General features: G+C 43.8%; 4 protein-coding genes and 6 non-coding genes across 17 annotated transcripts; 7 read left to right on the forward strand and 3 right to left on the reverse strand.

Moving 5' to 3' along the window:
* Positions 1-6117: 6117 nt before the first annotated feature.
* On the forward strand, positions 6118-24670 carry ADCY6 (adenylate cyclase 6). Of its 3 annotated transcripts, none has more exons than XM_053555856.1 (22): positions 6118-6262; positions 10736-11600; positions 15512-15661; positions 16038-16159; positions 16248-16359; positions 16527-16654; positions 17173-17331; positions 17409-17550; positions 17656-17784; positions 18044-18069; positions 18299-18446; positions 18682-18779; positions 18939-19026; positions 19181-19297; positions 19569-19727; positions 19999-20177; positions 21050-21085; positions 21168-21297; positions 21615-21878; positions 23208-23412; positions 24192-24316; positions 24534-24670. In XM_053555856.1, exons 2-22 carry the CDS (start codon positions 10737-10739, stop codon positions 24657-24659), a joined length of 3507 nt encoding a protein of 1168 aa, XP_053411831.1. In that variant the 5' UTR covers positions 6118-6262; position 10736; the 3' UTR covers positions 24660-24670. The 3 variants fall into 3 exon arrangements, with proteins under 3 accessions (XP_053411831.1, XP_053411830.1, XP_053411832.1); XM_053555855.1 differs by lacking the exon at positions 6118-6262 and adding an exon at positions 6290-10639; XM_053555857.1 differs by lacking the exon at positions 6118-6262 and adding an exon at positions 6290-9676.
* A 2713-nt stretch (positions 24671-27383) lies between these two features.
* Positions 27384-51265, reverse strand: TEX49 (testis expressed 49). Its single transcript, XM_053555858.1, has 4 exons — positions 51134-51265; positions 30714-30875; positions 27951-28095; positions 27384-27581 (listed from the first exon to the last, which is right to left on the reverse strand). The coding sequence occupies exons 1-4, from the start codon at positions 51240-51242 to the stop codon at positions 27533-27535; spliced, it is 465 nt and encodes a 154-aa protein (XP_053411833.1). The 5' UTR covers positions 51243-51265; the 3' UTR covers positions 27384-27532.
* On the reverse strand, positions 28977-29079 carry LOC128562888 (U6 spliceosomal RNA). Its single transcript, XR_008373587.1, has one exon. It is a non-coding gene; the product is annotated as a U6 spliceosomal RNA (small nuclear RNA).
* A 5415-nt stretch (positions 51266-56680) lies between the features above and the next one.
* CCNT1 (cyclin T1) lies at positions 56681-81665 on the forward strand. 4 transcript variants are annotated; one of them, XM_053557450.1, is made up of 9 exons: positions 56681-58778; positions 60845-60926; positions 68274-68402; positions 71817-71877; positions 74487-74549; positions 76274-76319; positions 77462-77625; positions 77793-77863; positions 79719-81665. In XM_053557450.1, exons 1-9 carry the CDS (start codon positions 58618-58620, stop codon positions 81123-81125), a joined length of 2184 nt encoding a protein of 727 aa, XP_053413425.1. In that variant the 5' UTR covers positions 56681-58617; the 3' UTR covers positions 81126-81665. The 4 variants fall into 4 exon arrangements, 3 of the variants coding, with proteins under 3 accessions (XP_053413425.1, XP_053413427.1, XP_053413428.1); XM_053557452.1 differs by lacking the exon at positions 56681-58778 and adding an exon at positions 58788-59014; XR_008373430.1 differs by lacking the exon at positions 77462-77625 and having other exon boundaries at positions 79719-79780.
* Positions 66037-66143, reverse strand: LOC128562835 (U6 spliceosomal RNA). Its single transcript, XR_008373535.1, has one exon. It is a non-coding gene; the product is annotated as a U6 spliceosomal RNA (small nuclear RNA).
* LOC128562846 (U6 spliceosomal RNA) lies at positions 79158-79264 on the forward strand. The gene has a single exon (XR_008373546.1). It is a non-coding gene; the product is annotated as a U6 spliceosomal RNA (small nuclear RNA).
* A 9446-nt stretch (positions 81666-91111) lies between the features above and the next one.
* KANSL2 (KAT8 regulatory NSL complex subunit 2) lies at positions 91112-125497 on the forward strand. 3 transcript variants are annotated; one of them, XM_053556732.1, is made up of 10 exons: positions 91112-91173; positions 91729-91987; positions 92849-93027; positions 94727-94841; positions 104163-104330; positions 107106-107268; positions 108037-108133; positions 116306-116559; positions 122602-122721; positions 124685-125497. In XM_053556732.1, the coding sequence occupies exons 2-10, from the start codon at positions 91737-91739 to the stop codon at positions 124814-124816; spliced, it is 1479 nt and encodes a 492-aa protein (XP_053412707.1). In that variant the 5' UTR covers positions 91112-91173; positions 91729-91736; the 3' UTR covers positions 124817-125497. The 3 variants fall into 3 exon arrangements, with proteins under 3 accessions (XP_053412707.1, XP_053412706.1, XP_053412708.1); XM_053556731.1 differs by lacking the exon at positions 91112-91173 and adding an exon at positions 91187-91535; XM_053556733.1 differs by lacking the exons at positions 91112-91173; positions 122602-122721 and adding an exon at positions 91187-91535.
* On the forward strand, positions 108230-108366 carry LOC128562995 (small nucleolar RNA SNORA2/SNORA34 family). Its single transcript, XR_008373673.1, has one exon. It is a non-coding gene; the product is annotated as a small nucleolar RNA SNORA2/SNORA34 family (small nucleolar RNA).
* Positions 121045-121182, forward strand: LOC128562999 (small nucleolar RNA SNORA2/SNORA34 family). Its single transcript, XR_008373676.1, has one exon. It is a non-coding gene; the product is annotated as a small nucleolar RNA SNORA2/SNORA34 family (small nucleolar RNA).
* Positions 124327-124463, forward strand: LOC128562998 (small nucleolar RNA SNORA2/SNORA34 family). The gene has a single exon (XR_008373675.1). It is a non-coding gene; the product is annotated as a small nucleolar RNA SNORA2/SNORA34 family (small nucleolar RNA).
* Positions 125498-140593: the final 15096 nt, after the last annotated feature.

Here is a 140593-nt window from a genome sequence, read left to right on the forward strand (position 1 = left end):
GGAAGTCTGGTTTGACTGGGACTCTGGCAGACTGGGCTCTGGGCACCCAGAGAAGAACTATCAGTAGCGTGAGCACTAAGAGGATTCTCTTGTCCTCATGGCCCTGGTTGCACCCTCTCCTTACTCTGAGAGCTTTGGGTTCCCCTGGTCTTTGCTCTGCAAAGGACTTTGGACTCTTCCTTTTATGGCATCAATTCTCCAACTGTAAACACTCACCCCCCACCCCATCAACCCCAGCTCAGCACTGGAGTGCAGGGGTGGGGGTGAAGGTGGAGTGAGGGGTGTGCCTCACTTGCAAATGGTATGGGATTGGGATGGGCAGTAGCTTCCCCAAACTAGAGCTATGGCAGTAGGGCAGGTGTGTGTCTCCTCTGACTGTAACTTGCAGTGCTAGCACAGTGCCTGACATATAGTTGGTGCTCAGAAAATATTTGTCAGTTGTCAGTAATTATTTGATATGGATAAACCATCCAGAGGCAGGCCATCAGGGTACGCCAACTCTGAATCCTTCTACTTCTCTACAGCCCACGATTACAACCCGTGTCTAAGCCACTGTTCTTTCCACCTGGATCTCTGTAATAGCTTCCTAAGTGGTTTCCCTTGCATCCCTTCATCCCACAATTTATTCTCTACCTGGCAGCCAGCATGATCTTTTAAAACCATAAACCAGCTTATTCTACTTCTGAGCTTAACACCTTCCAAAGGCTTCTCATTATACTTTGAATGAAATCCAAACTCCTTCCCCTGGCCTGTGAGCTTCTGCACTAGCTAGGGCATGCCTCCCTCGCTGACCTCATCTTGTACTTTCTTCCTCCAGACGTTCTTTCTGTTTCTTGAGCACAGTAAGCTTGCTATTGCCTTAGGGCTTTTGAATTAGCTGTTCCCTCTGCTTGGAATGCTCTTTACCTAGATTCTTTGCATGGCTGACTCCTTGTCATTCAGGTCCCTATGTAAATGTCACTTCCTTAGAGAAACCTTTCTGGATGGCCCAACCTAGGTTTCTCCCCCAGCCACTTCCTATCCATTTTCAGTTCCATACGTGTGTATGTATGTATGTACCAGACTCATCTTCATTAACTATCTTCTTTTTTTTTTTTTACAGTTTTCGGAGGGGGCTAGGTTTGAACCCACTACCTCTTGTATATGGGCCAGCCTACTACTCCTTTGAGCCACAGGCGCTGCCCCATCAACTATCTTCTGATCTATTCATTTATTTAATGTCCTGTCCTAATGGAAGGCAAGCTTCATGAGAATAGGGACCCTGGCTGTTAAGTTCAGTGATTGTATCCCCAGAAGTACCTATTAACAGAATGGTGCCTAACACATAGTAGGCACTCAATAAATATTTGTGGGATGAATGAATAATGGTGAGAATCTAAGGAGATGGGGAAGGAGTTGATAGAGTTGATAGTTGATCATTCCATTCTCATGGGTAGTAGTGGTTCTGGAACTGGAGTTGGTCAAGGCCTATTTCAACCTTGGGACCCAGAGGAACTTGTGAGCCTCTGGGGTGGTGGCATGGCAGCAGTGACCATATCAGGAGTAGTGAAACAGCCAGGGCATATTTGCTGGACTGAATAAATGTAGATTGTTTTTATATATCTTTCTTACTTTCTGAAAACAAAATGTGCAGAAATCTGATCTTAAGATCCGAATGTTAGGGAATGGTTATTTGCACTATAAAAGAAGTCGTTGCTTGGCAAAATGGTGTAGGCAGAGGCTAACTTAGCTGCTATCAAAAAAACTCAGGGAAGGTTAGGGTGCTTAGCCTATTCATTAATTATAGGGTGTTAAAAATACGTATATTTATTTTTATTGTGTACACATATATGTGTGTATTTATATCTATATCTATCATCTATATCTATATATTTCCCTTTTTTTAGAGACAGAATCTTACTTTATTGCCCAGGGTAGAGTGTATGGTGTCATCATAGCTCACTGCAACCTTAAACTTCTGTGCTCAAGTGAACTTCTTGCCTCCGCCTCCCAAGTAGCTAGGACTACAGGCACACACCACCACCCCTAATTTTTGTATTTTCTGTAGAGATAGGGACTCTATTTGCTCAGGCAGATCCCAAACTCATGGCCTCAAGCAATCCTCCCACCTGGGCCTCCCAAATTGCTGGGATTACAGGCATAAGCCACTGTGCCTGGCTAATACTGTTTATTCATAGTGTTGTCTAGATACACTTATAGCTGTATGGAACTTACATAACACACTCTCTTTGTAGGAATTTCATCTTCCTGACAATGAGAGGTTGAGAATACATCACTCTTATGACTGTGACCTATCTTATAAAAAGAAGTTTATTGAGAACAATCCAGGCTTGGGAGAAACAGAGACAGTTCCTGCTGAGTGCCTCTCTCCCTTTTTCTTCTCTTCGTCAGGGTTAAAACTTTCCAGATAATCCTCAAATTGCTATTTATTTCCCACTCTGGGATAAGGAGGTCCTTTCTGAATAATTTACTTACTGCAGTGTTCTCATACTGCAGGGCTCAGCAGGGCTAGTGTGCCACAAACTGGATCAACGTGCTCTGCCATGAAAACTGAATAACCATGGGCAGCGCCTGTGGCTCAAAGGAGTAGGGCGCCGGCCCCATAGGCCGGAGGTGATGGGTTCAAACCTAGCCCTGGCCAAAAACTGCAAAAAGAAAAAAAAAAGAAAATTGAATAACCATCTTGCCTCAGCTCAAAGAAAAAAATTGATAGAATTTTCTCCATTTTAAGGTGTTCTCTCTCTTTTTTTTTTTTTTAACTGTTGGTGTCTAGTGTTCTTAACTCTGTTAGATCTGATGTAGCACAAAATTATGCATTGAGTTATTTCAATAAATTAATACTTCATCATGTTCTGCTATGGGTATCATTTCTTCAAGTGGGTCAAAGTCTCAGCACTACTCTCTTAGAGGCTCCCTATTTCCTACCAAAAGCTAGGAAACCCTACAAAACCCTTTTAAACAGCTTTGGTGTACTTTAGAGACATAATTTGACTAAATCGTGCCTGAAATGGGCAATCTTCTATCATGGAAGATTCTACCATCCTGCCGGTCTAAGGATTCCCTGACCCTTTGCAGTAGGTCAGTGGCAGTAGTTCTCATACTTTTGGGGTCCATGGAAGCTAGAGGGTAAGGGCCCACTGCCCCTGCCCACCAATGTACTCCCCATAGTCAAATGGGAGCAAAGCCTACCTCACCAGCAGAAGAGTGTCCGTGCTTCTGAGGAAACATCGGGAAAGGACTGGCACAGTTCATGTCTGTGATATACAGACATAAAGTAAGGAAGTTTGGAAGGAGCAATAACTTGTTCCGGTCCTGCTTCCGTTACCGACCTGCTGTGTGAGCATAAGTCACCTCAAATTTCAGGGTCTTGCTTCTCTGTAACTAGGATAGCACTTACAAACACAGCCCCAGAAGCTAGACTGAAAGGGTTCATAATCTGTATCTGCTTAATTACTTACTGACCTTGGAGAAGTTATTGAACCTCTCTTTGTCTTATTTCTTCTCTTAAGTAGGGATGATAATAATGGCATCAGGGGTTTGGTGCCGCAGCACAGTGGTTACTGTGCCAGCCACATACACCGAGGCTGGTGGGTTCGAACCTGGCCTGCGCCTGCTAAAACAACAATAACTGCAACAAAAAATAGCCGGGCATTGTGGTGGGTGCCTGTAGTCCCAGCTACTTAGGAGGCTGAGGCAAGAGAATTGCTTAAGCCCATGAGTTGGAGGTTGCTGTGAGCTGTGACACCATGGCACTCTACCAAGGGCAACATAGTGAGACTCTGTCTCAAAAAAAAAAAAAAAATAATAATAATAGCATCAGGAAGTTGTTATGAGGATGAAATGAGTTATTTTATGTCATGAGCTTATTATGCTCAGCACATAGTAACTGAATAAATGCTTGCTTGCTATTATAATTGGTAAAAGTGAGTAGAATTAGATCATCTTTAAGACCCCTTCATGCTCTAATATCCTACAAATTTTAAAAATTGAGTATTTTCCATGTGCGTAGCACTAGTTTGTGTTTCTATCTATAAAATGAGGAACTAGAATCATTTTTGAGATCCAAGTGTTCTGTAGTGATAAAAATAGATTTGATAGTGGGGATCAAAGAAGGACAGCCCTGCCCTCCAGGAATTGAAAATGGAGTTGGGAGTGGGGGTGGGGGGCACACACTAGGGTAGAGGTGAACAATGTGAATTAAAGGGCCCTGAGAAAGAACCCTAGCATATTTCTCCAGCTTACTTGGTTGGTATCCAGATTTTTTTTTTCATTCCAAAATAAAATGAAGGACAAAGCCTTCCATTCCAAAATATAAAATTTCACTTGACAATGCAGACATTTCTTTATCACAATTGTCTTTTACTTTTTCCCTATATGGCCCATAAACACATTATTCCAAGAATAAATGGTAGATATGCCTGTTACAGGTTGGAGAGGAAATTCTGATAGTGGTGAGAACGCTAGCTGCTTGAAGAGAGAAGTCAGGCAAAGAGGCCCCAAAGGTCAAATTACAGGCCAGCCCTGTACAACTGAGAACTATCCATGACAGAATAAATGATCACTTTCCCATTTCCAAACATTGTAAACAACATTTCCCTATCTGATGCTGAAAATCCTGTAAGGAAGACAAGGCAGATAGTTTTATTCCCGTTTTATAGATGAAGCTTGGAAAGGATAGGTGACGATGTACCAAAGGTATAGAGTTTGCAGTTGTAAGTGACTAAGAAGTGAGGGAAACTGGGTCCATCTCTTCTTTGCCTCAAGCTCTGTCCTGGGCTCAGGAACCCCAGTGGGGACTTGGAGTAGAAAGATTTGGGCCTTGAAGCACAGGGCTGTAGGGAGAGCTGTGACTGAGGAGGAAGCAGCTTCAGATGGCCAGGTTATAGGGTCTTGGTTGAGGAAGGGGCTGCCTAGGGAAAGGCTACCTAGGAAGGAGAAGCTACAGGTCTGGGTGAGGGGATGGGGAGGAGGCCTCAAAGGGGAGCGGGCAGGCTGTCCTCCTCTCAGCTCTGGAGTGGCACCTCCTCTAGAGTGGTACTCATCTACATCTTGGGAATCGACCCTCTTCTCCTTTCTAGTTCCACCATTATTCTAATCTTCAAAGGGTTAATGCAGCTTTCTCATGATTTTCCCATCTCCCAGGTAACTCAGGCAGCTGCTTCCTGCTGGAAATAAATAAAAGTCCCAAATAGTTTCTCAGCGCGAGTGTATTTAGCAATGCACTCCAGCAGCATCCCTCCCACCCCCAGCAGAGAAGCACAACCCTTTGGGTAAAAGGTGCTAGGGGAGGGACTCCACAAGTCGGCAGGTGAGCGGGAGGGGCTCCCCTGAGAGAGTGGGGCCGGCGGGCAGCGGGGAGAATGCCCTATCCCTAGGTCCTCCTGCTGGGCTCTGGGTGCAGCAGGTTCGAGTCGGGGCCAGTGCCCCAGAGAGTGGTGGGAAGAGGAAAGAACTGGTGTGTGGGCAAGCAGGCCGCACACACCTGGCGCCTTGTGGAATGAAATCTTAATTAATTATTAAACTGAGTTCCCGCGGGAGGGAGCGGGGCCGTGGCAGGCTGGGCGGGAATGGCAGGGTGGGGGCTGGGGCTGGGGCTGGGAGGAAAGGAAGGGTGAGGACTGGGCGCTGCCGGGGGCCGGCTCAGTCCCGGGGGACCCCGACAGGAAGGAAGCCGACCCTCAGTGGGTGCGGCGGGGGAATAATCGCAGTGAGGGGTGGGTTTGCTGGCACCCCTGGGGACCCCAGGCTGTGGTGGGAGGGGAATGCTGGAGGATGCGGCCTGGGGGTGAAGGGAAGGGGGAGAGGACGGCTCGGTCTCCTCGCCGCGGGGTCTGGATCCCAGAACAGTAGCCGCTTGTCTTCCCAAGACTGGGGGAGGACGCGGCCGGAGGAGAGGAGGGGGCGTGCGGAGGGAGGGGTCCCATTCTTTGGCCTCCTCCACCCTACCCAGTTCCTCGGAACCGAGTGGGCAACTCTGCCCCCGCAGCTGGGGAGGGGGAGGGGTGCCCGGACAAAAGGAGCTTGTGCCTTTAAGGCGGGGAGTCCGGGAGCCGGCGGGGAGGGGACTTCTGGATCCGGGGTAGAGGGCGGCTGCGCTGGACAACAAGGGAGGGGGCGAGGGCCGGACGGACGGCTGGGCGGCGGGCGGGACAGCGGGGACGCGCGGGCACCGAGAAGGACCGCGGGACGGCCGGCCGGCCGGCCGGAGCCCGCGGGGGCGGCGGGGCGGGGGCCCGGGGGAGGTGCCGACCCGGGCCGGCAGGTGAGGCGCTGGCAGGAGTGTTGGGGGAAGTGGCTGCGCGGGGTGCTCCGGGCTCTGCGGGGCTGGGACACACCGGCGCGGCTCCCGCCGAGTTTTTTGATGGGGGCGCTGGAGCCTGGAATGGGTAGTCTTGACTGTGCTTGGGGGGAGCCTGAGGCAGTTGAGGTTGGCCAAAGAAAGTCGTGGAGGAGATGGGATCAAGGACTCCTGGGTCCGGGCGCTGGCCGCATGCTTCCCTTCCTCCGCTGCATGCCAGTTCCAGGCTTGCCCGGAGGAGGGGGGAAGGCACGTCCTGGGGGAGGGGCTGGCCTGAGGGGTTTGCAGCGGGGTTGTGGGATGACCCTCCCGAGTCTCTGAGTTTGGGGTACGGTGTAATCGTATTAAAGGGCGAGGGAGGCAGCCTGGGCAGAGGGAAGGGTACACCGTGTCTGCGGGAGCAGCCCTCCTCCCCTCATCTAAACCTGAGGAATGGAAGGGGTGGTGTTCGCACCCCCCTGCCCCAAGGCATGCTGCGGGATGCCAGAGGGTCAGGTTCTGGGGCCTGACTATAAAGATAGAGGTGAAATCTGGCAGTGGGATTCTCAACCTCCTAGAGTGTCTATGTGAGCTGGAGGGATCTGGAGGGGGTCTTATGGTTGGGGTGGACTTGGGAGTCCTCTGTAATCTTTAGGGAGAATGGGGACTGGGGAAGGGAAGAGAAAGCAGCAGGCGTTGAACCTACAGGTACAGGCCCTGGAGAGGTTCCTTACATCTGGAAAGGCCCGGAATTGAGGCATTGAGGCCCACGTCCCAGTATGATGGGCGGCGCTGGCACTGTTGGGCCGCCTGGGCAGTTCCTTTAGCTATGAACTTTATGAAGTCGTTTTGAATCGCCAGGAGCCTCCTTTTGCCAAGGAGGGCAGGGGCAGATGGGCCCAGGGGACTGGATGGACAGGAGGTGGCCACGAAGAGGGTTTGGCAAAGCAGTGGGCAGAACCATCCTTAGGGCCGGGCCTTGGCCTGCTCCAGACTCTGGTTTTGGGCTGAAGATCAGGCTTTGTGAAGGACTTGAGGTCTGGGTGGCACAGGACCTTAGACTTCCAAGCTGAGTGGGTCATGGCTCTGGCCGTGGGAGCCAGTGGTGCTTGGAGCACCAGATCTGTGAGAGAGAGAGGGAGCAAAGGGACCAGGACTCAGAGGAAGGAGGAGGTCAGAGGCTCAAAGCTTAAGAGCCTGACTCTGGGGAAGAGGGAGGTGGTTGTAGTGATGGTTGGAGGACCATATAGAGAAGTTTTGTGGTTTGGAAGAGTGCCCTTCCCTGTTCCCTGCTATACTAGTCTGGCATGGGTTGCCAGGAGTGTTGGGAGCCTGGCAAATTCTCCAGGATGGGCAGTGCTTGGAGTACAACCCAGGGCAGGATAGTTGAGTTGGTTGGAGAATTACAGAGCTCTGTAGCTATCCCCAGGGGAGTCAAAGTGTTCTTGGGAGGGTCATGGGTTCTCTTGGACCCCCTTCCTCTGTGGGTATGAGCCAGATGCTAGGATGTGCTTCCAGGGAGCTGGGAGCATGGCCAAAAATAGGTCCTTAGGGGACAGAGGTCTGGGGCAGTGGTAGTCTGGGGTGTTTGTGTGTGTGTGTGTGTGTGTGTGTGTGTGTGTATGTGTGTCTGTTTCTGGGGTGGGTGCAGGGGGAGAGTTAAGAATAAAGCAGGGGACTGGCGAAAGGGAGATAGCTAAAGCAAAATGTCACTGGGCTAAGAGGGGTAGGGGTTGGTGGTGATTGGAAATCTGCTCGTTCTGGGCTCTGTCACCAGCAGCTCTGGGGACTGAGAGCTGAGGACACAAGCACTGATAAAACCAGGCATCTGACTGGTGGGAGAAATGCATGTTCTTGCTCATGACTTTTTCATTTTTCTATTTCTTGGACATTGGCAGAGGTTTGGGTTCAAGTGTTATGGTGGGGGGAGAACTGATATTTATCAAGTATGACCTCATGACAGATGTTATTAGAATCTTTCCTGAAGACTATTTTTATTCCCCATTTTGCAGATGAAGAAACTGACACAGGGAGGTTAAATAACCTGTTCAAAGCTGGGCAGCTAGCAAATAATCATGCTAAGGTTTGAAGCCCAATCTCACACCAAAGATCATGCTTCTAGTGAAGTATTTTGAAGAGCCAAGCTTTCTTTGATGTTTTTCAAATACGAGGCTGACCAAAAATCTTATATTCCAAATGTGATGTTAAGAGGTTGAAGGGCATGCTATTCTATAGGTTATAGGAGAAGGGATGTGGGTGCCCCATGAATGGGGGCTTGGGAGTACACAGAAAAATTCCCATCCTGCCTTCTGCTGTGTGCGTCCCTGGATGTCAGCTTGAGCTGCTCATCTGGCTGTGAGCATCTGGTTCTTTGGCCACCTGGGGCAAGTGCTGGATATTTTCCCATCTTGTCCCCTAATAAGTACAAATGTCAGTGCTGCAGGCTTGGCAGGTTTAAGTACAGGGGGCCCCCTCAGGGTGCCCTGTGGGCATGGAGGAGTATGGCCTTGGTGGGGGCATAGGCATCTGTGGATGATGGTGCTTTCATCTTCATCTCCTCCTGACCCGGCTCAGCCAGGAGTACATTAAAAGTATTGTCATGGGTGGTGCCTGTGGCTCAAAGGAGTGGGATGCTGGCCCCATGTGCCGGAGGTGGTGGGTCAAACCCAGCCCCCACCAAAAAAAAAAAAAAAAGTATTGCCATGAAGTCCTCCAGCCCTGTTCAAGATACTTCCTCCAGAAAACCTGGGATCTGGGACTGATTTGGCTACACATGATCTCTGTAACTTGAGCTAGCCATGTAAAACTGCCTTGGACTCCAGATTTTGTTTTTGTCTTTTCCCAGGAGGCCACAGGACCAGCCTCATAGGGTTTTGCTGAAGATCAGGTGGAATGAGGCATGTGAAAGGACCTTGAAAAGTTTAAACATAGAGAAAGCACATGGGAGTGTAATCCACCTATCCATCCATCCATCCATCCACTCAAGGGACATTTATTTAGATCCTACTAAGTGTTGTAAATATAACAGTAAACCAGGCCAAAATCCTTGCCTTTGTAAAATTAACATTCTAGTTAGAAGAGAAAGACGATGAACAAATAAGGAAAATATATAGAATGGTCCTTGCTGATGAGAGCTGTGGAGAAAAAGAAAGTGTAAAGCTAGGAAGAGAGATAGGGAGGCCCAGGAAAGGAGGTTACTATTTTAATAGGGTGGTCAGGGAAAGCCTTGCTGATAAGAGGACATTTGGGCTGTGATCTGGAGGAGTTCTGTTCAGAGAGAAGCAGACATCAGGTCTGGCTGTTCTAGGCTGACCTGTGCTGGGAATGGTAGGAAACAGCAAGAGGCTCATGACTGGGGTGCAGTGAAGAAGGTGAAGAACCTTGGAAATATTAGCCAAGGTTAGCAATATTAGCCATTGTTTCACATTAGCTGCTCTATGCCAATGCCCTTGTACTTGCTCTTTCTCTGACTTTTCAACATATGTTTATTGAGTCCCTACTGAGCCAGACCCAGTACTTGGCACTGGGAATAAAGTGCTGAACAAAGTAGGTATAATCCGTGCCCTCACAAAGCTTATAGCCAGAGGGATTGAGGCACACATTAAACAAGGAATGACTTAATTATAATTGCCATCAGTCCTATGGAGGAACTGTTCAGATGGTAAATGGGACCAAACTTGGTCTGGGTTTGGGAGTTGGGGAATCTTCCCTGAGGAAGTTACATTTAAGCTGTGACCTGAGGGAGAAGATGAATTTAGCTTGGTAAAATGTGCATTGTGTGTGAGTGTGATGAGGAAGGGTGTGGAAAGAAATTCCCTTTTGTACAGAGGTCACCGATTGGCAGCTCACAGGCAGAACTCATTCCATAGATGTGATTTGTTTGGCTTGCAGTGTTAAAAAATGTGAATTACTTGCCAACATTTAAAAATTGATGTTGCATTAAAATCCAGTTTTCCTTCAGCATCTGTTGAAAAAATCAGAAGATCAGGCCCCAGTGGGACCCACTGGCATCATTCTACTGGTGCTAGGCGGTGCCTGCCCAGTGCTCTGGGTGTGAAGTCTTGGTTCTCCTGAACCACAAGCTGCTTCACTCGGTGACATAGGCACTCCAGTTTGTGACCACCAAAAAATATGTACTTCTTAGGGAAGAGGTGAATTTTCAAGTGTACTGGCTTTGGGTCAGACAGATATGGGTTAGAATCTTGGTTTTCACACTGAGGTAGGTGCTAGATCTTGGACAAGTTTCTTCACCTCCCTGCTTACTGGTTCTCTCACCTGTTGAATGGGGATGCATTGCCTATCTCAGAGTAACTTGAGGAGGATGACGTGTATGAAGCCTACCTTGGCAGTGGAAGTGCTCAGGTAATGAGCTGCTTCCATTGGCAGTGGTGGAAGTGGTGGCAGTGGCTGTGATGCTGATAATTAATAAATAGCATCTCATTCCTTTTCTCTATGCAGCATGTCGTGGTTTAGTGGCCTCCTGGTCCCCAAAGTGGATGAACGGAAAACGGCCTGGGGTGAGCGCAATGGGCAGAAGCGCCCGTGGCGCCGTGGGACTCGGGCCGGTGGCTTCTGCACGCCGCGCTATATGAGCTGCCTCCGCGATGCCGCCGAGCCGCCCAGCCCCACCCCTGCGGCTCCCGCTCGGTGCCCCTGGCAGGATGAAGCCTTCATCCGGAGGGGTGGCCCAGGCAAGGGCATGGATCTGGGGCTACGGGCAGTGGCCCTGGGCTTTGAGGACACTGAGGTGACAACGGTAGTGGGGACAGCTGAGGTGGCACCCGACGCTGTGCCCAGGTGTGGCCGATCGTGCTGGCGCCGCCTGGTGCAGGTATTCCGGTCAAAGCAGTTCCGCTCAGCCAAGCTGGAGCGCCTGTACCAGCGGTACTTCTTCCAGATGAACCAGAGCAGCCTGACGCTGCTGATGGCTGTGCTGGTGCTGCTCACCGCAGTGCTGCTGGCCTTCCACGCGGCGCCCGCCCGCCCGCAGCCCGCCTACGTGGCCCTGCTGGCTTGTGCCGCTGTCCTCTTCGTGGCGCTCATGGTGGTGTGTAACCGACATAGCTTCCGCCAGGACTCCATGTGGGTGGTGAGCTACGTGGTGCTGGGCATCCTGGCGGCTGTACAGGTCGGGGGCGCCCTGGCAGCCAACCCGCACAGTCCTTCTGTAGGCCTCTGGTGCCCCGTGTTCTTTGTCTACATCACCTACACGCTCCTCCCCATCCGTATGCGGGCTGCGGTCCTCAGCGGGCTGGGCCTCTCCAGCCTGCATTTGATCTTGGCCTGGCAACTGAACCGTGGTGATGCCTTCCTCTGGAAGCAGGTGGGTTGTCAGTGAGGTAGGAGAGCAACAGGCTGAGACCGAGAAGGGGCTTGGCGAGTGGACTCTGGGTGCTGGGATGTCAGGCTACACCTGCCAGGAGGAACAAGAGATGTGAGGCCTGGTTTCAGGGGCCTTCTCCATTTGGGACCTGGAGCAGAGAGCACTGCTGACAAGAGGGACTGCTCCAGGACCCAAGTCTGTACTCTGTCACTTTGGGGCACAGTCTCCAGCCCTGTGGCCTGAGCTTACAGTTTGTAGAGAGCTGGAGGGTCGGGATGTTTATCCCAGGGTCAGGGTGGGGCAGAGAAGCAGTATAGGCTGTGTCCAGTCCTGGGCATCTCTGTTCCTAAGGTGACACCCAAGACTTAGGCCCTAGTATCATCCCTGAAGAGCAGCTCTAGATGATGATCTGGGGGGATGGAGCAGGTTTTGGTTGGAGTCAGAAAGGGAGGACTCCATCTCTTCTGGACCAAGGTCATTTCTGAGAGGACAGGGAAGGTGAAGAGCTGGGGCTGGCTCTCCCTTGGGCTGGGAGTGGTTTGAATGAGGATGGCCTATGGAAGAGAAGACCATTAGCATGCTGCCTTCCCCATTCTAGGCACCAGGGCCCTAGCAGCTTTGCCTTGGGGTTGTCTGCCCATGCCAGCTGCTGCCTCTGGGTTCTGAGTGTGTGAGGTGGGGCTGACAGTGAGGGGTGGAGTGAGAAATAAGGGCATGGCTGCAGGCAGACCTGGCTGTCCAATGGGCTGCATTCTTATCTGTGGGATCTTTGATAACTAGCTTCACCTTTCCCAGCCTTAGTTTCCCAGTCTGTACTATCTACGTCATGATATTGCTGTGAGGGCTCCACCCTTTCCCAAAGTGGCATAGAACCCAACAGGGCGGTGTTCTCATCTGGGGTGGGGAGGTTTGGGGAGTGCCGTAGGGCATGGTACCCAGCGGAGGGCTTCTGAGAGGTCCCTTGAGTTGATGTGGTCTGCCATCTCATGTCCTCTCCTCCCCCTGGCCGGGGAGCTGAGACCAGGATGTCTTCCTGGGCTGGTCCCACAGGTGCAACAGTCAGCACACCTCAAGTCCCACAATCAGTACACCTCATGAGCCCTCCATTGGCACCCTTCTCTGGAGAGTGCTGTCCTATCTTGCTCAAGGTTTGAGGGACTAGCTTTTGCCTTGCCAAGGGCTTGTGGCCTGTAGCCCACTCTATCCCCAACCACGGAGAGGAAGTTGCCTGGGGCTCCCAGGATGAAAAGCTGGGTGCTCTGGCATGAAGCCCTTCCCTGCCCAGCCTGAGGTCCGGAACAGGAACACAGAGTACCTTTTTAAAAGTAACTTTATAGCTCATTTGTTTGTGGAGCACGTGCCCACAAGGCACTGTCAGGCCTCTTAAAGAGCCAGGTCCTTCTGCCCTTGCTAGCCCATAAGCTGCTTTTCCAGGTTGACTGTCAGGCTGAACTTTGGGGCTGGACTGTCCTGGGAGAGAAGGAGCTTAGGGGTTGTACCTCCCCTTTCCCTTCCTATCTGGCTGGCTGGGGGTAGGTGGGCATCTCTTCCCTGCCCTCAGCTGGCACAGTGCCCAGAGCCAAGCCCAGTGCCTGATTCGGTGTGCACAGCCCCAGGGAGTGCCAGCCTCCTGCCTCCTGCCTCCTGAATGCTGCCTGGCTACAGCCTCACCTATTTGGTCTTTGAAGGCACATTCTTGGGGTGGTGGAGAAAGTCACTGCTGCCACTATTCCACTATTACAGGCCAGGGCTGTGCTTATGGGTATCTGAATAGGGTGGGGGCTTGTGGCCTTCTTTGCAGCCTCCTTGGGCAGGCTCTTCCCAGATCAGCCCTGCCCATGCTCTTAGGAAGGAGTCTTCATCCTCCACCAGCCCACTCATTGGAACACGCCAAGCAGTGTCACTTAGTGAACCCGGCCCAGCTTGCTGTCTCCTATGGTCCCCTGGCATCCATTTTTTCTCACAGATAGGGATGTATGTACACAAAGTTATTTCAGTCTTTCATCCCCCTTTCCCTTCCCTCCACTGTGACTCACATTTTCCTCTTGGGCTCCTGGGGCCAGGAAGGGAAGTTGCCTGGTTTGCCCCCCTCTCCTTCTCCCCCACAGGGGGCTATTCTTAGAAACCCCCAAGGGAAATAGTGTGCCCCTCTCTTCACCCTTGCTATTGGGAGGGGAAGCTCAGCCTAGTCGGTCCTGGGGCTGTGAACTGGACTGGGAAGGGAAGCTGAGAGGCCTATCCTAGAGGGTCACAGCTGGACATTGCTAGGGGTTAGCCAGACTCCCCCTCAATTTTACCCAAGGGGAAACTGAGGTTCCAAAGATTAAATAACCTGCCTAAGTTTGCAGAACCAGTTCTGGTTCAGGGCAGAGCCCAGAACCTCTGGCTTCCTTTCTTCCCAAACCAGAGCTGCCCCATCCAACTTTGGGGTAGAGCTTCTAGGGTCAGGTTAACTCCCAAATTTCCAGAAACATTGAGGCCAGCTTTCTTTAGACTTGCTTTCTGGCCAACACTGGTGATGGTTAGGGGCTGAACACCCCTAGTGTGGGGCCCAGGGAGGGCCTGATGGGGCCGAGGGATGGGGGAGTTATTCCTTTGGGGTGGGGGACCCAGTTGCATCAGTAGCATTGATGACTTTCTAGCCTAGGCTGGAGGCTGGGCCTCAAGAGCTTATCAGTGGAGTGAGTTGGAGTCTTGGAAAACTGTAATACACCAGACAGCAGGGTTAGGACACAGGCTTTGGAGTTTGATTGTACTGGACTCAAGTCTCTCACCAGCCACTACCAGCTCTGTGATCTTGGGCAGGTTACTTAGTTTCTCTCTGCCTGAGTCTCACCTTTAAAATGGAATTTTGTTACTTAATTCATAAAGTTGTAAGAAATAAAAAATATATTAAGCTGACTTGGCATGGTGGCTCACACCTGTAATCCTAGCACTCTGGGAGGCTGAGGCAGGTGGACTGCCTGAACTCAGGAGTTGGAGACCAGCCTGAGCAAGAGTGAGACACTGTCTCTACTAAAAATAGAAAAACTCGGATGGTACCTGTGGCTCAAAGGAGTAGGGCGCCAGCCCCATTTGCTGGAGGTGGCGGGTTCAAACCCAGCCTTGGCCAAAAACTGCAAAAAATAAAAAACAAAAATAAAATAAAAACAGAAAAACTAGCCAGGCATTGTGGTGGGTGCCTGTAGTCCCAGCTACTCAGGAGGCTGAGGCAGGAGGATCCCTGGAGCCCAGGAGTTTTAGTTGCTATGAGCTATGATGATGCCATGGCACTCTACCCAGAGTGACAGTGAGACTCTGTCTCCAAAAGAAAGGAAAGGAGGGGAGGGGAAGAGATATTAGACAATATATAGAAGGCACCCACAGAATCTGGCACATGTAGGCAGCCAACAACAAACTGCTTACAGTAACAATAATAATAGTAGTTATTAAGGTAGATCAGGGAAGGAATTTAGAAATCTTATCCCCTTTCTTTGGATTACAGATGGGCAAACATAAGCCCAGAGAGATCAGGTGACTTGTCCTGGGTCATTCACAGGAAGCTATAGAGCTCAGGTGCTGTCCTTAAGGAGAACCACATTTGCCTTTTGTTTGGGTTGTTTGTGGGGCAGGAGATCATAGGATGCTGGGGCTTGGCCTCTTGACCTACCTGGCCCTAGCTAGTGCTCTGCTCCCAGAAGGTTTGAAAAAATTGCATTTCTATTCATGGCATGATCTAGGCAGAAGGCTGGGTAACAGAGTCCTGTGGGTAACATTGTGGGGCAAGGAGAGCTTGGGGGGACATTCAGGGTATAGGACTCTGGCTTCCTTCCAAAAGGCACAACCACGGAGAGCATAGCAAGTTGCATGCAGGTATGTGTATGTGTGTGCATGTGGGGTGGTCACCCCCATCCTTTGCCATATTCCTGCAGCTTGGCGCCAATGTGCTGCTGTTTCTCTGCACCAATGTCATTGGCATCTGCACACACTACCCAGCTGAGGTGTCTCAGCGCCAGGCCTTTCAGGAGACCCGTGGTTACATCCAGGCGCGGCTGCACCTGCAGCATGAGAATCGGCAGCAGGTGGGAGTTGCTTTCCCTGACCAGGCCTTCCCCTACCTTACCCCCAGCTAACTTATAAATTGGGTCTGCAGCCTTGTCCAACTTCATGGAACACAGTGTGAATGGTTCCCTCTGGATTGTGCATCACAGCCGGGGTTCTGTCCTGTCCAAGGGGTGAGAGGGAGTAGACAATCTGGGGGGCTCAATGGGGAGTGATCAGGGAGGGCTGAGAGGTATAACTATGGGGGCTCTGAAGGAGGAGCGTCAGTACAGAGTCCAGAAGGGAAGCTCAGGTTTCCACAGAAGTCCCAGTGGGCTGTGGTGATGTGGAGGGACCAGGAGGAATTGAAATGTAAAGCCAAGAGGATAGTGATGCCCTGCTGGAACCCTGGTCTAGGAGCGGCTGCTGCTGTCAGTGTTGCCCCAGCATGTTGCCATGGAGATGAAAGAAGCCATCAACACAAAAAAAGAAGACATGATGTTCCATAAGATCTACATCCAGAAGCATGACAATGTCAGGTAGGGTGGGAGAGAGAGCCAAGAAGGGTAGGGGATCTGTGAATCTTTGAGGGCTATGTGCTGATCCACCCTTTGTTGTCATCTTCAGCATCCTGTTTGCGGACATTGAAGGCTTCACCAGCCTGGCATCCCAGTGCACTGCACAGGAGCTGGTCATGACCCTGAATGAGCTCTTTGCCCGGTTTGACAAGCTGGCTGCGGTGAGGGTGCTGGGGTTTGGGGGCAGCTGACCGTGGTAAGAGCATAGCTTTACTGGCAACAGCTAGGGGTGTGGGGCAGATGGAGTCTGCAGTGAGGGTGTTGAGCCAGGCAGGCTGGGTAGGCATGTGAATAAAGGTGACTTTTCCCTCCAACTGTTTCCCTTCAGGAAAATCACTGCTTGAGGATCAAGATCTTAGGGGACTGTTACTACTGTGTGTCAGGGCTGCCAGAGGCCCGGGCCGACCATGCCCACTGCTGTGTGGAGATGGGGGTGGATATGATCGAGGCCATCTCGTAAGCAGTGCCCTAATCCCAGCGTTCCTAGAATTGTGGGTTCCCCAGATCATTCCTACTATTTGATGTATCCTCAGGAATTTTCCTCTCTTCTGGCTGTTTCTCTGTCTTTGAGATCTGTCTGTCACTGGGGAGGGAATGGATCTTTCTCTAGCCTAAGCAAAGACTCATGTGCACTCTTAAGACTCCAGCCAGCTTGGTGGGGGAGGGGGAACTGGGCTGGTGGGGGTTGGGGCTAGAGAAAACACCAGCCATGCAGGCTGGAGGCAGAGCAGTAATTCCTCCCCCTAGCTCAGTTCCACAAGATGCCTCTGGGCCCCTACTGATGAACACAGTCCTCAGACATTTGTCCTGGAGCCCCATTCAGCCTCTGCCAATGTCCATCTAAGGCTGTGCTCCTGCCTCCTGCATCTGGGTCTGTCCTTGCCCACTGGATGCCAATGGGAGCAAAGGGCCTAGGCTCTGGGCTAGGGGAGGGGAAGCATGCCAGGAGCTGATCTGGAGCTGCATCCTCCCAGGCTGGTACGTGAGGTGACAGGTGTGAATGTGAACATGCGCGTGGGCATCCACAGCGGGCGTGTGCACTGCGGCGTCCTTGGCCTGCGGAAATGGCAGTTCGATGTGTGGTCCAATGATGTGACCCTGGCCAACCACATGGAGGCAGGGGGCCGGGCTGGGTGAGTGGAGGAGCTGTGTACTGGGGGATGGGAGTGAGGTAGAAGAGCCAGGGTCTTGACTCCCTGGCCTCACACAGCCGCATCCACATCACCCGGGCCACACTGCAGTACCTGAACGGGGACTACGAAGTGGAGCCAGGCCATGGTGGTGAGCGCAACACATACCTCAAGGAGCAGCACATTGAGACCTTCCTGATCCTGGGCGCCAGCCAGAAACGGGTCAGGGCCCAGGGGAGAGGCGGGTAGGGAGAGAGAGAGACGGGGAGGAAGAGGCAGTGGCCTCAGGGCCCCTCCTCTGAGCCTGTATCTGTGCTGCCCTCACAGAAAGAAGAGAAGGCCATGCTGGCCAAGCTGCAGCGGACACGGGCCAACTCCATGGAAGGGCTGATGCCACGCTGGGTGCCTGACCGCGCCTTCTCCCGGACCAAGGACTCCAAGGCTTTCCGCCAGATGGTGAGGGGCCCTGAGCACTAGGACCTGGGTCTCATTTTCTTGTTTCCCTGACACCGTCCCTTTCCTTCCTTGTTGTGGCTGCCATTTCCATGTATACTTTCTGGTGTGCGGATAGGAGGGACAGTCTTATCCCAGGGGTCCCAAATCCCTCCAAGTATATGGAGGAGACACTCTCAGCATAGTATCGGGGTGGGTGAGGGATCTCAGAGGTGAAGGCTGTGGGCCCTCTGCCTCACTTACATGCTGTCCCTTTCTCCAGGGCATCGATGATTCCAGCAAAGACAAGTAAGTCAGTTTATTGAGGAGGGGACAAAGGGGGGTACTTGCACCTTGGGATAAGGCTGCCAGGAGCCAAGACCCCCTCTTGCCTGGACCTGAGATGTGTTGTGTGGGAGCATGAGCTGCACCTCTGGCTCTCCCTCCCTCCTTTGGGTGCTGCCTACGCTTTTCCTTCCTCATTGCTTCTCACGTGCCATGCTCATGCACCTGTTGAAGTCTTGTTCCCTGCCCTCAGCCGGGGTGCCCAGGATGCTCTGAATCCTGAGGATGAGGTGGATGAGTTCCTGGGCCGTGCCATTGATGCCCGTAGCATCGATCAGCTGCGCAAGGACCACGTGCGCCGGTTCCTGCTCACCTTCCAGAGAGAGGATCTAGAGAAGAAGGTTTGGGGGTTATAAGGGCAGAAGCATGGGCTGGAGGGAGGCAGGGAAGGCTGAACACAGGTGAGGGAGTAGATGTTTCTGAGCAATAAGGAGGTGACCACAGAGCAGGCTGAGGATTCACATCAGTTGGGCCAATTGCTTCTCCCCATTGAGGAATCTGGCAATGCTCTGCCCTTGCTGTCCCTGCCTCCCCCGGGGCAAGGCCCAGCACCCAGCTCAGCCTCCTCTCCCTCAGTACTCACAGAAGGTGGATCCCCGCTTTGGAGCCTATGTCGCCTGTGCCCTGTTGGTCTTCTGTTTCATCTGCTTCATCCAGCTCCTCATCTTCCCACAGTGAGACCCCTGCCCTTTCCCACTCAGCTCCTCTCTTCTAACATCTGTGCAAGCCCACAGTCCCAGAAGCCTGCAGCCCTGCCTGTTCCGGGGGGTGGGATAAGGATGCTCAAATCTTCCGGAATTAAATGTTTTTTCCCTGGCCCTGTTCTGCTCCAGCTCCACCCTGATGCTTGGGATCTATGCCGGCATCTTCCTGCTGTTGCTCATCACTGTGCTGACCTGTGCCGTGTACTCCTGTGGTTCTGTATGTAGAGGCACTTTGGGGCATTGGGGGAGGGCAGGCTGGGCCGGGGATGGGAAGGAGTCCTGTGGGGAGAGGGAGGAGAAAGGCCCCGTTCCCGGCTGGCCTTCCTCCTTGGTTGACACAACATCCAACTCTCGTCTCTTGCTGCCTGCAGCTGTTTCCTAAGGCCCTGCAACGTCTGTCCCGCAGCATCGTGCGCTCGCGGGCACACAGCACCGCAGTTGGCATTTTTTCAGTCCTGCTAGTGTTCACCTCTGCCATCGCCAACATGGTGAGGGGCTGGTGGGAATTCTCCCACCCCTACTCTGTGCCACGCACTGCTTTGGGCACTAGGGGTGCAGAAGGGAATAAGATACATTTTTGCCCCCAGGGAGCAGCCCCCAGAGAAGGGGGAGGTTAATTTGTTCTCCTTCCTCCTCATTTTACCTACCTCTTGTCATCCCTGAGTGAGAACTTTGACCCCTGGTGTATAAGGTATCTGGGCATGGCCCTGGTAGCCCTTCCCCTCCTGGTTACTCTGATACACCTGTTGACTTTTGCAGTACACCTGTAACCACACTCCCATACGGATCTGTGCAGCACGGATGCTGAATTTAACACCTGATGACATCACTGCCTGCCATCTGCAGCAGCTCAATTACTCTCTGGGCCTGGATGCTCCCCTGTGTGAGGGCGCCGCACCCACCTGCAGCTTCCCTGAGGTGTCCGAGCAGTGTTCAGGCAGGGGCGGGTGTCCCGGCACAGATATTAGCCCTTCTGTGCCAGGTCCTGGGGACCCAGGAACTTACCAGAGTCCCAACTCTAGGAGCAATCAGGGACCATGGAGGCTGGTCTGGAGGGTGAAGGATTTGGGGGTTTGAGGGTTGCAGAGGGGAGGCTAGGTCAGACAGGGGGTGCAGGGCTCTCCCTGCTGGGTTGTCATGGCCTCTGCCTCCACAACACTGCCTCTGTCGTCCTCCACCCCTTCCACAGTACTTTGTCGGGAACACACTGCTGAGTCTCTTGGCCTGCTCTGTCTTCCTGCACATCAGCAGCATCGGCAAGTTGGCCATGATCTTTGTCTTGGGGCTCATTTATTTGGTGCTGCTTCTGCTGGGGCCCCCAGCCACTGTCTTTGACAACTACGACCTACTGCTTGGCGTCCATGGCTTGTGAGTTTATTCTCAGGTCCTTTAATAACCCTGGGAGTCCCTCTGGTGCCTAGGTCCCTTGTGTCCTTGGAATGTCACAGCTCACCTGTGGAGAGAAAGGAGGAGATGGACAAACTAGCAGCACATGACCCCAAATAGTTTCCCCAAGGAAGCCCCAGTGCTGGGAAACCCCTGTCTTTAGGCAAGACATTAAAAAAAAAAAAAATTCCCTCTTGCATTTACATGGCGTGCTTTTATAGTCACTGTCTTAACCACCTGTAAATCAAACAGCTTGGTGGTAGAGCTCTGGCTCGGAACCAGGCAGAACTTCTGACTCCTGCTTGAGGGACACCACACCAGTTTTTCCCCTGCAAAACCCCTTGTAATATGTGGCCATAGCTTATTGTGGTAACCTCAGGAGTCTTCTGGGTTTGAAGGCCTGCTCTGCTGCTCATTAGATGTGGGACCTTAGACCGGTGAGATGAGACTTCTCTGAGCCTCAATTGCCTCACCTATAACACGGCAATACCACCTAAATCACAGGGTAGGTGTGAAGATTATACTAAGTAACATTTATTGAGGGCTTACTGTCTGCCAGGCACCATGCTAAGTGGTGTTCTTACATGTGTTATTTAGATCTGATCTCTGTTTTACTGATGGGAAAACTGAGGCTTAGAGAGTTAAGTAACTTGTCTCAGGTCACGTAGAGGAGTTGCTAGGAGTAGAGGTTTTTTTAACCTCTGCTCTAAACTAGCAGATTAACTTAAGTAAAAGCACTGGCCTAATGCCTTACGGTATGTACTCAGTAAATGCAGTCTCTGTCTCCCCTTCCATGCCCCAACCCAGCAACCCAGGAAACACTGGTGACTTTGTCTCTTATACCTTCCTGCCAGGGCTTCTTCCAATGAGACCTTCAGTGGACTGGACTGGTAAGTGAGGGCTCTCCAGCAGCAAAAGGGAGGGCTGCCAGATGCCTCCTCAGAAGACAAGCATGTCTCTCCTTACCCTCAGCCCAGCTGCAGGGAGGGTGGCACTTAAGTATATGACACCTGTCATTCTGCTGGTGTTTGCGCTGGCGCTGTATCTGCATGCCCAGCAGGTGGAGTCGACTGCCCGCCTGGATTTTCTCTGGAAACTGCAGGTGACTGGGTGGGCCTTTGGGAGAGGTGGGGGAACCCAGGGACAGAATCTGGGCAGAGCCAAACATGCACCTTTTGCTAGCTGGCTAAGCCTCAGGCCGCCCTAAGCCCAGCCTAGTTCCATGCCTTCTTGGTGCCCATCCCTTACCCCTGCCCTATCCTGTACCTGTCCCTTCACCCCTTTGCCTGTTCTTTAGGCCTCATCTGCCCGTGCCTTTCTTCCTCCACGTGGTTCCCTCTGATGCCCACCTCCAAGCCTTGGCACTGCACCCACCCTTTGTGAATGTTGGGCAATGGGTGATGGGTGTGGTGTCCACAGGCAACAGGGGAGAAGGAGGAGATGGAGGAGCTCCAGGCATACAACCGGAGGCTGCTGCATAACATCCTGCCCAAGGACGTGGCCGCCCACTTCCTGGCCCGGGAGCGCCGCAATGATGAGCTCTACTATCAGTCGTGTGAGTGTGTGGCTGTTATGTTTGCCTCCATTGCCAACTTCTCGGAGTTCTACGTGGAGCTGGAGGCAAACAACGAGGGTGTCGAGTGCCTGCGGCTGCTCAACGAGATCATCGCTGATTTTGATGAGGTATATGTCCGGTTGGCTGGTGCTGGCAGAGAGCAGGGGACTTGGAGACCAGGGTAATAGAGAGAACTTCAGAAGAAGGCCAGGATTGGAAGGGGCAGGTGGTACAGTGGGGAGAAAGAGAGATTTAATGGGACAGGTCAGAGATGTCAAGGGTAAGGCTAGGGGCTGGTAGAGTGGAGGCCAGGACAGGGACCCATGAAGGTATCAGAGGCAGCAACTCCAGGAGAGAGGGCCATCATCATTGGGGAGCAAAAGAGGACATGAGGACATTTGGGAGGATAGGATAGGTACTGGGTGGATGTCATTGGATAAGGCAGTAGTAGTTTGTGGGCAGAGCCTCATGAGGCCAGGCAAGATCATCCTCTGACTAGAATGTGTCTGGAACATCCAGGTCAGGAATGGGCCTTTTATTCGCTGTTTAGAAGTGAAGTCACTTGCTCACCCTGGGACTTGGTTTCCCAAAAGGCAAGGGTTGGGGTAATTGATTCTTTTTTTTTTTTCTTTTTTGAGACAGAGTCTCACTTTGTTGTCCTTGGTAGTGTCATGGCATCACAGCTCACAGCAATCTCAAACTCTTGGGCACAGCAATTCACTTGCCTCAGCCTCCCAAGTAGCTGAGACTATAGATGCCTGCCACAATGCCCAGCTGTTCTTAGAGATGGGTTCTCACTCTTGCTCAGGCTGGAGCTCAGGCAATCCACCTGCCTTGGCTTTCCAGAGTGCTGGATTACAGGCATGAGCCACCAAGCCCAGTGAATAATTGATTCTTAATGTCCCTCTGTGATTCTGTGCTCCGTGAGTAGCTACTTCAGTTGACTTTCTGAAGCTGTGTGCCTAAGTTCTGGCGTAGAGTCCTAGTATTCCTGTTTTCCTGGTCCCTCAGTCCAGGCCGCAAGAGCTACATCTGAAAGGGGACTCTTTTTTCCTCTGAGATGGAGTCTCACTCAGTTGCCCTGGACAGAATGCCATGGTGTCATAGCTCACAGCAACCTCAGACTCTTGGGCTCAAGCAATCCTCTTGCTCCAGCCTCCTGAGTAGCTGGGACTATAGGTGCCTGCCACAACGCAGGCTAGTTTTTCTATTTTTAGTAAAGATGGAGTCTCACTCTTGCTCAGGCTGATCTCAAACTCCTGAGCTCAGGCCATCCACCCACCTTGGCCTCCCGGAGTGCTAGGATTACAAGTGTGTGCCACTGCACCTGTCTGGCCTAGAAGGGGGCTCTTGTGACAGGGAAATGGGGAAGGGAGCCAAGGCATGGCAAGGAATGAGCACTGGGGCAGGGCTGCCTCTGGGCTCATTTTGACAGCTGAGTCCCCTTGTGTTTCCAGATTATCAGTGAGGAGCGGTTCCGGCAGCTGGAGAAGATCAAGACGATTGGTAGCACCTACATGGCTGCCTCTGGGCTGAATGCCAGCACCTACGATCAGGTGGGCCGCTCCCACATCACTGCCCTTGCTGACTACGCCATGCGGCTCATGGAGCAGATGAAGCACATCAACGAGCACTCCTTCAACAACTTCCAGATGAAGATTGGTGAGAGGGCCTGGTTGATTGGCAGGTTTTTCCAGGACGCTCTCTGGGTGAAGCTGAGGGATGGGATCACAGATTCCCCATCGGGGCTCCTGTGGGGCTTCATCCTTCCCACCTCCTGTATCAAGTCCGATCTGAGAGCAGAGATGATTAGGCACTGCCCTGGACATTTTAAGCACACCTTAAATCTTCACATTATTATCCCCTTTTACAGATAGATTGACTCTCAAAAAGATTAATAATTCACCCAAGGTCAAACAACTAGTAAGGAGCTGAGCTGGGATTTGAAACCAGGTTTATCTAAACTCCAGTACCTGTGTCCTTACTTTTATGGCCAGTCTTGTAAGAGGTACTTCCTCTCAGATGAACTGGTGGATGGGAGTGGTGAATAGCATGGGTTCTGGAATCAGATACCCTGGTTTGAATTCTGGATATTCCATTTACTGGCTTATTTAGTCATTCATCTAACTTCTCTAAGCTACAGGTTCTTATCTGTAAAATGGGGATAGTAATACCAAGCTTTGGGAGGTATCGTGAGAATGAACAATGTTGAAATGTTCACTAGAGGGGTGGTACAGATTACACATAAAGCATACGTTTCTAGACTCAGGAAACTCCTCAGCTGATGTACCTACATCTTCCATTTTTTACAACCAGGAAAATTGTCCTTTTTATTCCTTTTTCTCTGGGTCCTCCTAACGGTGCCAGAAAATAGGATGACTCCCTGGATTGACCCTGGAGCATCGACTAGTCTCAATCTCTTGCTGTTCTCCCCACCTCAGGGCTGAACATGGGCCCAGTTGTGGCAGGCGTCATCGGGGCTCGGAAGCCGCAGTACGACATCTGGGGGAACACAGTGAATGTCTCTAGCCGTATGGACAGTACGGGGGTCCCTGACCGAATCCAGGTGAGGGGGATATGAGCAAGGGCTGGGAGGAGTCTGGTCCAGAGGCTTCTATTCCTCTCTACAGTCTGCTAGGGCAGGGGATTGGATGGCAGTGTTCTGTGGTTGGTGGGTCAGGGACTAGGGTAGGGGAGCTAGCCTGACCAGCGAACCCTTGGGCCCCTGCAAATGCAGCAGAAGGGACTCCAGGCTAAGCAGGCTCCCTTTCCACTTCCCCCAGGTGACCACGGACCTGTACCAGGTTCTAGCTGCCAAAGGTTACCAGCTGGAGTGTCGAGGGGTGGTCAAGGTGAAAGGCAAGGGGGAGATGACCACTTACTTCCTCAATGGGGGTCCTAGCAGTTAGCAGGGCCCAGCTAGAAATTCAGCTGAAGGGACCAAGGCGGGCATTGAGTGCACTCTGTGCTCCCTGGGTGGAGCTGTGGCAAGGGGCATGGAGCCTCTAGACCCTGCTGACTGCAGAAGGGGACACCTCAGCAGGCTGTACTTGGACCATGCTTGTCTGCCCTCAGACTGGTGAATGAGGGGCTACCAAGAGGATTATGCAATTTTTTTAATTGGGGTAGGGCTGTTCCCTCTCCAGCTTTTGGGAACGGGAGGCAGTAGCAGCAAAGGCAGGGGAGCCCTCCTGCCTGAGAGATTAAAATGGCAGCTTGCCATGCCTGCCTTTTCCTGCCTATCTAGGCAACAGGTTCAGGGCTAGGCCCTTCCTCTCCCTCTTTTTCCTGGGAATATTTTGTACAAAGACTTGGGGGCAGGCATGAGGAGTGCCTATTCCATGCTTGCCTTTGCTATGCCTGTGTCCCCAGCACTGGTCCTGGGCACCTTCCTGTCCCAGCCAGGTCCTTCTCCTAGGCGCAAGGCAGAGGAGGGAAATGCTTTGGGGACCCAGTTCTGCCCATATTTCAGGAGAATGTTTCCATTTGCCAAATCCTAGTCCCATGATCTGTCCCCAAAGGGGAACAAAGGGACTCCTGAAAGCTCAGATTTAGCCCCAGTTCCTGCACGCTCCAGGGAATGGGGTGTCTGACCTTATTGGTACTGTGAAAATGCTCAGCAGAAAGCACGCATGTGTGTGGGGATGTCAGAAGATCAGGAACTGGAAGTTCACCTACAGGTGCCAAGGAGCAGGCCGGCCAGGGCAGGGGTGGTGCCAGACACTGATCTGAGGACCCTCTAGGGGTCAGGCTCAGGTCTCTCTGCCTCAGCACTCTCTTGCTATCTGTTGGCAAGGGGTGTGGAGCATCTCTACCCCTTCTGTTGCCAAATAGAAAAGGGTCAGGGCGTGGAAGAAGATGACCCTGATCCCAAACCCATCCTTCCAAGTCTCTAGCACTGGGGAGGGCCTGTGTGTGTGTTCCTCTGTGTGCATGTTGGTCTTTGTGTGCATATCTGTTTTCAGGTCTGTGTGTGTCCTCGTGTTCCTGCTCCTCAGCTCTCCACCCGAGGTCGCCTCTCTCCTGTGGGCCTCTTTCTTCTGGGAATAAGGCAGGGTTTCCTATTTCAAGGGATGCAGAGAGATGCCCAGGTAGCACAGAAGTGGGATGGAGTATGGTAGCAAAAGGAGGATGGCTGGGGAAAGGAGCCCTTTTTGTGCCAAATCCCAAAGTGCCGTTTGGGTGTCACGTGTGCCGCACAACTATCTCCTTGCTTATGGCAGGGACTCAAGCACCTGCTTGAGCCTCAGTGCTCCATGCACTTGAACTATATGTATGGGGTTTGGTGGGCAGAGTCTCGGGAATTTCCTGGGTCCCCCAGATAGTGTCCTGGGACGTGATATGCTTTAGGATTGAGATAATGTTGGATCCCTCTGAGGACCCAGATATTGGTACTAGGGGATGGACAGGAAAACCTTAAACTTGGCTTTCCCCAGCTTTCAGCCTGAGTCTAGCATATTCCTGGCTCCCCAACCCCTGTGAAACATCCATGGGCTGGGAGAAGGGTTAGAAAGTTGAATTCTAGATTCCCATCCCATCCTTGCCTTCTTTTTACCCCTTTCCCTGCGACCTCCTTGACTCCGGCCTGAATTAGTTGGTGCCTTGGTTTCTCTGTCTGTACCTATTTAAGCCAAAGGCACTAGCCTCAATTTTGCTTGAAGATCACTTTGTCTTGGAAGTGACTAGAGAAGTCGAAGAGAGAGAGAGTCCCCAAGTCACTGGCTTTGGGGAGTGGAAGGGATGGACAGTGTGCGTGCCTTTCCACATCCCCTCTGATGCCAACTCCCTGCAGAGGCCTGGTTTCTGGCTCAGTACTTTCTGCCTTGGGGGTTCTTCATGCATCAGCCAAAAGGGCCACCAGGCACTTCATTAGCCAAGGCAGAAAGGGGAAAAGACTAGTTGGTCCAGACAGAAAGTCCACACCCCTGTCCTGGCCATACTCCCAAAGAGGCAGGGACTGATGGTGCCATGGGGTAGGGGGTAAGTAGACTGAAGTGAGGAGATCTCAGCTGTGGGTGATTTGTCTCTGCTTCTTGCCAGGTGGGGGGCTGTCCACACCCTGACTCCCCATACCACAGTGCCAGCCATGCCCTTTTCCTGGCTACCATTGCCCCTTTCCTCACCAGTTGGTGGAGGAGTCAGGACGGGAGGCCAAGGGCTTTGGTTTTATAATGTAACCACTGTGGGGGTGGGGAGAGGATGGTGTACCATGTATTTCAGTGAAATATTTAATATATTTAAATACCAATAAAATCAAACTCTTTGTAAAATTCTGTTCTCTGCAGCTGTTCTGGGCCCTGTATGGTGTCAGAATCTGGTACAGGAGGTAACTCTTGCTCCAGGGCTCTGTGGACCTTTTCTCTGGTCACAGGGCTTTGTGTGGCTTTCTTCCTGCCAAGGTGAAGTGCAGTATCTTTAGAGAGAGTGACTACTCTAGGCTTTTCAGTATCACCAGGACCAGAGTCTTCCCAAATTTGTTACCTTGACCTCTGGCTCTGCATGAGGTCAGGACTGCTTGCTGTTGCCTCTCCAGTGCCTCTCACACCAAAGTCTGGCTCCTTCAGGAATCTCTCACACAGCTGTTTCCACAGGAATCTGGGCATTGGAATACCCACCCCTGGCCCCTACCCAGTGCACACAAGAGACTTCTAGTCCAGTCTGTTTATTTTGCCTCCTTAAGCCCTCCTCCCATTAGTCATCCCCCTGATCGAGCACACCTCCCCACGTCCCTTCTCTGCGCTCCTTCCGTAGTTCTCCTAGTCCATCTACAACCGTATCCTCCTCAGTACAGACTGAAAGTTCTGTCATTGAGAATAGAGTGATCCATAAACCTGGAAAGGAGAGAGAGGGTCTCAGGCCAGACTAGAGAGGGAGAGGTCCTTAAAAAATAGCCATGAAGACTACTCAGGGCAGGGGTAGTGATGAGAAAGCAAAGCTACTGCCAATGACAGTAGCCTGGAGGGGTGTGGAGGCGGCAACTAAGGGAGAAGGAGCATCCTCACAAGGCAAAACACAAAGACACGGAGAAATCTTTAACTCCTTTGAAAGCCACCGCTTCCCAGATTCTGGGGTCACTTTCTCTGGGAAGACCCCTTTTGCTCCTATTCCCCAACAGCAGAGATGAAACAGTCTCTGAGGATTGAGGTGAGGAGAGGGAGGACTTTCCTTGGTGTTCCCATCCTAACCCCTCCCAATCTCACCTGGTCATTGGGCTTTTTATGAGACAGTGTCGTGGGCTCCGGATCCATGGCATGCTTTCCTCTGGACATACTCCTAGATCATGGGACCGCCAGAAGCTGAAGTTCTGAGCATCAGTCAAGGGCACTCTGAAGACCTGATTGGGGACTGAATGGTGGGTGGGGGAGAAGGGCGGGTTATTGAATTCTTTCAAGTTCACTGCTCACTTTTCTGCCTCAGGGCAGCAAAAGCCTAGCCCAGCAACTAGGTTTGACCACGTGCTGAGAGGTCCTGGGAATGTGGTCACTACACCCTGCTTCACTTCCGGATTCCAGCGTCTCACACCCTTCATGGTTAGATGAATCAGTCTTGGTTCTTCAGCTGCTAGTGAGCCTGTCTCCAAAAGAACCTTCCTTACATGCTAAGGTGGTGGAAACACAAGTGGTCAACCCACTTGGGAAATGTGTACGATGGGGTCCACTGATTCATTATTTTTCTTTTTCTGGGCTTAATCGTCCTCATTCCCTTTCCTCTTTGAAATAATGCCTGCCTTTGCTCACTGCTGGTTATTCTCTGAAACTTAAAAAAGATACCACTGCACATTTACATATGGCTGATAGATGTCATTAATCAAGTGTCTATCGTGTTAGTGTTTTTAAAATTTTGAAGTAATACTGATATTATTACTTAACTATAGTGAAAAATATATTTTCACTATTATTTGGGTAAATGTAATTTCACCAGCATAAAATTTGTATACTTTTAAAACTTAGAATTATAATCTCATTACAATCAAAAACATTACATTTTTGAATTAGTTGTTTTCCTACCAATTAGTAATAAAGTTTTTTCTTTGATTATTTTATTTTATTTTTGTTGCTCCACAATTTAAAAAAAACTTCAGATTAATATGAGGGTATAAACAATTAGGTTATATTATTTGCATTTGTTAGTAAAGTCCAAGTTGTAGTCAAGCCCTTCACCCTGGAGGTGTGCCATATACCCTTACATTGTACCTGTTAAGTGAGAACACACCAATCCTCCTCCCTAAAAATATAGAATGCTTCACGAATTAGCATGTCATCCTGGTACAGGGACCATGCTAATCTTCTCTATATCATTCCAATTTTAGTATATATACGAAGTGAGCACTAATTAGTAATAAGCTTGTAAAAAAGTTTTACTATTAGAAATAACTCAGATGCCCCCTTTTTGCATTTAGCTATTTTGATTTTGGAAAGTATTTTAGTTTTTTCAATTAAGCTTTAATTTTGAGATAATTATAGATTTACATACAGTTATAAGAATTTATACAAGGAAAACCTGTGTATCCTTTACCTGTTCCTCCAATAGTAACATCTTACCAAACTACAGTACACTATGTAACCAGGTTATTGATATTAACATTGATAAAGAACAGTTATAACGGGCAGCGCCTGTGGCTCAAAGGAGTAGGGTGCTGGCCCCATATGCCAGAGGTGGCCGGTTCAAACTCAGCCCCGGCCAAAAACTGCAAAAAAAAAAAAAAAAGAACAGTTATATCACCACCCAACGGAGTCACTATTTTATAGGTAAACACACCCCCTTTGGTAATCAATTATCTGCTCTTCATTCCCATAATTTTGTCATTTTAGGAATGTTACATAAATGGCATTATATAGTAGTGATTGGGGTGGGGGGTTGGCTTTCTTTACATAGCATAATTCCCTGGAGATTCCTACAATTCATTGCATGTATCAGAGTTTATAAATGTACATTTTCTCCCCTACTTTCTCAACAGTTGCTAAAGAGTATTCCCATTGCCAGATGTTTAAGAGAGGTTAAGTGGTTAAAGGAGCCTGCCCAAGGTCATACAACTTGTTTGCAATTTTGGCTCGGCGCCTGTAACTCAAGTGGCTGAGGCACCAGCTACATACACCAGAGCTGGCGGGTTCAATTCCAGCCTGGGCCTGCCAAACGACCATGACAACTGCAACCTAAAAATAGCAGGGCATTGTGTTGGGTGCCTGTAGTCCCAGCTACTTGGGAGGCTGAGGCAAGAGAATTGCTTAAGCCCAGGAGTTGGAGGCTGCTCTGAGCTGTGATGCCACGGCCTTCTACCCAGGGTGACAGCTTGAGGCTCTGTCTCAAAAAAAAAAAAAAAAAAGCAAACTTGTTTGCACTTTAAACTCAGTTCAAATTCCAGAACTGGTGCTTGGTCTGCCACTCCTCACAGGGATAATACATAACATACAAAATACTTTCCAAAATTGTTCCATGTTTGGTTTGATCGTCCCAATAATTCTGAAAGAGCAGTAGAGTAGACCTTCTCTTTGTCTTTCTCTTTACCCCAAATGAATGAGGAAGTTGGTTAATAAAGGATAAGTGACTTATCCAAGGTGAGACATCTAAAAAGAGGCAGAACTGGACTCAAACCTGGATTATCTCCTTCCAAGTCTGATTCAAATTTTTATTTTCCTTTTTTTTTTTTTTGCAGTTTTTGGCCAGGGCTGGGTTTGAACCCACCACCTCCAGCATATGGGGCTGGCGCCCTACCCCTTTGAGCCACAGGCACTGCCCTCAAATTTTTGTTTTCTAGACAAGGTCTCAATGTTGCTCAGGCTGTGACAGCATTCAGTTTTTATCTTACCATGCTCACCCCACCATTCAAGTCTACTTTCCCCCTTTTCTTCTCTTGGTCTTTCCATTTGGCTCTTTCCTCCCCTGTCCTATGACCATGCCACACCACATCCCAGCCATTCTTTTCTTTTCTTTCCCTAGCATGATTTCCAATCCCAGATACTTACATGTCTTTAACAACACCTTCCGTACAGCTTCATGGTAACTTTTGTGGCTATTCTGGTGCACGGAATAATTCCCAGAGTCTGAGAAAATGGAGGGAAGCCGAGTGAGCACTGGTTCCTTCTGGCCGGAAATGAGAGTAGACTTGTTCACTGGTTCCTTCTGGTCTGAAATGAGAGCAGACTTATTCTGAGTACTTGACAAATGCCTTTTTGATTCTGTGGTTCCCTGGTCTCCATGCCAACCAGGTACATGGCAGAGAGTCCTCCTAGCCACTCACATCGGATTCTCACAATCTCAAAAGTCAATGCCTCTGACAGAAGAGGGATCTCCCTCAGCATTCCCTTTCTTCTCCCTGACTTCTAAGCTTCGAGTGGTCTTCCACAGGAATTGGGATATTGGACAGATATTTAGGGTTAGTGCAGGTGAAAAAAGCCCTTTACCCAGGCTTGGTGCCTGTAGCTCAGCGGCTAAGGTGCCAGCCACATATACCTGGGCTGGTGGGTTCGAATCTGGCCCAGGGCCTGCCAAACAACAATGATAACTACAACAAAAAAAACATCCGGGCCTTGTGATCAGCGCTTGTAGTTCCAGCTACTTGGAAGGCTGAGGCAAGAGAATTGCTTAAGCTCAAGAGTTTGAGGTTGCTGTGAGCTGTGATGGCAGCAGCATTCTACCGAGGGCTACATAGTGACACTCTGTCTCAAAAAACAAACAAAAAAAGCCCTTTATTCGGGTGGACACTCCTTTCTTGGGATTGGCATATTTGTAGAACTTTATTTTATTATTTTTTATTTTTTGTAGAGACAGAGTCTCACCTTATCGCCCTCGGTAGAGTGCTGTGGCGTCACACAGCTCACAGCAACCTCCAAATCCTTGGGCTTAGGCGATTCTCTTGACTCAGCCTCCCAAGTAGCTGGGACTACAGGTGCCTGCCACAACGCCCAGCTATTTTTTGGTTGCAGTTTGGCCGGGGCCGGGTTTGAACCTGCCACCCTCGGTATATGGGGCCGGTGCCTTACCAACTGAGCCACAGGCGCTGCCCCCATATTTGTAGAACTTTAAAAGGTCTAGTAGGGGAAGTTATGTTTGAGCTAAGTCTTGGAGGCTAAGAAAGAGTTCATGACCATAGTAGAATCAGAAACAGCATTTCAGGCAGCGGAATGGCAAGTGTGTTAGAAGCATTACAGAAGCATCAGAGGACTGGGCACGGTGGCTTACACCTGTAGTCCTAGCACTCTGGGAGGCTAAGGTGGGAAGATTGCTTATGGTCAGAAGTTCAAGACCAGCCTGAGAGAATAGAAAAAAAAATCTCATCTGTAAAATGAGAATAGGAAAAAAAAAAAAAAAACAGCCCGAGAAAGAGTAAGGTCCCAGCTCTACAAAAAAATAGAAAAGTTAGCTGGGTGTGGTGGCAGGTGCCTATAGTTCTAGCTATTCAAGAAGCTAAGGCAGGAGGATTGCTTGAGCTCAGGAGCTTGATGTTGCACTGAGCTATGATAAAATCATAGTATTCCAGCCCAGGTGACAGAGTGAGACCCTGTCTCAAAAAAAAAAAAGCATCTGAGATTTATCTATTTGATTTGGAAATGGAGAGTGGGTAAAGTGGGGGACAGAGATGAGGCTTGAAAGGAAGGGTAGTGTGGTGGCTACCTAGCATTAATTATGTGTGGGAATCACCTCATATAAAGCAAAACCTATATTTCACTACAGAGGCTGAAAAGACCAGACTTTACTTACCCAGACTTACCCAGCCTCTCTTATAGGAAGGGCCTGGACAAAGGGTTAGGCTCAACACATCTGCTCCAGATTCTGAAATCAAAGATGAGGTTGCAACGCCATACAAAATCTGATGGAGGTGGCAACAGTGAAGCTGCATCTTGTTTCTGGCAGCAGTATTCAGGGCCAAGTGTCCTTGGTGGCAGCAGTGGCCACCATAGCATTGCAGGTAGTTGATCATTTCTGGTTACTGTCCACCAAGTTTGGTTTTCCATTCCTCTGCAAGTTTTATGTGTTTCCCCCCATTTTTTTGAGGTGGGGCACAGACTCTGTGCCCTGGTTAGAGTGCCATGGCCTTCTAGCTCACAGCAACCTCAAACTCTTGTGCTCAAGCGATCCCCTTACCCTAGCCTCCACAATAGCTGGAACTACAGGCACCTGCCACAACGCCTGGCTAGTTTTTCTATTTTTAGTAGGGATGAGATCTCATTCTTGCTCAGGCTGGTCTTGAACTCCTGAGCTCAGGTGATCCACCTACCTCAGCCTCGCAGAGTGCTAGGATTATAGGCATGAGCCACCACAACCAGCCTGCTTCCCAGTATTTTAAAAAATACCTTCAAGTTTTGCTTAAATAGGCTTAACCTACCTATCGGGCTCCTGAACAAGAGTGGATGAATTTGAGAAAAATTTAATATACAGAAAGCATGAGTTGGGGAAGAGGTGAGAGAAAAAGAGCTGCCTAGGTCGGCTCTTGGACATCCCACCCATCGCCCAGCCCCTTTGGGGCCTCTTTCCCTATCTCCTCCTGCCAGTCTGGGTTGCAGACTGAAATCTCATTCTGCCTCTGATGTCTTCTGTGCCCTCGTCCTGGAGCTCTGTCCCATTCCTTGGATTTTTATCTTTTTTGATTACTGATGCTTGTCAGGAGCTGGATCAGAGCTTGCCATTCTCTCTGGAAATTGTTGCAGATTGCTGACTCATCTGGTGGAGGGTGGGGATGCTACCTGCATTCTGGAGTTCCCCCCAGCTTCTGCTTTTTCTCCTTTTTCCTGGCTTGGCTCTACTCTGTCCCTCCTCTCTCCCTTTTGCCCTCCAATCAAAATCTTTAACATTTTTTGTCTGAGATACTGTCACCACCAGAGAACACCTGGTGATAATGACACCTCCTTATACAATTGAGGACTTGGAGAGGTGGCTGTACTGAAGCCTTTGTTGCTTTTAGACTTTTGCAAGCCTGGACTAAACTAGGGGGCTAATTTGTACTTTGTCACAGGTTACAGAAATTTCCTAGAAGCAATATCATTTGAGCTTGGTCGTTTGACTTTGGGCAAAGTGGAGGTGGCCGAATGTCCATGAACAAACAAATAGATGTAGACAGAGGAGAAAGAAGAAGAGCACATTTCTAGTGGGCAGCAGGACCTGAAGTGAGAGTAATTATTGGTCTGAGCTCAGCTGACAGTGTGAACTCTTTATCTGGTCCTGAAGCCTCAGCTGATTTTCCTTAAGGATACAGTCAGATGATGTTCTCTTTTATCTCAAAGTATGCAAACAGTAGGCTTCCTGCTTCCCATATGGATGGTTACTGTGTACATGAGGCAGGCTGGACACTGCTCCCACCTGGATTCCTTCCTCCTGAGTCAAGCACCAATTGTCACACACCTTGCGTCCATTTTTGGCAATCTGGAGATATTCTTGGTAACCTATACCTTCTCCAAACTGCCAAAGTGTGTTTGAAGGGGTGGGTAAGAGTCATGCCATAGCTACAGTGGGAGGTAAAGGGAAGTAACGAGCTCTTTATAAGCAAACTCCACAGTAGCAAGGTAGACCAATCAGTCATTTTGTTGGTAGGTAGTACAACAGAGGTTCTTCACCCACCTAGTTAATGCCATGCTTGGTATGTCTTTGTTAGTAAACAGATATGAAGTACCCCAAATATCTTCTAGAACTGGACCATAAATTGGGGGTTGCCATAAAACCACATTTGATGCTTTGAATGGAAAACGAAGGGCATCTTGGGTAGTATAAAAGTACATGGCTGGGGCTTGGCACCCATAACTCAATGGTCAGGGTGCCGGCCACATACACCAAGGCTGGCAAGTTTGAACCCGACCTGGCCTGCTCAACAACAGTGACAACTACAACAACAACAACAAAAATAGCCAGGCATTGTGGCGGGAGCCTGTAGTCCCAGCTACTCAGGAGGCTGAGGCAAGAGAATTGCTTAAGCCCAAGAGTGCTGTGAGCTGTGACGGCACAGCACTCTACCAAGGGTGACATGGTGAGACTGTCTCAAAAAGAAAAAAAGTACATGGGTGGGTCTTCCACCCATTCGAATTAATGGTGCAGATTTTTCAGTATTGTGGGCTTCCCTACGACCCATAGGTGGTCACAGGATCTTAGTTATCCCCCCCTTTGCCCATTTCCTCTGTTTGTTGGAACTGGGGCTGATTTGCCACATGTTTTCAGATTGAAGCTATTTTTTTTTTTTTTTTTGAGACAGAACCTCAAGCTGTCACCCTGGGTAGAGTGCCGTGGCATCACAGCTTACAGCAACCTCCAACTCCTGGGCTCAAGCGATTCTCTTGCCTCAGCCTCCTAAGTAGCTGGGACTACAGGTACCTGCCACAAAACCTGGCTATTTTTGGTTGCAGCCATCATTGTTGTTTGGTGGGCCCAGGTTGGATTCGAACCTGCCAGCTCAGGTATATGTGGCTGGCGCCTTTAGTTATTTGAGCCACAGGCGCCAAGCCAGGTTGAAGCATTTTTATAGTGGTTCTTCCTTGGTGGCTCCCAGAAATCTAGGATAGGGTATTTGGTTCCAGATTCTTGGAACACAACGCTGATAATATCAAACACACGTTACTTGCAGCTGTCTAGGAGTTGGTTTTGCCGCAGGCAGAGTAATACCCACCCGATTAGAAATCCAACGTGGTCAGATTGAGAGAAAATGTTACTGTGTTGTATGTAAAAAATGACTCTTGTCTAGGTCATATCAAACGCTGGGCATTAATCCCTTGAAGTTGGCTGGACTAGTAAGATATACTGAAAATGACTGAGGTGTGTTTGGAGGGATATTTTGCACTTAGAAATTGTCAGTGCTTTGGGAGGAGGTGGACAGAAGCATGAGCTCAGGGAACAAGACCAATGCTCAGAGCACATTTTCCAATTGGAGACAGTTCCTTTGGCTCCATGTCCAAAAATATCTTCCTAGAAGTGGCGTACTTCTTCAGGATTCTGAACTCAGGGGAAGGAGATGAAGCACATGACAACAGCAGGACTTAGGGCCAGCTGCAGGCTGCTGATGTAAAGTGGTGACTGTGAACTTTCTGGAGATAACAATAAAAACAACTATGAGTGAATATGCTTGGCACAACTCTATGAGGTTGGAATGAAAGGGAAACAGAAGCACAGGAAGTTTAGTAATTTTCCCAAGGTCACATAAGTAGCATGTGGTAGAGGCAAGAGTTTGGAGTCCATGTTCTTAACCATCATACCAAACTGTCCGTTAAAATAACCTAGTAGGCTTCCGGGAAACACCAAGGACCAAGGGAAAACATAGACTGATAGAACCAGTCCCATGATGGGCTTCCCTGTTTATAGCTCAATAGGAGTCCTGTTAAGGGTACCTGCTCACCTGGAACAGGCTTGAGTTGGGTGGGTCATGTGACATCTTTGCTTTTTTTTTTTGAGACAGAGCCTCAAGCTATCACCCTGGGTAGAGTGCTGTGGCATCACAACTCACAGCAACCTCCAACTCCTGGGCTCAAGCGATTTCCTTGCTTCCACCTCCCAAGTAGCTGGGACTACAGGTGCCTGCCACAATGCCCGGCTATTTTTTGGTCGCAGCTGTCATTGTTGTTTGGCCGGCTGGATTCGAACCCGCCAGCTCAGGTGTAAGTGGCTGGCGTCTTAGCCACTTGAGCCACAGGTGCCGAGCATCCTTTGCTTTGAAGCAAAGGCAGAAAACTGCTTCCCTGATCTCTACTGAAATGGGTAATATTGTTCCCTGTGGCCAGCTCTGGGGGGAGCAGAGAGGAATGGAACTTGGTGGGTTACTCTACCAGTGGATTAGACCAGTCCCAGTGTGGGAAGGCTGACCCCTGTGAAAAAAGTGGCCTGTCTGCTGCAGTACAGACATAGTCACCCAGCTTGGAGGTGGCCCTACTACCTAGGCTTCGACAGAGTGTAGCTGTGAAGAGCATGAGAGCCTTTCCCCTCCCCTTTCCTGTGGGTAGCAGATGGTGGTATGTTGTAGTTACGAGATGTATAGATTGTTTCCAAAACACATGTCTAGATTGGGCAGTGGCTGACGCCTGTAATCCCAGCACTCTGGGAGGCCAAGGCAGGTGGATTACCTGAGTTTGGGAGTTCAAGACTAGCATGAGCAAGGGTGAGACTCTGTCTCTATTAAAAATAGAAAAAACTAGCCAGGCATATGGTGCACACCTGTAATCTCAGCTACTTGGGAAGCTAGGCAAGAGGATTGCTTGAGACCAAGAGTTTGAGGTTGCTGTGAGCTAAGACGCCACGGCACTCTACCGGGGGTGACAGAGGGAGACTCTATCCCAAAAGATAAAAATAAAAACATTTCTACAACTTCAGTAGGTCTGCACCTTCAGTAGGTCTATCCATTTGGAAATGTAGAAGAGCTTAGAGGGTTTGGACTGCTCATTCTTGGCTGAATTGTACCGTTCATGCTCCTGTTTGAAAAGTCAGAACTACAGTGCCCTCTGCTGGAGACTAGGAATGGCATCTCCGCGTGTCTCCTAACAGGTGATTAATCCAAGAGGCAATTCAGACGCCAGGGGACCTAGGAGACTGAGCAGAGCACATTCCAGCTAGGTTTGGGAAAGCCACCTATTGTGTCCTCTGACAAGACCCAGAAAATAAAAACATGAGTGATATATTTCAGTTTTTATCAAAGACTTGAGGTTTAGCTTTTCTTTGATGCAACTTGCTTGGAATTGGAAGAGAGGGTGACTCTGAGGACTCATTAGTGAATTCCTCTGGGAAGAGGAACGGTAAGGGTAGCAGAAGCTGAAGTGAAGCCTGTACACAGTTGGGAGGTCAGCATGTCTGGAGCCAGTTGCTGGCGAGCCTGGCAGAGAGAGGTCATTTGTTTCTATTGTCTCAAGACAAGTAAGCATAATCTCTCCCTGCCCTCCACCCCAGTTGATTTGCCTCTGAGACTTCTATCAGTAGGCAATGTCCTAAGTGCTTGGATTTGTGTTGTGTTATGGTGAGAGCTAACCTGACCTAAGGTTTTGTATAACAAGGCAAGAAAATTGTCTCAGAAAAGGGCCAGATTAGAGGGATTTTGTCTGAAATCGAGACCAAGATACTCCTAGACCAAGAGAAGTATCTAGGTATGAAGCCAAGACTGAACAGAAGAGCAGGGTTCAAAGCAGGTGCTGAGACAGATTTAGCAAAGGAAAGGATGGTGCTCCCTGGGGAAGGACAAAAGGGAAAGCTTAGGGACTCAAGAGACCAGGGCATAGGATGAACAAACTCTGGAAAGTGTGCTGAAGCTGTAGGAGGAACCTGTATTAGAATCAGGAAGAATTAGTCTGAAAGGGACTGGAATCTCCTGACTGGTGGACATGAGAGTTCTGGTTGCTCTTCAGGGCTGGTCTTCTGTCAGCCGTACTTGACCAGGATCTTTCAGGGCCCAGGGGAAATATCCTTCGAAGCCAGTCAGTATCTTTTGCACCTCAAAGAATATATTTTTCCTTTTTTCCCCTTTCTCTTCTTTTCATTAATGTTACTTATTTTTCTCTTTATGGATTTCACAGTGTTTAGAATAACTTCAGGATTAACAATGTTGCTTTCCAAAATTCTTTTTTTTTTTTTTTTTTTGTTGAGACAGGGTCCCACCCTATGCTCCTGAGCAGAGTGCAGTGGGCGTAGTAGCTCACTGCAATCTCAGACTCGGGCTACGGGCACCCCGCTGCCTCAGCCTCCGGAAGCCGCTGGGATTACAGGCACTCGTGGCGCTCGGCTGGGTTTTTCCATTTTTTTCATGAGTCGGGGGTCTCACTGTCGCTCAGGTGAGTCTCGAACTCCTGAGCTTAAGTGATTCTCCCTCCTCAACCTCCCACAGTGCTGGGATTACAGGCATGAGCCACCGCGCCCGGCCAAAATTCTTGATGCTATCGGCCTAGGGAAAGATTTTAGGAAAGGTCTCCACTGGCAATGGCAACAACAACAAAAATAAATAAATGAGACTTAACTAAGCTAAAGAGCTTCTGCACTACTAAGGACACAACACTTAAAGCAAACAGTCTTCAAAATTGGAAAAGATATTTGCTTGTTACAAATCTGACAAAGGGTTGATAACCAGAATCTACAGAGAACTGAAGTTAATTAACAAACAAACAAACAAACAAAAGAGCAAACAATCCCATTTATCACTGGGCAAGAGATATGAACAGAACCTTCTTTGAGGAAGGCAGACGAATGACCAAGAAACACATGAAAAATGCTCAGTGTGGCTCGGTGTCCATAGCTCCATGGTTAGGGCGCCAGCCACATGCACCAGGGCTGGTGCATTCAAAGCTGGCCCAGGCCTGCTGAACAAAAACAAACAAAAAAATAGCCGGATGTTGTGGTGGGTACCTGTAGTCCCAGCTACTTGGGAGGCTGAGGGAAGAGAATCGCTTGTGTCTAAGAGTTTGAGGTTGCTGTGAGCTGTGACACCACAGTACTTTACCTAACCAAGGGCGACATAGTGAAACTCTGTGTCAAAAAAAAAAAAAGCTCAGGCGGCTCCTGTGGCTCAGTCGGTAAGGCGCCGGCCCCATATACCGAGGGTGGCGGGTTCAAACCTGGCCCCGGCTGAACTGCAACCAAAAAATAGCTGGGCGTTGTGGCGGGCGCCTGTAGTCCCAGCTGCTCGGGAGGCTGAGGCAAGAGAATCGCTTAAGCCCAGGAGTTGGAGGTTGCTGTGAGCTGTGTGAGGCCACGACACTCTACCGAGGGCCATAAAGTGAGACTCTGTCTCTACAAAAAAAAAAAAAAAAAACTACAAATAAATAAATAAATAAAAATTAAAAAAAAAAAAAAAAGCTCATTGTCCCTAATTATCAGAAAAATGTAAATCAAACCCATCTTGAATTGCAAGAGGGACTTTACCTAACAAATGCAATCAGTGTAACCTGGCTTATTGTACCCTCAATGAATCCCCAACAATAAAAAAAAAAAAAAAAAAATCTTGAGATATCACCTAACTCCATTGAGAGTAGACCATATCACAGAGTCCCAAAGCTGCAGATGATGGTGAGATTGCAAACTAACACAGCCTCTTTGGAAAGAAGCATAGAGAATCTGCAAAGAGCTAAAAGTAGACCTTCCATTTGGTCCCACAATCCCATTATTAGGTATCTATCCAGAAGAAAAAAACATTTTACCATAGGCCATATGCACTAGAAGGTTTATTGCAGCTTAATTCACAATTGCCAAGATGTACAATCACCCCAAGTGCCCATCAACCATGAATGGATTAATAAACTGTGGTAGACGCACACCCTGAAATACTATTCAGCTATAAAAAGATGGAGACTTTACACTTTGTATTAACTTGGAGTTGAAGAACTTTCTATTTAGTAAATTATCACAAGAATGGAAAAGCAAATATCCAATGTACTCAATACTAATATGAGACCAGTAGACAAACAACTACACACCCACACAAGAGAAAAACACAATTAAACTCAAAGGTGGGGGGGGGGAGAAGGGGATTGGTGTGCTCTTACATAATAGGCACAATGTAAGAGTATATGGCATACCTCCTGGGTGGGGGGCATAATTACAACTTGGACGCTACCTAACCAATGCAAACAATGTAACCTTAATCGTCTATACCCTCATATTAATGTGAAATTTAAAAAAATACTGTAGCAGGTCCAGTGGCTCATGCCTGTAACCCTACCACTCTGGAAGCCCAGAGGGATGTGGGGGGTGTGAATTGCCGGAGTTCAGGAGTTCAAGACCAGCCTGAGCAAAAGTGATACTCTTTTTCTCCTAAAAATAGAAAAACTAGCCTACTAAATATAGAAAAATTAGCTGGTCCTTGTGGCAGGCACCTAAAGTCCTAGCTACTTGGAAGGCTGAGGCAAGAGGATTGCCTAAGCCCAAGAGTTTGAGGTTGCCATGAGCTGGTGCCATGGTGCTACCCAGGGTGGCAGAATGAAACTCTGTCTCAAAAAAAAACAAAAACAAAAACAATCTAAAAGAATAGAAAAGGGCAGCGCCTGTGGCTCAGTGGGTAGGGCACTGGCCCCATATACCAAGAGTGGCGGGTTCGAACCTGGCCCCAGCCAGCTAAAACAGCAGTGGCAACTGCAACAAAAATAGCCGGGCGTTGTGGCGGGCAGGTCCCAGCTACTTGGGAGGCTGAGGCAAAAGAATTGCTTAAGCTCAAGAGTTTGAGGTTGCTGTGAGCTGTAATGCTACAGCATTCTACCAAGGGCGACAGAGTGGGACTCTGTCTCAAAATAAATAAGTAAATAAATAAATAAATAAATAAATAAATAAATAAAATAATAGAAAAGAAGTTTAGAAAAAATATATATTGCTTTTCAGGTTTCTTAACTTGGCAAGTATGTCTTGAGATATTCCAATCATGAGAAAGGCATACTTTCCATATGTAAACAGTTGACTTACATACAGTTTTTAACTTTTCCTCCATCATCTGTTGTACAGTTTTATGTGCTAGGTCTTAGGTGCATTACATACATTATTTAATTTAATCTCTATACCAGATCTATAAGCAGAATTATTGTCTCCATTTACAAATGAGGAAACTGAGGCACTGTTGATTTGCTTAGTGAGTTAGCCCTTTAAATCTGAATAACTTTGGGTACCTGAGAAAACTGAGTTTCTAAAATCAAGGATAGACTCCACACCCATTTTCCTCTTTGGGTTTTCTATTTTGGTTCTTTTATCAGGAGGAAAAGAAAGGAAGGCGGCAGAATGTTTGAATACATGTGTTGACTCACCTCTGTGAGTTTTCATTATGACTATAATAAGGAAAGATTAAGTGAGCCTTTTTAGCTGAATGTTAATACACTCACACCTACTAGAAGTAAAAAAAAAAGTATTCTTCAAAGAAAGATTGTGAATGACTTAAAAATGTCATGATAGTATGAATGTCAAGAATGAAAAGTGTGAATATGAACTGGTTCTTTTTTTTTTTTTTTTTGTAGAGACAGAGTCTCACTTTATGGCCCTTGGTAGAGTGCCGTGGCCTCACACAGCTCACAGCAACCTCCAACTCCTGGGCTTAAGCGATTCTCTTGCCTCAGCCTCCCCAGTAGCTGGGACTACAGGCGCCCGCCAACGCCCGGCTATTTTTTGGTTGCAGTTTGGCCGGGGCCGGGTTTGAACCCGCCACCCTCGGTATATGGGGCCGGCGCCTTACGGACTGAGCCACAGGCGTTGCCCCATTTTTTTTTTTTTTTTTTTTTAGCCAGGGCGAGGTTTGAACCTGCCGCCTCCAACTTATGGGGCCAGCGCCCTACTCCTTGAGCCACAGGCGCCACCCTGAACTGGTTCATTTTTATAGTTGTTATTAAAGGCTTAGCTGAGGGACCAGGCAATAATATGGCTGATTTAAGCATGGCAAACAGGCTGAAATGCTAGAGCAGGGGGGCAGAAAAAAAAGTCAAGCCATTTGAGTGAATGTGTTAACAAGAAGAAATCAACCAGAAAGAAAATGGGAGCAGGAATTATTCTGGAGACAAGTGTGGATTACAAATGAGAGTCCTTCAAGATTGTTTGGCTTTACTCACTAAGGGTAAAGAGTCCATATTTGGGTTATTGTGAATAGTGCTGCAATAAACATAAGAATGCAGAAATTTCTTTTATATACTGATTTCCTTTCTTTTGGCTATATAACCAGTAGTGGAATTGCTGGGTCATATGGTATTTCTACTTTTAGTTTTTTGAGGGACGTCTACACTGTTATTTATGATGGCTGTACTAAATTACATTGCCACCAGAGTACAAGTGTTTCCCTTTCTCCATATTCTCACGGCATCTGTTATAGCCTGTTTTTTGTTTTTGTTTTTGAGACAGAGTCTCACTATGTTGCCCTTGGTAGAGTACCATGGCATCATAGCTCAAAGCAACCTCAAACTCCTGGGCACAAGCGATTCTCTTGCCTCAGCCTCCTGAGTAGCTGGGACTACAGGCGCCACCACAACGCCCAGCTATCTTTAGAGACAAGGTCTTGCTCTTGGTCAGGCTGGTCTTAAACTCCTGAACTCAGGCAATCCACCACCTTGGCCTCAGAGAGTGCTATGATTACAGGCGTGAGCCACCACGCCCGGCCTATCTTTTTGATACAAGCCTTTTAGCTGTATTGCATTGTGTTTTGATTTGCATTTCTTTGATATTAATAGTAATGTTGAGATTTTTTTTTCTATGTACCTCTTGGCTATTTAAGAAATGTTAGTTCATGGGCGGCGCCTGTGGCTCAGTGGGTAGGGCGCCGGTCCCATATGCCGGAGGTGGCGGGTTCAAACCCAGCCCCGGCCAAATTAAAAAAAAAAAAAAAAAAAAAGAAATGTTAGTTCAGAGCTTTTGCTCATTTTCAATTATCATTATCATTATTATTTTACTATTCAGTTGTTTGAGCTCCTTATATGTTCTGGTTATTAATCCCTTGTTAAATGGATAGTTTACAAATATTTTCCCTCACTTTGTGGGTTGTCTCTCTTTTTTGTTGTTGTTGCAGTTTTTGGCTGGGGCTGGGTTTGAACCCACCACCTCTGGCATATGGGGCCAGCACCTTACTCCTTTGAGGCACAGGTGCCACCCTCTTTTTTGGGGGGACAGAGCCTCAAGCTGTCGCCTTGGGTAGAGTGCTGTAGCATCACAGCTCACAGCAACCTCCAACTCCTGGGCTCAAGTGATTCTTCCTGCCTCCGCCTCCCAAGTAGCTGGGACTACAGGCACCCGCCACAATGCCCGGCTATTTTTTGGTTGCAGCTGTCATTGTTGTTTGGCAGGCCTAGGCTGGATTCAAATCTGCCAGCTCCCGTGTATGTGGCTGGCACTAAGCTTAGATGCTTGAGCCACCTGCACCGAGCCTGTGGGTTGTCTCTTCACTTTGTGAACTGTTTCCTTTGCTGGGCAGAAGCTTTTTAGTATGTTGTAATCCCAACTGTCTATTTTTGCTTTGATTGCCTATGAATTTGAAGCCTTATGCACAAAAAAACTTTGCCCAGATCAATGTCCTGATACATTTCCCAATGTTTACTTCTAGTAGTTTCATAGTTTCAGGTCCTAGATTCATGTCTTTAATTCATTTTGATTTGATTTTTGTGTATAGCAAGAGATAGGGGTCTGGTTTCATTCTTCAGCATATATTTATTCAGTTTTTCCAGCATATTCCTATTTTTTTCCTAAGAGTTTTAAAGTTTTAGTTTCACTTTTATGTCTATGGTCCATTTTAAGTTAATTTTTATATATGGTGTGAAGTAGACGTCCAATTACATTCTTTTATGTGTGAATATTCAGTTGGGTTTTCAGCATTATTATTTTTTTTGAGACAGAGCCTTGCTCTGTTGCACAGGCTAGAGTACAGTGGCATCATCATAGCTCACTGCAACCTCCAACTCCAGGGTTCAAGTGATCTTCCTGCCTTGGCCTTCTCAAGTGCTAGGATTATAGGTGTAAGCCACCATGCCCAGCCTCCGGTACCAGTTTTTGAAAAGATAAGTTTTTTCTCATGTAATTGTCTTGTAACTCTCGTTGAAAAGCAACTGACCAGCTTGGCACCTGTAGCTCAGTGGTTAGGGCGCTGGCCACATACACGGGGGCTGGCGTGTTTGAACCTGGCCCGGGCCTACTAAACAAAAATGACAATTACAACAACAAAAAAATAGCCGGGAGGTCTCAAATGCCCGAGCGCAAGCAATCTCCTGCCTTGGCCTCCCAGAGTGCTAGATTTACAGGCATGTGCCACTTCGCCTGGCCTCATTTTTCAACAAGAGCCTTTTAGAGGCTGGGTGTAGTGGCTCACACCTGTAATCCTACGACTTTGGGAGGCCGAGGCGGGCGGATTTCCTAAGGTCAGAAGTTTGAGACCAGCTTGAATAAGAGCGAGACCCCATCTTTAAAAATAGCCAGGCATGGGCGGCGCCTGTGGCTCAGTCGGTAAGGTGCCAGCCCCATATACCGAGGGTGGCGGGTTCAAACCCGGCCCTGGCCAAAGTGCAACCAAAAAATAGCCGGGCGTTGTGGTGGGCGCCTGTAGTCCCACCTACTCGGGAGGCTGAGGCAAGAGAATCGCTTAAGCCCAGGAGTTGGAGGTTGCTGTGAGCTGTGTGAGGCCACGGCACTCTACCGAGGGCCATAAAGTGAGACTCTGTCTCTACAAAAAAAAAAAAAAAAATAGCCAGGCATTGTGGCAGATGCCTATAGTCCCAGCTACTTGGGAGGCTGAGGCAAGAGAATTGCTTGAGCCCAAGAGTTTGAAGTTGCTGTAAGCTATGACGCCATAGCACTCTAACCAGGGTGACAGAGTGGGACTCTGTCTCCAAAAAAAAAAGGGTGGCGCCTGTGGCTCAAAGTAGTGGGGCGCTAGCCCCATATGCCAGAGGTGGTGAGTTCGAACCCAGCCCTGGCAAAATAAATAAATAAATAAAAGTGCAAAAATACAAAAAAAAATAGAACCTTTTAGCTCTATTTGGTATGTGATATTACTTTGGAAAATAATTTTAAAAACTTTTAAATATATCTGTTGTATTAGATATAGGGAAGATAACTATAATAGATTTGGGGAGAATTTAAAAATCTTTAAAAAATAAGATGGGCGGCGCCTGTGGCTCAGGGAGTAGGGCGCCGGCCCCATATGCCGAGGGTGGCGGGTTCAAACCCAGACCCGGCCAAACTGCAACAAAAAAATAGCCGGGCGTTGTGGCGGGCGCCTGTAGTCCCAGCTACTCAGAAGGCTGAGGCAAGAGAATCGCGTAAACCCAAGAGTTAGAGGTTGCTGTGAGCTGTGTAACGCCACGGCACTCTACCAAGGGCGGTACAGTGAGACTGTCTCTACAAAAAAAAAAAAATGTTAAAAAATAAGATAATTTTGGCTGGGCGTGGTGGTTCACACCTATAGTCCCAGTGCTGTGGGAGGCCAAGGCGGGTGGATTGCCTGAGCTCAGAGGTTCGATACCAGTATGAGCAGCAGTGAGCCAGAGTAAGACCCCGTCTCTACTAACATCGAAAACAGCCAGATGTTGTGGTGGGCGTCTATAATCCCAGCTACTGGGGAGGTGACGGGACAGAGAATCGAATCGCCAGAGGAAGAACATTTTTTAAAAAAAAAGAAGAAAGAAAATTAACAGAAAAAAAGAGTACTTCAAACGAAGAAGAATGAACAAGCAAGCTGAAATTAAAAAAAAATTTTTTTTTAAATAAAAAAAAGATACTTTTACAAATGTGATGCTACTTTAAATAAACCATGCTAGGGGTTGTAGATGACAAATTGAAGGTGAAAAGAGCAAGACAGGATGGGTGCCTATAGTTCGATGGTTAGAGTGCCATCTCCATGCACCGGGGGTGGCAGGTCCAAACCTGTCTAGGGCCTGGTAAACAAAAAAATAAAAGGGGCAAGACACTCACCAATGGACACGTTTTCAAAGAAAAATAATTTCTTTAACACTATATTACAAAAATGGTGAATGAATCAATCTACAATTATACATACAGTTTCCCCCAATCCCTTATTTGAGGGGATGCCTTGCAAGCCCCCAGTGGATGTTTGAAACTGAGGATAGTACCAAACCCTATATACACTATGTTTTTTCCAATACATAGTAGGTGGATAGTGTGGGTAGTGTGGATATTCTGGACACAGGGATGATTCCATTCCTAAGTGAGATAGCTCCAGATTTCATCACTCTACTCAGAATAGCACCCTTTTAAAACTGAAGAATTGTTGACTTTTGGAATTTTTCCTTTATTTATTTATTTTCAGAGACAGGGTCTTGCCCTGTTGCCCAGCCTTAGCTCAGCAGTGCCATCATAGCTCACTACAGCCTTTAACTCTTGGGGTCAAGCAATTCTCCCACCTCAACCTCCCCAATAGGCAGGATTACAGGCACATGCCACCATGCCTCAGCCTCGTTGGCATCTGGAACTATAGGCATCTGCCACTACTCCCAGATTTTTTCTTTTTTTAAGAGACAGTCTCACTTTATCACCCTCAGTATACTGCTGTGGCATCACAGCTCACAGCAACCTCCAATTCCTGGGCTTAGGTGATTCTCTTGCCTCAGCGTTCCAAGTAGCTGCTGGGACTATGGATGCCTGCCACAATGCCCAGCTACTTTTTGTTGCAGTTTGGCTGGGGCTGGGGCCGGGGCCGGGTTCGAACCTGCCACCCTCAGTATATGGGGCCGGCGCCCTACCCACTGAGCCACAGGCACTGCCCTACACCCAGATATTTTTAGAGACAAGGGTCTTGCTCTTGCTCAGACTGCTTTTGAACTCCTGAGCTCAAGCAATCCACCTGGCTCGGCCTCCCAGAGTGTTGGGATTACAGGTGTGGCCCTGGCCAAAATTTAACTTTTTTAAAAAAATTAATTGGCTGGCTCAGCGCCCGTGGCTCAAGCAGCTAAGGCGCCAGCCACATACACCTGAGCTGGCGGGTTCAAATCCAGCCCAGGCCCACCAAACAACAATGATGGCTGCAACCAAAAAATGGCTGGGCGTTGTGGCTGGCGCGTATAGTCCCAGCTACTTGGGTGGCGGAGGCAGGAGAATCGCTTGAGCCCAAGAGTTGGAGGTTGCTGTGAGTTGTGATGCCACAGCACTCTACCCAAGGTGACAGCTTGAGGCTCTGTCTCAAAAAAAAAAATTAATTGGCCAACTAGTAGTTTATAATAAGAGATATGCTACTGTAATTCTACATTCAACTTTCATCATATAGTTCTCATTAATCGATCCAAACCTGGTAGCTTGATGCCTAGCAGCAGGTTTATATCCGGGATCTATAGTTGGTTGTCAGTTTAGGGGTGTTAATTTTAGGTGAGCCACATCCCAGAGTCAGGTGGGTCACCCACCTGACTCTGGGATGTGGCTCACCTTTATTCATTCATTTATTTTTATTTTTTTATTTTTTGAGACAGAGCCTCAAGCTGTCAGCCTGGGTAGAGTGCCGTAGTTTCACAGCTCAGAGCAACCTCCAACTACTGGGCTTAAGCAATTCTCTTGGCTTAGCCTCCCAAGTAGCTGGGACTACAGGTGCCCGCCACAATGCCTGGCTATTTTTTGGTTGTAGTTGTCATTGTTGTTTGGCAGGTCCAGGTTGGATTTGAACACGCCAGCTCTAGTATGTGTGGCTGGCACCTTAGCCACTTGAACTACAGGTGCTGAGCCTATTTTATTTATTTATTGTCAGTTTCTCACTACGTTGCCGTCAGTAGAGTGCTGTGGCCTCACAGCAACCTCAAACTCTTGGGCTTAAGTGATTCTCCTGCCTCTGCCTCCCTAGTAGCTGGGACTACAGGCACCTGACACAATGCTTGGCTATTTTTGTTGTTGTTGTTGTCATTGTTGTTTATCAGGTCTAGGCCAGGTTTGAACCCACCAGCCCCAGTGCTTGTGGCTGTGCCCTAACCACTGAGCTATGGGTGCTGAACCAGGTGGTTCACATTTAGTTCAAGATGTCTCCTGGAAGGATGGGAGCACTGGTAACTGGTTGCCATGTCAAATGGTTACTTCATTAAATTCTTGTTGTAGAAGTGAAATTACCATTTTTTTTTTTTTTGGATGAATAAGAATTGGTTAGGCAGAGCATGGTGGCTCATGCCTGTAATCCACTCTGGAAGGCTGAGGCAGGTGGATTACTTGAGCTCAGGAGTTTGAGACCAGCCTGAGCATGAGTGAGACCACCATCCCCCTCCCCATCTCTACTACAAATAGAAAAACTAGCCAGGTGTTGTGGTGCACACCTGTAGTCCCAGCTACTTGGGAGACTGAGGCAAAAGGATTGCTCAAGTTGCTGTGAGCTATCATGACTCCACAGCACTCTACCCAGGGCAACTGAGAACCTGTCTCAAAAAATAAAAATAAAAAAAAAAGAATTGGTTGGACAAACTCCTAACATTGAATTTTCACCAATAACTTCAGCAAAGTTTCAGTTTTAAGTCCTGGAAACAAATCAAACTATTGTTTTGGTATTCGTATATAGCAGTTGGACTACGTAATTATGATTCTGATATATGTGTGAGAGAGAGAAGGAGAAAATGAGAGAGATGAGAGATCAGAAATAACTCATCCTGTTACTCTTTCTCTTTGAAGAACATTTTATGGAGTTGTAGGATATTATAACTCTCTTATGAAGTTGCCCAGGGGATATGGCAACAGGACACAAGGTTTATATTCCATATGGCAATTCTCAAGTTAACTATTTTGGCCACTAGCTCCAGTGGTGGGCTCCTGCCAATCTTGAGAATCTTGTTACTTGGGGAACAGTGAATTCTATATGAAAGTCCACCTGACATTTGAACTCAGGTTTTGCAGGTTAATATGATTCCCCTAGAAAGGCTGACATCAGCCTTTGTACAGTAGCCTACTCCCAGGAAGAGACAGACATCATTTGTCCCCATAAATCACAAGATGTTTAAGAGTATAGGCAGTGATATTAGACAATTTGAAATCAAATTACGGCTCTATTGCTGTGACTCTGGGTAAATAAATAGGGTCTTTGAGCCTCAATTTTTTTTTTTCCGGTTAAAAGGGAATAGTAAGGGCGGTGCCTGTGGCTCAGTGAGTAGGGTGCCAGCCCAATATGCCGAGGGTGGCGGGTTCAAACCCAGCCCCGGCCAAACTGCAACAAAAAAATAGCTGGGCGATGTGGCGGGCGCCTGTAGTCCCAGCTGCTCAGGAGGCTGAGGCAAGAGAATCGCGTAAGCCCAAGAGTTAGAGGTTGCTGTGAGCTGTGTGACGCCACGGCACTCTACCCGAGGGCGGTACAGTGAGACTCTGTCTCTACAAAAAAAAAAAAAAAAAAAAAAGGGAATAGTAATATCTGCCTCACAGAAATGTTAGAGTATTAAGTGAAATTAAGAACACAGAATGTTTAGTATAGTGCCTGGCACAAAATGCATAGTAAATGGTTGTTTTTTATTAAGTGCCAGAGCCAACAAAACCAAGGATTAACTAGAAATTAGCAAGCAAAATGCTCTGTTCATATCTTGACAGAGTAACTGGAAGGTATAAAATTAGGGGTGAGGGGAAGGTAGTGGGGAGTACGAGTGGCAAATCTGATGTCCAGCCTTCCTCTAAGTTTACATTCTCGGCCACCAGTTTGGCCAAGCCTCTTGCCTCTGATGCTCTGCCACCAGAATAAGAATTGGATAAGCAGATGACATCAGGATGGTTCCCTATGTATCATCCCATAAAGAACTCTAGACTATAAGGATTTACTTAGAAATTAGCAAGTGGAAACCCTCCTTAGCAAGTGAAGTCTTCCTCTCTGCCTAGCCTGCAAAGATTTGAGACCTAAGTCTCTTAGGATTGGCACCAAGTCTTGTTCACCAGTGTTTAAGTAGCTGACTGAGTAGGAAAACCCCAGGCTGGTTGCTCAGTTTCTTTATTGTGAGGGAGTCCCATCTAGTAGGTGCCGGTAGGAGTGGAACACCCAGGAGAGACTTTCTCTTGGCTTAGGACAAATGAAATTTGTAGGTTTTTTGAAGGGTATGTTTTTCTGAGAGAAGGCAGAAAAGAGCTCCTTACAAGAATAGCCTCATGGCATAATGCTGGGACCCAGCTGCAGTGGGGCAAGAGATGGTTGTTATAGGGGTATTAAAGGGTTTCTAGGGTCCATTGGGGACCCTTTGTACAAATCTTACCTAGAAGCTCGAGAGTAAAATGAAACTTCTTTATTATTATTATTATTATTATTATTGAGACAGAGTCTCATTATGTCGCCCTTGATAGAGTGCTGTGATGTCACAGCTCACAACCACCTCAAACTCCTGGGCTCAAGTGATTCTCTTGCCTCAGCCTCCCAAGTAGCTGGGACTACAGGCACCCTCCATGATGCCAGACTATTTTTTGTTGCTGTTGTCATTATTGCTTAGCTGGCTCAGGCCGGGTTCCAACCTGCCAGTCTCAATGTATGTGGCTGGCGCTGTAACCACTGTGCTACACACCGAGCCATATTATTATTATTTTTAAGACAGTCTTATTCTGTTGCCTTAAGCTAGAGTGCAGTGGTGTCATCATAACTCACTGCAACCTCCAACTCTTGGCTTCAAGAGATCTTCCTGCCTCAGCCTCCTGAGTAGTGGGGACTATAGGTGCCTGCCACAATGCCTGGCTAATTTTTCTATTTTTTTAGTAGAGACGGTCTTGCTCTAGCTCAGGCTTGTCTCAAACTCCTGAGCTCAAGGGATCCTCCCACTTCTTAGAGTGCTAGGATTACAGGTGTGAGGCACTGCACCGGGCCCAAACAGGACTTCCTTGATGGAATTAGACAATGCAGAGAGCGTCCTATGGAGGCCTACATAAGATTGTCCTTCACAATCGTAACTTTGTGCTTTTATTCTTTCCCAGTCACCTCTTCCTCTACCCCATATAAATTTTGCTTTAGCACCTACCTACATTTAATTTCCTTCAATTATGATGGAAAACTAATGGCTAGGAAGTGCCTAAGAAGTGGACCTTATAACAGTCTATTCAATATTCCTCTTACTTGTTTCTTCAGTTGTGTCCCTTTTCTTGCTCCGAAAAGAATTCTGATATCCCAACAGATATAAGTTGAAGAAGGCCATCTCAGCTTTCCCTGGCCTCTTCTGGAACATTCAGGCTGAAGAACTGGACTTTGTGTTTGGTAACCATGGTAATGCCCTGAATAAATACCATTGACTGACGCTGCTTTTGCTTAATGAGCCATAGGATTTATGGGTTCACAGTGGAGCTGGAGTGGGAAAGGGTTAAATTACTTCAGGAGAATGCAGGCACCGATTGTTAGTACCTCTTTTCTTGATCCAGTATTATACTGTAAACTTCAGAAGGCAGTGAGTAAAAACAACACTAACCTGGGCTCAAATCTTAGTTATGCCACACAGTATGTATCTGAGTTTGAACAGATTAACTAAACCTCAGGGTTTTTTTTTTTTTTTTTTTTAAATAAAACAGAGTCTCACTTTATTGCCCTCAGTAGAGTGCTGCGACGTCACAGCTCACAGCAACCTTCAACTCCTGGGCTTAGGCGATTCTCTTGCCTCAGCCTCCTGAGTAGCTGGGACTAAAGGCGCCTGCCACAAAACCCGGCTATTTTTTGTTGTTGTTGTTGTTGCAGTTTGGCTGGACCCGGGTTTGAACCTACCATCCTCGGTATATGGGGCCAGCGCCAGGCCCACTGAGCCACAGGCACTGCCCTAAACCTCAGTTTTTAATTGTTTATTTTTAAAAAATGGCAATGATTGGGCGGTGCCTGTGGCTCAAGGAGTAGGGCACTGGCCCCATATACCAAGAGTGGTGGGTTCAAGCCTAGCCCTGGCTAAAACTGAAAAAAATAAAATAAAATAAAAATAAATTTAAAAAAAGGCAATGATTGTATCTATCTCATAGTTATGAGAATTAAATGAGATAATATATGCAAATTTCCTTAGCACAGTGTTCAGTTTATAATGGAACCTTAATACTACACATGATCTTAGCCAAAAGGACAAGAAACAATATAATGCAGTGCTTCTCAACCAGGGCTCCTCAAACTGTGGCCCACGGGCCACCTGAGGCAGTGTGATTGTCTTTGTTTCCATTTTCTTTTTTTACTTCAAAATAAGATATGTGCAGTGTGCATAGGAATTTGTTCATAGTTTTTTTTTTAAACTATAGTCCGGCCCTCCAACAATCTGAGGGACAGTGAACTGGCCCCCTGTTTAAAAAGTTTGAGGACCCCTGTGTCAACCTTCCTAATGCTGCAACCCTTTAATACAGTTCCTGTGGGTCTCACCCACAGGTTGAGAATCACTGATATAATATAATCTTAATAAACTGTTTAAATCTGTAGTGGCTCACACCTATAGTCCCAGCACTTTGGGAGGTGTTTGAGATTGCATCAAGCTACAATCATGCCACTGTACTCTGGCCTGGAGACAGAGTGAGAACTTATCTCTTGGGAGGCGCCTGTGGCTCAAGGAGTAGTGCGCTGGCTCCATATGCCAGAGGTGGCAGGTTCAAACCCGACCCTGGCCAAAAACTGCAAAAAAGAAAAAAAAAAGAAAACTTATCTCTTGAAAAAAAAAAAGGCTTACTTTCAGTGAATCTTTAAGTTATTTCAGCAGTGGTATGCCAGTCCATACTAAATTTGGAGAGCTTGTTAAATATTCATTAATTTTGTGACCTGATGTTATAACAGGCCATTATTAAAAATTAAGTTATCGGCTTGGCGCCTGTACCTCGGGGGCTAGAGTGCCAGATATATACGCCGGAGCTGGTGGGTTCAAATCCAGCCTGGGCATGCCAAACAATGACAACCACAACCAAAAAAAAACAGCTGGGCGTCATGGCAGGTGCCTGTAGTCCCAGGTACTTGGGCAGCTGAGGCAAGAGAATTGCTTAAGCCCAAGAGTTGAAGGTTGCTGTGAGCTGTGACACCACAACACTCTACCCAGGGTGACATCTTGAGACTGCGTCTCAAAAAAAAGAAAAATTAATTTATTTAAACTTTTAATTAAGTTATATTAAAAATAAAGGTATTAAATACTAGTAACTCATCTCTTCCTAATTATTTTGCTACATTTTACTATTATCTATGCTTATGAGTTTATTTCATTGTAACTGGATATTTCACCTCATTTTTTTTCATTCTTTTTGCTTTTCGGTTTTCAGTTTGGGAATTTTCTATCAACATTTTTTTCTTGAGACACAGTTTCACTGTGTCACCCTTAGTAAAGTGTCATGGCCTCATAGCTCACAGCAACCTAAAACTCTTGGGCTCAAGTGATTCTATTGTCACAGCCTCCCAAGTAGCTGGGACTGCAGGTGCTCACCACAATGCCAGGCTATTTTTAGAAACAGGGGTCTGGCTCTTGCTCAGGCTGGTCTTGAACTCCTGAAGCTCAAGCAATTTACCTGCTTTGGCCTCTCAGAGTGCTAGGATTACAGGTGTGAGCCGCAGTGCCTGGCTATTGACACATTTTTAAGATCACTGATTCTTTCCTTAGTCATGTTTAGTTTACTAATGAGTGCACCAAAGGCATTCTTCATTTCTGTTACAGTGTTTTTGATTTCTGGCATTTCTTTTGATTCTTTCATAGAGTCTTCATCTCTCTGCTTACATTACCCTGTGTTCCTGAACTTTGTCCGCTATTTTCATTAAGAGATCTTAACATAAGGGTGAGCATGGTGGGTATGGTGGCTCATGCCTGTAATCCTAGTACTATGGGAGGCTGAGGAGAACTCAGGACCAGCTCAGCAAGAGCCAAACTCTGTCTCTACTAAAAATAGAAAAATTAGCTGAGTATTGTGGCAGGCATCTGTAGTCCCTGCTACCGGGTAGGCTGAGGTAAGATGACTGGTTGAACCCAGGAGTTTGAGGTTGACTTAGGCGGATGCCATGGCACTCTACCCAGGATGAGATTTTGTCTCAAAAAAGAAAAAAAAAAAAAAACAAGAGTCCTTAACATATTAATCACAGTTACTTCATTTTAAAAAAAAACTTTTTTTTTTTTTTTTTTTTTTTGAGACAAGAGTTTCACTATGTCGCCCTGGGTAGAGTGCCGTAACATCACAGCTCACAGCAACCTCCAACTCTTGGGCTTAAGTGATTCTCTTGCCTCAGCCTCCCAAGTGGCTGGGACTATAGGCGCCCACCACAATGCCTGGCCATTTTTTTTTTATTTTTATTTTTTGGTTGCAGTTGTTATTGCTGCCCAGCAGACCCAGGCCAGGTTTGAACCTGCCTCTCTAGGTGTATGTGACCAGCGCCCTTGCTAACTGAGCCACGGGTGCTACCAAAAAAAAAAAAACCCAAAACTTTTGAAGGCAGGAATGAAACTTTCTTCATTGAGGAAGAGAAAGATAGGCTCATAGAGTAAAAAAGCCTACCAAACAGGATACATTTTCCATAGACAGCGAATGGGCCTCTATTGCCAGGGCAAACAGGCAAGGAGGCCAATAATAGTTACTTTAAATTGGGCGGCGCCTGTGGCTCAGTCGGTAGGGCGCGGGCCCCATATACCGAGGGTGGCGGGTTCAAACCCGGCCCCGGCCAAACTGCAAAACCAAAATATAGCCGGGCGTTGTGGCGGGCGCCTATAGTCCCAGCTACTCGGGAGGCTGAGGCAAGAGAATCGCTTAAGCCCAGGAGTTGGAGGTTGCTGTGAGCTGTGTGAGGCCACGGCACTCTACCGAGGGCCATAAAGTGAGACTCTGTCTCTACAAAAAAAAAATAGTTACTTTAAATTCTCAGTCTGATAATCCCCAAATTTCTGCCTTATGTGAGTCTGGTTCTGGTGATTGCTTTGTCTCTTCAGATTGTATTTTTTACCTTGTAGTATGCCTTGTAACGTTTTTGTCAAAAGTTAGATATGATGGCTGTGCATGGTGACTCATGCCTGTAATCCTAGCACTCTGGGAAGCCAAGGTGGGTGGATTGCTTAAGGTCAGGACTTTGAGACCAGACTGAGCAAGAGGAAGACCCTGTCTCTACTAAAAATAGAAAAACTGGGCAGCACCTGTGGCTCCAAGGAGTGGGGCCCGGCCCCATATGTCAGAGGTGACGGGTTCAAAACCAGCCCCCGCCAAAAACTGCAAAAAAAAACAAAACCCAAAAAACAAAGAAAATTAAAAATAGAAAAACTGAGACAAGACAATTGCTTGAGCCCAAGAGCTTGAGGTTGCTGTGAGCTATGACTCCATACTTCTCTACTCAGGGTACCAGAGTGAGAGTGTGACTCAAAAAAAAAAGTTAGATATGACGTATTAGGTAAAAGCCAAGTTTTATGCTTTTATGTCTAGGAGTTAGGCTGTTTACTTTTTGTTATACCTATAGGTATCAGAGGCTCCAATTTCCTTTAGCTGTCCTTGGTGTTTGTCTTTCTTTCTTTCTTTGTAGAGACACTTTCACTTTATCGCCCACGGTAGAGTGCCATTGTGTCACACCGCTCACAGCAACCTCCAACTCCTGGGCTTAGGGGATTCCCTTGCCTTAGCCTCCCCAGTAGCTGGTACTACAGGCGTCCACCACACGCCTGGCATTTTTTTGTTGCAGTTTGGCCGGGGCCGGGTTTGAACCTGCCACCCTTGGCATATGGGGCCAGCGCCCTGCCCACTGAGCCACAGGCGCCGCCAGGTGTTTTTTCTTTTTCTTTTTTGAGACAGAGCTCACTCTGTTACCCTGGGTAGTGTGCTGTAGTAGTAGAGGTTGCAGCTCACAGTAACCTCAAGCTCTTGGGCTTAAGCTGTCCTCTTGCTTCAGCCTCCCAAATAGCTGGGACTACAGGCTCCTACTGTAATACTTTTTTTTTTTTTTCTTTTTAGTAGAGATAGGGTCTTGCTCTTGCTCAGGCTGGTCTTGAACTCCTGAGCTCAGGTAACCCACCCAACTTGGCTCTCTGAGTGCTAGGATTACAGGTGTGAGTCATCTAGCTTGGCACTAGATGTTCTTGCTTAAGTCATCCTTGCTATCTTTGAATTTCCTTAGAAAGTCTTTTCTTCATATTGAGACAATGTCTTGCTCTGCCACCCAAGGTGAAGAGCTGTAGTGCTAACATGATTCACTGCAACCAAGACAATAAAGAATTATTTATGGCTCTGCGCCTGTGGCTCAAGCTGCTAAGGTGCCAGCAACATACACCAGAACTAGTGGGTTGGAATCCAGCCCGGCTGCCAAACAACAATGACCGCTGCAACCAAAAAATAGGCAGGCATTGTGGCAGGCCCCTGTAGTCCCAGCTATTTGGTAAGTGGAGGCAGGAGAATCGCTTGAGCCCAGGAGTTGGAGGCTGCTGTGAGCTGTGATGCCATGGCACTCTACCCAGGGCAACAGCTTGAGGCTCTGTCTCAAAAGAAAAAAAAAATTGTTTATATCAAATCATTCCAAACGTTTTTCTTTTTTTTTCATTTTTTTTAACTTTTTTTTTTTTTTATTGTTGGGGATTCATTGAGGGTACAATAAGCCAGGTTACACTGATTGCAATTGTTAGGTAAAGTCCCTCTTGCAATCATGTCTTGCCCCCATAATGTGTGACACACACCAAGGCCCCACCCCTCTCCATCCCTCTTTCTGCTTTCTGCCCCCATAACCTTAATTGTCATTAATTGTCCTCATATCAAAATTGAGTACATAGGATTCATGATTCTCCATTCTTGTGATGCTTTACTAAGAATAATGTCTTCCACTTCCATCCAAGTTAATACGAAGGATGTAAAGTCTCCATTTTTTTTAATGGCTGAATAGTATTCCATGGTATACATATACCACAGCTTGTTAATCCATTCCTGGGTTGGTGGGCATTTAGGCTGTTTCCACCAAACGTTTTTCTAAAGAGTACACTGAGGTTGGGTGCAGTGGCTCATGCCTGTAATCCTAGCACTCTTGGGAGGCCAAGGCATGAGGGAGGATTCTTTGCGCTCAGGAGTTCAAGCCCAGCCTGAGCAAGAGCCAGACTCCATTGCTACTAAAAATAGAAAAAAAATTAGCTGGGCACTGTGGCTGAGGCTTGTAGTCCCAGTTACTGGGGAGGCTGAGACAGGATGGCTTGAATCCAGGAGCTACACTTCTTAGCATTATTAGCAGTGTAGTATAAAGCAACCTACCTGATCTCTCTGAGCCTCAATTTCCGTATTGTAGGGTGTTTTGAGCACTTGTTTGAGATTTATTGACTATTTACTAGGGCCAACGCTGTAATAGGTAGGTGCAAGGTCATTCCTCCCCTGCAATTTCAACACAATGTAACAAATACTATAACAACGATATCTACTTGATATTTTGTAAGTATCAAATAACTTATTATAAATGCTTGTAACTCATTAAACATTCACTCCTTTTCACAACCCAAAATGTAGGCGTTATTTACATTTTTATATAAGTGGCACGAAGAAGTAATTATCTAGCCCAGGACCAAACAGCTGTCAGACGTTGGGGCTGGAACACATCTTGACACGGGGAAGGAATTTACAAATTTGCGCATGTTGGGAGGAGGTGGTGGAAGCTTTCTACCCCTTAGAGACAGCGTTGGTTCACCGATTGCCAAACGGGGATTAAAATATTATTACCTCTATGGCTCAGCGCGTGTAGCACAGTGGTTACTGCGCCAGCACACACACGGAGGGTGGCGGGTTCCAAACCGGCCCGGGGCAGCTAAACAACAATGACAACTGCAACAAAAAATAGCCGGGCACCTCCCAGCTACTTGGGAGGCTGAGGCAAGAGAATTGCTTAAGCCCAAGAGTTTGAGGTTGCTTTGAGCTGTGACGCCACAGCGCTCTACCGATGGCGACAGTGAAATTTTGTCTTAAAAAAAAAATTACCTCTGTAATCGTGTAGATTAAATTTAATCATATATTTAGGAATCAGTATTGCCTCTGGGACACGTAAGCTCTTCTAAATTGCTGCTATCAATTTCACTTTATTCCTTTAAATTGCATCATTGTGGCGAATCCCAGGGATGTTTTCATGGCTTTGGCTACGTATTGTGAAGCTACTCTTCAAATGGGTTGCAGCACTTCAACGTCGGAAGATCCTAGTTGCTTTAAATTTTGATATACGATAAGACCACTTCCTTTGATTTTTGTTTTTTTTCCAGTTTCTGATAGCCCCACCTATTTCTCCATCAAGGCGTTCACCTGCTCGGCTTTACATCTCCCGTTTCGTCGCCCACGCGCTCAAGCCAGTTCTCGCGGGAAAAGACGTGATTTTAAACATAAACGCCTAACGCTACCCTACCTCCTAAGGTGTCACGTGACGCGCCTGCGTCCTCGCCTCAAGGTCCTTCCTGGTCACACACAAGTAGCTGGTAACTCGGCTACAGGATATCGCGAGGTCTACTGCGGAAGTAAGCCCTTGGACTTTCGCTTCCTCGACGGAAGCGTGTCACAATCTGGCGGTCGATTCTTAGCGGAAGTTCGTCACGTCGCAGTTGCCTCCGTTCAGCGGATGTGTGTCGCCGCTTAGGTGACGCTGGGAAGTGCTTGCAGCCTGCGTCGCTGCCTTCTGGTTGAAGCACTATGGAGGGGGAGAGGAAGAACAACAATAAACGGTGGTATTTTACTCGAGAACAGCTGGAAAATAGCCCGTCCCGTCGTTTTGGCGTGGACCCGGATAAAGAACTTTCTTATCGCCAGCAGGCGGCCAATCTGCTCCAGGACATGGGACAACGTCTTTACGTGTATCCTTGCGGCCTAGACTTTTGGCCTTCAAATCGGTCCTGCCATGCTCTGGGTACAGGCCTCAGGCTCTTGTGGGGACGGAAGTGGGAAGAAGGTGGGCAGGAGTTGGATGTCTAGGCGGGCGAGCCCACGGTCTGGCGGGCTAAAACTGTTCCCGCGGTGGCAGCGAGGCGGAGTTAATTTCCCGCTCGCTCGCTCGTCCGCCCGCCCGTGCCACCAACCTTGTTGGGAATTCGTATCCTTCTCGACTTTGTGTTTTAACTAGCTCTTCCTAGTTCCTCTTCAATGCCTCTCTGACCAACTCTGCTGACTTTAAGATTCTTCTTTTTCGCTGTGCTTTAGGGGTCTGGTAGAGGGTTCACTGTTGACGGCTGGCTCATAAACTTAGTGTGTGAAGGGAATTTCGAGAAATTCCATACCTAAAGGTCTTAAAAAGGGTGGCTTACAATTAATGCCCCAGTCTTGATTCAAAATCCGTTCCTCCTGCTTATTTGCTGTCAAATTCTTGGTCTTCTTATCTCTAAAATTGGATGATACTTATGGCATTTGATGCTGTTCCTACCATAATGCTTGGCATTCAGACGTACAAATGGAAGCTGCTGTTGAGAGTATTACAGAATTTCAGAGAAGGAAAGGTGTCAGTTTAGGTTTGTAGGGATGTTTGAGGAGTCTTTTATAAAATATTGGGTTCTTAAGTTACTTAGAGTGCTGGTGTATATTCATTTTCTTCATATTTCACAGATGAGCGAACTTGGTGATTCCCTCCCCCAAGTATTTTTCTTTGTCAGAAAATACACTCATTTTGTGGTGGAGAAAAGGAATATATTTTAGTTTTTTCACTCTGTGCATGAAAACTTTTTCTTGGGTGCAGCTTCCATTTAAATGTGTTGTTGACTGTAATGTATTGTCATTTTGTTTGCTTTTGATACCCAGTTTGTTTCCTAAAAATCCAGTTAAACTTGTTTGTGAAATTGAGTGTGTCCTTAAAATGCTTTGCATTTGTATGTGTGTTACTAAGGTTGCCATGGTGGGTCTACATTATTTATATATCCCATATTGTCAGCTGAGATCTTTAAAATTAAGACATTTAAAAGTTTTCATGGGTTCAGCACCCATAGCTCAGTGGCTTGGGCGCTGGCCACAGCGGGGTTGGTGGGTTCGAACCCCAGCCCGGGCCTGCTGAACAACAACTACAACAATAACAAAAAGGCTTAGCGCTCATAGCTCAGTGGTTACTGCGCCAGCCACATACACTGGAGTGGTGGGTTCAAATCCAGCCCGGGCCCGCCAAACAACAGTGACAACTACAACCAAAAAATAGCCAGGGGTTGTGGTGGGCGCCTGTAGTCCCAGCTACGTGGGATGCTGAGGCAAGAGAATTGCTTAAGCCCAAGAGTTGGAAGTTGCTGGGAGTGGTGGTGCCACAGCACTCCACCCAGGGCACCATAGTGAGACCCTGTCTCAAAAAAAAAAAAAAAAAAAAAAAAAAATATATATATATATATATGTATGTGGAAAAGTTTTTCATTTTCTGTAAATGAATATTAGGTCATTTCAAATTATTTCTGGCCCCAGGGATCACCATATGAGAAGGCTTGGTACCCAGAGAGAAGTGGAACTCAAAAGTTAATTACTGGAGTTTATAAGGCAGGGAAGATTACCTAGAAACCTGGAGGCCAGATCAGAGAGGGCCTTGTAAATCTTGTAAGACATACCCTGATCTAACAGTTCACCACTGCAGGATTTTCAGAAGGCAAGTCAGAGAAATGTTTAGGGTCTTACGTGTTTTTTTAATAGTTTATCTTGATCCACAAATCCTGAGTTTGTTTATTCATTAAGTTAAGTTTATATTAAATACCTGTTATGTGTAAAGCATTGTGCCAAATGTCATTTATCGGTTAATAAATTGATGAAAGAAAACCTGCTCTTTGAGGGGCAGAGGTTAAGTATCATTTCATGTAGTAGCATCTACTGTGCTGGTCTTTTTGGGAGGAGTTAAGGTTATATTTTTAGAAATTAATGCTGTCGGCTTGTTTGGTTTTGGACCTTAACATGAACACTTCAGCTCGCAATTGACTATCAACACTGCTATAGTATACATGCATCGATTCTATATGATTCAGTCCTTCACACAATTCCATCGAAATGTAAGTAATGTTGTTGTTATTATTTTTATCATTATTTTAAGAGACAGGGTCTCTCCCTGTCTCCCAGGTTGGAGTGCAGTGAGTGGTGCAATTATAACTCACTTCAAGGTCAACCTCTTAACTCAGGGGTCCTCAAACTTTTTTTTTTTTTTTTTGTAGAGACAGAGTCTCACTTTATGGCCCTTGGTAGAGTGCCGTGGCATCACAGCTCACAGCAACCTCCAGCTCCTGGGCTTAAGCAATTCTCTTACTTCAGCCTCCCGAGTAGCTGGGACTACAGGTGCCCGCCACAACACCCGGCTATTTTTTTGTTGCAGTTTGGCCGGGGCTGGGTTTGAACCCGCCACCCTCTGCATGTGGGGCTGGCACCCTACTCACTGAGCCACAGGCGCCGCCGGGTCCTCAAATTTTTTAAACAGGGGGTCAGTTCACTGCCCCTCAGACCCTTGGAGGGCCGGACTATAGTTTAAAAAAAAAACAACTATGAACAAATTCCTATGCACACTGCACATATCTTACTTTGAAGGAAAAAAACAAAACGGGAACAAATACAATCATACTGCCTCACGTGGCCCATGGGCCATAGTTTGAGGATCCCTGCTGGGCTCAAGAGTTCCTCCTGCCTTAGCCTTCTGAGTAGCCTGGAAACACTTAAAGTTGGGTTGGCTCAGTAGCACTAAAAGGGGAAATAAACCTTAATTTAAGAATAACTTTCAAAGTGGTAAATAATAAATAATGTCACAGGAAATGAATGTAAGTTGTATAGATTTTCCAAAAGCCGTAGATAAAATTCCAATCAATAGTTGAAGGAGAGGCTGGCTGTGATGGCTCACCTCATACCTGTAATCCTAGTGTCCTGGGAGGTTGAGGCAGGTGTATTGCTTGAGCTCAGGAGTTCGAGACTAGCCTGAGCAAGAGTGAGACCTCATTTCTACTAAAAACTAGCCCAGTGTTGTGGTGGACTCCTGTGGTCCCACCTACTGGGAAGGCTAAGGCAAGAGGATTGATCTCTTGTGTCCAAGAGACTGAGGTTGCAGTGAGCTATGATGACACCACAGCACTCAGGGCGACAGCATGAGACTGTCAAAAAAAAGAAAATTAGTTGAAGGAGAAGGTACATGTTGTAATAATAACTAGGGAAGTGACTTATAAGATTAGAAAAAGAAAAATAATAAAGAGATTTTTGGGGGGACAGAATTGTTAGTAGTGTTAGTTTTAGTTTTGCTACCTGAAGTGGTCTTATTTAACATTGCAAATGACTTGGAAGTGAATGTGTAGTGATATCCTAGGTGTAGGGAAACCTATAATTTTTTTTTTTGAGACAGAGTCTCATGCTATCATCCTGGGTAGAGTACCTTGGTGTCATAGCTCACAGCAAACTCAAACTTCTGGGCTCAAGCAATCTTGCCTCAGCCTCCTGAGTAGCTGAGACTACAAGTGCCCACCATGATGCCTGGCTGGTTTTTCTATTTTTGAGGTCTCAAACTCATGCAATCCACTGCCTTGGCCTCCCAGAGTGCTAGGATTATTGGTGTGAGTCTCAGCACCCGGCCCTTATATATGTTTAATAAAATCCATTTCATATGAATTTGTGAGTCAAATATTTCATTTTTTTTTTTTTTTTTTTGTAGAGACAGAGTCTCACTTTATGGCCCTCGGTAGAGTGCCGTGGCCTCACACAGCTCACAGCAACCTCCCAACTCCTGGGCTTAAGCGATTCTCTTGCCTCAGCCTCCCGAGTAGCTGGGACCACAGGCGCCCGCCACAATTCATTTTGTTTTTTAAAGTTCTGTTTCTGAGGAATCTTGTTTCAGACATAAACCATTAGTGTGGTGGGTTTTGAGCTCTTTTTTTTTTTTCTCCCATCCTGCAGGAAGAGAATCTGAAGGTAGATATAGCTCCTGTAATGAAAGAAATTGACAGAATCAGTATTGGGAATAACTGCATAATAAACTTTTTGGACTTACAAATTAAGTATTGATTTTTTGTAATTGTCCAGTCAGCTTGGCTTTCTTTTACTCTTAGTCCCCAAACCTCTGGCCATTTTCTACTTCTTATTATACCCTTTTTATTGAGGGAGAGATTGAAGTAAGTTAGCATGTAATGAGTCTTATCTAATAACACCAGAGTAGAAGTTAGTGGATAAAGAGTGAAATTTTGAGACTGAGTCTCACTTTGCTGCCTCCGGTAGAGTGCTGTGGCATCATAGCTCACAGCAACCTCAGTCTCTGGGGCTCAAGTGATTCTCTTGCCTCACCCTCCCGAATAGCTGGGACTACCAGCGCCTGCCACAGTGCCTGGCTGTTTTTAGAGATGGGGTCTCGCTCTGGCTCAGGCTGGTCTTGAACCTGTGAGCACAGGCAGTCTACCTGCTTTGGCCATTGTATAATTCTTTTATGTTAGGAAAATAACATAGTATAGTTGGGTGTTGTGGCAGGCACCTGTAGTCCTAGCTACTTGGGAGGCTGAGGCAGGAGAATCGCTTGTGCCCAAGAGTTTGAGGTTGCTGTGAGCTGTGATGCCATGGCACTCTACCTACCAAGGGTGACATGGTGAAATTCTTTGTCTCAAAAAAAAAAAAAAAAATAGAATATACCGTAGACGAAAATTTTCTGTAATTCTTCCCTTTTATTATGATACAGATTTATCTGGGGTGAAATCTCAAATCAATTTTGAGTGCATATATAGTGCTATGCATATACATAAAGGTTAATACATATTTCTCCTTAATTTTAACAATTAAATTACATTTTAATTCACACAAATTAAGCTTGGTAAGGACAGAGACTTCTCTGTATTCTCCAAAGCACTTTTTGTAAACTTATTGAATGAGTGAATGAATGATCTGGTAATTATCCAATATGAAGATATTCTTTTGGATGTCATGGCCTCTTCCAAATTCTAGTGATTAATTTAATTTGGAGTTGTTGATCCTTTTTAGAGCATTGATTTTAGACACATTCTGGAATTAACATAAAAAATACCACATTTTTAAGCTGGGCGTGATGGCTCACACCTGTAATCCTAGCACTCTAGGAGGCTGAGGAGGGTGGATTGCTTGAGCTCATGAGTTCAAGACCAGCCTGAGCAAAAGTGAGACCCTGTCTCTACTAAAAATAGAAAAACTACGGCAAGAGGATCGCTTGAGCCCAATTTGGAGGTTGCTGTGAGCTATGATGTCATGGCACTCAGGGCGACAGCCTGAGACTGTCTCCAAAAAAAAAAAAAAAAATCACCTTTTTAATATACTCCAAAAGTTTGGATGAGATGGATCTAAATTGAAATTTGAGAGCAATGTTAGACATTGCTGTGGCATGGGTGCCTCAGCATTTTTCATGTTTTTTTTCTTATTACATTAAGCCTCATGCATGTTTTATGTTATTTTTTTCTTATTACAAAGGTAATAAATTCCCCTGGTAAAAGTTAAAACAGTTTAGCTTCTCTGTGATCCCACTCAGAGGTAACTATTGATAAATATTTGCCATTTAGCATTCCAGACATTTTTCTGTACATTAGCATTTCTATTAAAAAATCATGTTTTGGCTGGGTGTGGTGGCTTACACCTGTAATCCCAGCACTCTGGGAGGCCTAGGTGGGTGGATTGCCTGAGCTCACGAGTTCAGAGACCAGCCTGGAGAGGGAGACCCTGTCTCTAAAAAAAAAAAAGTGCCTGTACACAATGGTTATGGCACCAGCCACAACCTACCACCAGTTGGTAGGTTCGAACCCAGCCTAAGCCATCTAAAACAACAATGACAACTGCAACAAAAAATAGCCGGGCATTGTGGCGGGCACCTGTAGTCCCAGCTACTTGGGAGGCTGAGGCAAGAGAATTGCTTAAGCCCAAAAGTTTGAGGTTGCTGTGAGCTATGACACCATGCACTACCCAGGGCAGCATAGTGGGACTCTTGTCTCCAAAATAAAAATAGCTGGGTGTTGTGGCAGGCACCTGTAGTCCTGCCTCAGCCTCTCCAGTAGCTGAGACTACAGGCTGCCACTATGCCTGGCTAATTTTTCTATTTTTAGTAGAGATGGGTCTGGTTCTTGCTCAGGCTGGTCTTGAACTCCTGATCAAGGGATCCTCCTGCTTCAGCCTCCTAGAGTGCTAGAATTAAAGGTGTGAGTCCCAGTGCCTGGCCTATGTTTGTATTTTATGTATTTCTTTCTTTTTTTTTTTTTTTTTTTTTTTGTTAGAGTCAGAGTTTCAATTTATCTCCCTGGGTATAGTGCCATGGCGTTACAGCTCCAGCAACCTCCAACTCCTCCTGTAGTCCTCCCAAGTAGCTGGACTACAGGTGCCCGCCACAACGCCCGGCTGTTTTTTGTTGCAGTTTGGCCAGGGCTGTGTTTCAACCTGCCACCTTTGGTATATGGGGCTGGCACCCTACGCACCTCCCGTATTTTATGTATTTCAAAATAAAGATCCTGTATTTAGTACCTAACAAATTTGATTGGGTGTATTTTACTCTAATTAGTTGACTCTTTAACAGGTCAAGCTCAATAGTGGTCTCCAGAATAGTGTTTAGATTCGGAACCTTGCTATAGTGCTTCCTAGCTATGTAGCTTTGCACAAATGAGTATTTGATAAGCCTTTTTTTTTTTTTTTTTTTTTTTTTTGTTTGAGACAGAGTCTCACTGTGTTGCCCTCAGTAGAGTGCTATGGCATCATAGCTCACAGCTACCTCAAGCTCTTTGGGTTAAGCAGTTCTCTTGCCTCAGCCTCCCAAGTAGCTGGGAGTATAAGTGCCCACTACGACACCTGGCTGTTTTTTTTTTTTTGTAGTTGTTTAGCAGTCCAGGACCGCGTTCAAGCCCTCCAGTCCTGGAGTATATGGCCCGTGCCCTAACTACTGAGTTACGGGCACTGAGCCTTGATAGACTTTTTAAATGAAAATGAAATCGAAATTTATCTCTTACAGTCTTTCTCCTAAGGAGATACTATCTTGCCTTGTTCTCTTGTGTTCGTTTACCTATTATTGTTAGCTCCTTTCAAACATATTTTTAGTTCCTAGAAGAATCATATAGGGTTAAGACCTAATGTTGTCTTTGGCCTTTTCCATTTCCTCTTTGTCTGATCAGTTATAAAATCTTGTAAATTTTTTTTTTTTTTTTAAATATGGAACGCTTCACGAATTTGCGTGTCATCCTTGCGCAGGGGCCATGCTAATCTTCTCTGTATCGTTCCAATTTTAGTATATGTGCTGCTGAAGCGAGCACAAAATCTTGTAAATTTTTATAGTGTTATTTTTTCTCTCCCAATGAATATATTTTTTCATTATCACAAAATTGAGAGTGAGTGTGGTGGCATTGCTTATAGTCTTAGCTACATAGGAAGCTGAGGCAGGAGAATTACTTGCGCCCAAGAGTTCAAGGCTGCAGTGAGCTATGATTGCATCATTGTAGTCCAGCCTAGGTGACAGCAAGATCCTGTCTCTTAAAAAGAAAAAAAATTGCTGGGCATGGTGTCTGATGCCTGTAATCCTAGCACGCTGGGAGGCCGAGGCGGGTGGATTGTGCTTGAGCTCACAAGTTTGAGACCAGCCTGAGCAAAACCGATACCCCTGTCTCTACTATAAATAGAAAAAACTGAGGCAAGAGGATTGCTTGAGCCCGAGTTGGAGGTTGTTGTGAGCTATGACGCCATGGCACTCTACCCAGGGTGACAGCTTGAGACTCTGTCTCAAAAAAATAAAATTGAAGGAAGATAGGATTAAAGGAGAAAAAGATTTCCCTATGTAACTTGTTTTTCAGAGATATTCCTGTTATTGTTTTGAGTATATTTCATTAGTATTTTTTGTCTGTATGCAAATACATCCAGATATATTTACTGCAACCCTAAGTTTAGTTTCCCAAAGTGATGCCTGTTTCTTTTTTCCATTATTTCTCCTGCTAGTACCTAATCTAAACTTTATTTCACGATGCTTGAATTATTTTTATATTTAAAAATTGATTTCTAGTCCTGTCTGCCACCAGATTATTCTTCTAAATATTTATTAAACTCTACATTTTTCTAAAATCTTTAATGTCTCACATCCCATTAAGTATTTCATTTAACTACTCAGTTTAGTATTCAAAGTGTGCTTCATGTCCAGATCCCCACACCATTGTTCATGCTTGTTTCCCTTGGACCCTGCTTTGTTTATCCTAAAGACTGAGAAATGAATATGTAGCAAGCTCCATATACAGCTGAAACTGTGTGAAGGAAAAGAATTACTATGAGTTGTTGGAGTGGCACCTGTGTCTCAAAGGAGTAGGGCGCTGGCCCCATATGCCGGAGGTGGCGGGTTCAAACCCAGCCCCAGCCAAAAACTGCAAAAAAAAAAAAAAAAAAGAATTACTCTGAGTTGAATTTGTGGAGGAAAACTTACTTTAGAAAAGTATTGCATAGGGCGGCGCCTGTGGCTCAAGGAGTAGGGCGCTGATCCCATATGCCGGAGGTGGCAGGTTCAAACCCAGCCCCGGCCAAAAACCACAAAAAAAAAAAAAAAAAAGAAAAGTATTGCATAGGTAATAGCCAGAGTACAATTAAGTCTTAGAATATCAGTTCTAGTCAGTAAAGTGGTATAGATATTAAAATTCTGTGGAATTATTTATTGCATTTCTTTGACTCATGATGAATTATAGCTCTTGCTATTCCCATCTTTGATTCATTAAAATATTTTTTTTTTTTTTTTTTTTTTGTAGAGACAGTCTCACTGTACCGCCCTCGGTAGAGTGCCGTGGCGTCACACGGCTCACAGCAACCTCTAACTCTTGGGCTTACGCGATTCTCTTGCCTCAGCCTCCTGAGCAGCTGGGACTACAGGCGCCTGCCACAACGCCCGGCTATTTTTTTTTTTTTGGTTGCAGTTTGGCCGGGGCTGGGTTTGAACCCGCCACCCTCGGCATATGGGGCCCGCGCCCTACTCACTGAGCCATAGGCGCCGCCCCATTAAAATATTTCTAAGATTTGAGAAAAGTCTACTTCCTGAAGTTTTCCAGGTTACTAGGCTACGTTAATGTTAACCAGTGTATGGCGCCCCATGATTGCGTTAATATACACAGCTATGATTTAATAATAAACAAATAAAAATAAAAGATAGGAGAGGGGAAATATTATATGTAGGGGAAGAGTATAAACAAGAGTTGATGTAAGGGTGGTGCCTGTGGCTGAAGGAGTAGGGCACCAGCCCCATATGCCGGGGGTGGTGGGTTCAAACCCAGCCCCAGCCAAAAAAAAAAAAAAAAAGAGTTGATGTAGTTGAGGCAAGCGCTTGATTTGTTTGAGACTAAGCTCTTTATCTCCACCTTGTTCTAGAAATAAAATAAGTATTAATGATAAATATGATGTGTTTTTTCTCCATCCAGTCTGTGGCTCCAGCAGCCTTGTTTCTAGCAGCTAAAGTAGAAGAGCAGCCAAAAAAATTGGAACATGTCATCAAGGTAGCACATACTTGTCTCCATCCACAGGAATCACTTCCTGATACTAGGAGCGAGGTAGGACATTAATTATATTTTCTCTTACTTTTTTGGTTGTAACTTAAAACTTCGATTTATTGAAGTTTGAGTGGGGGCTGTTAAAGGCACCTTTTAATGTTTGCTTTTTCTTTAACAAAAAAAAAATACAAATTTTATGGCAAAAGTTAATTATATTCATTGTAAAATTTGAAAATGCAAAAGAACAAAGAAAAATACATCACCTGGATATATTTTAGGTCACAGAAGCATGGATATAATATAAGTGAACCACTGGTATTTCTGGCTTCTTTTCTGTAAATAGCTGTGTGTGCATGTACTTTATATCTTTTTTTCACTTAACTGTATCCCAAATATTTTCCCATTGTATTCTCTACTTTTAAAAAATGTCTAGATAGTGTTTTATCATATATTTGTGTATGTATATATGGGTGTGTGTATATATATGTATGTTTTAACTATTCTCTATTAAGAACTATAGATAATTTTCATCTTTTCACTACTATAGTTGTAATGGAGAATTTCCTTTTTCTTTTTTCTTTTCAGTTTTTGGCTGGGGCCAGGTTTGAATGCACCACCTCCAGTATATGGGGCCAGCGCCCTACTCCTTGAGACACAGGCGCTGCCCAAGAATTTTCTTTTTTGAGACAGAGTCTCACTATGTTGCTCTTGGTAGAGTGTGCAGTGGAATCACAGCTCACAGCAACCTCAAACTCTTGGGCTTAAGCGATTCTCTTGCCTCAGCCTCCCAAGTAGCTGGAACTATAGGCACCTGCCACAATACCTGGCTATTTTTTTTCTGTAGTTGTCATTGTTGTGTAGCAGGCCCAGGCTGGGTTTGAACCTGCCGGCCCTTGGTGTATGTGGCCGGTGCCCTAATTACTGAGCTACAGGTGTCAAACCTCCTTTTTTTTCTTTTTGAGACCCAAGTGTCATTCTGTCACCCTGGGTAGAGTGCTGTGGTGTCGTCATAGCTCATAGCAACCTCAAACTCCTGTTTTCAAGCTATCCTCTTGCCTCATTCTCTCCAGTAGCTGGGACTATAGGTGCCTGCCACAATATCTGGCTAGTTTTTCTTTTTCTTTTTTTTTTTTTTTTTGTAGAGACAGAGTCTCACTTTACTGCCCTTGGTAGAGTGCCGTGGTGTCACACGGCTCACAGCAACCTCCAGCTCTTGGGCTTACGCGATTCTCTTGCCTCAGTCTCCCGAGCAGCTGGGACTACAGGCGCCCGCCACAACGCCCAGCTATTTTTTTTTTGTTGTTGCAGTTTGGCCGGGGCTGGGTTTGAACCCACCACCCTCGGCATATGGGGCTGGCGCCCTACTCACTGAGCCACAGGCGCTGCCCCTCTGGCTAGTTTTTCAATTTTTTTTTTTTTTTTTTTTTTTTAGTAGAGATGGGGTCTTGCTTGCTGTCTCAAACTCCTGAGCTCAAATAACCCACCTGCCTAGGCCTGGCCACCCACAGTGCTAGGGATTCCTTAAGAATGAATTCTGTCACTAGGTTTTGTTTTTTTTTTTTAACTTTTAAAGAAATTATACAAATTATGTATGCTTATTATAAAAGAATTCAAAAACTTAAGAAACATTGTTTTTCCCCCCAGGGGTAAGATAGGACTTTTATTAGAAGTTAGAAAGGAATACAGAGAAGCATTTTTAAAATCAAAGTTTATCTCCCTTTCTCCTACAATACTGCTAGTTATGGTTTGATATATATTCTTCCAGACCTTTATTCTATGCATATACACATAGCTTTTTGTTTTCTTCCATCCTTTCTTGACTTAATTAAAGAAAGGAAACTCTCTTCTTATTGTAGAAGTCAGTAACTGAGGAATGATGAGTTGAGAATTCTGATATTTGTGAATAGTAGAGAAAAATGATGTGTTTTTATTGCCAGCTTATTTTAAGTTTCTTTAATGGATGCCTCAGTTCTTTATCAAATAGGTACATGGAATAGTGTGTTCTTCTGATCATAATGGAGAAAGGTTTTCTTTGCTAGGGAGATTGTATGTGTGTGTGTGTGTGTGTGTGTTTGTTTTTGGCTGGGGCCAGGTTTGAACTCGCCATCCCTGGTATACGGGGCCAGCGCCCTACTCCTTGAGCCAGAGGCGCCTCCCCAGTATATTTTGTTTTTTAATAATAATCCTTCCTAATTATGGTGGATATAGCCATGTCTTGACTTCTTTCATTGTGTTCTTTGAGCCACACCAATAGCTCTTGCTGAAAAGAGTGATTCTCTGGCCTTTATTTAGGTTTGAGACTAGAAACACCATTATAGAACTGAGTTAACAATATAAAAGAGAAACAAAATAATCCCCACCGTTTTTTTCCTTCTCCAGTACGTATTTATATAACTTCTCACCCATGTCTTGATCTTTTTGAGGTACTTAGGGAGGCATATATTTTCTTTGCTGTATAGAAAGGAGCACTAGCATAGTTTAAAATCCTTAGCAAGTTATTTAAATCATAAAGTTAAGTGGAAAGTTAATTTTTTAAAAAGAGGGATTAATTTTAACAGTGCATCTTATTTAACCCAGTATATCAAAATTGTCATTTTAGCATGTAATGTTACAAAGTTATCAAAAGATATTTTATATATATGTGTGTGTGTGTATATATATATATATTTTTTTTTTTTTAGAGACAGAGTTTCACTTTGTCCCCCTTGGTAGAGTGCTGTGGTGACACAGCTCACAGCAATATCCAGCTCTTGGGCTTAGGCGATTCTCTTGCCTCAGCCTACTGAGTAGCTGGGACTATAGATGCCTGCCTGTTTTGGGTTGCAGTTGTCATTGTTGCTTAGCAGGCCTGGGCTGGGTTTGAACCTGCCACCCTAGGTGGCCGACTGAGCTATGGGGGCCACCTATTTTTGAACTTTTTTTTGAGACAGAGCCTCAGGCTGTTGCCCTGGGTAGAGTGCTGTGGTGTCCAGCTCACAACAACCTCCAACTCCTGGGCTTAAGTGATTCTCTTGCCTCAGTCTCCCAAGTAGCTGGGACTATAGGCACTTGCCACAACGCCTGGCTATTTTTTGGTTGTAGTTGTCGTTGTTTGGCAGGCCCGGCCTACATTCGAACCCACCAGCTCTGGTGTATGTGGGTGGTGCCTTAGCCACTGATCTACAGGCGCCGAGCCAACCTGTTTTTGAACTTTATAACATAAAATATCAGTCTGAAAATGAACCAAATCTCTGGCTATGATATTCTGTGGCTGAGTATGAATAAATTGTTATTTCTCAGTGTGCAACTTTCCTTTTTTTTTTTTTTAGGAAAGTCTGTACTGAATGGGGAGGAGGGATTGGGGTTGTATTTTAATTCTTTATCTACTTCCTAACTCCTCTTCTGTCTTTTATTGTTTTGGTTTCTCTGGGAGGGGTTGTTACACTTTACACATTGTGCCTTTATGGGGAATAATTTCTGTCTTCTCACTTTTAGGCTTACCTGCAACAAGTTCAAGATCTGGTGATTTTAGAAAGCATAATTTTGCAGACTTTAGGTAAGTTTATTTTCCTTAAAATACTAACATTATTTAACACAATGATTTAGTTTTAGATTTGCCAAATAGGAAACAGGAGAAAATCCTTTGGGTTATTTTTGCAGAGTGTCTGTCCATCTGTTTGTGGAGCTCAGGTTTAACCCTGGCCTATACCATAGGGAGAATGTAAGTAGTATAGCTGACCTTTAAAACACCAGTTAGTGGGTTGTTTTTTTTTTTTTAATTCTCATTCTAGGTTTCATGATTTGCTTAAGATTTGTTATTTTTTAACCTCTTCAATAATGGCAAAAACTAAACCATTTTCCTTGCGTAGATTGTTATAATCTATTTATCACTGTATTTAGATAAAAGCATTGTTTTTTAAAATTGGTAATCAGTGTTTAGAACAGGAAAGTGGAAGTGGAGGAACTCAGACTATAGTAGTTGCATGGGAACTCTGATGATCTGTTACTATCTCTTATTTTCATCAAATAGGCTGCCTTTAACATCTTACAAAGTATGGAAAAATTTGTTTTCTTATTCTTTTGGACTGTCATTTTTTTTCTACACTAGGTATCTTTTAATGTGGAAACCAGTAAGATCTAATTCATAAAAGTCAGCAGTCCTTTTAGAATAATTTGCATCTTATAAATTTATCAATAGAATTTTTTTTTTTCCCCAGTTTTTGGCCAGGGCTGGGTTTGAACCCACCACCTCCAGCATATGGGGCTGGCGCCCTACCCCTTTGAGCCACAGGCGCCGCCCCCAGAATTTCTTATACCAGGCAAATTTTAGTTATGTATGCAAAAAAGGCAACTTAAGTCAGTTTTTGTTGACACACTGATACTCCTGAAGTAATTTTGGTAAAGAATATTTGAGGTTAAATAAAATGATTAATGTCTGATGTAACTGAGATGATGAAAGGGAACAAAACTGAGGGAAGAGGAGTAAGTTTTTTTTTTTTTGTAGAGACAGAGTCTCACTGTACCGCCCTCGGGTAGAGTGCCGTGGCGTCACACGGCTCACAGCAACCTCTAACTCTTGGGCTTACACGATTCTCTTGCCTCAGCCTCCCGAGCAGCTGGGACTACAGGCGCCCGCCACAACGCCCGGCTATTTTTTGTTGCAGTTTGGCCGGGGCCGGGTTTGAACCCGCCACCCTCGGCATATGGGGCTGGCGCCCTACTCACTGAGCCACAGGTGCCGCCCAAGTTTTAAAGTGTTTATTCAGTGCTGGGTGTCGTGGCACTCTGGGAGGTTGAGGCGAGTGGATCGCCTGAGCTCAGGAGTTCCAGAGTGAGACCCTGTCTCTGTTAAAAACAGAAAAATCTAGCCAGGCATTGTGATGGGTGCTTGTAGTTCGAACTACTTGGGAGGCTGAGGTAACAGGATTGCTTGAGTCCAAGAGTTTGAGGTTGCTGTGAGCTGTGACACCATGGCGCTTTATCCAGGGCTGCAAAGTGAGGCTGTCTCAAAAAATAAAGTATTTTTTCAAGATTAAGCTTTAGAGTGGACACAGTGGCTCAGGCATTTAATCCTGGCACTTTGGGAGGCCAACGCAGGAGGATCACTTGAGCCCAGGTGTTTGAGAACAGCCTTAGCTTAGGGGCAGAGAACCTGTCTCTACAAAATAAAACAATTAGCTGGCTCAGTGCCCATAGGTCAGTGGTTAGGGCACTGGCTACATGCACCGGGCTGGTGGGTTCCAACCTGGCCTGAGCCTGCTAAACAAACAAACAATAAAAAAAAAAAATAGCCGGGCATTGTGGCGGTTGCGGTGCCTGTAGTCCTAGCTACTCGGCAGGCTGAAGCAAGAGAATTGCTTAAGCCTTAGAGTTTCAGATTGCTGTGAGCTGTGATGCCACAGCACTCTACTGAGGGCAACATAGTGAGACTCTGTCACCCCCCCTACCACCCTAAGAAAAGAAAGAAAAATTAGCTGAGTGTGGTGATGTATACCTGTCATCCTAGCTCTTTGGATGGCTGAACCACAAGGGTTGTTTGAGCCCAGGAGTTTGAAGTTGAGGAGTTTGATGAGTTATGGTGATGATACTGTATTCTAGCTTCAGAAACAGAGCAAGACCCTGAAAAATACGTTAGTCTAAGGTAGTCATCACTTGAGTGACTCTTCCACTGTATATATCATATCATATGTCGTGTCATGTTATGTAATATATCATGCCATATTGTATAGAGTAGCCATGAAGTTCATGTGCAATTTAAAATACTGTGCAATTTTATTTTTTTTTGCAGCTTTTGGCTGGAGCTGGGTTTGAACCCGCCACCTCTGGCATATGGGCCTGGCACTCTACTCCTTTGAGCCACAGGTGCCGCCCTTAAAATACTGTGCAATTTTAAACTGCATACAAATGTTATGGCTACCCTGTATATATATTATGTTATATTATTACATCACATTATTCTATTGTCCCTAAAAATGTTTTGTGTTTTTGAGATCTTAGCAATATCCTCTAGTTCAAAGCGAAAGCGACTTTGAAGATAAAATATCTTAGAGAAGAGCATATTACAAACTTTGTGTGTGTGACTCTTAGCCTTTGAATAGCAATTTTGGGTGAGCAAATGGCTCAGAAAAGTATAAAATGTCTAACCAGTTACTTTTTTCTTTTAAGGCTTTGAACTAACAATTGATCACCCACATACACATGTAGTAAAGTGTACTCAACTTGTTCGAGGTAAGGAATCCCAACTTGAGATGACTGTCTTAAATTGTTTTACCATTTAGAGGCTGTGGTTTTCTGTACTTAACACATATGCTTTGGCCAAAAGTTAAATCGAAAGGCTTACTCGATTTATAGCAAAATGAGTGGTGACAGTTAATCTCTTAAGGACGTTCATCTTGGGAGAGGGGGTGATCTCATTTTAATTCTAGGGCCACCCAGAAGATCAACGCAGAACGATCACTTGAGTCCAGGATTTTGAGACACAATCTGGGCAACATAATGAGGCCATGTCCCAACAAAAAAAACTAAAAAAATAAAAAGTCTGGACGTCATTGTACATTTAAGTGCCTTTTATAGTTTTCTTTTTTTTTTTCTTTTTTTTATTTTTAATTTCAGTGTGCTTGTTCATGTTTTTGTTTGAAGTACTCCTTTTTTGTTGATTTTTCTTCTTTCTCCTGCGGTGCTGGCTGTTTTTGATGTTGTTAGTAGAGACGGGGTCTTTCTGGCTGACTGCTGCTCATATGGGTTTTGAACCTCTGAGCTCAGGCAATCCACCCGCCTTGGCCTCCCACAGTGCTGGGACTACAGGTGTGAGCCACCACGCCCGGCCACGTTTTATAGTTTTCTAGACCAAAGTGGTAATTGGTCTTATTTTATATTTTACTAATGTGTGTTTCATGTAATTTTGAAAAAGGAATGTAGGAGCGGCGCCTATGGCTCAAGGAGTAGGGCGCCAGTCCCATATGCCAGAGGTGGCAAGTTCAAACCCAGCCCTGGCCAAAAACCAAAAAAAAAAGAAAAAGGAATGTAGTTTTTTCATTGTAATATATTAAATGATTTATGTTATTTGATGATGATTTGGGGATTAAATTATAGGCTATTCTATTAAAAAGTTTTCTTATGGGCTGGTTGCCCTGGCTCATGGCTGTAATCCTAGCATTCTGGGAGGCCAAAGTGAATGGATTGCTTGAGCTCAGGAGTTTGAGACCAGCCTGAGCAAGAGTGAGACCGTGTCTCTAAAAAATAGGCCTTGTGGCGAGCACCTGTAGTCCCAGTTACTCAGGAGGCTGAGACAAGAGGATCACTTGAGCGCATGAGTTTGAGGTTGCTGTGAGTTATAATGCCACGACACTCTACTGAGGGTGAAAAAGCGAGACTGTCTCAAAAAAAATATATATATATATATAAATAAATAATAACTTTTCTTACCAGCAAAGATCACTTTTCTTTTTTTTTTTTTTTGGCCGGGGCTGGGCCCGAACCCGCCACCTCCGGCATATGGGACCGGCACCCTACCCGCTGAGCCACAGGCGCCGCCCCAAAGATCACTTTTCCCAAACATATTAAAGTCTTCTGGATTCTGAGCTTGGCTTTCAGATCATTTTAGTTAATCTAGCTTAGCGTTTCATGGTGAATCCTTAGATAAGAATCTCTGAATTACTTGTTAATAAGTGTCCCAAATACCTGGTGTGCAGAATGCAGCTTGAGTGCCTAGGTCTGGAAGCAGCATAATTACTAAAATTAAAAATCATTGATCTGTCGCCTTATCCTTAGGCAGACTATAAACATCAGATGGTCAGAGATGATGTTTGCCTCATTTACTACTCTATTCATAGTACCTTGCAAATATTAAATGGTTACTAAATATTTGTTGAGAATAAATGGAACTAATAACTTTTTTTCTCCCCTTCCCCCTGCCCCACTGTTTTTATTTATTTATTTATTTTTTTTTTTAGCAAGCAAGGACTTAGCACAGACTTCGTACTTCATGGCAACCAACAGGTTTATATTTTAATTTTTATCCCCTTCTAATTTTGGGATAGGACTTTACGTGGATTGGAATTGTCATCTTTTGAGTGGTAAATACAGCCACTTAGTAAACTAGAACCCAAGGACCCAGGCATGGAAATGATCTTTGATACAATGTGTTCTAGACAATTCTCTGGTAAATGTTGATTTTTATGCATAGTATTCATGTTGTAGTTTAAATTTCCATGGTGCTTTTTAATTTGCTATGGTAATATAAGTAGTAATGATTCTTTGATAGTATACTCAACTTTGCATTTGTTAGCTTTGCTTTAGAATATCCAAGAACACAGTTCTGAAAGTTAAATTAGAGCTCGTTGATAGTGACTGAAAATCTAATTTGGAGAATGTTGCAATAATTGTGATATTTTAGAAGACTCCTTTTTCTTTTGCCACTCCCAAATAAATGGGTACTTAGTTTCAATACTTTTTATTTCTTCTCTTTTTTTACAAAATAAATTACTTTTATTTGCAAATGACTGATTCTTAACAGCAATCCCTAATATTGTTTGTGGAAACCAGATACCCCTAGTAACTTCCAGGGCTAAGAAGTTCCTTTTTATAACCTCTTATGAGAATTTTTGAGATAAACCATCAGTCAAGCATATTCCTACTTGAAAGGGAGATAGTTCATTATTTTAAATAGAACTAAATTAGTAAGAGACAAGGTAATTTTTCTAGTTAGGGAAAAACTTGGTTTTTGGGATTACACACACACCAAAAACCATATAATTTTTCTTAAGATTTGAGCAGAATCTCAGGGCAATAGGTAATAAACATTGACTGGTCCAGAAGTCAATGTTTTAAAAAACTTGAATTCCTAGCCTTTTTTTTTTTTTTCCCCCCATTTTTCTTTTTCTTTTTTTTGTCTCTGGTTAGTGTGTAGACTGAATGATATTAGTCAAGAAATTTAGTAATGTTGTTACCTGAACAGGTGGGTTAATAGGAAAATAGAGTGCTGTATCAGAGCACTGGATATTTCTTGCCCTTTTCGCTCTCCTGTGTTTTTTAAAACTTATTTTTTATTTTTTTATTTTTTTTAATAATGGAGAGTTTTAGCTTTGGGTTGAGAATTGAGAGCTCATGACACTCTCTGTTTTCCTTCCCTCTGATGTCAGCCTGCATTTGACCACATTTAGCCTGCAGTACACACCTCCTGTGGTGGCCTGTGTCTGCATTCATCTGGCTTGCAAGTGGTCCAACTGGGAGATCCCAGTCTCAACTGATGGGAAGCACTGGTGGGAGTATGTTGACGCCACTGTGACCTTGGAACTTTTAGATGGTAAGTTTTAGAGTAAGGGACCTTCAAAAGCACTTGTTCTTGATCTGTCACATAACTGGCTGAAGGTGACTTGATTCAGATGAAAATAGTGAGTTAGTTGAGGTGATTTCTTACTTTATTACTTCTGTCTCTCTGAGTCTTTCTTAAATGTTTTGTTTTATTTATAGAGCTGACACATGAATTTCTGCAGATTCTGGAGAAAACTCCCAACAGACTCAAACGCATTCGGAATTGGAGGGTAAGAATTATTGCTGTTAGCTTATGGAATAAAGCTAGTTTCTTCTTTTGACTGTACCAGTGACTATACCAGAATCGAATGTTTATCCTAGTTTGGAATTTCCTGTTTTATAGTTGTGCAATAATTATGACTTCAACTTCATAGCTAGGTGATAGCAGGATTTGATTTGCATTTTTCAACTCCTGTAATGTGTCATTTAGTTAACAGCATTTTTAAAATATTTTCTGTGTAGAGACTGTTAGGGAAAAACCATGGCTTCTCTGAGTCAGAGTATTGGTTTCTAGTAGAGGTAATATAGAAAATTACAAGGTCAATGCCAGGCGAGGTGGCTCACGCCTGTACTCCTTTTTTTTTTTTTTTTTTTTTTTTGTGGTTTTTGGCTGGGGCTGGGTTTGAACCGGCCACCTCTGGCATATGGGGCCGGCGCCCAACTCCTTGAGCCACAGGTGCCGCCCCACGCCTGTACTCCTAACACTCTGGGAGGCCAAGGCAAGTAGATTGCTTGGGCTCACAGGTTCAAGGTCAGCTTGAGCAAGAGCAAGATCCTGTCTCTAAAAATAGCTGGCGTTGTGGCAGGCACCTGTAGTCCCAGCTACTTAGGCTGAGGCAAGACAATCTCTTGAACTCAAGAGTTTGAGGTTGCTGTGACCTATGACACCACAACACTTTACCAAGGGTGACAAAGTAAGACTCTGTCTTTAATGTTTGTTCTTTTTTTTCAGTTTGGCCAGGCTTGAACCTGCCACCCCCATATATGGGGCTGGCAGCCTACTCCTTGAGCCACAGGCGCCGCCCGAGACTCTTGTCTTTAAAAAAATAAAATAAAATAAAATAAAAACGGTACCCGCAGCTCAGTGGTAGGGTGCCAGCCACATACACCGAGGCTGGTGGATTCAAACCCAGCCTGGGCCAGTTGAAACAACAATGACAACTGCAACAACAACAAAAATAGCTGGGCATTGTGGCGGGCACCTGTAGTCTGAGCTACATGGGAGCTTGAGGCAAGAGAATCGCTTAAGCCTAAGAGTTTGAGGTTCCTGTAAGCTGTGGCACCATGACCCAGGACGACAGCTTGAGACTATCTCAAAAAAAAAAATTGCAAGGTTAGAGCTGGTCAGTGTTGTAGTTTTATTTATTTTTGAGGCGTTGTTAGTTTAAAATGGATTTTAGAATTTTTTTTGGTATTATAGTCCAATGTCGTATTTAAAATATTTTTTCAAATTGTTAGTTACAAATAATGAAGTCATTCCTTTTTTCTCCAGTATCAGACAATTTCTTTAAAAATGTCTTCCTCGTGCTCGCTTCAGCAACACATATACTAAAATTGGAACAATACAGAGAAGATTAGCATGGCCCCTGTACAAGGATGACACGCAAATTCATGAAGTGTTCCATATTTTTAATAAAAATTAAAGTCTTCCTCATTTTCTCACAAATCCGGACTAATACACTTAATTTTATTCTCCTGAGTTGAATAAGTTGTAGAAAATGTGTTTGCCTCTTAGAAGCCTAGGCGAAGTGAGCTTGAGATCACATAATTCATATTTTACTTTAATAATAATTCATTCATGGACTAACTAAGCAGTTACAAGAAGGCATAGATGTTCGTGAATGATTTTTAGATAAGCACAAATTATTTTTTGTTGTTGCTTTGTAACATTTGTAAAGATTGTTGGGACAATTGGAGATTTTTAAATCTTCTGGTGATAATATTTATTGGATTTTATGTTTGAGTAGCCTCTTGCTTGTGGCCTACCCAGAACTGCCAGTGTTGCCGCAAGTACAGTCTATTCAACTTAGTGTTTTTCTATTTAATAAACTACCTAAAGTGAACAGGTGTTTTGCTTCATTCTAGGCATGTCAGGCTGCCATGAAAACAAAAGCAGATGACCGAGGAGCAGAAGAAAACACTTCTGAACAGACAATCCTCAATATGATCTCCCAGAGCTCTTCAGACACAACTATTGCAGGTTTAATGAGCATGTCAGCTTCTTCTACCACAAGTGCAGTGCCTTCTCTTCCAGTCTCTGAAGAGTCATCTAGCAACTTAAGCAGTGTGGAGATGTTACAGGGCGAGCGTTGGCTTTCCTCCCAACCTACTTTCAAACTAGAACCTGCTCAGAGTCATCGGACTAGTGAGAATTTAGCACTTATGGGAGTTGATCATTCCTTGCAGCAGGATAGTTCAAATGCATTTATTTCCCAGAAGCAGAACACTAAGAGTGTGCCATCAGCTAAAGTGTCACTGAAAGAATACCGTGCAAAGCATGCAGAAGAGCTGGCCGCTCAGAAAAGGCAATTGGAGAACATGGAGGCTAATGTGAAGTCACAGTACGCGTATGCTGCCCAGAATCTCCTGTCTCACCATGATAGCCATTCTTCAGTCATTCTGAAAATGCCCTTAGAGGGTTCAGACAACCCTGAACGGCCTTTTCTGGAAAAGGCCGACAAAACAGCTCTCAAAATGAGAATCCCAATGGCAGGTGGAGATAAAGCTGGCTCTTCAAAACCAGAGGAGATAAAAATGCGCATTAAAGTTCATGCTGCAGCTGACAAGCACAATTCTTTAGAGGACAGTATTACAAAGAGCCGAGAATACAAAGAAAAGCACAAGACTCACCCATCTAATCATCACCACCATCATAATCACCACTCACACAAGCACTCTCATGCACAACTTCCAGTTGTCACTGGGAGTAAACGTCCAGGTGATCCAAAACATAGTAGCCAGACAAGCACCTTAGCACACAAAACCTATAGCTTGTCTAGTTCTTTTTCCTCTTCCAGTTCTACTCGTAAAAGGGGGCCCCCTGAAGAGACTGGAAGTGCAGTGTTTGATCATCCAGCCAAGATTGCTAAGAGTACTAAATCCTCTTCCATAAATTTCTCCTTCCCTCCACTTCCTACTATGGGCCAGTTGCCTGGGCATAGCTCAGACACAAGTGGCCTTCCCTTTTCACAGCCCAGCTGTAAAACTCGAGTTCCTCATATGAAACTAGATAAAGGGCCCAGTGGAGCCAACGGTCATAACACGACCCAGACAATAGACTATCAAGATACTGTGAATATGCTTCACTCCTTGCTCAGTGCCCAGGGTGTTCAGCCAACACAGCCCCCTGCGTTTGAATTTGTTCATTCTTATGGTGAATATCTGAATCCACGGGCTGGTGGAATCTCCTCCAGATCTGGCAATACAGACAAGCCCCGGCCACCACCTCTACCTTCAGAGCCACCTCCACCACTTCCGCCCCTTCCTAAGTAAAAAAGAAAAGAAGAGAGAAAAACTTCTTTTAAAAAAAGTGGTTTTTTTTTTTTTGACTACTGATTCTGGACTGAGAATTACTTCCCTTATGAAATACGTCGCCCTTCTTGGACTAGGGAATAAATTGATAATGAGACGTAAGTGGGAGGGTTGTGGAGGGCCTTGGTTATTATATCTGCTGTCTTACACATTTAACTTTTATTACAATTTTACTGGTATTAGAGAGATGGAATGTGTTGAAGCTGTGAAGGATTAAGAATACTTTTTCTATTCTTGGGCCTCTCCACCTTCCAATTAGGTTGATCGGAGCTGGTATCTTTCCTCTTCTTGCCAGAACTGAAATATGGAGGGTTTGTCTTATCAAAAAATTGTGGATCCTTTTGGTGTTTAATATAACAGAAGAGAGGAAGTATTTAAACGTCAAAATCTTTTAAGAGACTTTAAAATAATTTAAAGTAAGTTATCGGTTTAGTTTTTTTTATATATAACTGGGGAGGGAAAAAGGATTTTGCTGTGTGTATGAAATACATAGCAGTGACTCCTGGGGGGTGGGATTGGAGGGTGGGAATGTGTGCAGGGTGGGTGGGAGGGTAGGTTTTTTGGCTAAGAGTTCTGAAATAGGCTCAGGCCACTTGAAGTGTGTATGTAAGTGTGGATATGTGCGTTTTAAGTGTGTGTGTGTTTAAAAATCATGTTTTATCTTTCCTTCCCTATCCCTTACCATTTTCACTTCCCTACAGTCTACTAGAGAGACCATGGTTGATCTTGAGAACATAAAGGAAGGAAGAGACATGCATCTGACGTGGCATTTTCCCTACTCTTTACGTTGTAATTGAGAGTAGCCCTCTAATTTCTAGTTTGGGCAAGTGCTGCCAGTGGCTTGACTCTTAAGTTCATTATGAAAACTTCCTTTTTACTTTCATTTTGATCAAAAATGGGTGGGGTTGAGGAAGGAGGGTTGGTGAGCCAGGCTGGCTTCTGCCCTGACTGAATTGGGTGTGTCTTTTTCCCCAGTTGGGCTTTTGGAAAGTATTCCAATAAGAGAGCAGTCTCAGGGTCTCAATGGGAGGGAGATGTGCTTGCTATATATATCCTGCCTATGAAAGCCCAGACCATACGTGATAATAGTTCTGGGAGAAGCCATGGAGTCAGGGGATATAAAAACAATGAAATTGTTATTTGGAATTTTTAGGACATTATATTTTAAATTACATTATGAATGTAAGACTTGCTTTTTAAAATCTGTATATCTGAAGGGAAACAGCTGTATCCTCAAGTTTTTGCTGCCTATGTTACTTGAGAAATTGGAGTTTGTTAACAGTACCAATGCAGTGAGAGCAAGTAAGCCTAGCCAACAGATGCTATTGTGTTTAGATTGTTCGGTTTAAGGTTCTAGACAGAAATTCTTGAGATTTCTATGAGCTCTTTAAAAAAATAGGTTAGAAGTCCTTTTATTATGGGGGCTTGATGATCCCATATTTTAGGAGGGAACATTTTTGATGAAGAAAGAAATCTTTCAAGGAATCTTGGCTAGAAAAAATTCTAAGCCAAGCTGTCACACTGAAAATCACCTAGCCACAGATCATTTAATGGGATAGTCTTTGGTCTTCGTGGCATTTTTTTGCTGTAGAAGAAATGGTACAATTTGAAGTTTTTGTTTTTAACAGAGCTTCCTTCACGCCAAATAGTCTTTAGGGAGAAGTTGAATTGTTTTCATTGGAAATTAAGGGGAAAGAGGAGTTGTATGTGTCCTGCTCTTCGCCAGAAACCTTTTGGGAAGAAAACTAAGGCGGTTGGATTTAATGATGTACGGTCCTCTAATTTAGAAAGGAATTTGTAGGAAGGGGTTACTGTCTTGCCTCTCTGCGTATTTGACCTGTCTATAGAGTGCCTGCCGATGCTCAGTAAAACAAGGAGCTCTCTGTTGACCTATCAACCAATAATACTATTTGACTTGGAATGTCACTTCACTTATTATAGATAACATTTTCTTCTTTCCCCTTAATATTTTCCATGTTGTCACAGAATTGTTAGATATGTGGTTGTGTTTACTAAATTTAGGCTTCCTGTTTACTTACATTTTGTTGGGTAACATCTGTTTTCCTTCCTGACCTATCCAAGGGGTATATGCCATTTAGATTGCATCTGTATTCTTTGTAGGATTGATTACTGCTTTGATTCTGAAAAGTTCTTTCCAACTTTTAATTATTCTTATGTCACACACTTTTAAGTCACATGCACTCCTTCTACACTGAGGTGCATATCCACTTGATTTTATAGCAGTTCCCCATAGCAGTTGTTGAGTTCCTTGGACTGTGGTCAGGAGTGAAATAGAAACAAGTTCTCAAAAAGGCATAAGAGCTGCTTTATGCTGCGTGGTCTGATCTTTGCACTAGTGGATCATTGCTGGTACAGGTCGGTTTAGACATCTTTCTGTTTTAATGCCGCCTGGTACTGTCTTAAGATGCCTACAGTGTCTGCTTTTAGATCTATGCATATGTCATGAACCTCCTTATGGGTTCTATATGAAGCTGCTGTATTGTCTTGGGGTAGCAAATGGGCCTGTCGACTAGCATTCATTCATATTGTTCAAATTCCATAAATTCAATTAAAACCTTACTGTGTTTTAATTGAGTTTGGATTGTGTGGTTTCTGAGCACTTGTGTATCTTCCCTATTCTCACACCTTCAAAGGGTAAGAAGTGGGATTTATACATCCGGAGTTAGCCTAGTAAATAAGGCTTTTTGTTTTTTCTTTATCTTAGACTGACAAGGATAAGTGAATGTGGTAAGTAGGCCTGGAGCCTCAAGTTCTGTAAATCTCATTCCTAAACTTTGCTTGATTCTCATGTTAACAAAAACAAATACCTGTGGATTGTTCTTAGGGGTTTAAAATCAGATATCTGTGTTGCTGTTAGAACTCTTAATGAAACATTAATCTAAAGCCAATTTGGTTTTTTAGAGTATGTTATGCTTTTTGGGTTTAGAAAATATTTAGATGTTGGTCTAGTCTTCTCATTCATCAATCAGTGTATTTCCATATTAGAGACTTTAACTTTTTCTTCTTTTTTAAAAATGATTTTAGTGTTTTAATTTACTGTATACTATACAGTTCTGTATTATTGGGTTCACCAATGTTGACAGGAAAATTTTAAATCTCCAGTTGCAAACAGCAATGGATTAGGATATAGAAATAAAATCATGGTAACATCACTGCTGGATTTTTTTAACCTGCTACCTAATTCTTCATATTGAAATGTATACTGCTTATATCTTGCTTCTGGAAAAAGGCGATCAGAGGGGCCTTATCTATCCTAGTATGGTCGGATTTTAAACATCTGTGTTTCCCTTATTTGGAGAATTGATTAAAAATTTTTTTCTTTTATTGATGAATTACTTTGATACTCATGCTGGGAAAAGGAAAGTCTCTAGAACATCTTGAAGTGGGAATACAAATATTTTGGATTTGGGAGAATTTAAGCAGTCTATGCAACCCATCAGATGGTGAGAAATAGCCCTCTGCTAATAGCCTCCACTAAATCCTCAATAACTTTGATACCTTCCCAAATTTATTGAGTACATAAGTCCTAGCTCTTAACTTAGTGTTTGCTCCTGGTGGTTTAAGAAATATTCATGTTGTACCACATTGTTGAATTTTGTCTTTTTACTTCTCCGTGGATGTGAGTTTGAAATAAGCCTGGTACTCTAATCCTACTTGATAGAGTTATCTGGAATGGGGATTATTTTTTAAGTGGGAGGAGTGCTCCATTTTAATGTTTCTAAAGTTTTTAATATGAACTTAGGATTGGAAAAGGGAGGTAAAGAAAAAGTATGTTTATTTAAAAAAAAGCAGTTTCCATCTTCCCTTTTATGAGTGTGTATTAATGGTGAATGAAAAGAGAAAGGCTCTTGGATTTTGTGTTGCCATGTTAAGCATAGAGAGAGATGCTTGACAGCATGCTAATTGAAGCCAGAGCAAGTATGTCCTCCATCAGGTCATCAGAAACTCTTCAGTGGAAACTGAGGAATGAACTGATTAGTTGTTGATCATAATGCAATTATGTGTAAGTGCTGGCTAGCTTAAGCACCCAAAGAAAAGAATGCAGCAGTCTTAGTGTTAACTTAGTTTTCTGAGTTTGAAATCGACCTTTTCCCACCCTACTTCACACACTTAAAACTATCCGTTTTCTTATCAGACCAAAGAGCAAAAAGGAAAAAAAGTAAAACACTTTATCAATCTATGTCACTCAGGTACAATTTTGTGTAAGCTTTTTGTCTGTTTTCTTTGTCCTTTATCAGCATACTATTCTGCTGTTGCCTCTGTCATCCTTGGGGCACCTCAATTCTGGATGCTACCCCTGGGATCTCTGCTGTTATTGTGAATGATAGGATGTAAGTGACTATTATAGTAAGGGCTCTTTGTAAAAAATTCAAAAAATTTTTAAAAAAGGATGTTGTATACATTTTATAGTCTGGCTATCAGTTTGTATTTTGCTGTCAGGTATGTGTCTCAATCTGTATCCATCCCATCAATAAATGTTAATGATAAAACACTCATCTGATTGTTGTTTATGTGTGCTGAGTCTTCACATTAGTCTTCAGTCTTTATTATTTCATTGATATATTTTTGTTTTAATTTTGATATTAGTATATTCTTGGGTAAGATCCTGTGGGGAATTGAGTCCTTCTGGAAAGACCTAAAGATTTGGCCATCACAGTGAACCTGGTAATACTATGTATAAATTACTATGTTGATGTCAAAGGGGAAAAAACTCTTTATTGTTGAATGAATGCTTGATTCTTTGAAAAACTTGAAATGTTGGTACAGACACAGCAATATATTTGAAAGGAAATGTTTTGAAGTAAAAAAATTTAACATTCTTGATAGTGCCTGGAAAAATTGATAGTGAATAGTTAATTCTTGTCCTGGGATTACACTCACAAGATAAATCTTATAAATTACACACTCCAAGAGAAAGAACTTTTTTTCTTTTTGGAGACAGTCTCATTGTTTTGTCGTCCTCAGTAGAGTGCTGTGGCTTCACAGCTCATAGGAACCTCAAACTTCGGGCTCAAGAGATCTTCTTGTGGCTTGGTGCCCATTGCTCAGTGGATAGGGTGCTGGCTACCTACACCAAGTCTGGCGGGTTTGAACCCAGACCCGGCCTGCTAAACAACAGTGACAACTGCAACCAAAAAATAGAGATCCTCTTGTCTCAGCCTCCCAAGTAGCTGGCACTATAGAGTATTTTTTAGAGATGGCGTCTTGCTGGCTCAGGCTAGTCTCCGAACTCGTGAACAGGTAATCCATCAGCCTTGGCCTTCCAGAGTGCTAGGATTACAGGCGTGAGCCACAGTGCCCAGCCAAAGGGAAAGAACTTCTATGTTGAAGTATTCCAAATTTATAATACAAAGTTAGCAGTAGCTAGTTTAAAAGCTTTAAAAGGAAAAAAGATAAATTTAATGATGTGATAGATACTTAAGAGCCATGAATTCTTTCTATTCCTTTTCCCATCTTCTGAAATATATTCAGAGAGTGCCAGAAAAATGCATACAACATTTTAAGAAAGGAACAAGCCGTTAAAGTTGTTAATACTATAAGAGATACAAGATATACAACATAACAAACGTGACTGGTATATACTGAGTTACTACAATGTCAATACATTTATTTCCTTAGAGTATATATATATTTTGCACCCTCTATAATTTTAGAAATAAATATAAATCTATAATTATATATATAAGCTAAAATGTTCATGGAAGTTGATAGCCATTTAGGAATTCTGGTCTGGTTTATCCTTGGGAATAGATGAAGTGTAAATCAGTTTAAAGCTTGAGTACAGTTGGAATCTTAATCATAGGGTTTGTTAAACTAATCATTACAAAGCTAGGTTTCATTTTAATCATAAATGCTTATGACAATCCTGGACACTGAGAGAGCTCAGTAAGATTATCTTGATCTCTGCCACTTAACATTCTGTAAAATGTTTGAAGCCCTTTCTGAGATTCCTGAGGATCTCTTAGAGGCTGTAGTCATTGTAATCTCTGGTGCTGGGGGGCTACTTCTTGGTAAATTGATTTAGTTTATGGATTGTCAACATTGTCCTTTTTTTGTACCATGGAATCTCAACCTCTTCATATAACACTTAAAACAGCAGATAAAATGGCTCAGTGCCCATAGCACAGTGATTAGGGCGCCAGCCACATGCACTGAGGCTGGCGGATTCAAGCCTGGTCCAGGCCAGCTAAGCAACAATGACAACTGCAACAAAAAAATAGCCGGATGTTGTGGTGGGCTCCTGTAGTCCCAGCTACTTGGGAGGCTGAGGCAAGAGAATCGCTTAAGCCCAAGAGTTGGAGGTTGCTGTGAGCTGTGATGCCACAATACTCTACCAAGGGGGACATAGACTCACAAAAAAAAAAGTGACAAAGTTAAAATTCAATATGCCTTCCTAAAAAGTGCTTTCAGGCATTCCCCTGCCTTTCATTTATTCCTTCTTTAGAAAATAGTACCTACTAAGTGCTATGGACTGTCTACTGATGGGAATATGTCAGTAAACAAGCATTCTGTCTTCAAAAAATTTACAAATAAGACATAGTGGTGATAAGTATTTTGGAGAATGTAAAGCAGGGGGAAAAGGATAGGGAGTATGTATGGGTATGTGTGTATAGGTAAATAGGGCTGATGCAATGGGAAAGTGGCTAGGGAAGAAGGCTTCAAGAGGTTACATTTTATTTTAGCAAAGACCTGAGGAGGGTGAGGTGGCTCATGCCTGTAATCTTAGCATTCTGGAAGGCTGAGGTGGGTGGATTGCTTGAGCTTGGAAGTTTGAGACCAGCCCAAGCAAGAGTGAGACTCTGTCTCTAAAAATTGCATTGTTGGTACCTATAGCCCTAGCTACTTGGGAGGCTGAGGCAAGAGGATCACTTGAGCCCAGGAGTTTGAGGTTGCTGGGAGCTATAACGCATAAACACTAACGAGGGCAACAGTAAGTCTGTCTCAAAAAAAAAAAAAAAAAAGTTCAGTTGAGCCACCATGTTGAAAATAGATTATAGGAGTCAAGGGCAAGGAGCCTTAACATTTTGGTGATAGCTGAGGTTGGCCTGAATAAGCTGGAAGTGCTCAAGGCAATGAGAAGTGCTGTATCTTGAAGATGGAGCCAATAGGCTTATTTGCTATAAAGGAAGAGAAAGAAGTCAAGGATGATTCCCCGTGTTTGGCCAGACTGCCTGTAAGGATGGAGTTATACACTGATGTGGAGATGACTACAGGAGGAGCAAGAGTTGGCTTTAACATTAAATTTGAAAGGCCAGAAGTCCACTGGACAGATAGTTATACGATTGAGTTCAAAGGAGGGGTTCAGGCTGGAGATACTCATTTAGGAGTCATGAGCTTAAAAATGGAATGAGATAGAACGAGACTACCAAGGGGCCCGTAGCACAGCTCACAGTGGTTACGACGCCAGCCACATTCACCAAGGGTGGTGGGTTTGAACCCAACCTGGGCCAGCTAAACAACAATGACAACTGCAACAAAAAATAGCCACGTGTTGTGGCAGGCACCTGTAGTCCCAGCTACTTGGGAGGCTGAAGCAAGAGAATCGCTTAAGCTCAAGAGTTTGAGGTTGCTATGAGCTGTGATGCCACAGCACTCTACCGAGGGCGACATGAGACTGTGTCTCCAAAAAAAAAAAAAAAAAGAACGAGACAACCAAGGGAATATTAACAGAAAAGAAAGGTGACCAGCACTCAGAATTTGGGGAAAAGAGACCAAGAATGGGTGACAGTGAGGTAGGAAGACAACTGGGAAAAGTATGGAGAAGTGCTTCTGAATAGTAATTTTTTGTGTCTTGGGATTAGAAGTATTTTTTTTTCTCAACTAAGACTTTTGGCAGACCTTCTCATTAAAAGAAAATCTTGTTGCATCTCTATTCCTGCATCTCTTCCATTGTTCATTAGAGCAGTTTTAATTTTTTTTTTTTTGAGATTACAGGATTACAGTCTCAACCATGTCACCCTCAGCAGAGTGCTGTGCTGATCACAGCTCACAGCAACCTCCAACTCTTGGGCATAAGTGATTCTCTTGCCTCAGCCTTCCAAGTAGCTGGGACTATAGGTGCCCGCCACAACGCCCAGCTCTTTTCTGTTGCAGTTGTCATTGTTTTTAGCTGGCTCAGGCTGAGTTTGAACCGGCCACCCTTGGTGTATGCGGCTGGCGCCGTAACCACTGTATTACAGCCGCTTAGCCTTAATTTTTTTTTGAGACAAAGTCTCACTTTGTCACCCTCAGTGAGTGCCTTGGCATCATAACTCCCAGCAACATCAAACTCTTGGGCATAAGTGACTCTCGCTTCAGCCTCCTTCAACTCTTGGACTCAAGTGATTCTCTTGCCTCAGCCTCCCTAGTAGCTGGGACTGCAGGCGTCCGCCACAATGCCCAGATATATATATATAATATATATATTATATATATATATATATATATATTGTTTTCTTTTGTTTTTTTGTTTGTTTTAGGAAGCTGGGCCAGGTTTGACCTCACCAGTCCTGGTGCCCTAACCACTGAGCTATGGGCGCCCAGCCGGTTATTTCTTTCTTGTTCTCTTCTGTGTCCTCAGTGCCTCACTCAATAAATATTTGTTGAATGGGTGACTTTCAGAAAAGGGCCTAATTTTAGGGTTGCCTTAGTTTCTGGAAAACAGCACTATCCTCACACACTTTTAATAATTTTTTTGTCCCTAAATGGACTTTTCTTGAGGGCTATAGATTTTCAATGCTTACTTCCAATGTTAACCATGTCACCTGCTCATTCCTCAGGAGATCTTACTTAAATGAAACTGAGCAGATTAAGGGAGGTTGGGATGCAAACAATAGAAGGGTTACGTGAAGAAAGTGTTTGATCATTTTTACAAGGCAAGCAGTGGAGATGAATGATTTGAACTTAAAAGGCTAAAATTGGTATTGTGTCTTTTTTTTTTTTTTTTTTTTGTGGTTTTTGGCTGGGGCTAGATTTGAACCTGCCACCTCCGGCATATGGGACCAGCGCTCTACTCCTTGAGCCACAGGTGCCATTCAGTATTGTGTCATTTCTATACCTGTATTATTTAGCATAGAATTGCAGAGAATTTTAGAGAATCAGGGCCTAAACTATAACTCTTATTTCTTTGTTCTCAGTCCAATGCTGTTTACTATATGAGGGGCAATAAGGGATAAAGGATGAAGGCCGGGTTGAAATTCGCCGCCTTCTCCCATTTACTAGCTATGGCCCAGTGTGTTTCTCAGTCGTCTCTTTTGTAAAAATGGAGGTAATAATAATTTCTGCCTCTTAGGATTGACTGTTCTGAAAAATTAAATGATTTATACATGTAATTCCCCATTACGTTACTTAGAATAAACATCCCAAAAATGTTTCTCAGGGTGTTCTACACCAAATGTTCAGTAAATGTATTGAGCTGTTCATAAAAGAAAACTAACGTCTTTAGGGCGGCGCCTGTGGCTCAAGGAGTAGGGCGCCGGTCCCATATGCCGGAGGTGGCGGGTTCAAACCCAGCCCCGGCCACCAAAAACCAAAAAAAACAAAACAAAACAAAAAACAAACAAAAAAAAACTAACGTCTTTACATGTGGAAGAGTTAAATGTGCAGGGATCCTCTAGATTATGTCCGATTTTATACCCGTTGCGGTATGAGTGGTGAGAGAGCAGCAGCCTAGGATTACAGACCCGGGTTCCAAAAGCAACCTGAAAATAAGCCCCTGTGAGGTGGAAAAACATCAGCAGCCGGCAACCCACGCAACAGCGCGCTCTGCGCGGGGCTCCCAGGCTCACATTCCTCCGGGCGGAGCTGCTGACAGACAGCTCGTCTTAGCCACCCAGCCCCGCATTTTTTCAGCGCCCCGCCTTCGCAGACCTGATAGGTAGCAGGCCTTGGCCAATGGCGACATGCCGTCGTCAGAGCAGTAGCCAATCAGCAGTTAGGACCACGGTAAGGAGCGAGGCCGGGTGAAGAGCTGCTGGCGCGGCCAGAGGAGGGCTCTGCGGCGCCCGAGGTAAGATGGCGGAGCTTCCTGCTGTTAGACCTAGGAGTTAGGCTGCTGCTTCTCCCTGTCTGTCGGCTCGGAGCTGCTACTTCGCCTCAAGCTGTGTCGGAATCAGTCTTCCTATAGGCTCCCAGGAGCCGGGTTCTCCGGTGATCAGAGTCTTAGGACAAAATGGCGCTCGCACGGGCCGCCGGGGCCTGGCCCAGCAGTGTTCTCTGAGGCGGGACGGCACAAAGGCGGCGTGCGGGGGAAGGGGAGGGAGGCGGGGCGCGGTGCTGCGGCGTGGTGGCCTCGTGGTGCTGGCGCTATCTTCTCCCCTTGTGCAGCAGCCTGGCGAGTCCTGAGGAGGCTTTGAACGTGGTCGTGCCAAGGTGGGAGAAGTTAAGGGAAGGGAGAGTCGCAGAAATGCCTGGGGAGACCTGGGAGAGAACGGTGGGAGTTTGGAGCCTACCCTGTAGGGCCCACTTCTGCCTGTCGTTTAGAAACCCTGCAATCTCTGGATATTGTGGATCAGGAATTTTCGGGAAGGGTAAGGGCATTTTGGTCTTCCATTTGACTCTGCAGGTTTTGGTATGAACAGGATTCGGATTCACGTCTTGCCAACCAATCGGGGGAGGATCACTCCAGTGTCCAGATCTCAGGAGCCCCTGTCTTGTTCCTTCACTCATCGCCCATGCTCTCAACCTCGTCTTGAGGGGCAGGAGTTTTGCATTAAGCATATCCTTGAAGACAAGAATGCACCCTTCAAGCAGTGTAGTTATGTATCAACGAAGAATGGAAAAAGATGTCCCAGTGCTGCCCCAAAGCCTGAGAAGAAAGATGGGTATGCGTGTGTGTATGTGTGTAGAGAGGGAGAGAAGTCTTAAAGTGAAAGTAGGATGTGATATGTGGGCTTCAGCATAGCTGTCGAGTTTTAGGTCCTGTGCTTGTAAAATTGGGGTTATGGATATATCTTTGGAAAATAAAATGGTCAAAACTGGAAGGACACCTGAACTGGGGCACTTAGTTCTTCTCTTTGGCTCTTTTCCCTTTTTTATAAAATGAAGGGATGCGTGACTCTTTTGGCTGTCCTTGAATTTTGTTAATATGTAAAATTGTGTATGTGTGTATTCTGGAGGAGTTCTGATCGCTTTCATCATATATGCAGCGGTGTCCATGCAAAAAGGTAACTTGGCTAGATAATAGCTTGCAGCTTGAAAATTGTGCCCCATATCTTTTTTTTTTGCAGTTTTTGGCTGGGGCTTGACTTGAACCCATCACCTCCAGCATATGGGGCAAGTGCACTACTCCTTTGAGCCACACGTGCTTCCCCTGTGTCCCATATCTTATCTCACCTACAATGGATTAATATTAAATGTTGAGTAGCCTTCCAAACCGGCTTTGAAAGATGAAAGTGTGTATGATTTATGAGATGATGTCAATATTTATAGTTGGAATGTTTTGTTTGGTGGAGCACTGGATAAGGCTGCCTGTATTTCTGTTTAATAATATCAAATGAATTGACCTTGGGACAGGTAAATTCCTTCCATTTAATTGGCCTTTTTAGAAATGAATATAATAGGCATTTTAATTTCCTAAAAATGATCCTGAAGATTTGGGACTGTAGAAATTTGGGACTAAAATTTGAAATCATTGAACCCTTTCGAGAAGGGACCTGTAATGTATCGATATTTTGCCTCTTTAGGGTGTCTTTCTGTGCTGAACATGCCCGTAGGAACGCCCTTGCACTTCATGCTCAAATGAAGAAGACCAACCCAGGACCTATGGGTGAAACACTGTTGTGCCAGCTGAGCTCATATGCTAAGACAGAGCTGGGGTCTCAGACTCCAGAAAGTAGCCGCAGTGAAGCTAGCCGAATACTGGGTAAGAATCTTCTCTTCTAGAATGAAAAAGGGTAAAGGGGGCGGTGCCTTGTGGCTCAGTGGGTAGGACGCCAGCCCCATATACCGAGGGTGACGGGTTCAAACCCTGTCCTGGCCACTGCAACAAAAAAATAGTCAGGCGTTAAAAGAAAAAGGGTAAAGGTTAAGAAAGAACTTACTGTGGTTTAAGCAGAGCGCCTTCAGCATATATGGCAATGTTATTGTTTATTCATTGGGACTTTGGTGAGAATTCCAGGATTGCTGTTTACCAGTTCTTTTGAAGTAGTGTTTGCTTAGGTTTATTCCCCTGAGTTGGTGACATTTTCCTTCATTACTGCTTTTGTGCTTAACAGCTTTGTTTGGTAAAGTATTAAGTCAGCTTTTTTTGTTTTGTTTTGAGACAGTCTCACCCTGTTGCCTAGGCTAGAGTACCATGGCATCCGCCTAGTCACAGCAGTTTCAAACTCCTGGATTCGGCGGCACCTGTGGCTCAAAGGAGTAAGGTGCTGGCCCCATATGCCGGAGGTGTTGGGTTCAAACCCAGCCCCAGCCAAAAACTGCAAAAACAAACAAACAAACAAAAAAACCAAACTCATAGATTCAAGTGATTCTCCTGTCTCACCCTCCTGAGTAGCTGAGACTATGGGCACCTGCCAATGATAGCCAGCTAATTTTTTTCTATTTTTATTTATTTTATTTTATTTTATTTTATTTTTTTTTTTTGAGACAGAATCTCATGTCACCCTTGGTAGAGTACCATGGCGTCACAGCTCATAGCAACTTCAAATTCTTGGGCCCAAGTGACTCTCTTGCCTCAGTCTCCCAAGTAGCTGGGACTATAGGCCCCTCCCACGACGCCTGGCTAGTTTTTGGTTGTAGATGTTTACAGGCCCAGGCTGGGTTCAAACCTGCCAGCTCTGGTGTGTGTGGCTGGCACCCTAGCTGCTGAGCTATAGGCACTGAGCCTTTATTTTTTTTTTCTTTCTTTTTTTTTTTTGCAGTTTTTGGCTGGGGCTGGGTTTGAACCTGCCACCTCTGGCATATGGGACCAGCGTCCTATCCCTTTGAGTCACAGGCACCACCCTTATTTTTATTTCTTGAGACTAACTCTTACTTTGTCACCCTTGGTAGAGTGCTATGGCGTCAAAGCACTCTCAATCTCAAACTCCTGGGCTTAAGTGATTCTCTTGCCTTAGTCTCTTAAGTAGCTGGGACTATAGGTGCCTGCCACAGTGCCAGGCTATTTTTAGAGATGAGGTCTCACTCTGACTCAGGCTGGTCTGGAAACTGTGAGCTTAGGCGATCCACCTGCCTAGGCCTTCCATGTGCTGGGATTATAGGCGTAAGCTACCATGCCCGGCTTTTTCTATTTTAGCAGAGAAAGGGTCTCACTCATGCTTAGTCTGGTCTTGAATTCCTGAGCTCAAGGATTCTTTCTGCTTCCTCCCAGAGTGCTAGGATTACAGGTGTGAGCCTCTGTTTTAGCCTAAGTCAGCTTCTTTGTCCTTTTGAGAGGTCAGGGTTGACTCATTTATGTTGTAAATAATCTTGCCTGGGTTGTATTTTTTAACCATTTTATTTTTTGCCTGTGTCTTTGCACTAATTATCTTTTTTAATTTTAAGGTTTGGATTAATATGTTAAGTAATCTTAGTTACAGAGGTGGAAAGTCTTAATGGCTGCTCTCCCTTCCTTGCCTCAGATGAAGATAGCTGGAGTGATGGAGAACAGGAACCCATTACTGTGGATCAGACATGGAGAGGTGACCCTGACAGTGAAGCTGATAGCATAGACAGTGATCAAGAAGATCCCCTGAAGTAAGTTGTAACTCCACACAAAGCTTTTGAATAATTTATGTAGTTAATATGTGGAATGTTGGGCTACATTACATGTTATGCTGTTAAGATATTAATAATTTAGGAGGGTCAAAGATAATGTGAATAATTATAACTTTTGTATACCATGATACACCGATTGTTTATTGTTACCGTGCTTCAAAGCAGGATTTGATTCTTTTTTAGAAGGCTTGTAATTTGGAAATATGTTGAACACCAAATTCTACCCAGGATGGAGTATGGGGAGAAAATAGGAAGTTTCTTAGACATAGGAATGTGGGAGATGAGTTGAAAAATGTTCCGACCAGTTGGAGAAGAGAAAATGGATGTGAATAGATTCTTGGCCTAAACCTTAGGAATAATGAGGTGATTGTACTTGAATAACTACTTATTTTGCAGAAGTCCATGTTTATGGGTTTTCTTAAAAGTTTTGGTTTATAATTGTACATATTCGTGGGGTACAATATGTTTTGTGTATATTGTATAATCAAATCAGGGTAATTGGCATTCCATCACCTTAAACATTTATCATTTCTTTTGTGTATTTTTTTAAGAAAAATAAAAAGATTTTTCATGAAACCAAAGTCTTTCTTAAGAAAGAAAAACTGACTTAGAAACGCAGAAGTGAATAATCATCCTAATTATATCTTACTAAAGGTCTCTTCACTTAACCCATGATTACCTTAGAAGTGGTAGAAACATAAAAACATTGCCATTTTAAGTCTCATATTTCTGTGTCTCTCAGTGTAGTCTTTTTTTGTTTGTTTGTTTGTTTTTTTTTTAGAGACAGAGTCTCACTTTGTTGCAGAGTGCCGTAGTGTCATAGTTCACCACAACTTCCAGCTCTTGGGCTTAGGTGATTCTCTTGCCTCAGTCTCCTGAGTAGCTGGGACTACAGGCACCCACCATAACAACTATTTTTTTTTTTTGCAGTTTGGCTGGGGCCAATTTCGGGCTGGGTTCGAACTGGCCACCCTCGGTATATGAAGCCTATGGAGCCCGTGCCCTAATGGCTGAGCCACAGGCACCGCCCTGTTTTTGTTATTTATAAGTGACAAAGTCTTGCTTTGTCTCCCAGGCTAGGGTGCAGTGATGTTATAGTTCATGCAAAATCCTCCCACGTCAGCTTTCTGAGTAACTAGGCCTAACAGATGTGAGCCACCACACACCTGGCTAATATTTTTAGAGACTGTTGGCCAGGCTGGCCTCAAACTCCTGGCCTCAAGTGATCCTCTAGGCTCTGCCTCCGAAGCATTGGGATATGCTGGGATTTACTGGTATGAGCCACTATTCCTGGCCTAGTTTTGTTTTTTTAGAATTTTGCTTGGTGACTTCTGTCTCTTAAAACTTCCTACTAATAGTTTGAAGTCCTATACATAGTGGTGGTAGAAATAGCATTTTCTTCATTACCTTGGATTCTGTGGTTCATGAGAAGTAATTTAAGGTTACCTTTTCTCTTGAGTACTAACCAGGCCCTACCCTGTTTAGCTTCCAAGATGAGATGAGATTGGGTATGTTAGGGTGCTAAAGCCATAGTCTGGGGTTACATTTTCTGTGTGGACTAATTCATAAGTTTCTATTGAGTAATCTCAATGTAGTCAGCTGTTCAGGCAGTATTGGTTTAGAAAGCTCATCAAGGAATTTTGAGAGGGAATGTTTGTTTTCTAGCAGGATTCTCTCATAGAAGTAACTTCTACAAAACATTTTTTTTTTCCCCATTGTGATTCTAGATGGCCAGCCTTGCTGCTTTGAAGAGATGTATTATCTGTAGGGTCACAAAATGAGTAGTTTTCCATGTGGTAAATACTCTGCTTTGAAGGGCCAGAAACTTGATTTTGTCAGTGCATCAGCCTTCAGGGGGCACAGTTAGCCAACTCATAAGAGACTGCTGTGTAAACTAAAATACCAGTTAATTTTATGAGAAATATAAGTGCTGAAAGAATGAGGCAGTGATGTCAGTTTTTCCTAAAAGAAATATATTTAAAAGGGATAGTAAAGCCCCCAATGTACCAGCTATTGATTAGATAACTTAATATAAGGCTTTCCTTAATTTTTCTAATGAAATTGCCCCAAAATTGAGACCCACTAAATATAGGCATGTAGAGTTGTTAAATGTTTCTTTATAATATTTAATTAGTATTGTTACTGTCTTGTTATATTTAAACATGAGTTTAATAGTGTTTATTGAATGAAATTGTTTCCATTAAGAATTTATATCTTGGGCGGCGCCTGTGGCTCAGTGAGTAGGGCGCCGGCCCCATATGCCGAGGGTGGCGGGTTCAAACCCAGCCCCGGCCAAACCGCAACAAAAATAAAATAGCCGGGCGTTGTGGCGGGCGCCTGTAGTCCCAGCTACTCGGGAGGCTGAGGCAAGAGAATTGCGTAAGCCCAAGAGTTAGAGGTTGCTGTGAGCCATGTGATGCCACAGCACTCTACCCGAGGGCGGTACAGTGAGACTCTGTCTCTACAAAAAAAAAAAAAAAAAAAAGAATTTATATCTTGATTGTACACAGCTATGATTTAATAATAATAAAAAAAAGAATTTATATCTTGGGCGGTACCTGTGGCTCAGTGAGTAGGGTGCAGGCCCTATATCCCGAGGGTGGCAGATTCAAATCCAGCCCCAGCCAAACTGCAACAAAAAAATAGCTGGGCATTGTGGAGGTTGCTGTGAGCTGTGTGATGCCATGGCACTCTACCGAGGGCGATGAAGTGAGACTCTGTCTCTACAAAAAAAGAATTAATGTGTTTGATACCAGTGTCTTTGTCATTAGTAGGATCAGAACTACTTTTTGAATCATTTAATAGTTTTAACTGCATTTATCTTCACTTGCTTGTTGAAGAAAGGGCACTTTTTGTATTGTTATCATGTCACTAGAGACCTTATGCTAACCAAAATATTATTTTTTATTTTTGAATTTTATTTATTTATTTATTTGAGATAGAGTCTCATTATGTTGCCCTCGATAGAGTGCTGTGGTGTCACAGCTCACAGCAACCTCAAACTTGAGCTCAAAGTGATTCTCTTGCCTCAGTCTCCCTAGTAGGGCTGGGACACAGGTGCCCACCACAGTGCTCAGCTATTTGTTTGTTTATTTTAGCAGGCCTTTGTGCATATGGCCGGCACACTAACCACTGAGCTATGGGCACCCACCTAACCAAAATATTTTTAAAAGCTTTTTTTAAAACCTTCTGTGTATGTAAATGTGATTTCCCTCAAAGTAACTATTTACTTAATTGCTTTGTAACTTGTAATCTTTAAAAACTTGTTTATAATCTCCAATACTTTTGAAGTTTTAGCTAAAGGTATTGTTGAAAACTTTGTCTTTTAAAAAAAAAAACATCATATGACCTCTGTAAACACCGAAAACTTGTTTTGGTGATGGTTGTTTTATTTTATTTTATTTTTCAGTTTTGGCCAGGGGTGGGCTTGAACCCTTCAAGTATATGGGGCTGGCACTGTACTCCTTGAGCCACAGGTGCTGCCCTGGTGAAGGTTGTTTTAGATATGGAATCTTCATCATTGTTTTCAGAATAAAACAGGAGAATACTTTTTTAAATAAAAGACAATACTCAGTGAAATAGAAAGTTTTTATTTTTTTGAAGATGAGTTCTAATAACAAAACCTTGACTTTTCAGAGCAAGGGAGTTAGTACAAGATTTTAATGATTAGCTGTGAAATGAAAGCCTGGCACATCTGTCTTTAAATGATCCATCTGTTACATGAATCCAGAATTCATGTTTATTAGTCAGGGTGATCATACTTCCTCCCACGCCCTCCATAATTTCTAGTAAATTTTTTTTTTTTTTTTGTAGAGACAGAGTCTCACTGTACCGCCCTCGGGTAGAGTGCCGTGGCATCACACGGCTCACAGCAACCTCTAACTCTTGGGCTTATGTGATTCTCTTGCCTCAGCCTCCCAAGCAGATGGGACTATAGGCGCCCGCCACAATGCCCGGCTATTTTCTTTTTTTGTTGCGGTTTGGCCGGGGCTGGGTTTGAACCCGCCACCCTCGGCATATGGGGCCGGCGCCCTACTCACTGAGCCACAGGCGCTGCCCCCTAGTAAATCTTTTTTTTTTTTTTTTTTTTTTTTTTGTGAGACGTAGTCTCACTATGTCGCCCAGGGTAGAGTGCTATGGCATCACAGCTCACAGCAACTTCCAATTCTTGGGCTGAAGCGATTCTCTTGCCTAAGCCTCCCAAGTAGCTGGGACTACAGGTACCTGCCACAGTGCTCGCCTATTTTTTTGTTGATGTTGTCATTGTTTAGCTGGCCTGGCTGGGTTTGAATCTGCTACCCTAGTTGTATGTGGCTGGTGCTGAGCCAATTTCTAGTAAATTTTAATTGTAGTTGCTTCTAATTTATAAATTCCAGTTCCCAGACCATTGCTTAATTTTCTTCTGGCAGGGTGCAGTGAGATTAACTTCATTAGGTTAAAAGCTCAGTATTTTAGGTTAAGCAGTCATAGCCCATTTTCTTTTCTTTCTTTTTTTTTTTTTTTTTGTAGAGACAGAGTCTCACTTTATCAACCTCGGTAGCGTGCCATGGCATCAGACAGCTCACAGCAACCTCCAACTCTTGGGCTTAGGCGATTCTCTTGCTCAGCCTCCTGAGGAGCTGAGACTACAGGCACCCGCCGAAACGCCTGGCAATTTTTTTGTTGCAGTTTTGGCCCGGGCCAGGTTTGAACCCTCGGTATGTGGGGCCGGTGCCCTACTCACTGAGCCCCAGGCACTGCCCAGCCATTTTCTTGAGATGTAACTCAGTCACCTTTTTTTTTTTTTGCAATTTTTGGCTGGGGCCGGGTTTGAACGTACCACCTCGTGTATGGGGCTGGTGCTCTACTCCTTGAGCCACCGGTGCCGCTGTGCCGCCCGTCAGTCTCCTTTTTAAGACATGTTTTTTTTTTTTTTGAGACAGAGCCTCATGCTGTCACCCTGGGTAGAGTGCTGTGGTGTCACAGTTCACAACAGCCTCTAACTCCTGGGCTTAGGCGATTCTCAGCCTCCCAAGTAGCTGGGACTACAGGTGCCCGCCACATTGCCCGGCTATTTTTTGGTTGTGGCTGTCATCCTTTGGCAGGTCCACGCTGGGTTTGAACCCACCAGCTCAGGCGCCTTGTGCTACAGGCGCCGAGCCTTAAGACATGTATTTTTAAAACTCTTAAACATTTTCTGATAGTCTTTGAGATTTTGTTATTTCTGTAATTTGCCGATTTTATTCATCATGTTTTGATTTTTCTTAGTTTCTGTTCACTTTTTTTTTTTTTTAAAGACAGTTTCACTTTGCCGCCCTCGGTAGACTGCTGTGACAGTCACAGCTCACAGCAACCTTCAGCTCTTGGGCTTAGGCAATTCTCTTGCCTCAGCCTCCCGAGTAGCTGGGACTATAGGCACCTGCCATAACACCCAGCTATTTTTTTGTAGCATTTTGGCCAGGGCTGGGTTTGAACCCGTCACCCTTGGTATATGGGGCTGGCGCCCTACTCCCTGAGCCACAGGCACCACCCTCTGTTCACTTATTTTTATTTCAGGGTACTTTGTAGTTAAATATTTCTCTTACATACCAATAGTTTTGGCCCTGTACTATGATGACGCCATGATACTCTCCTCAGGGCAGCAGAGTGAGACTCTGTCTCCATGCCTCCCTACCCCTAAATATATATGTTTTCATAAAAATTTTTGCCAGAGATTACCCTGTATTTTACTGTGTATTATGTGCACTTTCTTGCCCAAAGTTTTGAGGGAGAAATAAAGATGTACCTATATGGGTAGTACTAATTCTGTATTTATATAAACGTTTTCATTCTTGTATTTATGTTTATACATTAAAAGTGTAACTCTAGAAAGCAATAGAATACAGGAATTGGTTTTGTCGAACTTACAATGAACTTGCAACAAAATCATTTTTGGCTAGTGAAGACTGACATATTTCTCTTTGTGCATTTTAGGCAGGATCTAGCAATCTAGCTGATATTTTTACAGAATTCCTTTGTAATACAAAAGAAAATACCTGAATATAAATAAAAAAATTTGAATTAAGAAAATTAAAATGAAAAACTTTTTTCCCTGAAAGTTTTTTTTTTTTTTTATTTTTGGCCGGGGCTGGGCTTGAACCCGCCACCTCCGGCATATGGGACCGGCGCCCTACCCGTTGAGCCACAGGCGCCGCCCTTCCCTGAAAGTTTTGGCCAAAGTATACTGGAACACATTATACATGGCAAATATGGTATTTTCAGTCCTAAAATTAATTTTATGTGTACTGTGTATTTCAGTTACTTAATAGCTATTTTTTAAATAAAGCATAAGTTTTATAAGTTTTGTATTTAAAATGAATTTAAATGTTATTTGTGTGTATTGAATTTTAAAGAAGTTTTTTTTTTTTTTTTTTGTAGAGACACTCACTTTATGGCCCTCGGTAGAGTGCCGTGGCCTCACACAGCTCACAGCAACCTCCAGCTCCTGGGGCTTAAGTGATTCTCTTGCCTCAGCCTCCCGAGTAGCTGGGACTACAGGCGCCCGCCACAACGCCCAGCTATTTTTTGGTTGCAGTTTGGCTGGGGCCGGGTTTGAACCCGCCACCCTCGGTATATGGGGCCGGTGCCTTACCGACTGAGCCACAGGCGCTGCCCTAAAGAAATCATTTTTACTTAGTCAAAATATAAAATTTAAGGGGTGGCGCCTGTGGCTCAGTGAGTGGGGCCCCGGCCCCATATGCCGAGGGTGGCGGGTTCAAACCCAGCCCCGGCCAAACTGCAACAAAAAAATAGCCGGGTGTTGTGGCGGGCGCCTGTAGTCCCAGCTGCTCGGGAGGCTGAGGCAAGAGAATCGCGTAAGCCCAAGAGTTGGAGGTTGTTTTGAGCCGTGTGACGTCATGACACTCTACCCGAGGGCGGTACAGTGAGACTCTGTCTCTACAAAAAAAAAAAATATGAAATTTAATATCAAGTTAATATATATATAGCTTGTTTTTTCTATTTTAATGATCAGACAAGACAAATGGAACCTAAAACTAAAATTACTTTTCTTTTTTTTGGAGACAGAGTCTCACTTTGCTACCCTGGTAAAGTGCTGTTGTGTCATAGCTCACAACAACCTCAAACTCTTGGGCTCAAGTGATCATCTTGCCTCAAGCCTCCCAAGTAGCTGAGACTATATAGGTGCCTGCCACAACACCTAACTATGCTCTTGCTTAGGCTGGTCTGGAACTCCTGAGTTCAAGCAACCCACCTGCTTCTGCCTCCCAGAGTGCTAAGATTACAGGAGAGAGCCACTGAATCTTGCCTTGGAACCTAAAATCTTTCAAATTTTGAAGTTAATCTCCTGATTTTGCATTACTTAAAATCAGAGGCAGTGTTACTGGACAAAGAGGGTCCAGCTGCCTGTCACTGTCAGTTTGTAGAGATGGGGAAAAGTCCATCAAATTTTGTCAGAAGGCCGGAATTCTGGCGAACAGTAAGAATGGCCTCTCCAAGACTGTTCTGTTCTGTCTCTAAAATTACAGTTCTATATAATACACTTTAAAGTGAAGACCGTGTTAACCCTTATCTTAAACAACGATCAGTAGAACCTATGACCTATAGTAAACACTAATCAGTATAATCTGTGACTCAAAACAATATTTTAGTTTAGAAGTTAATGTTCTAAGTCAACTGTCCTAAACTATTTAAGATATATGTCTCTTAAGTTAGAGCTGAATCTACAAAATAATAAATATGGGAGACATTGAGTCGAAGGTCAGGTAGGACCAGACCAACTATGTTGTGTTAGCCTAGCTTGATTGGCTCCATTTTATTTTTATCATGTGTTCTCAGCAGGAAATAATCTTTAGCACATTAGTCACTAGCATAACTGTTAGAAGTTCTCCTAATTTATAATTGTTAGCAAGACTTAATAATGTTGATATGGGTCTTTGCCAAGTTCTGTGGCAATTAGGGGTTAATCCAGTGTACTGAATTTTGAGAATTATCGTCAAGAAAAGGAGCTCAGGACAGGGTATAGCCCATTGTGACGCGTATTTGAGAGTCCATATGTATAAGCTCCAATATAGGAATGCATCTTTTTTAAAATTTCAAGTTATAATCAACTTGATGTTGGTATCTTTTATGTTTTAATTGGAATATATTAATTTATATTATTTTTACTTTTTTTTTTTTTTTTTGAGACGGTCTCAAGCTGTCGCCCTGGGTTGAGTGCCATGGTGTTATAGCTCACAGCAACCTCTAATTCTTGGGCTCAAGTGATCCTCTTGCCTCAGTTTTTCTATTTTTAGTAGACACAGGGTCGTGCTTTTTTTTCAGGCTGGTCTCGAACTTGTGAGCTCAAGTAGTCCACCTGCCTTGGGCTCCCAGAGTGGTAGGATTATAGGTGTGAATCACTGCGTACTGCCTAACTGGAATATATTAAGATACATGTTAATAAGTTGAACACTTTAAAGCTGTCCTGACTAGTCATGATTCCATATCAAATCATTAATGGAATAGAATATAGATAATAAAATTTACTCTGAATGAAAAATTTAGAGTATTCCTGGGCAGCACCTGTGGCTCAAAGGGGTAGGGTGCCGGTCCCATATGCCAGAGGTGGTGGGTTCAAACCCAGCCCTGGCCAAAAAAAAAAAAAGAAAAATTTAGAGTATTCCACATCTTTACTTCTTGTAAGCATAATGCAAATTAATAACTAGGAAAAATAATAAAGCATATTCCAATCCCCCACGTTGTGAATTTGCAGACTATTATCCATTCTTTGGAGATTTTGTTTTGTTATTTAATAACTTGAATGGTAAAATGCTCTGCAAAAACATTCCTGTCTGATGAGGTGATTGTCTCAACCTGACCACTTGTTAAATAATAAACTTAAGTCTAGCCTCATTACTTTCTTTTTTTTTTTTTTAATCAGGTGACACATCATCACCTCATTCTATAAAACAGAATGACTTGTTCTCCCTTTTCTACTTTTAAGCTTGGGTTTTTTTTTAATTTTTTTTTTTTTGTAGAGACAGAGTCTCACTTTATGGCCCTTGGTAGAGTGCCGGGGCCTCACACAGCTCACAGCAACCTCCAGCTCCTGGGCTTAAGCGATTCTCTTGCCTCAGCCTCCCGAGTAGCTGGGACTACAGGCGCCCGCCACAACGCCCAGCTATTTTTTGGTTGCAGTTTGGCCGGGGCCGGGTTTGAACCCGCCACCCTCGGTATATGGGGCCGGCGCCTTACCGACTGAGCCACAGGCGCCGCCCTAAGCTTGGGTTTTTACTAGTATTGTGTTTTCTTATCTTTGCTGAGTTCTGTGTTTTATTCCAGACATGCTGGTGTCTACACAGCAGAAGAAGTGGCTCTGATTATGCGTGAGAAGCTAATTCGTTTGCAGTCTTTGTACATTGATCAGTTTAAACGACTTCAGCATTTGCTCAAGGAGAAGAAGCGCCGGTACTTACATAATCGCAAAATGGAACATGAAGCTCTAGGCAAGTTATGTGCCAGTTCCAATAAGCTATTGTGGGTTTAACATGTGATTTGGTGGTACAGTCAATGTGTTGCTTAAAGACAGATACGTGTATAATAACTAGGTGATTTTGTCATTGTTTATACTTCATAGGGTGTACTAACACAAACGTAGATGGTATAACATACTATACACCTAGGTTATATGGGATAGCATGTTGCTTCTAGGCTACAAACCTGTACAGCATGTTACCATACTGAGTGCTGTGTGAATTATATGGTAATTATTTGTATGTATAAACATAGAAAAGGTTCAGTTGAAATGTGGTATAAAGGGTAAAAACCACTGGTAACACCTGTGTAGGGGCAGTTAGCATGAATGGACCTCGCAGGACTAGAGGTTGCTCTGAATTGGTCTATTGAGTGGGGAGTGAACGTGAAGGCCTATAATATTACTACTGCATCCTATTTTATTTTTTTATTTTTTTTATTTTTTTTGTAGAGACAGAGTTTCACTTTATCGCCCTCAGTAGAGTGCCGTGGCGTCACACAGCTCACAGCAACCTCCAATTCCTGGGCCTAGGCGATTCTTCTGCCTCAGCCTCCCAAGTAGCTGGGACTACAGGCGCCCGCCACAACGCCCAGCTATTTTTTTTTTGTTGTTGTTGCAGTTTGGCTGGGGCCGGGCTTGAACCCGCCACCCTCGGTATATGGGGCCGGCGCCCTGCTCACTGAGCCATAGGCACCGCCTACTACTGCATCCTATTATAGACTTTATATATACTGTACATTTAGGCTAGGCTAAATTTATTTTCAAAATCCTTTTTCTTCCATAATAAATTTAGTTTTCTGTAACTTTACAAACTTTAAAGATTTTTTAACTTCTTCACTCTTGACTTTTGTAACAATACTTAGCTTAAAACACATAATACAGCTTTACAAAAATATTCTTATGTCCTGAATCTGTAAGCTATTTTTCTCTTTAAATTTTTTTTATTGTTTTTTATTATTTTTTACTTCTTAACCTTTTTTTATTAAAAACTAAGACACAAGGCTGGGCACGTTGGCTCATGCCTGTAATCCTAGCACTCCGGGAGGCCAAGGTGGGTGGATTGCTTGAGCTCAGGAATTTGAGACCAACCTGAGCAAGAACGAGACCCCATCTCTAAAATACAGCCAGGCATTGTGGTGGGTGCCTGTAGTCCTAGCTACTTGGGAAGCTGAAGCAAGAGGAGCGTTTGAGCCCGAGAGTTTGAGGTTGCTGTGAGCTGTGATGCCATAGCACTCTACCAAGGGCAAGAAAGTGAGACTCTGTCTAAAAAAAAAAACCACACAAACATACACATTAGCCTAGGCCTACATAGAGTCGGGATCATCAATGTCATTGTCTTCCACCTCAACATCTTGCCCTACTGGGTGGCCTTCAGGAACAATAATGTATGCAGCTGTCATTTCCTAGGCTATCCATGCCTTCTGGAACACCACCTGAAGGAACTCCCTGATGCTCTTTTATATTTAATTTTTTTGAGACAGTATGTTGCCCTCAGATGAGTGCTGTGGCGTCACAGCTCACAGCAACCTGAATCTCTTGGGCTTAAGCGATTCTTTTCCCTCCGCCTCCCAAGTAGCTGGGACTATAGGCACCCACCACAACACCCAGCTATTTTTTGTTTGCAGCTGTTGTCGTTGTTTGGTGGGCCTGTGCTGGATGTGAACCTGCCAGCTCAGGTGTATGTGGCTGGTGCCTTAGCTGCTTGAGCCACAGGCGCCGAGTCTAGTTTACTTTTTTTAATAAGTAGGACTAGTACACTCTAATAATAAAAAGTGTAGTATAGCAAATACATAAAGCAGTGACAGTTTATTATTACCAAGTATTATGTACTATATATAATTGTATATGCTGTACTTTTATACGACTGTTAGCACTGTAGATTTATTCATGAGCATTATCACAAATTCAAGAGTAATGTTTTAGGCCGGGCATTGTAGCAGTCCCGCCTTCTTGGGAGGCTGAGGCAAGAGAATCACTTGAGCCCAAGAGTTTGAGGTTGCTGTGAGCTGTGACCCCATGGTACTCTACCAAGGGCGATAAAGTGATACTCTGTATCCAAAAAAAAAAATAAATAATTTAAGAGTAATGTGTTATACTAAGACGTCACTAGGCAACAGGATCTTTTTAGCTCCATTTGTAATCTTAAGGTACCATCATTGTATATGGAGTTGTGGGAGCTAAAGCAGCTCCAAGACAGATGCAGTTGCTGTCTTGACTTCTCATTCACCCCTATTCTGGGGATGCCTCTAAGATTTCTACCTTATTTACTGTTATCATGTAAATCCTGCCCTAGGTCAAAATAGCCTTGACCATAAATCCTGCCCTGGTAGATTCACTTAGCGTTCTTGCCTTTCTCTGAGGGGTCACCTTCAATTGTCCTACCTATTCCTTCTTTATAGTCTGTAAACTGTGGGGTGGGGAGTGTTAGCTGGAGACGTGGCTTCTGTTTTTAAGTCTCTATTCTAATAGTGTTTCCAATTGTTCTGGATTTTTCACTGTCTTTCTTTGACCTGTCATCACCTTCAGACTTTGGGGGTAGGTTTGCATAGACTTGCTTACTATAGAATAGTGATCATCATTGACTGGAAGGTTATTAGATTTATTTCTTCTTGGTACCTAGAATGGAGAATTTGCTTTTGAAATTACCTACCTTGCAGTCAGAGATTTTCTTGTTTACTTGTAGATATATAGAAGCATCTTGATGGGTTGGTTGGCAAATGACATCTTGACTCTTATAACTCTCTAGGTAGCAGTCTTCTGACTGGCCCAGAGGGACTTTTGGCCAAAGAACGAGAGAACTTAAAGCAATTAAAATGTCTCCGGCGGTACCGCCAGCGCTATGGTGTGGAAGCCTTACTACACAGGCAGTTGAAGGAACGCAGAATGCTGGCCACAGAGGGTGCTGCCCAACAGGTGATTTGCATATACACCTCTAAGGAATATACATTCCCTTTATTAATGAAGTTAGGTAATTGTCAAAACACCGTACAGGCAGTTCCTGGGTTCTGAATGAAATAAGTTCTATAGCTTTGTTTTTAAGTTGAATTTATGTAGGAACAGATACATTTACCTATTCTAATAGTCTCCTTTGGTAAGTGTGAGTTGTTTCAGTTGGATGTTTGTAATCTGGGGACTGCCTGTATTCAGTCCTGACTCTGAAACCTGACTTAATGCCGTTGGGTTATAGTGAAAGTACTTACCTAGAAGTCAGGAAATAAGGGGTTAGCAGTGTCCTAAGGACCAGTATGCTCTGGGCTTCAATATTCTCATCTGCAAATTGAATGGTTGAGATAGATTTCTAAGTTTTTTAGTTCAGATATTCTTCTGTGCAGAAATAGGCACAGATTAAGCTTAAGGTGCTTGGCAAGCTTGTCTTAAAAGGTGGGAAGATAGGTAAAATAAAGTAGAAGCAACTGAATGTCAGGAAGTAAGGTTGATAGGAAGAAGAGTTTATTATTTATTTATTTGAGACAGAGTCTCAAGCTGTCACCCTGGATAGAGTGCCATGGCAAAACTCATAGCAACATCAGACTCCTGGGCTTAAGCGATTCTCTCATCTCAGCCTCCCAAGTAGCTGGGAGTACAGGTGCCTGCCACAACGCCTTTAAGGATGTATTCCTCTAATTGTATGTTCTTTTGTTGAGTGGTTTGTTTTATCTGTTTTTTTTTTTTCCATTTTAGGCCCATACCACTCGTTCCAGTCAGAGATGCTTGGCCTTCGTGGATGATGTTCGTTGTTCCAATCAGTCTCTTCCAATGACCAGACACTGCCTTACCCGTATCTTTTTATTTGGCACTTGTTCAGGCTTGATACACTAGACTAGGGATAGTGGGAATCTCTGCTGGTTTGTTTAACTGAAGGTTTTGTTTTCTGTTGGCCCTGAATCAAGGCCAGCAGTTTGCTAAAGCTGTTGGTTTCAAGCAGGAGCCTAAAGAATTATCTTTCTATGGTCTGTTGGCCATTTCAGAACCTTGGAAATGTAATGGTCAATTCATTAGAAAGAAACAGTATGAGTCATTGGTGATAGATGTAGGCTAGTGTGATTTGTAGTCTTAATACTGTCGGGTTCCAAAATACCCATAAAATATTACTATATTTATCTCACAAGGATATTTAAGTTATTTATTAGAATTATAATGCTGTTAAATCTTAATTAATGCTGTTAAATCTTAATTACAGCTCCCCAAAATGACTGGGTTTTTACCCAAAATAAAAAGATAATTCTACAGTATGAACTTCTCTCTAGTATTATCCTTTTGTATAGTCGGGGGCTTAACTTTTATCTTTTAAACCTCATTCAAATTAGAAGCTTACTGTTTCCAAAAATGAAAAGCTGTCCCCTCCCTCCTTTCGATTGATTTGCTTTTGAACTATCATAATACCATTTTTTTTTTTTTTTTTTTTTTTTTGAGACAGAGCCTCAAAAAACTCTGGCCTAGGTAGAGTGCCGTGGCCTCACAGCTCACAGTAACCTCCAACTCCTGGGCTAAAGTGATTCTCTTGCCTCAGCCTCCCAAGTAGCTGGGACTACAGGCGCCCATCACAACGCCCAGCTATTCTTTGGTTGTAGTTGTCGTTGTTTGACAGGCCCGGGCTGGATTTGAACCCACCAGCTCTGTTGTATGTGGCTGGCGCCTTAGCCACTTGAGCTACAGGTGCTGAGCCTAGCTCAAAACAACTTTGAACTCCTAGGTTCAAGCAATCCTCCTGCCCTAGCCTCCCGAATAGCTGGGACTATAGATAGGTGCCTGCCCCAATGCCTAGCTAATTTTTCTACTTTTAGTAGAGATGGGATCTCACTTTGCTCAGGCTGATCTCTAACTCCTAAGCTCAAGAGATCCTCCCTTGTTGGTCACCCTGAGTGCTAGGATTATAGGTATGAGCCACCATGCCTGGTCGATTAACACAAATTTTATATATGTCATATACTACATTCTTAAAGCAAGGTAAGCTAGAGAAAAAATGTTATTAAGAAAATGAGGGTACAGTTTGTGCCTACAATCCTAGTTACTCAGGATGCCGAGGCAGGAGGATCACTTGAGGATACGAGTTTGAGACCAGCCTTCGAAAAATAAGGAGACTCTTGTCTTTACAAAAATAAAAAGAAAAATTAGCCGGGCATGGTGGTTTGTGCTTTTAGGTCCGGTTACTTGGGAGACTGAGGGAGGAAGGTTATTTGAGCCCAGGAATTAGAGGCTGTGATGACCTATGATTAAGCCACTGCATCTAGCCTGGGCAACAGAATAAGACCCTGTTTCAAAAAAAAAAAAAATTACAGGCTCAGCGCCTGTAGCTCAAGTGGCTAAGGTGCTAGCCACATAACGCCTGAGCTGGCGGGTTCGAATCCAGCCCGGGCCTGCCAAACAACAATGATAATTACAACCAAAAAAATAGCTGGGCATTGTTGCGGGTGCCTGTAGTCCCAGTTATTTGGGAGGCTGAGGCATGAGAATCGCTTAAGCCCAGGAGTTAGAGGTTGCTATGAGCCGTGAGACCACAGCATTCTACCCAGGGCAACAACTTGAGGCTCTTGTCTCCAAAGAAAAAAGCGGCACCTATGGCTCAAGTGGCTAAGGCGCCAACCACATACACCTGAGCTGGCGGGTTTGAATCCAGCATGGGCCCGCCAAAATAACAATGATGGCTGCAACCAAAAAAGCCAGGCGTTGTGGCAGGCGCCAATAGTCCCAGCTACTTGGGAGGTGGAGGCAGGAGAATCTCTTGAGCCCAGGAGTTGGAGGTTGCTGTGAACTGTGATGCCATGGCACTCTACCCAGGGTGACAGCTTGAGGCTCTGTCTCAAAAAAAAAAAAAGCGTATACTTGCTATTGTGTAAGTAGAAGTAGATCATTATAAAAGTCTTCACCCTTATATTTACATTGAGTAAGTAGAGGAGGAAGAGGAGGGGTCTTGGTCTTGCTATCTTGGGGTGGCAGAGGCAGAAGAAAGTCCCATGTGCAAGTGGACATGGGAGTTCAAACTAGTGTTGTTTAAAGTTAACTGTAAATAGGAAATAAAACAAGGAAAGTTTAAATCTGTAAATTTGACTTGGTACATATATTTCTTTGAAAATATACAATTTGTTTCTAATGAGTGAATGAATTTCAAAATTAGGTGAGGGCATGATAAAATGGGACCTTCCTAACTTGCCAGTGTGAATATAAATTGATAAAAGCTTTTTGGAGACCAGTTTGAAAATATTCATATTCTTTGATAGGGCCATTTTACCTCTGAGACCTTATTTTAAGAAGATGAACGTAGGCCAGGCGTGGTGGCTCATGCCTGTAATCCTAGCACTCTGGGAGGCTGAGGCAGGTGGTTTGCTTGACGTCACGAATTAGAGACCAGCCTGAGCAAGAGCAAGACTCTGTGGGCGTTGTGGCAGGTGCTACAGTCCCAGCTACTTGGGAGGCTGAGGCAAGAGGATAACTTGAGCTTAAGAGTTTGAGGTTGCTGTGAGCTATGATGCCATAGCGCTCTGTGGAGGATGACAAAGACAGACTCTGTGTCTCAAAAAAGAAAAAAAAAGATAAATGTAGACCAGTGTTTTGACATAAACTACTCTTTTAGGTGGAGGTAGCCTTAAAATTTTCAGAGATAAAGAAAAGGCACAATGTAATGTGAATATAATATGGAATATTTTCAGGTATTTAACTTTATCTGTGAATGACTGGAAAATGAAACTGATAAAAATAGGATGTGGAATTCTGTAGAGTTTTTGTTTTTTTTTCCCCTTTAAGATAGCTCAATCTGTTGCCCTGGGTAGAGTGTAGTGAGTGGTGTCATCTCAATTCACTGCAATCTTGAACTCCTAGGCTCAAATGATCCTCCTCCCTCAGCCTCCCTAGTAGCTGGGACTATAGGGGCTTACCACAACACCTGGTTAATTTTTCTATTTTTAGTAGAGACAGGGTCTTGCTCCTGCTTAGGCTGTCTTGGACCTCAAGCAGGCTACCTTCCTTGGCCTCCCAGTGCTAGGATTACAGGTATGAGCCACTGGGCCCAGCCTGTAGAGTATGGTTTTTTTTTTTTTTGAGAAAGATTTTCACTATGTCACCCTTGGTAGAGTGCTGTGGCCTCACAGCTCACAGCAACCTCAAACTCTTGGGCTTAAGCGATTCTCTTGCCTCAGCCTCCCAAGTAGCTGGCACTACAGGCGCCCGCCAGAATGCCTAGCTATTTTTTTTGTTGCAGTTGTCATTGTTTAGCAGGCCCTGGGTCGGGTTTGAACCCGCCACCTTCGGTGCATGTGGCTGGTGCCATAAACACTGTGCTATGGGCGCTGAGTCCTGCAGAATATGTTTTAACTATGAAACTAAATACTGGGAAGGAATGTAACACAGAACTTTGATTAGTTTTGTATGGTAGGATTATGAATGGTCTTTTTTCACTGTTTCTTTATACTTTCTGGGTTTTTTGGTGAGCTTGAATTTTATAAAGAAAAAGCCCAGTTTACAGATATTAATGCCTATTTTAGACATTCTTACAATGTTGTACTCAAATAGTTCATTAAGTATTTTAAAAAGCAAAATTGAAAATTAAATGTATTTGTAAGGAGAAGGGAAGTGTTTTTCCCTTTTATGCTCTTTCTGCTCCATAATTGCCTAAGTCACTTACCCTTCCTTAAGTCCTTATCCCAGAGAAAGATGCGACTGCCATTGGTGATCTGTTAACTCTTTACTCTGGTCTAATGGAGACAGCACTGGACTGAAAGTGAAGGATCCAGACTCTAGTTGTAGGTTAACGATTCCCTTTTTTTGGTCTCTGTTGTCCCCATCTGAAAGGAGATGGGGTGGAGGATGATGGGGGAAGTGTTTTCTAGGCTACTGTGGTATTAAGTAACAGGCTTTTGTCAAAGTCCCTTAAATTCCATGAAAAAAGTTTCTGGTTAAAATATTTAATGGATTAATATTTTATTCATATTTATTTTTTTGAGATAGTCTCACTCTATTGCCCCAGGCTAGAGTGCTATGGCATCATAGCTCATGGCAACCTCAAACTCTTAGGCTTAAGTGAACCTCTTGCCTCAGCCTCCCGGTACCTGGGACTACAGGCACCCTCTACTATGCCTGGCTAGGTTTTTCTATTTTTGGTAGAGATGGGGTCTCTCTTTCTTGACTGAGGCTGATCTTGAACTCCTGAGCACATGCCATCTACCTCCCTCGGCCTCCCAGAGTGCTAAGATTATAGGGGTAAGCTGTTGTTCCTGGGCTAATTAATATTTTAAATATGAATAATTTAAAATAACATTGGGCTTCTTAAGCACCTTAGATACTGTTTGGATTTTCTTAAGCATAGAGCGCAAATTTGGTTATTTCCATTAGATTCACATGTTTATTCATTCGATCATTCAATAAATAATTTGTTGGCTCGGCGCCTGTAGCTCAGTAGTTAGGGTGCTGGCCACATACACTGGGGCTGGTGGGTATGAACCCAGCCTGGGCCTGCTAAACAACAATGACAACTACAGGGAGGTGCTTGTGGCTCAGTGGGTAGGGCATCGGCCCCATGTACTGAGGGTGGTGGGTTCAAACCCAGCCCCAGCCAAACTGCAACAAAAAAATAGCCAGGCACCTGTAGTCCCAGCTCCTTGGGAGGCTAAGGCAAGAGAATCGCTTAAGCCCAGGAGTTGGATGTTGCTGTGAGCTGTGATGCAACGGTACTCTGTTGAGGGTGATATAGTGAGACTGTCTCTAAAAAAAAAAATAATAATAATTAAAAATAAAAATAGAAAAACTGAGGCAAGAGGATCTCTTGAGCCTAAGAGTTGGAGGTTGCTGTGAACTATGATAACCCATGGCACTCTACCCAGGGTGACAGCTTGAGATTCTGTCTCAAAAAAAAAAAAAAAAAAATGATACAACAAAAAAATAGCCAGGCATTGTGGCAGGAGCCTGTAGTCCCAGCTACTTGGTAGGCATAGGCAAGAGAATTGCTTAAGCCCAAGAGTTGGAGGTTGCTGTGATCTGTGATGCCATGGCACTAAGACTGTCTCAAAATAAATAAAGGGCGGCGCCTGTGGCTAAAGGACTAGGGTGCTGGCCCCATATACCGGAGGTAGTTCAAACCCAGCCCCGACCAAAAGCTGCAACAATAACAACAAATAAATAAATGAATAAAGGTTTTGTTTACTTTGTGTTATCTCCGGTTCTTTTAAATAACTGGGGGCCATTTTGTCCTCCATTTGGCAATTTGTGGAGACATTTTTGGTTGTTGTAACTCAGGGTTTGGGGTGCTACTGACAACTAATGGATAAGGGATGCCAAATAAATATCCACATCCAATAAGGAGTTACCTGGCCTACAGTGTCAGTGCTTGGTTGTGAAACTCTGCTTTAGAGTTTAGCTGTTTCTAAGTATGGATAGAAAAAAATAGCTTTACTGAACATTTATTTGATTTAAAAAACTAAAATGTTCATTAGATTTTTTTTTTTTTTGCACTTTTTGGCTGGGGCTGGGTTTGAACCCGCCATATCCGGCATATGGGGCCAGCGCCCTACCCCTTTGAGCCACAGGTGCTGCCCCCATAGATTTTTTTAATTTTTAAAAAATTGTTTTAAAATTTTTCAGAAAAATTAAGCATAATTGCATAACCCTGGTGCAGTCAAATTTATAAAAATTGTGTTTTCTCGTTTAAAAGAAGCCCCAGCTTCACCTAATGTGCATGATGCAACGGTACATTTCAAAACTATTAAGAAAGGAGTATAATTGTGATGGATGTGTTACTTAGTTCAATGTAAGTATTTTACATTATATATCGAACCAGTACCCTGAACCCCATAAATACATCAATGTACAAAGTTATGATTAATAAAAAATATTTAAAAAATAAAAAAAAAATAAAAGAAGCCAAGTTGAAAATAATATTTGGTTGGTTGCAGTGGCTCACACCTATAATCCTAGCACTAGCATTTTGTTTTTTTTTTTTTTTGGAGACAGAGTCTCGAGTCGTCCTTGGTAGAGTGCTGTGGTGTCACAGCTCATATCAACCTCAAACTCATGGGCTTCAGTGATCCTCTTGCCTCAGCCTCCCAAGTAGCACTGGCACTTTGGAAGGCCAAGGTAGGAGGATTGCTCAGGGCCAGGAGTTCAAGACTAGTCTGACCAAGAGTTAGATCCCATCTTACAAAATAGAACAGTTAGCAGGTGTGATGGTATGTGTTGATAGTCCCATCTACTCTGGAGCCTGAGGCAGGAGGATCACTGAGCCTAGGAGCTTGAGGTAGTGAGCTGTGTTAGGGTTGTAGTAAGCTATGATGACGCTAGTGCATTCTAGGCTGGGCAACAGAATACCTGGTTTCAAAAAAAAAAAATAGTAATCCAGAGAAAATAATCACTTAGTTAAGATTTCAAGAAATGATAACGCTTGCATAAAATGTATTTTTTTTTTTTTTTTTTAGAGAGTCTCACTTTGTCGCCCTTGGTAGAGTGCTGTGGCATCACAGCTCGCAGCAACCTCTAGCTCTTGGGCTTAGGCAATTCACTTGCCTCAGCCTCCCAAGTAGCTGGTACTACAGGCGCTCGCCACAACACCTGGCTATTTTTTTTGTTGTTGCAATTTGGCCAGGGTGGGTTTGAACCTGCCACCCTCGGTATGTGGGGCCGATGCCCTACTCACTGAGCCACAGGCGCCGCCCCATAAAATGTATTTTGTAGAGTAACTTAAACTTGAATTTTATCTAATCATGTTTTTAGTTTTGATTGATTCTATAGAGCAGCAGTTCTCAACCTGTGGGTTGCGAACCCTTTGTAACAATGAAAATACATCCTGCATATCAGATACTTACTTACATTATGATTCATAACAGTAGCAAAATTATAGTTATGAAGTAGGGGTCACCACAACATGAGGAACTATTTTTTTTTTTTTGTAGAGACAGAGTCTCACTTTATGGCCCTGGGTAGAGTGCTGTGGCATCACACAGCTCACAGCAACCTCCAACTCCTGGGCTTAGGCGATTCTCTTGCCTCAGCCTCCCGAGTAGCTGTGACTACAGGCACCCGCCACAACGTCCGGCTATTTTTTGGTTGCAGTTTGGCCGGGGCCGGGTTTGAACCCGCCACCCTCGGTATATGGGGCTGGCGCCTTACCGACTGAGCCACAGGCGCTGCCCATGAGGAACTGTATTAAAGGGTCGCAGCATTAGGAGGCATTAGGAAGGTTGAGAACTACTGCTGTAGAGTTTTCTGTGCCACTTTGGAGATTGGCCTCTTTTGTCCTTCTGCCCTTAACAGAAGTTATAGAATTCTTGGAGTATTCCTGGAGTACTTTTGGAGTAATTGTATTTTGTGAGCCCTCATAAGGAAAATAATCTTCCTCATAACAGGACTCCTCTGTTAACCACTGTTTCCTTTAAAAAAAAAAAAAAAGGCATGGAAATTGTTTTTATTTCTTGTTAAGACATGATACATGACTATATCTAAAACTCTGTTGCCTCTAATTCAGTGCTGTTTGAAACACATAATCATCTTTGCAAACAAGGTTCAAGAAGTTATTGTAAACGTTTCTAGTCTGCTTGAGAAGAGCAGAAAGTATGTTTTAATCTCTTAACTTTTGGAAGGGATTGGTTGGGGCTTCTGCGAGCTATTTGCCTTTGCCAGGACATGTTTCTTTTGAATATGTATGTATTCCTGGCAGTGTTACTGCTACTTATCTAGCACTAACATTAGGGTGAACAGGATTAGTGTCTGGTTTAAATGACCAAGATCTTACAAAGGAGGTTGGGGACAAGTTTTAAGTTACTAGTAGATCTAAAATTAGTTGTTACTAATTGACATTTATTTTGAGGAGTAACTTTAAAAATTGCTAACCACATTTGGTTTTCTATATTAAATGTAGCTATAATTATCTGTGTAATCTAGGCTTTTTGTTTTATATGGCAGACAACTCTCTTGTATTTTGTACCTTGGATAGATCTTGTTTTATTACCCTTGACCCATTTTTCTACAGATATTTGTCAGGATACAAATCAGGTTCTCTTCAAATGCTGTCAGGGATCTGAAGAGGTGCCCTGCAACAAACCAGTTCCTGTAAGCCTCTCTGAGGATCCCTGCTGCTCACTGCATTTCCAGTTGCCTCCTCAGATGTATAAGCCCGAGCAGGTACTGTCTGTGCCAGATGATCTGGAAGCCGGCCCCATGGATCTGTACTTGAGTGCTGCTGAGCTTCAGCCCACTGAGAGTTTACCTCTGGAATTCAGTGATGTAAGTTAGAGAAGCCCTGCTTTTGTTGGTTCTTGAGATAAAGCCTTCTTTCTTTCTTTCTTTTTTTTTTTGTTGGCAGTTTTTTTTTTTTTTGGCCAGGGCTGGGTTTGAACCCACCACATTTGGTATATGGGGCTGGCACCCCTAAAGCCACAGGCACCATCCAAAGCCTTATTTCTTAATGGTGAGAATTGGTTAGTCTAAAAGGACCATAGATGTAAATAGGAAATTCAATCAGGTTGCAGGATTGTTTGCTCAGAGTAGGAATAAAGCTTGGGAGACATCAAGGGTCTTTTTTTACTAAAAAAGACATACGAGGATAGAGTAAATTCTGAAAAAGATAGTGCTTTTTCTTTCTTTCTTCTTTTTTTTTTTATTGTTGGGGATTCATTGGGGGTACAATAAGCCAGGTTAAGGATAGTGCTTTTTCTTTTCTTTTTTTTTTTTTTTGAGACGGTCTCACTCATGCCATGCTAGAGTGCTGTGGTATCATCCTACGTAAGAGCAACCTCACAGTCCTGGACCCAGGTGAATCCTGCCTCAGCCTTCCACCACAATGCCTACCTAATTTTTTCTTTTCTTTTTTTTTTTTTTTTTTGTATTTTTAGTAGAGACAGGGGTCTTAACCCTTGCTTAAGCTGGTCTAGAACTCTTGTGCTCAGGGGATCCTCTGGCTTTGGCCTTCCAGAGTGCTAGGATTATAGGCATGAGTTACTGCACCCGGTAGAGGAAAAGTGGTATTGAGAATATACTGTTTTTTTTTTTTTTTTTTTAATACAGAGTCTCACTATGTTGTCCTGGGTAGAGTGCCGTGCCATTAGAGTTCACAGCAACCTCGATCTCCTGGGCTCAAGTGATCCTTTTGCCTTATCCTCCCATTTAGCTAGGAGTACAGGCACCTGCCACAATGTCTGGCTGTTTTTAGAGACAGAGTCTAGCTCTTGTTCAGGCTGGTCTCGATCTCCTCAGCTGAGGCAGTCCACCCGCCTTAGCCTCTCAGAGTGCTAGGGTTACAGGCGTGTGCTGTTTCTTTCTTTTTTTTAAATAATTTCTCTCTTTTAAAAAATTTGTTTCACCACTAGGTTTTGGAGAAATAAAAAAAATTGTAAATTGTCTGTGGGCTAATCAAATTTTTGAGTTTTGTTACTTTCTTTAAAAGGAAAATAACAATTTTTTTGATTTAAGTCTCTGTTTCCCAGGTTGGAGTGCAGTGGTGTGACTCAAACTTTCAGGTTCAAGCAGTCTTCCTCCCTTAGTTTCCCAAGTAGTGGGGCCTGCAGGTATTCACCAACACAACCTGGCTAAGAAAAATAAAAAAAAAAAAATTTTTTTTTTTTTTTTTTTTTTTTTTTTTGAGACGGAGCCTCAAGCTGTCGCCCTGGGTAGAGTGCCGTAGCATTACAGCTCACAGCAACCTCCATCTCCTGGGCTCAAGCGATTCTCCTGCCTCCGCCTCCCAAGTACCTGGGACTATAGGCGCCCGCCACAATGCCCAGCTATTGTTTGGTTGCCCGGGCTGGATTCGAACCCGCCAGCTCAGGTGTATGTGGCTGGCGCCTTAGCTGTTTGAGCCACAGGCGCCGAGCCAGAAAAATTTTTTTTTTTTTTTTTTTTTTAATTTGGCCGGGGCTGGGTTTGAACCCGCCACCTCCGGCATATGGGACCGGCGCCCTACCCGCTGAGCCACAGGTGCCGCCGAAAATTTTTTAATAACCTTGATCATAATTGCTTTTTATAAAATCTATTTCATACACTCATAGAACATAAGAACTAGAAAGTACTCTTGGAGTGGGCACATAAGAAATGAAAGAAGCTTTGAGATAGAGATTACAGGCTGTCCCTGAGTTAGAAATATCTGACTTACGTACAACTCACATTTATGAACAGAAGCTATTACAGTAAGTCTTGGGGTTGCAAATATCCAACTGATATATGATTGGCACTTAAAAATGGAGCTATTATAGTTACTAGGTAAATGTATCTGTTCCAGCTTACATACAAATTCAACTTAAGAACAAACCCACAGAATCTATCTAGTTACAACCACTTGCTCTTTATGTTTGAAGAAAACTCAGAGAGGTTTATCTTTGTTGATCTTAGTAACGTGAGCAGCTTTATGAACTTATTCCTGTGTACTTTGTTCAAAGATTGTTACTTGTTTGTTCTTCAGAGAATATTAAAACAAGATATTGGAGTATGAGATATTATCATAGGTATTCTGATATTTAAGGAACCTTAAAAAAATATTTAAAATGTGTTGTCAAATCTGTTTATTTTTAACTTGTGGCATGAATTTTTCAAAGAATGCATGTAACCTTAGTTTTGAAAATTTAGTGGGTTTTTACGACGAGCCTTTGTTAGTCCAGGCACGATGACTCACTCCTATAATTCTAGCACTATGGGAGGCTGATGGGGGAGTTGATCTCAGGAGATGGAGACCATCCTGAGTGTGAGTGAGACCCGTTCTCTACAAAATTTGGAAAAATTAGCTGGCCATAGTGGTGTATGCCTGTAGTCTCAAGCTACTTAGGAGGCTGAGGTAGGAGAATTGCTTGAGCCCAGGACATAGAGGTTGCTGTGAACTGTGACCATGCTGCTGCACTCTAGCCTGGGTGACAGAGTAAGTCTCTGTTTCTAGAAAAAAAAAAAAAAAAGGCTTGGCACCCGCGACTCAGCGGATAGGGCGCCAACCACATACACCACATACACCGGAGCTGGCGGGTTTGAATCCAGCTCAGGCCTGCCAAACAACAACAACTACAACTAAAAAATAGCTGGGCATTGTGGTGGGCGCCTGTAGTCCCAGCTACTTGGGAGGCTGAGGCAAGAGAATCACTTAAGCCCAAGAGTTGGAGGTTGCTGTGAGCTGTGATGCCACTGCACACTGTACCGAGGGCGACATAATGAGACTGTCTAATAAAAAAGATTGACCTTTGTTGCTAGAGGTTTAAAAATGATACACAGCTAATTTGTCCTTGATCATCTGCTACGTTCATATTCATGAACTTTTTTTTTTTCATATTCATGCACTTTTTGGTAAATTGTATTATTTTTTAAAAAATACAGTTTTATTCTTTATTATTAGGGGTTAAAATTCTCCAGAAAATGTTGAAACAAAATATAGTTTAAAGAAATTAATTTGTTTTCTCCCATAAATTCTGGATATATTTATTAGTATAAATTAGTATAAAATTTGGTACAAAAATATTTCTGAATTACATGAATTTCACCAAGCAGTCTTAACTCATTGCCTATGTTTATTTATTGTTCTATCATTTGTTAATGATAACTTTTGGCAATTTACAGCAAGACCAGGTATCAGATATTTTATTTTAAAATTCTTTTTTTAGGAAGGGATGGAAAGAGTGGGGAAAGAAGGCAGGTATCAGATATTTATATGGATAAAAATGTTCAGCCTTCCAGTCTGGATATTATATTTGCTTGTTTTCTGTGCTTTGATCCAAAGATATTTGGCAAGTAGCAACTTTAATACCTTTGATTTAAGAATGAAACATGGATTCTATCTTTGTATCCTGATACTTTAGTCTCTAAACATTCTTACTATGATAGGAATTTTTGCTGATCCTTTTATTTTAGGATTCTTTTCCCAATTTTAATTTTTTTTTTTTTTTGAGACAGAGCCTCAAGCTGTTGCCCTGGGTAGAGTGCTGTGGCATCACAGCTTACAGCAACCTCTAACTCCTGGGCTCAAGCTATTCTCCTGTCTCTGCCTCCCAAGTAGCTGGAACTATAGGCATCCGCCACAATGCCCGGCTATTCCAATTTTAATTTTTGTTAAAGAGAACACTGCATATGTGAGTAAAGGCCCTGTCTGTATTTATTTTTCTTTGAAAACATTTCTATTCCGATATCATCTTGAGACTTCAATTCCTTTTGCTTCAGAGCTTAAATTACAAGCTAATTATGTATACAATAATTGTACGTAGTAAAAGAATTGGAGAAAACAATTTATAGTCTTAATGGCATAAGAACCCTGGTTTCTGTGGTTAGTATGGAATTTTTCAGTACTTCTGAAAATAAATGGTAGGTAAGGAGATTGCTTAAACTAGGTAGCTTTAAGTCTTAGTACTCTCTTTCTGCCTTTCTTTTCTCTCTTTTTTGAGGTAGGATTTTGCTGTGTTGCCCAGGCTGGTCTTCAAATTCCACGCCTCAAGTGGTCTTCCTGCCTTGGCCTTCCATTGTGCTTGGCCTAGTAGATTTTTAAATTATATTCTTTACCTCAATGTAAGAATGTTATGATTCTCGTTTTTGATAATTAGTACAACAAAAGATGGGAAAGGATTGAAAATTCTTAGACTTATTTAAAAGTGTGGGACTAAGCTTCTCATGGGGGGCTAGATTATTAGATATACAGAGCTTCTGTAAACTGGATCTCTTGTGAAGGAGATGTTTAGCACTACAATTTCTTAGAAAGTAGTGGCATGAAAGTTAGTTTAAGGTATTGTTTGAGCCTTTGCAATCCCTTTGGCCCTGAATCAAGACCAGTGGTTTGCTGTTGTAGCTATTGGTTTCAAACAGGAGCCAAGAGTGATGTCTTCCTTGTGGTCTGTTGGCTATTTGATATCCCTGTGTGAATGGCCAATTCGGTCGGAAGAAACATTATGTTATATAGAATACAATGTTGTTTGTTAACAGAGCAATTGAACTGGTTAAGAATCAGGGGCTTACTCTGGGATAGGGACTAGCCAAAATACTTTCTAGTCTTTGAGAAGAACTTTTGAATTTTCTGTCCTTCATCCTTTCTTCCCACCTCTTCCATTTCCTCCTTCAGTTGATCTGAGAAGGCTGAGAAGCGATCCCCCTCTTGAGCTTGCTTACTTGTTTTGTGGCTGTTAGGACATTAATTAAGCAATCTCATATTGCCCAGTGTTTTTAAGCAATAGCTAATTTTGTTTATGCTGGTAGATGTTACTCAAAGTCATTACTAGTGAATTTAGATGTTGACTATATGTATATATGTATGTGTATATTTATATTTATTATTATTATTATTTTTTTTTTTGAGGCAGAGTCTCATTATGTTGCCCTTGGTAGAGTGCCTTGGCATCACAGCTCACAGCAAGCTCCAACTCTTGGGGTTAAGCAATTCTCTTGCCTCAGCCTCCCAGGTAGCTGGGACGACAGGAGCCTGCCATAATGCCCGGCTGTTTTTTTGTTGCAGTTGTCAATTGTCGTTTAGCAGGCCCAGGCTGGGTTCGAACCCGCCAGCCTTGGTGCATGTGGCTGGTGGGGTAACCATTGTGCTACAGGTGCCAAACCAAAAAATAAATAATATTTTTTTTTTATTGTGGTAAAATGTATGTACCAGAATTTATCATTTTAACCATTTTTTTCATTTCTGTCTTTTTTTTTTTTTTTAGAGACAGAGTCTCATTTTGTTGCCCTCGGTAGAGTGCTGTGGCGTCACAGCTCACAGCAACCTCCAGCTCTTAGGCTTAGGCGATTCTCTTGCCTCAGCCTCCTGAGTAGTTGGGACTATAGGTGCCCACCACAACACCTGGCTATTTTTTGTTGCAGTTTGGCTGGGGCTGGGTTTGAACCCGCCACCCTTGGTATATGGGGCCAGTGCCCTACTGAGCCACGGGCGCCGCCCTATCATTGTAACCATTTTTAAATGTACAACTTAATGGTATTAAAAATATTTAAAGTATAATACAAACATCACTACTTTTCTTTTCCAGAACTTTTTCGTCAGCCCAAATAGAAACTCTTATTAAATAATAAGTCACCCATATCCCTTTCTCCATCTTCTATTCTGTGTATGAATTTCTCTGAGAATTTGCTTTTTTAAGCCACTATACTGGTCTGTGTTTTGTATTTGGCAGTAAGAAAAAGTTCTCAGCGCTGTTGCATGTAGTCTCATGTTTTGGACATTCTGGTAAATTTTTTTTTTTTTATTAAAGCTAGGCAAAGGGTGAAGGAAGGAGCAGAGAATTCTGTTGAGGTTTGCTGAAAAATATGCCAACCGTAGTTGATTGGTTCCCTTGTTATTGCTGATAGGCTTTTCTCTTTTTTTCCTAGGACTTGGATGTTGTGGGTGATGGTATGCAGTGCCCTCCTTCACCCTTGCTATTTGATCCTTCATTAACCCTTGAAGATCATTCAATCAAAGAAATTCCTGAAGGCCCTGTGGATATCTTGGCAAGTGAAGAACAATCCCAGCCAGGCTACTCTAATGTAGTGACTCAGCCAGGGAGAGGGTTCCCTGCTGGCTCGTATGTACTTTAGGCACTAGGGGTATCATCATAAATAGAGTATAAAGATGTCCCAGATGGCTTTTGCTCAGTGAATACCATTTAGGAAGATAAAGGGCATTTTAAAAAATGCCCTTCTCTGCTCCTGGATGCCATTGTTGGCTCCGATTCTCCAGATGGGCTCTTAGAATGCCCAATAGTCCCTGGTCCTTATATCCCAGAGTAGGACATTCTTTTCTTTTCTCTCTTTCTTCCCCTCCTCTTTTTGTTTTATTTTATTTTACTTTATTTTTTTTGAGACAGAGTTTCACTTGTTGCCCTCGGTAGAGTGCCCTGGTGTCACAGCTCACAGCAATCTTTAACTCTTGGGCTCAAGCAGTTCTCTGGTCTAGTCTTCTGAGTAGCAGGAGGCACCTGCCACAATGCCCAGCTAGTTTTAGAAATGGGGTCTTGCTCTAGCTCACTCTGGTCTCAAACCTGTGAGCTCAGGCAATCCACCCGCCTCAGCCTCCCAGAGTGCTAGGATTACAGGTGTTATCCACCGCACCTGGCCCTATTTTACTTTTTAACAGTTTTATTTGATAGGGTCTTGCTTTGCCACCCAGGCTGGCATGTAATAAAGTCATCACAGCTCACTGCAGCCTCAAACTTTTGGGCTCAAATGACCCTCCCACCTCAGACTCTTGAGTAGCTAGCTAGGACTGTAGGCATGTTCCATCATGCCTGGATGTTTTAAAAAAAAAAATTGGGGGCTGGGTGTAATGGTTCACACCTGTAATCTTAGTATTCTAGGAGGCTGAGGCAGGGGATCACTTGAGCTCAGGAGTTTGGGACCAGCCCAAGCAGAGGAGACCCCATCTCTGCTAAAAGAAAAAATTAGCTAAGCACTGTGTCAGGTGCCTATAACTCCTGCTACTTGGGAGGCTGAGGCAGGAGGATTGCTTTAGCCCAGGACTTTCAGATTGTAGTGAGCTATGATGACCCCCATTGTGCTCTAGCCCAGGTGATAGAACAAGATTGTCTCCACAAAAAAAAACAAAAAAGGATTTGTTTTTGGAGAGACCAGGGTGGTCTCAAACTGTTGAGCTCAAAAAATTTCTCCTGCCTTATGCCTCAGCCTCCCAAAGTGCTGAGATTATAGGTGTGAACCACCACACCTAGTCAATTTATTTAAATAAAAGGCTGGGGCATAGAATCTTAAGTTGTACATTTTGGTAGTGTGGAGGTGGAGAGACAGGTCTTACCCTATTGCTTAGGCTAGATAGAGCAGTGATGTAGGGCTGTTACAGCTCACTGTAGCAATCCTCCAACCTTAGCTTCCAGAGTAGCTGGGAGTATAGATGGGCAGCACCATGCCTAGCTAATTTTTAAAATTTTTGTAGAATTGGAGTCTTGCTTGTTGCTCAGGCTGATTTTGAAGTGCTAGGATTACAGGTGTGAGTCAAAATTACACCTTTCAAGGGAGAATTCAGCACTGGGATTGTTCTTGTTGTAAAAGTAAGGACTGGTAATGTGACTTGACTTCTTTTTCTGAGCCTTTGGTGGACTACCAGTGGCCCTGACTGAAGACTAGCAGTTATACTGTAGCTGTTGGTTTCAAACAGAGGCCTAAAGGACTGTCTTCCTATGGTCTGTTGGCTGTTCTGGAATCTCAGCAGAGAATGGCTGTTTCATGTGGAAGAAACAACCCACAGCTCTCTCTCATTGGAAAAGCCTCAGGAATGCTACAGTTAATGATTTCCGAGTTTCAGAGGCAGGGATAGCCAAGTATGAGAAAGCACACCTGCCCAGAATTATTTTACTTTTGCTGTCTTATTTTGCTGCTATAAATGAGCATTGATAAATCATATTCATACTTCAGAATACAATGAATGAAATTCTAACCAAAGTGCTTTTATTTCTTTTAACAGGGACAGATACAGATGGCTGGAGATGGTTGCAGATCCCACGGATCTCAAAGTTCTGAGAAAGCCTCTGTACCATTGCCTCAAAGTGGAATGGGAACTGCAAATGGGAAGCCAGAACCCACTTCTATCAGTTGATAGTTTGTTTTGGAAACCATTTGACTTCAGTGGATTTAAATTTCTCATTTTTCAAATATATGTTTATGATCATCTCACTAAACAAGGGCAACCCAGACTGATTGTTTTTCTTATGGGTTGAGTGCTATAGTTAACAAATTTTTGAGAGAGCAGACCAATAGTTTTCAAAAGTTGTGGGTTTCTTCCCATGTGAGCAAGGAAGAAAGAGAGGTAATTCTGGTCAGAGCTTCTGGAATTAAGTATTTGGGTCTAGGCCTAAGGGGAAAGAGACATCTTTGTAATGGGATTTCCTAAGTCATGAATAGGAATCCACATAGGTGGCCAGGAGGGAGCTGTTTCTGAGTGGTGCCCTTGAGATATTGATGGCCCTGATGTCTGGTGGTCTCCATCTAAAGGCCTGCCTTCACCTTTACTTCATTGGGTAGTCTGAACCCCCTTCCCCAGTGATCGCCTGACTTCTGTCCTCTGAGAAAATAACCCACAGGACTGGGCCCTTCTTAACTATCCATCTTGCTTCTAACATGTAAATTTCTGTGGTGACTTTCTTATGTAAGATATAGTAAAAAATTATTGTATATAGTTATTATTAAATGTTAAAGGAAATATTATGAAAATGTAAAATAGTCATCTGAATTGGATGAATGTTTTGTTTGTATTTGAGAGTATATCTTCTTTTCTTGGTTTTAGAGTCCTGTCTTTGCTGGGAAGGGGAAAATGGGACACATAATACTTCTATCCCAGGGAGTAAATATTCGCTAGCTCATTATGGTTTTGGTATAGAAGATAAGGTAAAAACCTGGAAAAAGTAAATGAAAAGGTGCAGGACTTGCTTAAGCTTACTAGTTTTAAATCCACTCTGTGCACTTTAACCCCTTTCTCCCCTTTTTTTTCCTCACAATCTTAAAAATTCTGAAAATTCTGTGGGGCTAGAAACACATATAAAACATACAGAGAAATTGAGCCTGAAGGTGGATTGCTAAAATAGACATAGATAAGCATTGTCAAGATTATTTTGATGCTAAAAAGGTTAAGATGTTAATCATTGCGTTATGATAAGGAGTCCAAAAGATTACTTTCTGTGAGAACTGAAGTGAGCACAGAAGGGTCTGTAACACCCCTGAAATTGTTATGGACACTGCAGTGTTTGGACACTGTTTGAAAATTCAGCCATGGTAAGTTTTGAGAGGGCCATATATAGCTGGTTTTCTTCCAAGGTCCCACCTCTTATTAGTTACAAGGAAGACAGGAGGCTTTTATAAGAGGGGCCTCAGACGTACCATGTCACTGAGAAAGTCTTGGCCCTGCTAATGGAGTCCCAAGGCAAAAGCTGCCTGGTAGAAAGAATGGCCTAATACCTCTACTGTGCCTGGGTCATTGGTAGTAGCCTGAGGGAAGTGTGATACCTCATAAATTCAAAGATGAGGAAGCTGAAGGCTGTGAGTTGACTGCAGGGCTGGTTTTCTTGAAATCTGAGTAGTATACTTCCATGGCTCCTACAGTCTGTTCTTTGTGTCCGATCTATTCCTATGCATGTTCATGATTCCACAGGAGGCTTTCTCAGGAGAAACTTTGGGGGACAAATTACAATTCCCATTGCTACAGTTTGTCTTAAGGCCACAACTGGTAGATACCTACAGAACACAACATACAAGTTCCTCTCAAACATTCTAAATTCCCTTTGTCTGGGCGGTGCCTGTGGCTCAGTGGGTAGGGCACTGGCCCCACATATGGAGGGTGGCAGGTTCAAACCTGGCCCCAGCCAAACTGCAACAAAAAAATAGTCAGGGGCGGCGCCTGTGGCTCAGTCGGTAAGGCGCCGGCCCCATATACCGAGGGTGGCGGGTTCAAACCCGGCCCCGGCCAAACTGCAACCAAAAAATAGCCGGGCGTTGTGGCGAGCGCCTGTGGTCCCAGCTACTCGGGAGGCTGAGGCAGGAGAATCGCTTAAGCCCAGGAGTTGGAGGTTGCTGTGAGCTGTGTGAGGCCACGGCACTCTACCGAGGGCCATAAAGTGGGACTCTGTCTCTACCAAAAAAAAAAAAAAATAGTCGGGCGTTGTGGCGAGTGCCTATAGTCCCAGCTGCTTGCGAGGCTAAGGCAAGAGAATCTCCTAAGCCCAGGAGTTGGAGGTTGCTGTAAGCTGTGTGATGCCACAGCAGTCTACCCAGGGTGATAAAGTGAGACTTTTTTTTTTTTTTTGCCGGGGCTAGGTTTGAACCTGCCACCTCTGGCATACGGGACTGGCGCCCTACTCCTTGAGCCACAGGTGCTGCCCTGAGACTCTTGTCTCTACAAAAAAAAAAAAAAATTCTCTTTGTCTTTGCTTATCATGATGGTAGGTCTTGGCTTGCCTGGTGATGTGAACTTGATTCTCAAGGCCTTTAAAAAATACCCAGCGAGGCTCGGATACAGAATATTGAGCCTCTGGTAATATACCCTTCTTAGGTCAGGGTTGCTGCGCACCTTCATTTTATGAAGGAGTACTAGATTGCACCTGTGCTCTGCAGAACAACCATCCTGCAGAGATGTCTGTATTCTAATCCCTTGGACCGTTAACTTTGGCAAAAGGGACTTTTCAGTTGTGGTTACGGACAAGGACTTAGAGATGGGAAGATTATCCAGGATTATCCGGTTCTGGCCTGTATATAATATATACACATATGTTTTTATAAATGTACTTACATGGGTATTTATATATATTTATACACGTATACATAATATATTTTGAGATAGGGTCTCTGTTGCCCGGGCTAGAGTGCAGTGTGGTTGTCACAGCTTGCTGCAACTTCACACTCCTGGGCACAAGTAATCTTCCTACCTCAGCCTATTGAGCTGGAACTATAGGCACAGGCTGCTATGCTTAGCCAATTTTTCTTTTTTTTTGTAGAAATGGGTCTTGTTCTGGTCTCAAGCAATCCTGCCTCAGTTCATCCCCAATATGTGTATATATTTTTTATATTAAAAATATACAAAACATGCACGCACACACACACACATACATATTTTGAGAGAGTCTCACTGTCACCCTGGGTAGAGTGCTATTGCGTCACAGCTCACAGCAACCTCAAACTTTTGGGCTTAAGCGAGTCTCTTGCCTTAGCCTTCCAAGTAGCTGGGACTACTTGGAAGGTCTGTCACAACACCTGGCTATTATTTGGTTGCAGCTGTCCATTAGCAGGCCTGGGCTGGGCTCAAACCTGCCAGCTTCCGTGTATGTGGCCAGTGCCCTACTCACTGAGATACAGGTGCCCAGCCGCCAGTGTATTTTTGAAGAGAGAACCTTTCCTAACTGTGGAGAGGAAAAGCAGTGTGAGAATTTGATGACCCTTCTGGGATGTGTGCAAAGACCAAAGAGTTGTTATTGTTAACCTCCCCTCACCCACCAGTAAAGAAATGGAGACCTCAGCTCAAACTACAACCCTCGTACTATCCCTAGTTGTTGGAGTCTGAAGGCCTGAACCTATACTTATCCTAGCCACATAGGTGGATTCAGAGATTCTTTGGTTTGTAATTGGTTAAAAAATATAAAGCTTTGTCTCATGGCTTGGAATCAGTAGAAAGGAATATAACAACATGATATGAGGAAGTCTAACCCTAGAGCAAGCCACAATAAACAGACTCAAATTGATCTGTTAAGCAAATTGATGGCCTGCAGAGGTAACTTAACCTTTACCTTACATGGCCTTAGGCCCTGTTTGCAATTAATCTAAACTCCAAAAGAGGTATAATGAGATGTGTCCAACCACCCTTCACTTCAAGGCCAGAAACTCAAGTCTTTAAGGTTTGATAGGGAGTTTAGGATTTTTTTTTTTTTACTTTGCAATCCTCATTCTACCTTCTCAAATACACAGCATCAGCCTTTTAGCATTCTTTCCTCAGAGGTCAGGAATGGTGCTTCCTACCTTACAGCTCTTCTGAGATTATGAGTTAACCTTTAGCAACATTTTCTCAAAAGTCTGAGGCCCAGATCTTAAGGGCCCCTTTTCTCATATTTTTCTTATTGTTTTTCCTGCACTAGAGTCAGTTGCTGCTTCTTGCAATTAACTCTATGATACTACAGTGTTCACTTTGTGACTTTTCAGTTCTCTAATACTATATAAACAATTCTTTACGTTATTATTGTTTTGTAGAAATGGTTGCGTAGGTTGCTCTCTAAATCCTGGCCTTAAGAAAGTCTCCCACCTTGGACTCTGAAAGTGCTGGTCTTATATCTTTTTTTTTTTTTTTTTAAATCTGACCATTCATTCTTGTATCGTGAGTTTTTGAGCTAGACTAGTCTGACTCTTACCAGCATTACCTTAGAACTCCAGAGGATCATGTTAGGACTATCAAAAACAAACCAGTCCAAAACAAAACAGAATGTTATCTTCAATAAATGTTTCGGTCAAATCTTGGCCTGTGGGTATTTTTAAAGTGACATTGCATGTATTTTGTTCAAGTCCTGGTAGAGTACCATACTTCATTTTGCTTGCACATACTACCTATAAAGTATATACTGTTTTGCTTTGTTTTTTTTTTTTTTTTGTAGAGACAGAGTCTCACTTTATGACCCTTGGTAGAGTGCCGTGGCCTCACACAGCTCACAGAAACCTCCAACTCCTGGGCTTAAGCGATTCTCTTGCCTCAGCCTCCCGAGAAGCTGGGACTACAGGCGCCCGCCACAACGCCTGGCTATTTTTTGGTTGCAGTTTGGCCGGGGCCGGGTTTGAACCCGCCATCCTCGGTATATGGGGCCGGCGCCTTAACGACTGAGCCACAGGCGCCACCCTTATAAAGTATATACTGTAATGCAAACTTCATGCCAACATTTCAGTGACAGACTGTACCTTTGATCACATTCAGAATATCAAGGGTAATATGACAGCTCTGATGGCCATTCTGGAAAAAGAGTTCCAAAATTGCTTTGAATGGTGGACTAGGCACTGGTGTTGGTGTATCGGTTTCCAAGGGGAGAACTTTGAAAGCTGTCATAATGATATTCAGCAATGAGGTACGTAGCACTTTTTCCAGGATGAATTCCTGAACTTAAATGTCAATCTTGTCTATCTTATTCATGGTTGACTCTTTTCAGTTTTGTTGACAGCTTTCTTGAGGCATACATAATTGTTATGTAGTAAGCTGCACGTACTAAAGAGTATGATTTGATATATTTTTCTGTTTTTGTTTTTGTCTCATTCTGTTCCCTGGGCTAGAGCACAGTGGCATCCATACTTCACTGCAAACTCCTAGGCTTAAGTGATCCTCTTGCCTCAGCCTATGGCGTGTCTGGTACTATAGGTACCACCATGCTTGGCTAGTTAAAAAATCTTTCTTATTGTACTGATGGAGGTCTTGCTATGTTGTGCAGGCTGGTCTTGAATGCCTGGGCTCAAGTGATCCTCCTGTCTCAGCCTCTCAAAGTGTTGGGATTATAGGCATGAGCCACCCAATTTGATGCAATTTGACGTCTATAGGTATCTCTGAAACTACCACTATCATAAAGATATGAACATATCTTTGAACATATTCATCACTCTAAAAACTTCTTGAATTTCTATATAATGTCCTTCCTCTTCCTATTCCCCAAAGTAATCACTGACATGCTCTGTCACCATAGATTGTTTTGCACCTTTTGGAGTTTTATATAATGGAATTATAAAATGTACTCTTTTTTGGTTTAGTGTCTCAGTTCATTTGTGCTGCTATCACAAAATACCTTAGATTTGGTAATTCATAAATAATAGAAATTTATTTCTCACAGTTCCGGAGGCTGGTAAATCCAAGATCAAGGCGACAGCAGATTCAGTGTCTGATGAGGGCTGCCTTCTAGAACAGGTTGCCAGAAAGGAGCCCTGTGTCTCTAATGTACAGGCTTTTCTTTTCCTCTCCTTAACTACGAGGCCAATATTTTTCAAATAAGGACTTTTTTGGTGGGGGGGATCCAATATTTATTTACTTAAAATAAGGATTTTTTTAGAAATGTGAACAAGAAACCTAATCTTTTCCAGAGAAAAGGAAATTTATTGGTTTCAAAAAAGACAGTGCAGTGAAAGATCAAAACATTAATTGTACATCATATGAATTTTTCCCATCCAGAGAACTCTGCTGCCTCTACTGGTGGCCACTGTGCTGGAGTCTCCTCTAGTGTTGGGCAAAATGAGCGCTTGCCTTTCTGCCTGCCTCCTCTGTCTGCTGCTTCCTTGGGTGTAACCAAAAAAAAAAAGTAGGTCAAGTGTTTAGAACAGAATGTTTTTCTTTGACTTAGTAGCTCTGAGGCAAACTGGAAGTCCAGTTTATATTCAGATTTTGAGATGATCAAAAAGTGTGTTTCCTTTCTGTTGTTTTTTGATAACAGAGTCTTACTCTGTCATGCTGGGTAGAGTGCAGTGGTGTCACGGCTCACAGGAACTTTAGACTCCTAGGGTCAAGTGATCCTCCTGCCTTAGCCTCCTGAGTAGCTGGGACTACAGCTGTCTGCCGCAATGCCCAGCTAGTTTTTCTGTTTTTGGTAGAGACGTCCTTTGTTCAGGCTGGTTTTGAACACCTGAGCTCAAGGAATCCACCTGCCTTGGCCTCTCAGAGTGCTAGGATTGGAGGTGTGAGCCACTGTGTGGGCCTTTTTTTTTTCAGTCAGCAGAAAATTTCCTGTTTTGCTAGAATCATAGGTATGTGTACATTCCCTGTTCTAATACCACAGAGAACTTTGAGATGAAATAAAAGATAACAGCTGCCATAGGTAACCAGTTGAATCTACCATTTGTTGAAAGTATCATTCTTCTTTCTTTACTGTAGGACAGTGCCACCTTTGTCCTGCGGTGTGACTACATCAGGGAGAAGCATCATGCTGTTCCAGTGTTTTACCTGTCTTTCTTTACATCCACAGCACACAATCTTAATTACTCTAGCTTTGTAGTAAGTCTTGATGTCTGGAAGATATCTGAGCCATCTGATTTTGATTTCTTTTTTTTTTTTTTAATTTGGCCGGGGCTGGGTTTGAACCCACCACCTCCGGCATATGGGACTGGCGCCCTACCCGCTGAGCCACAGGCGCCGCCCGGTTTTGATTTCTTTACATTGCCTGGGCCTCCCAAATAGAGGGACTACAGGCACCCACCACAATGCCCAGCTAATCTTTCTATTTTTAGTAGAGATGGGGTCTCTCTTTGCTCAGGTTGGTCTTGAATTCCTGGGCACAATCAATCCTCCTGCCTTGGCCTCCCAGAGTGCTAGGATTCTAGGTGAGAGGCACTGTGCCCAGCCTATTGTTTAGGCATTAATTTATTCTTTTATAAAAATATGTACCAAACGTTGATTAATTCAATAATATTTACTGAATGCTTATGACCTATCAGCCACTGCTCTACTCACTAAATGTAGAACAATGAACAAAACAAGGCTGCTTTGTATATTTACTGCTTTAAGTTCCCATGTTTTGAGCATAGGGCCATATTATCCTCATCAGACACCTCTCTTATCCAGAGTCAGCTTTCCTGAATGCAGGCATCTTACCTGGGGGAAAATTTACCTTTATAGGACTAGCTTCCTGTGTCCCTCATCCCCACTCATTCATGTAGGTGTCTGGAATGAATGGAGATAATGTATTTTTTTTTTTTTTTTTTTTTTGGCCAGGGCTGGGTTTGAACCCACAACCTCCGGCATATGGGGCTGGCGCCCTACCCTCTGAGCCACAGGCACCACCCGAATGGAGAGAATGTAAAGAGGATGTGGTAAAGCCAGATAGCAAAGTAATGGCACTAAAAGAAATCCTTTATTGAAGAGTTCTTCTGTGCTGGGCACTCTGATTTGAATTTTACAGAATTTTCTCACTGAAGCCTCACAAGACTCCTAGGAGGTAGTTGTTATTATCTACACTTTATGTACACAGGGCAACTACAGCACAGACAGGTCAAATACATTGTCCAGGATCACATCAGTTAGTAGGTGATAGAGTCAGAATTCAAATCTGACATTTCATAGTTTTGCCTTTGGATAATAGAGGAATAGGACAAATAGAAGATATTAAGAAAAAGAAGAAAACTATGATAGGACTTGGCGCCTGTATATAGGGCTCAGCACCTGTAGCTCAAGCGACTAAGGTGCCAACCATATGCACCAGAGCTGGAGGGTTCGAATCCAGCCTGGGCCTGCCAAACAATGACAACCAATAAAAATAAATAAATAAAGGGTGGTGCCTGTGGCTCAGTGGGTAGGGCGCCGGCCCCATGTACTGAGGGTGGCAGGTTTGAACCCGGCCCTGGCCAAACTGCAACAAAAAGTAGCCGGGTGTTGTGGCTGAGGCGATTCTCTTGCCTCAGCCTCCCAAGTAGCTGGTGTCCTGTAGTCCCAGCTACTTGGGAGGCTGAGGCAAGAGAATCGCCTAAGCCCAAGAGCTGGAGGTTGCTGTGAGCTGTGATGCCACAGCCCTCTACCATGGATGATAAAGTGAGATTCTGTTTTAAAAAAAAAAAAAGAAGAAGAAAACTATGATGGGGTTGGCATGGAAATATATATTAAGTTGGTCTATAGAAACTATCTTCAGATGTTTGCTATCTCTTGATTATAGGTCTTATGGAAGATATACAGACTTACACAAAATATGCCCTACCTCGGCTCCTGTCGATTGTCAAAATTTCATCCTGGAAAAAATATAAAATAGATATTATCAAACAGTGGCCTCAGTAGTTAATTAAGTCTCCATAAAATGCACTTAGAATACCTCACTATAAGCAATAAAACTTCCTGGTGATCCCCACAGGATAAAACAGTTGTAGAATGTGCCCACAGATAATGAACTAATATTCGCAATAGGCTGTTAGCTAAATCATGTTGGAGGATGTTTAATAAAAATAAAGTGTGGCTTTTGGGCTTGGCGCCCTTAGCTCAGTGAGTAGGGCGCCAGCCACAAACACCGAGGCTGGTGAGTTCGAGCCTGCTAAACAACAATGACAACTGCAACCCATAAATAGGAGGGAGTTGGGGCAGGCACCTGTAGTCCCAGCTACTTGGGAGGCTGAGGCAAGAGAATCACTTGAGCCCAGGAGTTTGAGGTTGCTGTGAGCTGTGACGCCACGGCACTCTACCCAGGGTGACATAGTGAGGCTCTAGTCTCAAAAAACATAAAGTTTGGCTTTTGATCATCCTAAGCCATCCTTCATGAAGGTAATTAGAAAGCCAAGCCAAGTATCTCTCGAGACTAGTCCTGGATAATGATAAAAAAAAAAAAAAAAAAATATATATATATATATATATTTTTTTTTTTTTGTAGAGACAGAGTCTCACTTTACTGCCCTGGGTAGAGTGCCGTGGCGTCACACAGCTCACAGCAACCTCCAGCTCTTGGGCTTACGTATTCTCTTGCCTCAGCCTCCTGAGCAGCTGGGACTACAGGCACCTGCCACAATGTACGGCTATTTTTTTGTTGCAGTTTGGCCGGGGCTGGGCTTGAACCCGCCACCCTCGGTATATGGGGCTGGCACCCCACTCACTGAGTCACAGTTGCCACCCTATAAAAAACATATATTAACAACACAGACAAGTTAGAATAACTCTGCAATTTCAAAATATATTTCCGTCCAGTTTTTATATGCACTTTCCCCACAGGGTTGTAATTATTATTCATAGATGTAATTCAAATCCTGATATTTAACCTAACATTTTATTATAAGCTTTTTTTGGTTGGTTTGTTTGTTTTTTAGAGCTAGGGTCTTGCTCTGTCACCCAGGTTGCGTGCAGTAGTGCAAACATAGCCTGGGCTCAAGCAAAGTGATCCTCCTCCTGCCTCAGCCTCAGTAGATGGGACTACAGACTCATGCCACCATGCCTTCGTATTTTGGTATTTAAAAACCTTTTTTTGGAAGAGACAGAATCTCACTATGTTGGCCAAGCTGGTTTCTAACTCCTGGCCAAGCTGGTCTCTACTTCTCACCTTGGCCTCCCAAAGTGTATAAGCATAGCTCCCCATTTAGAATAATAATACAACATTCATGGTGTAAATGAAGCAAAATTTGACTAAACAAAGAGACTAGGGTCGCTTTGAAACACAACAAAATCCAGGCACTCAACAGCATAACATCCGTAATGTCCAGGATTCAATAAAGGAATTAATGGCAATACAAAGAGGCAGAGAAATGTGACCACTGACCAGAGAGAGATGAGGCAATAAAGAACACCTGCAAAATGGCAGACTAGGAAACCCCAGAACTTCCTTCCTTATGGAAACATGGATTTAACAATGTATAAACCCATCGCTTTTTTGATGAGGACACCAGTTAAGAGATTCTTGTACACCAGTTGAGCTTGAACCCCATCTAAGCCTATTATGAAAATTTGTGGCATTTGCTCACTGGAACCCTTCTCTCTGGCATGGGGTGGCATAATCATGAGGAAACCCCAACTCTTGACTTTTTCCTGGGAATGGAAAAGGGTGAAATGTATATACAACGTTCTAAATTTGGCGCTGCTGAGGGAGGTGCCCAAATTTAAGCATTCACAGGGAACAAGTTTCAAGTTTGGAGCATTTAAGAACAAAGGTGATTTATCAGCATGACTTGTTCAGTTCTAGAGTCTACAGTACCACAGATGAACACTAGGTGGAACCCTAGTAGCGTAGCTTGTTACAGCATCAGCGCAAAGCAAGGAAGAGCTCCTGGGAAAAACAGGCAAACTCTTCAATTAGATTCCATACACAAACGCAGAGAGGATGCATCCCCAGAAAAGGCTGCATGGAGAAGGTTCTTGCTCTATGAAATTAAACTGTAGAGACTGGGAGAGGTAGCTAAGTTTTCAAATGCTTGAGTCCCGACAGAAAATAACAACATACAAAGAAATGGCAAAATGTAGTCTTTTCAAAAGAACAACTTAAATCTCCAGAAATTGACCCTAAAGAAGGGATGATACATGAATGACTAGATAAAGAATTCAAAATAATAAATTAATTTAAATTAATTTTAATTTAAATTTAAAATAATTTAAATCTGGATATCATGGGGGAACACTCATTCTATTTTATGGAGGAAAGTGTTGCCCAAATCAGAAAAACAATAACCATCATAAGGATGTGCTATGAATTAAAGATAGCAGGAAAATGATGCATGAAGAACAAGAACAACAACAAAAAGAAACCATGAAGAAAAACCAAATATAAATTCCAAGAATACAATATTGGAATTGAAGAACATGCTGGAGGGATTTAATAGCAGACTTACTCAGGCAGAAGAAAGAATAAGTCAACCAGAAGACAGGACTTTTGAAATTACTGTGGCAGAGAGCAAAAAGAAAAAAAGAAAAGATAGCTTAAGGGACTTACCATGGGAGTCCCAGAATCAGAAAGGAGCAGAGAAACGGTGTGAAGAAATAGTGGCCTCACATTTCCCAAACCCACAAAAAGAAATAGACACATAATTTCAAGAAGCTCAAAGAACTCCAACTGGGATAAATCTAAACAGATCTACATCACGTCACATACTGTCAAAAGACACTATGGGGGGATCTTAAAAGTAGGAAGATGGGAGGCTGAGGCAGGAGAATCGCTTAAGCCCGAGAGTTGGAGGTTGCTGTGAGCTGTGTGAGGCCACGGCACTCTACCGAGGGCCATAAAGTGAGACTCTGTCTCTACATTAATAATAATAATAATAATAAAATAAAAAATAAAAGTAGGAAGAGATAAGTGAAGTCAGTCCTGTTAGATTATCAGCCAATTTCTCAGCAGAAATCCATAGCATAGAAGGGAGTGGAGTGATACATTCAAAGTGCTAAAAAAAATCTGCCAATCAAGAATGTTATAACTGGCAAAACTGTCCTTCAAAAATGAAAGAGAAATTAAGGCTGTCACAGATAAACAAAACTGGAGGGAGTGCATTGCCACTAGACCTGCCCCACAGGAAACATCAAGGATGATCCTTTAAATTGAATCAAAAGGATGATAAGCAGCAACACAAAATAATACAAAAATATAAAACTCCTGGTAAAAGTAAATATGTAGAAAAAAATAGAATCCTGTAGTATTGTAATGTAAGTATATAAGTCATTTTTAAATCTGGAAGTTAAAAAATGAAAGGATAGAATGTAATTATGAATTATCTATGTTAATATATGATATAAAAAGAGATATCTTACAAGGGTACATGTGAAACTTACTAAATGTAGAATATAAATGTCTTAATACAATAACTAAGAAAATGCCATGAAGGCTATGTTAACCAGTTTGATGAAAATATTTCAAATTATATATAAAACCAGCACATTGAAAAAAAAAATAAAAAAAGAACAACAACAAAAAACCCCAGCACATTGTATCCCATGACTGCATTAATGTACACAGCTATGATTTAATAAAAAAAATAAAAGAGATAATTTGTGTCATCAAGAATGTAAAGGAAGGAGAGAGAGTGACGTCCAGTTTCCAGCCCAGAACTTTCGTACTGTCAGCAACCAAAGAGCGAATTAAATAAGGATGATATTGAGAAAGGCAAGAAGATTTTTGTTCAGGAGTGTGCCCAGTGCCACAATGTGGAAAAAAGAGGCAAGCACAAGACTGGGCCAAATCTCTGTGGTCTCTGTGGGCAGAAGACATGTCAGGCCGCTGGCTTCTCTTACACAGACTCCAATAAGAACAAAGGCATAACCTGGGGAGAGGATACACTGATGGAGTATTTGGAGAGTCCCAAGTATATCCTGGAACAATAATGATCTTTGCTGGCATTAAGAAGAAGGGAGAAGGGCAGACTTGATAGCTTATCTCAAAAAAGCTACTAATGAGTAATAGTTGGCCACTGCCTTATTTATTACAAAAGAGAAATATCTCACAGCTTTTTAAAAATGTGTACTATAATTTGATTGGTTTCATTTACCAGAATTCAGATCATGAATAAGTGACAGAATATTTTTGTTGGACAGTGCTGGTTTAACTATGACTGGCTTGTGGTTAGATGAATATGGTCAGTTTTTTTGGATTTTGATAGTGATTCCAGTTCAGTAAGTGCTATCACCATTTTCCCTTTCTAAAGATATAATTAGATTTAATTGTGATGTTCACCTTTTCACGAAGGTAGTATATTGCCATCCTAAAACCTATCAAAGACTGGTTTTATATTAAGAGTTATATAACTATAGCCAGGCATTGTGGCAGGCGCCTGTAGTCCCAGCTACTTGGGAGCTGAGGCAAGAGAATTGCTTAAGTTTAAGAGTTGGAGGTTGCTGTGAGCTGTGACACACTCTACCCAGGGTGACATAGTGAGACTCTGTCTCCAGAAAAAAAAAAGAGAGTGATATAACTGATTATGTGAGTATATTTAAATAGGAAATCCCTTCACTGTCTCAGAACCAAACAAGACTCACTGGTGTTTTAATTGTTGTTTATTAGCCTGTTAACCGTGAGGGCTAGAGAGAAGGTAGCAATGTTTAGTTTGTATTTTTGATCTTCACTATGCCAATCTAATTTGTCTGTCTACTAAAATGATGCCTTTTATTTATTGAAAGGCATTTTAGTGTGGTTTATGTGTAATGTCAAATAAAGAATATTTAACAATTCTCTTATTTTATAGATAATCTATAAGGTCATGCTTTTAAAAGTCAATATGTCTAGAAATAGCAAATTAAACTTTTAAATTATTTACTACCTAAGTCAGGCTAAGTTACAATTTGGAATGTCTTTAAACAACTCTTCAGAAACACATAAATCTGTAGAATGGGTGGCAACTGTGGCTCAAGGAGTAGGGTGTACTGGAGGTGGAGGGTTCAAACCTGGCCCTGGCCAAAAACTGCAAAAAAAAGAAAAAAAAAATCTGTAGAACAAATGTATGTGTGTGATTGGTAATGGTGCTTTTACCAACTCATTATATAGATTAAAATAGAAGAGATAGGATGGTGCCCGTAGCTCAGTGGATAGGGTGCTGACCATATACATGGAGGCTGGCGGTTCAAACCTGGCCTGGGCCTGCTAAACAACGACAACCACCACAACAAAAAATGGCCGGGTATTGTGGCAGGTGCCTGTAATCCCAGCTACTTGGGAGGCAGAGGCAAGAGAATAGCTTGAGCCCAAGAGTTTGAGGTTGCTGTGAGCTGTAATGCCATGGCACACTACCCAAGACAACTTGAGACTCTGTCTAAAAAAAAAAAAAAAAGAATAAATATAATAAATAAAAAAAGAAGAGATATATGCAAATTTTAAAATTATGTGTGATCATAACGTAAGATAATTAAAAACACAAATCACACACATATACACACACAAAAACAAGAAAAGAATGTAAAGGAAGGCAGAGATGTAAAATGGGGAGTTTTTATATGTAATAGAAGTTTAATTGTTACCAGTTTAAAGTAGATTGTTACAACTTTAATAAGTTTAATGTAATTGCAATTGTAACCGCAAAGAAGATATTGTAGAATATACACAAAGGGAAATGAGAAAGAAATAAAAATGTCATTATAAAAATCCACAAAATATAAAAGAAGGCAGCAAGGGCAAAAATATGGACAAAAAGCTACAAAATGTATAGACAACAATTAATAAAATGGCACTACTAAGTCCTCCCCTGTCGATAATTAAAGGTAAATAGATTAAATGGCTCAACTAAAAGACATAGATTGGCTGACTGGATTATAAAAACACTATCCAAGTATATGCTACCTGTGAGAAATTGACTTTAGATCTAAAAACATGTATAAGCTAGAGGGAAAGATTGGAACATGCTGTTCTATGCTAAGAATGGAATAGATATTCCAAAATATTCCTTTCTAAAGAGAGAAGATGTAGTGTTATGGTTTGAATTATCTTTCAAAATTCATGTTGAATTTAATTGTCATTGTGATGGTATTAAGAGGTGGGACCTACAAGAGGTGATTAGGTCATCAGGGATCTACTCTTATGAATGGACTAAGGCTGTTATCATGAGAGTGCTCTCCTGAGAAAAACACTAATTGTCTTTGAACTCTTTCAAAGATCAAATAGGAGGAAACACCAAACTCATTCTATGCGGCTACATTACCTTGTTACTAAAGCTAGACAAACATACCACAAGAAAGGTAAAGATTTCTGATGAATATTGATGTGAAATTCTACAACAGGATACTAACAAACTGAATTCAGAATTGAAAAGATTGTATGGCTGGGCATGTTGGTTCACATCTGTAATCCTAGCATTTTGGGAGGCCAAGGTAGTGGGAAGATTGCTTGAGGCCAGGAGTTCAAGACTAGCCTGAGTAACATAGGAAGACCTCCTGTCTACAAAATATTTTAAAAAGTTCTCTGGGTGTGGTGGTACATGCCTGTAGATGTAACTACTCAGGAGGATGAGGCAGGAGGATCACTTGAGCCAGTTCAAGGCTGCAGTGAGATATGATTATGCTATGACACTCTAACCTCGGTGATAGTGAGACTCTATCTTTTTTTTTTTTGAGACAGAGCCTCAAGCTATCACCCTGGGTAGAGTGTTGTGGCATCATAGCTCACAGCAACCTCCAACTCCTGGGCTTAAGCGATTTTCTTGCCTCAGCCTCCCGAGTAGCTGGGAGGCGCTCGACAATGCCTGGCTAGTTTTTGGTTGTAGTTGTTATTGTTTGGTAGGCCCGGGCCGGATTCAAACCTGCCAGCTCTGGTGTATGTGGCTGGTGCCTTAGCCGCTTGAGCTACAGGTGCCACCGTGAGACCCTATCTTAAAAGAAAAAAAAAAAAAAAACCCACAATCACTAAACTTGCTGAAGATTTTGTTTTGTTTTTTAGATACTATCAGGTTAACAAATGTAATAAATTTCTTTTCTATTTTTTTGTTTTCTAATTTAAAGAATCACATATGGAAA

This window comes from Nycticebus coucang, chromosome 12 (assembly GCF_027406575.1).
Source record: "Nycticebus coucang isolate mNycCou1 chromosome 12, mNycCou1.pri, whole genome shotgun sequence".
In the NCBI taxonomy this organism is placed as follows: Eukaryota; Metazoa; Chordata; class Mammalia; order Primates; family Lorisidae; genus Nycticebus; species Nycticebus coucang.

Bases quoted from the DNA above. Each gene is read 5' to 3' on its own strand.
- ADCY6 (XM_053555855.1), top strand. From the start codon at position 10,560: ATGGGGATGCATTGCCTATCTCAGAGTAACTTGAGGAGGATGACGTGT. The intron at 19,027-19,180 runs GTATGTAGAGGC...TGCTGCCTGCAG, and splicing joins CCGTGTACTCCTGTGGTTCT to CTGTTTCCTAAGGCCCTGCA. The intron at 21,879-23,207 runs GTATATGTCCGG...TTGTGTTTCCAG, and splicing joins TCATCGCTGATTTTGATGAG to ATTATCAGTGAGGAGCGGTT.
- TEX49 (XM_053555858.1), bottom strand. From the start codon at position 51,242: ATGTTCCAGAAGAGGCCAGGGAAAGCTGAGATGGCCTTCTTCAACTTA. The intron at 30,876-51,133 runs GTAAGAGGAATA...CTCTCATTTCAG, and splicing joins GGACACAACTGAAGAAACAA to ACCAGAAGGAACCAGTGAAC. The intron at 28,096-30,713 runs GTAAGTATCTGG...CCCACCATTCAG, and splicing joins GAAGGTGTTGTTAAAGACAT to TCCCCAATCAGGTCTTCAGA.
- CCNT1 (XM_053557450.1), top strand. From the start codon at position 58,618: ATGGAGGGGGAGAGGAAGAACAACAATAAACGGTGGTATTTTACTCGA. The intron at 71,878-74,486 runs GTAAGTTTATTT...TTTTCTTTTAAG, and splicing joins CATAATTTTGCAGACTTTAG to GCTTTGAACTAACAATTGAT. The intron at 76,320-77,461 runs GTTTATATTTTA...CTCTGATGTCAG, and splicing joins TACTTCATGGCAACCAACAG to CCTGCATTTGACCACATTTA.
- KANSL2 (XM_053556732.1), top strand. From the start codon at position 91,737: ATGAACAGGATTCGGATTCACGTCTTGCCAACCAATCGGGGGAGGATC. The intron at 104,331-107,105 runs GTTATGTGCCAG...CTCTCTAGGTAG, and splicing joins GAACATGAAGCTCTAGGCAA to CAGTCTTCTGACTGGCCCAG. The intron at 108,134-116,305 runs GTATCTTTTTAT...ATTTTTCTACAG, and splicing joins GACCAGACACTGCCTTACCC to ATATTTGTCAGGATACAAAT.